At 35.8% G+C, this 144,179-nt stretch overlaps 7 protein-coding genes and 1 non-coding gene across 22 annotated transcripts; 4 read left to right on the top strand and 4 right to left on the bottom strand.

Moving 5' to 3' along the window:
- The first annotated feature begins 16,986 nt into the window (after positions 1-16,986).
- On the top strand, positions 16,987-17,105 carry LOC149958399 (5S ribosomal RNA). Its single transcript, XR_016478715.1, has one exon. It is a non-coding gene; the product is annotated as a 5S ribosomal RNA (ribosomal RNA).
- A 2,149-nt stretch (positions 17,106-19,254) lies between these two features.
- On the bottom strand, positions 19,255-21,003 carry LOC149958400 (uncharacterized). The gene is made up of 4 exons (XM_090167169.1): positions 20,735-21,003; positions 20,325-20,676; positions 19,909-20,102; positions 19,255-19,441 (listed from the first exon to the last, which is right to left on the bottom strand). The coding sequence occupies exons 1-4, from the start codon at positions 21,001-21,003 to the stop codon at positions 19,255-19,257; spliced, it is 1,002 nt and encodes a 333-aa protein (XP_090023295.1).
- An 8,769-nt stretch (positions 21,004-29,772) lies between these two features.
- On the top strand, positions 29,773-32,340 carry LOC149958401 (zinc finger MYM-type protein 1-like). The gene is made up of 4 exons (XM_090167170.1): positions 29,773-30,101; positions 30,167-30,456; positions 30,508-30,931; positions 30,975-32,340. Exons 1-4 carry the CDS (start codon positions 29,773-29,775, stop codon positions 32,338-32,340), a joined length of 2,409 nt encoding a protein of 802 aa, XP_090023296.1.
- Positions 32,341-41,162: 8,822 nt separating this feature from the next.
- Positions 41,163-96,786, bottom strand: LOC149958402 (SIN3-HDAC complex-associated factor). Of its 8 annotated transcripts, none has more exons than XM_090165823.1 (6): positions 96,589-96,786; positions 48,121-48,471; positions 47,820-47,985; positions 47,291-47,609; positions 46,836-47,035; positions 41,163-41,302 (listed from the first exon to the last, which is right to left on the bottom strand). In XM_090165823.1, the coding sequence occupies exons 2-6, from the start codon at positions 48,346-48,348 to the stop codon at positions 41,178-41,180; spliced, it is 1,038 nt and encodes a 345-aa protein (XP_090021949.1). In that variant the 5' UTR covers positions 48,349-48,471; positions 96,589-96,786; the 3' UTR covers positions 41,163-41,177. The 8 variants fall into 8 exon arrangements, with proteins under 8 accessions (XP_090021949.1, XP_090021953.1, XP_090021950.1 ...); XM_090165827.1 differs by lacking the exon at positions 96,589-96,786 and adding an exon at positions 96,383-96,400; XM_090165824.1 differs by lacking the exon at positions 96,589-96,786 and adding an exon at positions 71,468-71,648.
- Positions 96,787-98,079: 1,293 nt separating this feature from the next.
- fmt (phosphatase 6 regulatory subunit 1-like protein fmt) lies at positions 98,080-108,507 on the bottom strand. Of its 2 annotated transcripts, XM_090165832.1 has the most exons (23): positions 108,275-108,506; positions 107,938-107,988; positions 107,718-107,866; positions 107,379-107,652; positions 106,930-107,067; positions 106,692-106,870; positions 106,503-106,616; positions 106,221-106,443; positions 105,870-106,022; positions 105,610-105,803; positions 105,347-105,551; positions 105,197-105,286; positions 104,889-104,986; positions 104,766-104,823; positions 104,497-104,633; positions 104,284-104,423; positions 104,063-104,219; positions 102,155-102,225; positions 102,024-102,090; positions 101,847-101,954; positions 101,580-101,732; positions 100,176-100,333; positions 98,080-99,184 (listed from the first exon to the last, which is right to left on the bottom strand). In XM_090165832.1, exons 3-22 carry the CDS (start codon positions 107,855-107,857, stop codon positions 100,186-100,188), a joined length of 2,847 nt encoding a protein of 948 aa, XP_090021958.1. In that variant the 5' UTR covers positions 107,858-107,866; positions 107,938-107,988; positions 108,275-108,506; the 3' UTR covers positions 98,080-99,184; positions 100,176-100,185. The 2 variants fall into 2 exon arrangements, with proteins under 2 accessions (XP_090021958.1, XP_090021959.1); XM_090165833.1 differs by lacking the exon at positions 98,080-99,184 and having other exon boundaries at positions 99,197-100,333; positions 104,063-104,204; positions 108,275-108,507.
- Positions 108,508-109,792, top strand: Vps2 (vacuolar protein sorting 2). 7 transcript variants are annotated; one of them, XM_090165838.1, is made up of 5 exons: positions 108,508-108,603; positions 108,680-108,729; positions 108,789-109,000; positions 109,053-109,232; positions 109,291-109,792. In XM_090165838.1, exons 3-5 carry the CDS (start codon positions 108,827-108,829, stop codon positions 109,597-109,599), a joined length of 663 nt encoding a protein of 220 aa, XP_090021964.1. In that variant the 5' UTR covers positions 108,508-108,603; positions 108,680-108,729; positions 108,789-108,826; the 3' UTR covers positions 109,600-109,792. The 7 variants fall into 7 exon arrangements, with proteins under 7 accessions (XP_090021964.1, XP_090021961.1, XP_090021963.1 ...); XM_090165835.1 differs by having other exon boundaries at positions 108,805-109,000; XM_090165837.1 differs by having other exon boundaries at positions 108,680-108,725.
- A 12,931-nt stretch (positions 109,793-122,723) lies between these two features.
- On the bottom strand, positions 122,724-125,199 carry LOC149958405 (uncharacterized). Its single transcript, XM_090164948.1, has 2 exons — positions 125,054-125,199; positions 122,724-124,422 (listed from the first exon to the last, which is right to left on the bottom strand). The coding sequence occupies exons 1-2, from the start codon at positions 125,152-125,154 to the stop codon at positions 122,835-122,837; spliced, it is 1,689 nt and encodes a 562-aa protein (XP_090021074.1). The 5' UTR covers positions 125,155-125,199; the 3' UTR covers positions 122,724-122,834.
- A 13,509-nt stretch (positions 125,200-138,708) lies between these two features.
- LOC149958406 (uncharacterized) lies at positions 138,709-141,214 on the top strand. The gene is made up of 2 exons (XM_090164949.1): positions 138,709-138,910; positions 139,551-141,214. Exons 1-2 carry the CDS (start codon positions 138,786-138,788, stop codon positions 141,187-141,189), a joined length of 1,764 nt encoding a protein of 587 aa, XP_090021075.1. The 5' UTR covers positions 138,709-138,785; the 3' UTR covers positions 141,190-141,214.
- The last annotated feature ends 2,965 nt before the right edge of the window (positions 141,215-144,179 follow it).

Genomic DNA, 144,179 nt, shown 5'->3' on the forward strand with positions numbered 1-144,179 from the left:
GAAAACTAAATTTACATATTGCCAGACTTAGTCTGGTTTACGTTTTTCCCTTTTTCAAATTTCGGGGACTTTCCTGTCATTCACAAAATACATTTTCGTTTTACTGCAAGACTTTTTTCAGTTTGGAAAATTGCAAGACTTTTTTCAGTTTGGAAAATTGCAAGACTTTTTTCAGTTTGGAAAATTGCAAGACTTTTTTCAGTTTGGAAAATTGCAAGACTTTTTTCAGTTTGGAAAATTGCAAGACTTTTTTCAGTTTGGAAAATTGCAAGACTTTTTTCAGTTTGGAAAATTGCAAGACTTTTTTCAGTTTGGAAAATTGCAAGACTTTTTTCAGTTTGGAAAATTGCAAGACTTTTTTCAGTTTGGAAAATTGCAAGACTTTTTTCAGTTTGGAAAATTGCAAGACTTTTTTCAGTTTGGAAAATTGCAAGACTTTTTTCAGTTTGGAAAATTGCAAGACTTTTTTCAGTTTGGAAAATTGCAAGACTTTTTTCAGTTTGGAAAATTGCAAGACTTTTTTCAGTTTGGAAAATTGCAAGACTTTTTTCAGTTTGGAAAATTGCAAGACTTTTTTCAGTTTGGAAAATTATAAGACATTTTTTCAGTTGACTTTTAAAAAAAGTGTCTTAACGGCTTGAAACATTAAGGAGCAGTTAGAAACACAACGACAATTAAATTGTTTTTGCGCTCGTGGAGTTAAAAACTGTCTAGACGGGCTTGTCTTTGAGACGTTTACGCCATTGAGTCAGCGCTTAAAAGAACTACGACCGATGTAGGTCGATTTTAAATTTTTTAAATGGTGTTAAGATTTTCTAGTATGATATTGATATGTTTCAGTTTAGCTATGATCCATAATTGAGTTTTAATTGCCACTCAGTGTTTAATTTCAAATCATTCATTATTTCTATTGATATGTTTGTTTGGATATGATCAATTTTTTGGTTTTAATTATACTCAGTATTTAATTTCAAATCATTAATTATTTCTATTGATATGCTTCAGTTTAGATATGATTAATTTTTTGGTTTTAATTATACTCAGTATTTAATTTCAAATCATTAATTATTTCTATTGATATGTTTCAGTTTAGATATGATCAATAATTTGGTTTTAATTTTCAGAAAATTAGCTACATCAGTTAAAGATTTTAGTAGAGGGGGTCCCGGGGTTGTCTATTATAATTTTTTTCGCCTATTTTTAACTGCGTTTAATTTCCATAAAGTATTTTTTGTTAAATATTTTTTAACTAAATTAAATTAATGTATAATTAACTAATTGCTACTTTAGGTGTTTGTTATTAGTTAAAGTTAAGTACTTAATAGCGCTGCATTATTGTATAAAATATTAATTTACCGCCCTTAACCAGAGCGAAGCTCGCTAAATTTTCTAGTTATTTTATTGATGAAAATTTATTTCATGAAAACGTTCATTACTAATTACAATATGAAAAAAATTAGTTTTCAGAGGACATCAAAATCTTATCAGTATATTTCAACATAGCCTCAGAATAAGTAACTTTAACCTCAAATTACCTAGTCAATAGGTTAATTGAATATAGTGCAAAATCATTAATCTCCAATACGACAATTGTATCTTTTCCCTAAGCCAGACAGTAGAGTAGCCAGAAATTTGCAAGGGGGGGGTCTAGAAGAGGGTGGAAATTTAGTACAGTCAAAGGTAGGCACAAGGGGGGGTCTGGATCCGGAAACCCCCCCTTGTCTACACCACTGAAGCCAGATACTACACTTTGATTTTAGCGAATTCATTGAGAATGTCAAATATCTAAGTTCACGGGTGGAATTTTAAAATTTGTATTGTGTTAAGACACAGAGCAAGCTTAGTTTAATTCTGATAGTCTAAATGTTGTTACAAGAAAGAGTAAGATACATTTTTAAAACATCACCCCGAAAAATATTCAATATTCTGATGTGAAACTAAGCATTGGTCAAGAAGTGAATAGGCCGTTCCATAAAATATGCTACACCTGCTGAACTTGTTTTTACGTAGCTCATTCGTCACGAAATACGTGAAAGTTCAGTTCAGTTTATGCTTAAAAACCGGGTGCCTCGTCGAATTTACTCTTATGTCCGGGGCTTTGCGTAGTGAGACGTCATCGATACGTCACCCGTGACGCAGCAGCGACATCAAAACAAGAAGGCCGATGTTAGTTTATAGAAAGGACTATGGCGCGTATTGGACGCGGTCAAAATTCGAGATGGGTTACATCCTTTGCCAAAATATGTTTTTATAATATCGGGTTGAAAACGTCACAAATTAAACCATGAATTTTGAAAGTAGCTTTAAAAAGCGAAATCGTGTCTATTCAGAAAATGAAATTTATCGGCATATGGTTGAAAACTAAGCCCATAAACCACAGTGTTTAAAAAAAATTCAAAAAATAAGCTTTATTTTGAAAGCCGAATTGACGGCTAGACTGGGACGAAAAATGTCAACCTTTTATTGAACATCATTTTATTCACTTGATTGATGGTTTGTTTACATTTAGGGGTCTGTCAAAATTGATATTCAGATTTGTACCTGATTCGTGAAAGACTTCCATCCTAAGCCTTTGCTGATTTGCAACATCCGATCGTGGTCGTCTAACTTACTAACTTCATTGGCTTAGCTAGGGTTGACGCGCGACTGGTCATAAATTGCGAAGCTTATGAGACTTGATTGATAAGGGTTAACTTTTGTTATTATTATTATACTGTTATATGGTATACTCAGGGCTTCCACATTTGATACGTAAAATTTCCCTCTTGCGATAATTTTGTTAAACTAAAGATCCCTTTTTTCCCTTTTTTGACTTGGAAATACCCATTTTTTATCCCTCACTATATTTTGAGCTCTTAATACTATAATTGTATATAAATATTAAATTTAATTTTGAAAAGTAGTCCAAATATAAGGTTTTATTACTTACATTTGAATAATTTTGTAAAAATATATCGTCAAAAGCCGCAAATTGATATTTATATCACGACTTTCATTACTATGAAGATGAAAAGTTTTAGGAACGTATTAAAAATGTTTTTTTTACATCTGTAACTCATAACATATCCATGGACTAAAGGTAAAATTAGAGTAGACTAGAAAAGGCAATGTTATCAGCAAAGCTAAAAAATCCCTTTCTTCCCGTTCAAAGAACAGTTTTCCCTCATTTTCCCCAGCGATAGGTGGTATTCCCTCACTTTTCCCGTTTTCCCTCTTAAATTACATAAATCCCTTTTAGCGTTTTATAAGGTTGACAAATCCCGGTAAAGGGAAAAATTCCCCGCATGTGAAGCACTGGTTATACTTTAACCAGTATCAAAATTAGGTTGGATTTGAGGTGTTTCGTGAAGACAAAATTTTTGTTACAGCACTACAGCAACCAAAAATTTAAAAAAATCATAATTTTAATTCAATAAAAACAAACTGTTCGGAATAAAGGATCTTGTTTAAAAGTATTTATTTAAAATGTACTAAAAATTTCCAAGATAAAAAGTTTAATTTAAATAATAAATCGGCAACTATCTGTTAATTATAATGAGCGATATTAAAAATAATTAATTCTAATTATATTACTTTTATTATTTTTAATTATAAATATATTACAATGTATTATCTACAATTTATTAAATTAAATTAAGTTACAATATTATTCTTTTGAGTGTTTGTAAATATACAATTATTGCTCCACAAATGGCGACTAGGACATATTGGTCGACTAAGCTGCGCCTACAAAGTTCGTAAAAGAGGGCAGCATAGAAACGTCCCATGGAAAAACATAGTAAACGCCATTTTACCGTTCAAATAAAAGCGGAAATAGAGGAGCTCCAATTTTACCGGTAAAAAAAGAGCGGAAATAGAGGAGCTCCAATTTTACCGGTAAAAAAAAGAACGGAAATAGAGGAGCTCCAATTTTACCGGTAAAAAAGAGCGGAAATAGAGGAGCTCCAATTTTACCGGTAAAAAAAGAGCGGAAATAGAGGAGCTCCAATTTTACCGGTAAAAAAAGAGCGGAAATAGAGGAGCTCCAATTTTACCGGTAAAAAAAGAGCGGAAATAGAGGAGCTCCAATTTTACCGGTAAAAAAAAGAGCGGAAATAGAGGAGCTCCAATTTTACCGGTAAAAAAAGAGCGGAAATAGAGGAGCTCCAATTTTACCGGTAAAAAAAGAGCGGAAATAGAGGAGCTCCAATTTTACCGGTAAAAAAAGAGCGGAAATAGAGGAGCTCCAATTTTACCGGTAAAAAAAAGAGCGGAAATAGAGGAGCTCCAATTTTACCGGTAAAAAAAGAGCGGAAATAGAGGAGCTCCAATTTTACCGGTAAAAAAAGAGCGGAAATAGAGGAGCTCCAATTTTACCGGTAAAAAAAAAGCGGAAATAGAGGAGCTCCAATTTTACCGGTAAAAAAAAGCGGAAATAGAGCAGCTCCAATTTTACCGGTAAAAAAAGAGCGGAAATAGAGGAGCTCCAATTTTACCGGTAAAAAAAGAGCGGAAATAGAGGAGCTCCAATTTTACCGGTAAAAAAAGAGCGGAAATAGAGGAGCTCCAATTTTACCGGTAAAAAAAAGCGGAAATAGAGGAGCTCCAATTTTACCGGTAAAAAAAGAGCGGAAATAGAGGAGCTCCAATTTTACCGGTAAAAAAAAGCGGAAATAGAGGAGCTCCAATTTTACCGGTAAAAAAAGAGCGGAAATAGAGGAGCTCCAATTTTACCGGTAAAAAAAGAGCGGAAATAGAGGAGCTCCAAGTTTGCCGGTAAAAAAAGAGCGGAAATAGAGGAGCTCCAATTTTACCGGTAAAAAAAGAGCGGAAATAGAGGAGCTCCAATTTTACCGGTAAAAAAAGAGCGGAAATAGAGGAGCTCCAATTTTACCGGTAAAAAAAGAGCGGAAATAGAGGAGCTCCAATTTTACCGGTAAAAAAAAAGCGGAAATAGAGGAGCTCCAATTTTACCGGTAAAAAAGAGCGGAAATAGAGGAGCTCCAATTTTACCGGTAAAAAAAGAGCGGAAATAGAGGAGCTCCAAGTTTGCCGGTAAAAAAAGAGCGGAAAGAGAGGAGCTCCAATTTTACCGCTCAAAAAAGAGCGGAAAGGGAGGAGCGAGTGCGAACGGTGAGTGAGCTGAGAGGTTCTTTGACGAAAATGCCCAACACTGCTTATAACTGGTTTTGCGCTTATTGCAGCCTACCTCCAGGGGCTAGTAGGCCACACTTTGAAGCTCTCTCCTTAAAATCTTTGCATCACCTTTTGAAACACCCTGTATAATAATGATATATAGGCTAGGATCTTGTTTTAAAAGTCCGTGGCAATAATATCTGTATATTTTTCAATTTAGTAACAAAATAGTTCTTTTTATAAAATAACCTTGGCCATCTTGTTGAAATGTTGCCTCCCCGCTTCAGCTGTGGATCCGTTTTCTTTCCCACTAAAGAGCTTATGAACTCATTCTTAGGCATTGGCTAAACTATTCCAGGGCAACATTTCAACAAGTTGAGCAAGCGTAAAGACATTTTATAAAATCAACAATTATTTACATAATAATAATAATAATAATAATAATAATAATAATAATAATAATAATAATAATAATAATAATAATATTAATAATAATATAATAAAAAAAATAGTTTTTTGGAATCTTGTTTTATTAAAAAAATCTCTATGATAGAAAACACATGTTTAAATCGTGATTATGGTCCTGGAATTGATAAACTCGATAAATGAAAAAAATCGTTGTCTTATATGGTTGCTATACCCCTGATGACGGTCCAATAATTTTTTAAAATAAACATTTTTGTGTACTTTTAATCTTCGCGGTCTTTTACTCGTAAATAGTACTACTAACTCGAAATTTTCAAAATTACCGTTTACTGGGTTTTGCCTTTGAACCGCCGATATATATTTGTGAGTTCCCAGTCGCTTCAATTCGTTCTCGCCATGACTCATTAACCAAAAGTGCGCGGGAAAACCTGTGTTAGCGTTTTCACCGCCAACCACAATGATTTCCTGATGTACACAATTAGTATGAAAAGTAATTTTCTACGGTTAATTGATTTTTACCTCTCCGAGGGGACTAAGTCCTCTAGGAGGGATTATACAATCACCGTGTCTATGTGTCTGTGTGTCTGTGTGTCTGTCCGGCGAACGCGTTCGCATTTTCCGTGCAAAGCTTAATCATTGCGTACGCAGTTTCTAGAAATCTCTGCGTTCGCAGTTGCTAGGAATTAGGGAACGAAGTCGAAGGGTTGGCAAAACCACCGTGCGACGGTGAGCGTTAACGGATGAAATTGCGGTTGCGTTTGGCTTGGATGGTTTTTTTTCATTAACACTTACCGTCGCGACAGCTTTAACTCAGTTTGATGGGATATTTCGTTATTGTAATGTTTATGTGTAGGGTGTGAATGTTGAGTTCGTGTTATGACGGTTGTGGGTGTTGAGTTTGTTGTTTGTGTGATGATGGTTAAGGATGTTGAGTCTGTTGTGTTTGTACGGGCGTTTTCTCTTCAACTTCTTCTGAATGACTTTGGGACGGACCGAGTGCTGAGTGTTATGCAACCTCTCAACGTCCAATGGCAGGGTTTCCACCAATTGTTCACGGTACTCGTCTTAATATCAATTTGCGATTTATTGGCGCCGGCCGGGAATCGAACCCGGGTCTACTGCGTGCAAAAGATTTACTCTAACCACTGAGCCTCTGACGCTTGTTAAGCTATGGTGTTTTTCTAAAACAGCTTTGGCGAAAGTGTTTTAAGCAGTTTTAAAGTTATTAACGTCAATTTTTCCTGTATCATTTTGTTTTTTTATATATGTATAAAATTGTCAAATGTGGAAATTTATCAATTTGTAGTTAAATAAGATCGTCGTCAGGAATCGAACCCGGGGCACATTCTGATGACGCGGACGTTTTACCGATGAGCCATTGACATCTCTAAAGATTAGGTACCAGTAAAACCGGGTTAAAAATAAATGTAATATTTGTTTGGGTGGGAAGATTATAAACACCTTACGTAGATGTTTATTTTGTTTTTGTTTCTGTTACTTTAATGTTTGATATTGCATTGGGTGTAGTATAACGTTACTTCTGCGTATTTTGAATGTGTGTGACGTTGAGACAAGGCTAACTTTGTTAAAGCTTTGCTATAAATCAAATGTTTCAATGTATTTAGCATCAGTAGCGGCGCTAAGGTTTTTTCACAGGTGGGCTAAGTATTTTGTGGCCCCTAAGAATTTTGTGGCCCTAACAACCATGGAGTGTAGCTACACTCCATTTTACAAATTTAGTGACCCCTTATAATTTTTCCAGGAAGCGAGAAGAGCGGGGTTGTTTTCTTGGTGCGTCGCTCGTGGCGTTTACTGGACCCAATATGACCTTGTATCCATAAATTCCCTTTCTTTTCTTTCTATTGTCCATTCAACTTTATCTCAATTTCCGCTCCCTTCCTCCCAAATCTATCTGTTTATGGTCTACTATCTTATTGAGTAAACAAATTGATTTTGAAAGTTTTTTTCCAGAAAAATTTTTCTTGGCAATAAAACAAATTTCTAGAGATAAAGAAAATTCATAAATTCAAATATGTGGCCCTTTTAATATAAATATGTGGCCCCTCTCAGAAATGCAGAGGGGCTAAAGCCCACTTCAGCCCACCCTTAGCGCCGCTACTGTTTAGCATCACATTGTTTTATAACTTGGCCATTATTGAAACTCGTTAAGCCGCAACCTGATACATTTTAGATGCACAGAGAATTGGCGCCATTTTACTAGAGCACAGCTCGCGTAGGAATATCACTCTTAGCGGAAGAGTATATTAATGGGTTTTAAAGTCTACATTTTTAACGTATGAAATTTTAGTTTTAGTACGTCTAACGCATTATTGTAACTACTTAATTTAAAATATTCCAAATAAATTATAATCGGTTGTTTCGTCTCAATTATTTTAATTATAATTAAAATGTTATAACGGGCGGGATAGAACCGGGATGACGTTTTTAGTAAATAACTCTGATATATCTTTAAGGGTGATCTCGAGAAATTAATACCACTAGGGACAATTCTTCCGAGGAGAGGTATATTTTGGCTTGCCAACTTGTTTCTCCAACATATCAACAGATTGGGCTATTAGCCGCTTCAGGAGTCACGCGAAGTTACACTCCACTCTAGAATTGTTGCACCTGTTTCGCCGTTCGTGTCGCCACCTGCAGCTGCCTCGCTAATTTATGCCACGCATGGGGGCACTTCGAGATGCAAATCAACATTTTGAATAATTTAAAATAGACCGAACAGCACGATATCGTACGTCGCGCCAAGTTGGAGAGCGGCGCCAGGGCCATCTAGCGGTCGACACGCCAATTAAAATAACGGCACGATTTTTACGTTTTTACGCAGAAAAGTTGGAAAATCAGCAGCTGCAAGGTCCTTTACTTTTCGGGTTTTCTTCAATGTCTGTAGGTCTAAAGCAGCTGATTTTACATTTTAAGTAAAAGTAAAATCAGTGGAGTGTATGGTTAATTCAAGAACGTATTTATTTCTACTTATAGCGGGAATATACAGGGTGTTAACTAAAAAACGATACAGAGCCTAGTGCTCGGAATTGTTTATTCATTATCCAAAACAATTCCGATTTATTTAACAACAGTTGGTAAAAATAATATAATTTTAACTTATTTAATTATGTTTTTTACGCAACCAAGCATTTATTTGAATTAAAATGGTATTTATTTAAATAATTGTTTGTTTTGTTTAAATAATAGGCTTATCCACTTTCGATTATTTAAACATTTTACAATTATTATTCAAATATTGGTAATTTAAATAAATATTATTTAAATATCGCCGAACTTATTTTATCCATGGATAAAAGTTAATCGAACGCCGACCTCTAACAGAGCCAATTATCAAATTTCAATGAAAATTTCAATGACCTTGAACCAGGTCTTCAAGGTCATTCAAATTTAATCTCGAGAACTATTAGGATTAGAAGAATGGTTCCAATTATAAATGGGTTCTACGTTTAATTCTAAGTCTAAATGTCACCCATGCTTTTATTTAATAGAATGTCCGTGTTCAGAGGATGTAAACCAACGGGGGCGCATCTCTGATACTCGTTTTTGGAGAAAGTCGAAACGCAGAGAGAGAGGTAGCGAGGCGTCTGACCAGTGACGTCACTGGCTAGATTTTCAAGAGAGCGATTTATAGGGTGGCTACGTTTGTCTCTATCTTCGTCTGTCTCTTAAGTCGCGTTTCATTCTGGTATGCGAAGTATTATTAATTTTGTAGATATTTAGAAAATCGATATAATTTGTGGAGGAAAAAAAAATTCCTTTAAGTTGGAAAGAACTTTACAGAGATAAAATAGTTTCTTTTGGATATTTTCCTATATTTATTCTAACCAACGACGTCACCAGACTAGGGGAAACCCACCCTCCAGTGCTTCCACTTCCAAAAGATCATTTTACCCAGACATAAGCTTAAAAATACCCACTTTTACCCTTTCCAAATTTCCAAAATACCCTGAAAATTCCCACAAGAATCAAACAATAAAATACCCACTTTTACCCATTTTACATTTAAAAATAAAATACCCTTAAAATTCCATTAAAAAAATGTAGTTTAATTATCACAGTTTTTTCTTTAACTTTTACAAAGAAAAAGACAGTAATATTAATGGTAGGTATGCAATTCGCTTACTAAGGGACGAAAACAATATTTTTGTCTGCTCCAATCGGTAAAGCTGACAACAGAGAAAGAGCCTAAAAAGGTCTCGACATAAGCAAAAGCAGTTTTCCACTTACGGCCAACTTAGTTACACTTTGTCAAAAAGGGAAATTATATTTCATGGTAGATTATTTTCAAAATTTGTAAATACCCTTAAATTTCCCATGAAATGTTCAAAATACCCTCATTTTACCCATTACCCTCAATTTCGAAAAAAAAATCCCTCTCAAGGTCAATTTTACGCGAAAAAGGGCAAAATATCCTCAAAGTGGAAGCACTGCCACCATCCCGCGCGGTTGCCGAAAACTAGTTTCCCGCCCCTTTTATATGCGCCAACCTGATAGTGCCGCTGCGGCTTGTAAGAACCTTGGATGTAAACGCCTAAAATATTTGTCTGTTGCGCCATCTGGAAAATGTAAAAAGAGCTATTTTTTCACTTTTTATTGAAAGATAATAAAAATTATTATTATTATTTTTAAATTTGTATTCGCTGACTGAAGTATAATGATTTTTAATAAAATAATAATAACGATTAATTATAATATTTTATACTGTATTCGCGACCGAAAACTATCGCAACGCCCCATTTGGTTAGCCATTGAAACCTAGTTAGGTAGCGGCTAAAGCAGACGCTATTAGTTTTTACTCATCGTTATTCGTAAATTTGACTTTATAAATAATGATACTTGCATTTTAATATAATTTTTGCTTGTATTTTGATAAGTTTATTTACGAAAGAACGTACTTATGACTTTTTAATTTGTCTGTAGCAGACACTAGATCATAGGCGCAACCTCGGAGAACCTAGCGCCGTCACGCCACCTAGACTCGTTTCAGTCGCGAATAATCTCTATTTTCTACGACTATTTGAAAATAAAGACGATAGAGGACTCTAGTCAATTTCCTGAACTGGATAAGTATAACCATAAGTGTATAATATTGTTAGATAAGTAGGACACTTCTATTCTTAAAGGGAATATAACCTCAGGTATTTGGTGTGGAACACCAAAGTTTGCAGCTTTGGCCACTCTTGCCTTTGGCTTTAGATCACATATTTTTCGATCAAATGGACCAACACCAGTAGGTTACCCGAATCTCACTCGATCGAAAAAATTTGGACGTAATAGATCTAGAATATTTAACTTTTTTCTGTTAAACGGGCTTTACGCACGATATCTATAGATACGACTGCTCTAGATTGCCCTCCGACGTAGAAAAAAATTTCGATGACATGTCCCTTTACATACCGATCAATTGGAAATATATATTAGAATACTAAAAAGAAACAAAATACTGAACAATCATTATATTATTGTACTATTAACTTAATAAAATTTTCGATAACTATAAATATGCGATTTTCTGTCGAAATGGATTTGGTTGAACGGGACGGTTCTGTCGTATGGGATTCGGTGAAACGGGACTGTTCTGTCGAATGCGATTCGGTTAAACGGGACTGTTCTGTTGAATGCGATTCGGTTAAACGGGACTGTTCTGTCGAATGCGATTCGGTTAAACGGGACTGTTCTGTTGAATGGGATTCGGTTAAATGGGACTGTTCTGTCGAATGCGATTCGGTTAAACGGGACTGTTCTGTCGAATGGGATTCGGTTAAACGGGACTGTTCTGTTGAATGCGATTCGGTTAAACGGGACTGTTCTGTCGAATGCGATTCGGTTAAACGGGACTGTTCTGTCGAATGGGATTCGGTTAAACGGGACTGTTCTGTTGAATGCGATTCGGTTAAACGGGACTGTTCTGTCGAATGCGATTCGGTTAAACGGGACTGTTCTGTCGAATGGGATTCGGTTAAACGGGACTGTTCTGTTGAATGCGATTCGGTTAAACGGGACTGTTCTGTCGAATGCGATTCGGTTAAACGGGACTGTTCTGTCGAATGGGATTCGGTTAAACGGGACTGTTCTGTCGAATGCGATTCGGTTAAACGGGACTGTTCTGTCGAATGGGATTCGGTTAAACGGGACTGTTCTGTCGAATGCGATTCGGTTAAACGGGACTGTTCTGTCGAATGCGATTCGGTTAAACGGGACTGTTCTGTCGAATGGGATTCGGTTAAACGGGACTGTTCTGTCGAATGGGATTCGGTTAAACGGGACTGTTCTGTCGAATGCGATTCGGTTAAACGGGACTGTTCTGTCGAATGGGATTCGGTTAAATGGGACTGTTCTGTCGAATGGGATTCGGTTAAATAGGACTGTTATGTAGAATGGGATTCGGTTAAATGGGACTGTTCTGTCGAATGGGATTCGGTTAAATGGGACTGTTCTGTCGAATGGGATTCGGTTAAATAGGACTGTTATGTAGAATGGGATTCGGTTAAATGGGACTGTTCTGTCGAATGGGATTCGGTTAAATAGGACTGTTATGTCGAATGGGATTCGGTTAAATGGGACTGTTATGTCGAATGGGATTCGGTTAAATAGGACTGTTATGTCGTATGGGATGCGGTTAAATGGGACTGTTATGTCGTATAGGATTCGGTTAAACGGGACTGTTCTGTCGAATGCGATTCGGTTAAACGGGACTGTTCTGTCGAATGCGATTCGGTTAAACGGGACTGTTCTGTCGAATGGGATTCGGTTAAACGGGACTGTTCTGTCGAATGCGATTCGGTTAAACGGGACTGTTCTGTCGAATGGGATTCGGTTAAATGGGACTGTTCTGTCGAATGGGATTCGGTTAAATAGGACTGTTATGTAGAATGGGATTCGGTTAAATGGGACTGTTCTGTCGAATGGGATTCGGTTAAATAGGACTGTTATGTCGAATGGGATTCGGTTAAATGGGACTGTTATGTCGAATGGGATTCGGTTAAATGGGACTGTTCTGTCGAATGGGATTCGGTTAAATAGGACTGTTATGTCGTATGGGATGCGGTTAAATGGGACTGTTATGTCGTATAGGATTCGGTTAAACGGGACTGTTCTGTCGAATGCGATTCGGTTAAAAGGGACTGTTATGTCGTATGGGATTCGGTTAAATGGGACTGTTCTGTCGAATGGGATTCGGTTAAATGGGACTGTTCTGTCGAATGGGATTCGGTTAAATGGGACTGTTCTGTCGAATGGGATTCGGTTAAATGGGACTGTTCTGTCGAATGGGATTCGGTTAAACGGAACTGTTCTGTCAAATGGGATTCGGTTCAATTTAATTTTTCTGTGGAATGGGATTCGGTTGAATGGAATTTATCTGTCGAATGGGACTCGGTTGAACGAGAATATTCTATCGAATGGGTTCGGGTGGACTGGACTTTCGGTCAAATGGGACTGTTCTGTCGAATGGGATTCGGTTCAATTGAATTTTTCTGTCGAATGGGATTCAGTTCAATTGAATTTTTCTGTCAAATAGGATTCGGTTGAATGGAATTGTTCGGTTGAATGGAATTGTTCGGTCGAATGAACTATACAATCTGTATTTAAAATTCTGTTTTGGGTTTTTCAATTGTGTGCCCCCCAAAACAAAATCCTGACAACGCTATTGCTTCTCTCGTATAACTTAAATCTCGTTGTACTCCAGCAAGTTTTGTCTTCACGGTGGTACGAGTTTTAATAAGGAAGAGCTGGTACATTATCGGTCCACTTAAGCGCGCCATCTACCCAGAGCGCGGGAAGCTGTTTTACGACATAAGACAGCGAGCGTATAACGGCGCGGTGGAAAGCCAGGTGGTCTGGCTAGAAAGGAACTTACGACGAAATGAGACGCTTGGGTTTGTAATCATAACGTAACACGGTAGAGCCCCGCGAAACCAACCAAGCTTGCGACCTCTGACCCCCATTTGCGCTATCAACCGCCACCGCCGCAGAGAAAGAGAGAGGGGGGTGGCGGACCACCCAGTGGGATTTTGGGGCACTTCGCCAGACATTGTTAGGCAAAGAAAAATCTCAAGCATAAACCACTACATAATATTCAGCGTTGAAAATTTTAAATTACACTCAGTTTCAGACAAATGTTTAGCTAATAGATCCGTCCAAATAAAACTAGTACGAGGAACGCGAAAAAGTGTGGACTGTACGTGATAAAACTAAGCCTCGGTGGTCTCCTACACGTTTCACGGATTCGTTTTCTACGCGATATTAATCTCTCCATTACGAATGTACAATAAAAATCATTTACATAATCCTGTTCCCACTGAGAACTGGGTTCACCTATGTACGGTACGCCAATAAGAACAGTTCACCTAAATACTGCCCACCGAAAGACGCGTTAAACTAACAAGTAAGTACATCACGCTAAAAGACGCGTTCACCTATGCAACACAGGCCAAAAGATGCGTTTTATCTAAGTGCAACACGCCAAAAGACACGTTAACCTAAATACCACACGCCAAAAGATGCGTTCACCTAAATACCACACGCCAAAAGACACATTCACATAAATACCACACGCCAAAAGACGCATTCACATAAATGACACACGCCAAAAGACGCATTCACATAAATGACACACGCCAAAAGATGCGTTCACCTAAATACCACACGCCAAAAGACACATTCACATAAATACCACACGCCAAAAGACGCATTCACATAAATGACACACGCCAAAAGACGCATTCACATAAATGACACACGCCAAAAGACGCATTCACATAAATGACACACGCCAAAAGACGCATTCACATAAATACCACACGCCAAAAGACGCATTCACCTAAATACCGCGAAATAGTCCACCAAATTGCCGCCTTCATTCAAACATCAAACCTTTGTCTCTAGCGTAAAATTAGCAGTGTTGTCGCAAACTGGCATCATGAAGTTGACTAACTGATAGTCAAATCGATTGTTTAACCAGCTGTCACAACATATTAGCGCCTTCAAAGTTTGATCGGTTTCAAACTGGCAAATTATTAGTTAAAGGTTTTAAAGGCTTAATGAAGTAATTCCGGGCGATAAAAGTGAGCATTTAATGTAATTTAATTATCTGCGCTATGTCATTAGATTGGAATAAATATTGCTTTTGTATCAAATTATACTTAAAAGTCACCAAGTTCTTGACTATTTTGGCTTTAATTAATTAATTAATTAATCCCCTTAAAATATTTCCATACGCAAAATATACTAAATCTTCGTTGTTTCTGGCTTTCAAAAACTAAATCACATGATCCAAATACTCTATCCTGAGCCCTTTGGTAATATCATACGTTGGTAAATTATACTACATCGGAAAACCAAACAAGGAAGAAGTCACTACCTTAAATCCACACTCAGCAAGTTGCGATATTCTAAAAAAAACTTTTGCACCTATATCATACCTTATTTTGACGTTTTGTATTTTTCTCATTCCACGCTCACTCAAAAAACGAAAGCGGTGCTCCTCTCTTTTCGCGCTCACTCAAAAAACGAAATCGGTGCTCCTCTCTTTACATGCTCACTCAAAAAACGAAAGCGGCGCTCCTCTCTTTTCATGCTCACTCAAAAAACGAAATCGGCACTCCTCTCTTTTCATGCTCACTCAAAAAACGAAAGTGGCGCTCCTCTCTTTTCATGCTCACTCAAAAAACGAAAGCGGCACTCCTCTCTTTTCATGCTCACTCAAAAAACGAAAGCGGCGCTCCTCTCTTTTCATGCTCACTCAAAAAACGAAAGCGGCGCTCCTCTCTTTACATGCTCACTCAAAAAACGAAAGCGGCGCTCCTCTCTTTTCATGCTCACTCAAAAAACGAAAACGGCGCTCCTCTCTTTCACGCTCACTCAAAAAACGAAAGTGGCGCTCCTCTCTTTCGCGCTCACTCAAAAAACGAAATTGGTGCTCCTCTCTTTACATGCTCACTCAAAAAACGAAAGCGGCGCTCCTCTCTTTACATGCTCACTCAAAAAACGAAAGCGGCGCTCCTCTCTTTTCATGCTCACTCAAAAAACGAAAGCGGCGCTCCTCTCTTTACATGCTCACTCAAAAAACGAAAGCGGCGCTCCTCTCTTTTCATGCTCACTCAAAAAACGAAAACGGCGCTCCTCTCTTTCACGCTCACTCAAAAAACGAAAGTGGCGCTCCTCTCTTTCGCGCTCACTCAAAAAACGAAATTGGTGCTCCTCTCTTTACATGCTCACTCAAAAAACGAAAGCGGTTTTCCTCTCTTTCACGCTCACTCAAAAAAACGAAAGCGGTGCTCCACTCTTTTCATTCTCACTCAAAAAACGAAAGTGGCGCTCCTCTCTTTCGTGCTCACTCAAAAACTGTGCAAAATTATAATAAAATGCAAATTTATTTATAGCTTCTATTCTATTCGTGTAATGTACTTAGACTACAGGCTATTTCACGACCGAAAGCTACGCTCCCTTTTCATCAGCAACCAAAGAAATTGATTTTACAAAATAAAAAGTGGTCTTGCCCCAGTCGTGCCCAACTTGTTAAAATGTTGCTTTTACGTCACAAGACACAGCTTTTTAGTATATTATTCGCGCGAGCGATTTGCACGCGCGCTAGCAAATATTCCTCGCGAATGTAGCGCGCGCTCGTAGACTTGGAAAAGTAAGAGAGTGTGACGTAAAAGCCACATTAAAACAATAAGACCACGTTACGTTATAAAAAGAACTTCACCCGAAACCATCGCGAAGAAAAACCGATCAACAATGTAATTTGTAAAAGGACCTAGATTCCGAGAGCCAAAACTTATATTAACATCAATGAAGAAGCTGTCGCCATCTATCCCTCTATCACTTATTATTTCCATCCGAAATTACTATAGATAGCGCTACGGCGCCGAGTCGCCGACGTTTATCCACTTTATCGTCTGCTATTGCCGAAATAGAGAAAAATAGAGCAACGTAAATGAATAAACTAATAAAGTGTGATAATTAATATTTTTCTTGTTTGTATTTTTTTGGGTTTTATAAATCGTTTTAAGGGGAAACCCTGTGAATGTTTAGTAACTTTTTTTTATCACCAAATGGGTATGCAACAAGTGTTTCCTTTTAACTAGGTAGTTTTTAGCAAGAACACGACGTTCTATTTACAGGTGAAAAGTTTAAATTATTGTAAAAAGCACTATATAAACAGTGACTTGTAGGTCGTGGCTCTCAGAAATATTACTTCTTGGCAATTTCCTTTAAGATGTTTTATTGAAACACCTATTCTATTCATCAGCTTCCAAAATCCGTATTTTACAGGAAATAGGAATAACGTCCTTTTTAGGGTTAAATGGATAAAATTTAACTTGCGTCTGGGAAGAGAATTTTATTTCAAGTTGCCTCAGTGACGTCATAGATAAGTGAACTTTAACAGTAAATGCTAGAAGTTCCAACACTACGCTCGTCGGCAACGGCCATATCACGCTGAATACACCGGTTCTCGTCCGATCACCGAAGTTAAGCAGCGTCGAGCGCGGTCAGTACTTGGGAGGGAGACCACCTGGGAACACCGCGTGCCGTTGGCTACACAACTTTTTTATTGTGTAAATTATATTTTATTTAAAATAAGTGCAATTAATAATATTAAATCAGAAACTATAAAGCGCTCTCATAGTCTCATTTTAAGGGTAACAGAAATGTGCTCTGAACAGATTTTAAATTATTACATATTTAACCAAATAAAACCCACCTCGTTCATTTATTTTACGGAATAGGCGCTTAATTTAAAGGAAAAGTTTGGTTTCACGTTTTCTAGCGCTAAAACTGTAATTTACACTCTTAAGAAGGCCATACAAGTGAATTTTTTTTTTATCGAACCTTAAGCAATCTAGCGATCAATCATCGAACGCTCCACGCACGAAACTATAGAGCCTGAGTCTCTTGCTCTATCCGAATAGAAATAAAAGCAGGCTTGCCTTTGTACATGCTGAATTTTCAGCGTGATTATCTTTTTGTGGTCACATGACTCACAGACTCCTCAATCATTGGCCATGGCGCATGCCTTGCCATCTGACGGAAAATATTAAAATTAAAGAGTAGCTCCATTATCCATAGACCTTGGAAAAATCCAACGTCGCTAGATCAAAGAATATAGACCCCAGGAATCGAAAGAAAAACCGTTAATGTCTCACCTCTCAAGTTGACGGGAGAGCTTCCGGCTAGGCGAATCAATAGAACCGGAAATAAGCCCGTCAACCTAGGTTTGCCTTTGGAGGCTAGGGACAATTAAATTATACTAGATAGAGCTGCAGTTTCCATTCCTGGGGTCTAAATTCTTTGGCTAGATTTTACCAAAATCATTTTGGTAAAATGCCTAATTGTATGATTGAAGGTTGTAAAACAACTTCAAAACGATCTGGTGTTAGTCGCTTTAAAATTCCCGATGTGGAAGAACATTTAGAATCAGCTAAAAAGTGGATTAAATATGCCAAAGAATCGGTGAAACAAAAGTTCGAAGAAGTTATAGCAATATTAGAGGCTAAGCCTTTGTCAAATATTAACAGGGCTGACAGGCGATTCATTGTAAACCGATTTTGTGATTCTTCTCGAGTATGTCAATTACATTTCACTCAAGAGTGTTTCAATACTGTTGAATTTGGCAAAGAATTTTCGAAGAAAAAGTTAACGCTGAAGTCAGATTCTGTGCCAACACTAAACTTACCAAATGTAGTAGAAGACCTGATAAATATTTCATCTGGGGAAGAAATTCATGAAAAATCAGCCAATGAGGCAAGTGGTATTACATTTCCCAAAACCATAGAAATAGGAATACAAACTGATCCAGAAATTAGAAATAAAACCCACTACATCCACCAAAATAGTAAAGAAGTTGCTATTCAGACTGACTGCTTTAAGATTGACAACTTCACTGAAACTTGTACGCAATTGGAAATAGAAATGGAAATTTTAGCTCTACAAGAGAAACATGTTGTAACAGTGTCAAACGATCATTCTTACTCTGCAAGTTCTAAGAATATAGACAACGATTTACCAGATTTTGATTTTAAATATCCTTCACCATCAAATAATAGTACCCCAAAAAGAACACTCGAATAAAGAAGAATTTGAATATTATTTTTCTAAAGCGAATGACATGCTAGACCTCGCAAAGAGCCTAAGTCTTACTTGTTCATTTATGATATTATCATAAATATTGCCAACCGTAAACTAACTAACGAAGATGAAATACCACTGGCTTATTTGATGAATGCACCTCGTAAAAGACCAAATATTGCTCCGATTCCACGTCCAGACAAACAAAGTTTAATCAAAGCTGCAAAAGCTATATTATCCCTTTTATTATGGACTAATCTACTTTTTCGCGTATTTTATCATCCTTCTCACAGTCCATAGGTGGTTTCTTCTAACTTAACTTACAGTATAATCAATTGACTTAATCTAGACATTTAAAACTATAAATCTGGGTAATGGGGTCAATAATTTATACTTTTTATAGCACCAGAAAAATGATTGAACTTGAAAATTTAATATCGTAAAGTGAAGATATAAAAATAGCCCATAGAATTTATATCAACATCGCAAAACTATAGTAGCGAGTTATTGGGTTATTTACAATCACAACATTTCTATCACAAACTATTAGTGATTAAATAGATATTCAGAATCCGAATATCTTATAAATCATCATCTTAAATTGGCGGCGTATAAAACTTATTAAATAGCCCTAAATCTCCCTATTTCCACTCCAGGGTTGTAGCTTGTATATGCATTTACATCATCTTCAGGAAAGTTTTTTCGTATGTCAAGAATTGTGCAAAGTGGGACAGCGTTGCGAATACCGCTCTCCAGCTTCTTAAAAATGAGATGCGTATACGTTCGATAAGCTGTAAAACGATATGTTCTAAAATATAAGATATAATTAGTTATTATTATTTAAAACAATATTTGGAAACACCTTACGCGCATAATTAAAATGAAATAATGAACACGAAATAAATGCGTAAGTAAACGGTTTATTTATTAAAAACCGACTATACTTACGCATTTATTTCGTGTTCATTATTTCATTTTAGTTATTATTATTATTATTGAACGATGTGGTTGAACCAAGCACTTCGACCTAAGGTCCATTGTGCATCCCCAGAGCCTGTAAGTAGGCCAGTGAACATCCTAATGTTGGTCTTAGAGGGAGTTAACAATTCTCTCGACCTCTTCCGAGACGGGCCTAGAGTGAACTCTTTGATCTGCCTTTGACCACTCATCTCAAGCCAAAGCTTGAGTTGGTGACCTGCCATATGCTTGGAAACCAAGTCACGCGTCAAACCCGGGGAAATGGGGATTGCCTGTTCCGGTCTAATTAGCCCAGACCTTGCTCCCTCCCTAGCCAAGGCGTCAGCATTCTCATTGCCCTGATACCCCTTATGGCCAGGGACCCAACAGAGAAGAACTCCCAAGAGCATGTAGGAGCTAAGAACCAGTTTTGAAGAAATGCTGCACGGATTGAGAGCAATAAGGGCGGCTTGACTATCCGTATAAATCTGGATAGCCTTACCGCGAAAGCCCTGTTTAAGACAATAGTCAACACAGAAGCAAATAGCACAAATTTCAGCCTTGAATACACTTGCGTAAATCCCAAGGCTTTCATAAAAGCCGAAGTTATTTGTGAGGCAATTCATCCCCGCGCCTGCACCTGAGCGAGTCTTGGACCCATGGGTAAACCAGACAACCTCCCTTCTGGTACAGAGGGTACTATAGGACCACTCCGTGCGGCTAGGGAAGCTAACCTCAAAGGGTTTACTAAAGTGTAATTTAGCAACCATCATGTCAGAACCCATTGTAAGAATCGGTATTTGACTGGAGATGTCTCTATAGAGTTTGGTGTGGCTATTTTCCCAAACATTAGCCTTCCACCATCCATTTTGGTTAAGCCTATAGGCACCAAAAACTGCCGCTTCCTCTAAATATAAATGTAGGGGAAGAATATTCAGGAGTATTTCAAGAGAAGCGCATGGGGCTGTTCTCATAGCTCCTGTGATGCCAACGCAAGCCGGCCTTTGTAAAGTGCGCAGTTCAGACTGCACGGTCTTAAGTTTGACCTTTGGCCACCAGACCACAGCTGCATAAGACAGGATGGGTCTGATTACCATAGTATACAACCAGTATACAACCCTAGAACTAAGACCCCAAAATTTACTGACTGTACTTCTTATACGCCAAAAAAAGCATTGTGCCCTTCTTGACAATGTGGTCAAGGTGCGGCTTCCATGTTAATTTGCTATCTAGAATAACACCGATGTACTTCACCTCAGTGCTTTCCACAAGATTAATTACAAATATGGAAATATCATAAAAGGACCCCGGAATCCTTTTACGAGTAAAGGGAACGAGGACCGTTTTATTAGGATTGACCGTGAGGTTGACCTCATTGCACCAGCTCTCGACTGATGCTAGGGCCCTCCTCATTACATCCTTAGCTGTCTTGGGAAATTTCCCGGTTATGATGATGGCAATATCATCTGCATAGCCGAAACAACGACAGCCTCCCCTGTTCAACCTCCGAATGAGTTCATCCACCACCAGGCACCACAGTAGGGGAGAAAGAACTCCCCTTTGTGGGCAGCCACGGCCAAAGAAATCTCATAGGTAACTAGAATGCTGCCGCCTACGGCCGAGCTTGTCGCCAGTCCGTTTTGAACCTACAGCCAATGAGAGGCCGTAGAGTGGTTCCGCCAAGGAGGATAATAATCCTCCTTGGTTCAGCTACTATCGCGGGGGCTAGGTGACGTCATTCTCTCTGGTGACTTTAAATTCTTGGCAGAACCACTCTTTGAGCTCTGATTGGCTGAGATCTGGCTATCGTCTGCCACGGCGTTTGGTCCATTTGCCAGTTACACGGCAGCATTCTAGTTACCTATGAGATTTCTATGGGTACGGCTGGTGGTGACCTCAAGGGTTGTCGCCCAGCAGGTTGGACATCACTTTACGGTCAGTTAACCCATCCGGACGCTTGATTCTTAAAGGGAGGGGGTCAGTATCACAGCTGTTAGTGATACTTGAATCCGGAAAGTGTGTTAGAGTGTCCTTTCCGGATGTGGAAAAACTGCCATCTTTCAACATAATGTGTCTAGATGTTTGGTATTTTCATGTGCCATAATTTTCATTAGCTTGGCCGTGCTGGAAACATCAGATATGTTCTCACAGAAGTTCCTCCACGAAGCTTGTTTAGCATCGCGGATGGCCTTATGGTAGGAAGTGAAGCTGCTTTTATAAGCATTCCAGTCACCTCCAATCTTTGCTCTGTTAAAGAGCCTACGAGTTTCTTTGCGCAGACCGCCAATCTCGTTAGACCACCAAGGAACTAACCTTGGCCGGTTGACAGTCTTCGCGGGACAATTGCGGTGATAGGAGTCGATAATGGCATGTTGCATGCGATCAACAGCCAAATCGAAATCCAACACCGATGAGAGCCTCGGTTTGTCATCCATGAGGAACATACCAAGGTCATCCTTGTAACGGGACCAGTTTGTGTTCCTGGGGTTACGAATGGTGGTGCTAGCCCGAATGGGTTTGACCGATATATTAAAGCAAATGTGTCTGTGATCCGAGAGAGACGGTTCGTTAGACACATGCCAGTTCATAATTTTGTCTGCGACATTCTCTGTACACAGAGTAAGATCAATTACCTCACTTCTGTTTGCTGTAGTTTTGTACCAACCAAGTACTCCACTAGGTCATTACCACGTTGGTTGCAGTCTGAGCTACCCCAAATATCGTGGTGAGCATTGGCATCTCACCCTATGACCAGCCTATCGCCCAAACCCTCACAATGGCTAACCAGACTGATCAGCCCCAGCGGGGGAGGCGGAAGAGCATCATCATAAGGAAGGTATGCCGAGGTTACTGTAAACTCACCGCTTCCATCCGTAGATGAAACAATGAGTTTTACAGTACAAATATCCCTAGAGGTGTATGCCGAGAGTGGAAGGGAATGAATGCCCTTGCGTATCAGCACACAGGCTCTTGGTTTTGCAGAGTTATAATCAAAGAATATATTACCTGCACTATGGACTGGGAATCTGGATAGTCATTTTCTCTAGATCGTTTTGGAAGTGATGGCGGGGGGTCGTCCTTATCAGAGACCTCCTCCTGCCTCAATTTTTCCCTGCGGCGTCGATTCCGCCTTTGGGTTTTGTTTAGGGGCTTATCCCCCTCGAACCCTTACTTCACCGACTGGTTCTTGCCAGAGGCAGACCCTTGAAGGCTAGGCCGGGTTCCTGTAGTGGTAAGTCCCTCCCCAAGGTTAAGAACAGGGGGGGGTAACTTCCGAAGATGAACCCGCCCCCTTTTTAAGGCCGGTTTCTTTCGAATCCTTGCCCGATGTGGTTTCCTTTTTTTTTGTTTTATCCATAAGAGATCCCACGAGAAAAGAGGAAAATAAAAATGTCTCGGTTGCTCCGAGATCGCCCAAAACCGATCTGCCGATTTCGACAGATCAACGGATCGAGATCGATATCGGAGCAAATTTTCGCGTGTTCCTTTTAGATTTTTTGGCAAAACGGCAGACCAAGACGCGAAAATTTAAATTACTAGCAGACGAAAAACAACAAAGTGCGGGAATATGTTCATGGAATGTTCCATTTGCGGTTTTACTCTAGTCGATTGGCGCGAGATCAACTACGTCAGAGACAGATTCAGAGCGAATCTTGAGCAATCAAATGGAAAACGCTATAAAACAAACTCTCGCCAAGGATTGTGGAGTCTGTGAGTCATGTGACCACAAAGAGAGAATCACGTTGAAAACACAGCATATAGTACCATCCAGCGGCGGCGTTCGGAAAACATTTCTGTGGGGGCACGGGTAATTATTTTTTTATCCAAAAATTTGTATACTTAAAACTAAAGCAAGGAAATGTACATCTCAAAATTTTTATTACTATATATATTTTTTAAGTGTTCTTTCTTATATCCCATCCGTCAATCAATACATTGATAACAAAAGTTAAGTCGATATCTTTAGAAAAATATCTGTGTACATGGCTAGATAATTAAGCCCTTCTTGGCCACATTCTTAACGAAGGTATTTTAGGTAAAATAGGGTACACGACGTGGCGATTTTCTGTTTGGACGAATCTACCGAAATCAATTTTACGGTTATATCATCTTAATGCTACTCGCATCTGCAATCGCAAAATAACTTCTGTAAAAAGACTGAATTCCGACCCAAATAAAGGCAGTGAGATTATAAATTTTCCCCTGATTGCTATTTTTCCTCAATTTTATTTCTGTGGGGGCTCTGCCCTCGTTTATTTTTCCCTGTGGGGGCTCGAGCCCCGGAACCCCCACGGGATCGCCGTCACTGGTACCATCAAAGATAATTTAAACTCGTACCCTAGATTCGAAATCACTCTCTCGCGCGTTGCCGATAGCGTTTACCCACTTCCCGCTGGAACTCAGAAAAAATTCGCTCCATGGTGGTGTCTTCGGTGACTGATCGATATTTTTTTTTGAAATCGGTAATGGCGGCACCCAAATTTCAGCGTTAATGAATTTAATTTAATTTTTAACTAATTATTAAGGTTCGTTAGAAAAATTCTTCACTTGTATTTTCTTCTTAAGAGTGTAAATTATACTTTTAGCGCTAGAAAACTTGGAACCAAACTTTTCCTTTAAATTAATCATCCTCCCAGGAAGTGACAAAGAAGAGATTTTTCTGAGAGCCAGAACCCGCAAGGTGTTGTTTATATAGTGCTTGTGGAAATAATGGAAACTTTTACCTTTAAACGGAACTACGTGTTTTTGCCAAGCCTTAATATGTCCAAAAAGCTACCTGGTTAAAAGGGAACGCTTGTTGGCTGTTGCTACCGTAAAGGTGAAAATTTTTAATTATTTTAACAAGCACTATATAAACAGTGCCTTGCAGGTCCTGGCTATCGGAAATATTACTTCTTGGCGATTTCTTGGGGGGATGATTTATTGAAGCGTCTATTGACTTACAAATTGTCAATTGTTATAGTTTTGAGAATACATATCTTACTTTTTATTATACAGGGTCTTTTTTTTTGCTCGGAAAAGTGTTTTTTTTTCAAAAACTATTTATAGTACCGATTTCAAATTTGGAAGGTCAATTCTCTATACCGGGGGACATCAGTTTGAGAAATTTGAGCGTTTTCGGTAATGTTTTTCACCAATTTTGAAAAATTATTTTTCGACCACTAGGTGCGAGATAAAAAATTTCTATTATAAAGTTGTAGGCCGTCATCGAAAACCCTTAAAAATTGTTCACTCGACGAAAAACAATTTATTTATCAGTGAAAATTCGAGCTTGAAAAATTTACAAGTTGGTGAAGCCAAATTACGATTGTTTGAAACGATAATTGAAACCGAATTACCTAATCCAGTTGAAACTTTGGTTAAAAAAACGACCGGATTTAAAAAACACGAGGCTATAGGTCTGAAATCTTCGCAGAAAGAGATCCAAATGGAGCACCATCTGTAAATACAGTAAGACGAGCAATTCACGATTTCAATCAATTTGGTAACTTGCAACCTAGGTTTCGTGGATTGGGTCAACCGGATTTAGACTTCGAGAACAATGTACTCGCGTACTTTGTGGCATATCCTCGTCACAGTTGCGCTAACGCCGCTGCTGATTTGGGTTGTTCTGCAAATCGTGTGTGGAAAATTCTTCGTAAGAATCGCTATCACCCATACAGAGCTACGCTCCACCAAGGACTAATTGACGGAGACCATCAAAGACGTTATGAATTTAGCAACTGGTTACTAAATGCTGTCCAAGAAGATAGACAATTTTTGCGCCATGTTTTGTTCTCCGACGAAGCGTCATTTTCTAGAGATGGGCCCTTTAATCATCAAAACAGCCATCTTTGGTCTAACATCAACCCACATTGGGGTTTTGAATATCATCACCAGGTTCAATTTGAACGGGTCAATGTTTGGGTTGGACTTGTTGGAAACCGTTTGATTGGTCCCTTTTTCCTGCCGACGAACCTCAACGGCCAAAGGTATTTACATTTTCTACAGAACGAACTGAGTGACGCAATCGACGACCTTCCATTGGCTGAAAGACGTCAGTTGTGGTTTCAGCAAGATGGCGCCCCTCCGCATTTTTCCCGGCAAGTAACTGAGCACCTCAACAACGAGTTTCCTGAAAGGTGGATAGGGAGAAATGGTCCAGTGCATTGGCCAGCAAGGTCACCTGACCTAACACCGCTGGATTATTTTCTCTGGGGATTCGTTAAAGCAAAGGTATACGCCACGCCCATTGAAACTAGGGAGGAACTCATTAGACGAATAATCAGTGCTTGCCGAGACGTCACACCAGAAATGGTAGAGAAAGCGTTTGAGAACTTAATTGTCCGCGCACAAACCTGTGTTGCAGCCAATGGTGATATTATTGAAAATGTTTTGTAAACATTTATGTGAATAAAATATCTGCATTTAAAAACCAAACGTGTACATTTTTTAAGTGTGAAAACTCTACTACGTTTGTATTAGACTTGTTCCCTTTTCAATTATCGTTTCAAACAATCGTAATTTGGCTTCACCAACTTGTAAATTTTTCAAGCTCGAATTTTCACTGATAAATAAGTTGTTTTTCGTCGAGTGAACAATTTTTAAGGGTTTTCGATGACGGCCTACAACTTTATAATAGAAATTTTTTATCTCGCACCTAGTGGTCGAAAAATAATTTTTCAAAATTGGTGAAAAACATTACCGAAAACGCTCAAATTTCTCAAACTGATGTCCCCCGGTATAGAGAATTGACCTTCCAAATTTGAAATCGGTACTATAAATAGTTTTTGAAAAAAAACACTTTTCCGAGCAAAAAAAAAGACCCTGTATGATAAAACTAATGAGCGTATAGTTTTCGTTATAACCTTTAAATAAGGAATTGATAGATTTAGATTCTATATAGGATTTTCATTGTCCCTTAATAGCCAATCGCGAGAGAGGTTCATTTTCATTGGAGAAATAAATTGATCTCCCTTCCTGATCAAGGTACGGTATTGTACCCCGGGCTGAAGATTCAGCGCCATCTTGGAAAATGGCTGTCTAACACCCTTTTTAAAGTTTTACAATAAGTCTTACAACCGATCATCCACATCGTAGAAGCACAGAAATTTTTAATCGTCTTTCCGACCGAAACGAATCTAGGTGGCGTGACGGCGCTAGGTTCTCCGAGGTTGCACCTATGATCTAGCGTCTGTTACAGACAAATTAAAAAGTCATAAGAACGTTTTTTCATAAATAACTTATCAAAATATAAGCAAACGATACAATAATTGTATTACAATGCAAGTATTATTATTGAGCGGAGAGAACGAGCGAAGCGAGTGAGTGGAGCTCTCATTGTCGTGACTTCAATGGGAAAGTTGGCTGTGTGTGTGTGTGTGTGTGTGTGTGTGTGTGTGTGTGTGGGGGGGGGTATGTTTGTGTGGGGGGGTATGTGTGTGTGTCGCACTTGGGGGAGAAAAGAAAGGGACTCTGAACGAGACGGAGAAGAGAGAGGGAAATTCGCGGTAATGTCCGGAAGAGAGGGAGACCTTCGCCGCGAGAGAGGGGGAGGGGACAAGAAAAGAGAAAGGGGGGGGACAAGGCACTGCCGTTCAGGATATAATTTAAGCGAAAAATAAAGAGTGGACTTATTATAAATTATAAAAAAGATTGGACTAATAAAATATTATTTAGGAGAGGGAGACCTTCGCCGCGAGAAAGGGGGGGCAAGAAAAAAGGGGGGAGCAAAAATAAAGACTGGACTTATTATAAATTACAAAAAGATTGGACTAATAAACTGCTTGTTTTTAAGTTGGTTCAAAAAATACACTTCTTATTGCTTTTATGCTAATTACGTTTTATTATCAAGACATAATTTACAACCATTATTTATAATATTATTTAGGCATTCTACGGCTTCTATGGTTAATAAAATTCGTTTAGTTTTCTTTGGTATTAATGTTCAATTAACATAAATACGACATTACTAAAGTTATACAACTCTTCGACAACTCCGTAATTCACGATTATCGTAGCGCCGACGCTCCGCTCAAGTCTTTGTCGAGAATGCCGGCTCCGGGTTTTGAGACGTCCTAGTTTATAAAAATCAAATTATGAATAACGACGAGGACAAACTAATAACGTATGCTTTAGCCGCTACTAAAGGGGGCGTAGCTATAGATTTCGGTTGCGAATAAATTAGACTTTTCAGTTTTCAAAGAACCACATAGCGGCCAACTGAGAAGCTCAAAAACTGCTGTATTTTCGTCAGAAAATCCAGAAGTTTATGAGCTCCCGCGTTGGCCGCGATGTTTTCGGCCTACGTCATTAAAAAGGTTCGTGCATTCCAAATTTCTTGAATCTATTTCTGGTGTTTTAGTTCGCGAATTCTGGCCACTATAGGTGGTCTCGTATTTGGACCTCATTTCCAGGATTTCAAGAGTAAAGAACCACAAAAAAAAATAGATTAGAGAGCCACCTCTTGTAAATCAGAAGCAAAAACACGTCATCACATTTTAAAAATGTACCGCCTGTATCGGGCAGCGTGCACAGGCCTTTTTAATAACGTGGGCAAGGGCAACGATCATATAATAGGCGGTTTCTTTTCGCCTGTTCTCGGAGTAAAAGTGTACTCTTTTTAACCTAAAATGTTTTATTCGCCTGTTCCGTGGATGAGAATTACTCCAGCCCAGGGCTACTCTTTTTACTCCTTCTGAAAAGGAGGTGTAAAGAGAAAAAAATCGGATTTTGTCGTCTGCTAGCCAGAATTTATCTGCTAAGAAGGCCACAGGCAGACATTTTAATTTAGGAAAAACGTTCTTACCCCAACTCAAACTCTTCGCTACCACAGAATCGGAGTAAAATTACATCATGGCGTTACATTTCTTACCCTACTCCGAAATCCCGGAACAAGTGAAAGGAAACCACCTTATGTGTTTGCCAAATAAATTCCAGATTTTTATTTAAAAAGATTAAGGATTTTATAATAAAAACCCACAAAATTGGTCGTTTCAGGGTAATTTTCAACTCCAAACACCATAGCTAACATTGAATAAATATGTAGCGTTGGTAAATTTTTAACTGCAAGCCCTTTACGTCATCACAAGAAGAATATCACCTCCTAGCGAGGTGCTGTCAAAGGCTAAGTGACAAGCAGGAGAGAGAGGACGCGAAACCACGACGAAGTTATAAAGTTCTTAAGTTTTCAAAAGATCTGTTGACATGTCATAAAGTCCGGTAAACAGTTCCCGTGGATCGAACAAAAGAGCTCTTTAAAAGCTATGTGCGTATGAAGGATAGGACATAATGGGAGTCATGTCTAGACTCGCGCAGAGGTCGAGACCAAAACGAAACGAGCATTTGTGGTCGGGGATAGCGTTGGATCATCTCTAATTTGTGCTTTTCAGCCTCAGTATGTGGAAACCAGACCGCCGAGCAATATTCAAAGCTAAGCATGACGTGCGATTGGATCGGGGAAGCCTTCGTGGAGAAGGAACAGCCATGGCCATGACGACAGACCGACGGGAAAAGCTAAGTGCTCACTATGGCCGTGGGAAACTATCCCAAGAGGTATTTGCAGTGCCGGATTACCCAATAGGCTAAGTAGGCTACAGCCTATGGGCCCCGCGCCTTTTAGGGGCCCGCGACAAGTTCCGATAACTGATCAATATTATAGAAATTAAGTATTAAAAAAAATTGTACAATACTTTTCTCATTTAGTGGCCACTACGTGCCCTACTTACATGTAGCTCAGTTCAAAATTATTTCTCTAAAGCGAATACACGATAAACACTATGCAACGTCGTTGCAAATTGAATTTCACATGTCGCTCTTTATACAGGATTATTAAACCTCTTAAATTACTTTGTTTTGTACCAATGACCGCTATTTTTGGTCATTTGAACCATAATTAGAGCCGCTGCCTCGATATTTTCTTTTTGCGCTTTCCCATCGGTCTAAAGGTCAAATCGCGGCTTTGGTGGTGAAAAAACAAAGACCTTTGTACAGAAGCTCTACTCTCTCGAACTATCAACGGTATTCACGTAGTCAAGAAAAAGTTTCAGTTTAGGTTTAAAATTTTGTATACTAACACAATAATTTTTAACGTTAAAAAATTATAATTGTTACGTTAATTTACCGTTCGAAGTATCCACTAATGAATTTGTCTCAGAGTTGAAACCGGGTTAGAAATAGTTTTAAGCTCTTCATATACCCAAAATGTCAGCACCCGAAAAAAAGAGGTACCAAAGTGGTGCAGGAAAACGAAGAAAACAGCTAGAAAAATCAAAAAAGCTTAATGATGAAATAAACAGGACGCACAGTCTGCTCCAACTTGGCTTTACATGTAAGTCAACAGAGGATCAAAATGAGCGTTCCGAGGCCTCTTCGAGTACTTCTGCCACTGCCAGCAACGTGATGATTATAGACCAAATTCCTGAACAGATTTCTAAAGTTGTTGATACTATCCACTTAGTGGGTGCAGCTTCAACTGAATTGGAAGTTCAGTCACATCAAAATAGAGATAGCCTGGGGACAATCCGACCAGAGTATCAAAGTGACTTTGGGTTGTGGCGAAAGATTACCGTGAAGTGCGTAATTTTTGGTGTAATAGAGACCCTATGGAATGTCAACACTTTGATAGTGATTTTTCGGCTTCAAGCAGGCAGTGTGAAAACCAAAAAAGAAATTTTTCTCGTTCCATGATATTTCGAAAACATCTGAGTGGTGAAAATATCAAAAGAGAATGGCTCATGTACTCTCCGTTCACGGGGAATGTGTACTGTCTCCCACGCGTTCTATTTGTTGGAACACAAATAGGCCGAACTCAATTTTCAGATGGGTTTTCTGATTGGAAAAACGCCTCGCAGCGAATGAAAATGCACGAGGACAGTGCAATTCATTGTATATGTGTATAGACATTGATAACAAGATGACGCGAACACGGTCGAATAGACAGCTCTTTGGAAATTCAGTTCAACAAGGAACAAGAGTACTGGATCAAAATTCTACAAAGAGTAGTGTCAGTGATCAAATTCCTTTCATCACGTGGATTAGCATTTCGCGGTGATACAGAACTCCTTGGTTCTCAACATAACGGCAACTACTTGGGTATTTTAGAGTTAATAGCTGAGTACGATCCTTTTTTAAGTTCTCATTTAGCCAAATATGGTAATCAAGGGCGAGGAAAACCTTCTTATTTGTCATCCACAATTTGCGAAGAACTTATCGAAATAATGGGGAACAAGGTTCTGAAAATCATTGTTAACGATATCCAAGAATCTAAGTACTTTTCTCTTAGTGTTGATTCGACACCTGGCGTATCTCACATTGACCAACTGACTGTTGTTCTTAGACATGTTGGATTGTCAGATGGATGGTGAAGTGGTAGAACGTTTTCTCACATTTATCCCCATAACCAGCCGCACTGGAAAAGCGCTTGCCGAAACTGTTTTAGCTTTCTTACACAAATGCGGCGTTGACATTAAAAACTTGGGAGGGCAGTCTTATGACAATGCAGCAAACATGTCAGGGTGCTACAGTGGTCTTCAAGCACATATTGCCAATGTAAATAAACTCGCACACTACATTACGTGCGCGGCTCACTCGCTTAATTTGGTTGGTGTATGTACTGTAGAAAGCTGTGTTGGCGCAATCTCATTCTTCGGACTTGTACAAGTAATGTTCAACTTCTTTTCGGCCTCCACCCACCGTTGGGCGGTTATGCTCGAATATCTTGAGGACAAAGATGGCGAACGTCAGAAAGGCACTGCACTAGTTTTAAAACGATCCACTGACACAAGGTGGTGTGCAAGGGCCGATGCAACCAAGGCTTTATATAAAGGATACACCACCTTTCAGAAAGCTTTGCGTGTCATTGCTGAAGATGTAAATCAGAAGCCAGACACAATTCACGAGGCCAAATGTCTGTTAAATGACCTGTCAAAGAAGGAAAATGCCTTAACGGCAGGCTTCTGGGCTGTAATCCTAGACCGAATAAACGGGGTCAGCAAATCCCTACAAATGGAAACAATAGAACTTCAAACGGCCATTGACCTTCTGAAATCATTGGTCCATTTTTTAACATCACAAAGAGAAATGTTTGATGAATACGAGAGGAAGGTAAATGAGTTGATCGATGTAAAATACACTGATGAAAGCAAGCGTGCGCGCACAAGAAAAAGACATCACGAGGATGGTGACACGGAGGAGGTTGTACTTCGAGGAAGAGAAAAGTTGAGGATTGAAACCTACCTACCTATATTGGATAAGTTACGTGCACAGCCTACTCGTCGTATCCAATCATATAAAGAATTTCATTCTTTATTTGGATTCCTCGTTGAGTTCCCTACGAAGACAGATGCCATAGTTAAAGAAGCTGCTCAAAGATTTAGAGATACTTATCTGGAGGATATCGAGTTGGACATCGCAGAAGAAATGGTTCATTTTAAGTATTTTGTATCTCAATTATATGATTTCAAAGCTGACGAAAATATACTAGCATCACGATCGTACAAACTCATTTCTCAAAGTATTATAAAATCCACTTTCCCAAATGTTATGACAGCGTTAAGAATTTATAGGTGTCTCATGATCACAACCGCTACTGGTGAACGAACCTTTTCAAAGCTAAAACTTCTGAAAAATAGTCATCGATCTTCAATGACGCAAGAACGACTTAACTCACTTGCCATTATGGCAACTGAATACGACGTCTTACAAAAGGTAGACTGCAAAGATATCCTAAAAGATTTTACTACGAAAAAATTCAGAAAAGTTAATATCTGAAATAGTGATGTTTTGTAAAAATTACTGAATTTTTTGTTTACTAAAATTTTGAAATATTGTTTATTAAAGTTTAATATTTTTCTTTAATATTAGAATATGTTAATTTGTCAATTGGATTAATTGCTTTAATAATTGTTCATATTTTTATTAAAATTGTCCCTATAGAAAATCAAAAAGGATTAGAATTAAGGTGAGAGTGGCCGACAGGGGCCCCAAGATTATGATAGCCTAGGGGCCCCCCATAGGGCTTAATCCAGCACTGGGTATTTGGACGTGGTGACATGTTCTATAGCAGCGCCAGAGATCTTGTAGCCAAAAGGAGAGGGTTGGGAATAGCTCTGTAAAATATTTGTAAAGTGACGTAGTTCTGCGTTTGCAAAAGTTTTCAAAAGGAGGCGCTAATAGTCGAGGTTTACGTTGAGAAAACGCGTTCTGGTGATTCTTTTATTTGTCTACGGTGTACCCAACTACCAATAAAAACTATTAATGCCGATAGGTACAGCTTTAAACTGAGTGTGGATACTTGCCAATGGAAGACAAAATGTTTATCAGCAGCCTTAGTGCCATCTAGGAGCAACTAACACAGGAGAACGCAACCCGTCAAAAGTCATGGAGTTTCTTGTGTACAATTTTCATTGGTTAGACCCTTTAGCACGTTCTGCCGTAGGAAGGGAAAAATTCAGAAATTGTCTTCTCCCCGCCCGTAAAACGTTCAGCGTAAAGGTTCGTCCAATGAAATTTGTACACAACCCTTCGTTAGCGTGTTTAAAGGCTAGCTGCGTTCTCCTTGTGTTTGTTGCTCCTAGGTGCCATCATAAGTGTATATATATTTTTCCGTAAAAATTAGTGTGTCGTTCCGTCTTTACGCAGAGCTATTTACAGAATGACCACAAATTTTGATGGAATAGACACTTAAATAAAACCTGTTCAGCGATTTCGTAGAAGTAGTAATACAGAGAGCCACACATACTTGTTAAAGTGTTATATTTTAAAGAACGTGCTGCTTAATATTTAAATATAGAAGGGCTCGTTCAATTTCGCACGCGCCTCCTGAAAGAAAAATATGCGCACGCGCAATCAAATTTAGCCTTACAAATAAAACTAACATAAACACGTGACTATTTTATTCAGTGGCTCGCGCATGCGCGTAGGAGAGGAAAGAAAAAGTGAGCGGCATTTATTGAAGCGCCTATTAAGACGCTATCTTAAGCCCTAATACCATTTACCTCCGCAACAAACTACTAAGTACTGACGAAAATAGCTCTCACTTTGTTGACATCGTGGTATTAGACCGATTTACAAATTGCTTACAGGGAAAAAAATATTAACAGTGAATCCCATGAAGGTCCAATTTACTAAGTCTTATTTTACTCATGCTAGACGGCATCATTCGGTGGGAATGCATTTATAACATAATCGGAGGTACTAAACCGATTCCATTCTGTCAATTAGGAAAGGACGAGACGGCAAAAACTTTGGCGGCATCTCTGGAGCATTGATTAAATAACACGCAGGCTCTTTGTGTCGGGTGTCTCATATCAAAGATAATTTAAACTCGTACCCTAGATTCGAAATCACTCTCTCGCGCGTTGCCGATAGCGTTTACCCACTTCCCGCTGTAACTCAGAAAAAATTCGCCCCATGGTTTGCGCCTTACCGCATCTGATAGTACAATAATGTGTATTGGCCCTTTTATTTTGGAACTCTAAATTTGGCGCGCATGGTGTGAAGGCTCCCAGCCATATACACCAAATACCTTTCCCAAATTATTCTGTCTCCTAGAATAGGTGATTCTGAAATATAATATCGACAAATACATTAATAAAAGAGTTATTATTTTGGGTGCGTGCTCTTGATATATTAGTAGATTGTGGTGATTTCGCGCAAAGTAACCAAACCATGTGACCACCTATTTCCGTGGCTGGCGCAAAAACGTGTGCTAAATGTGCTCTTACGGCAATAAAATGCAAAACTACAGAAGCACAGGTGCAAAAACCTCACACACGTCGATTTTCTCCATATAGTTTTGCATTTTCTTGAAGCTAGAGCCGGAAATCCCTAAGCTTTAAATAATCCTTGTCTAACGTCTTTTGACTACACTTTCTTAGAAGTAGGTAAAATTCAAGGTTCCGTGCGTAGTTTGAATTTTTTTTCACAAGTATCGCGGCCGCCTACCGAATTGAATAGAGTAGAAGCACTCTGTAGCTTTGGCCATGGCCGCCATTGTAGACGCGAATTTTTTATGAATAGGAAAAAGTATGGGTGACGTCGTGTGACGTAGCACTGCCATTACTCTATATATGAAAGCTGTCTGCTCGTTCAAAATTTTCTCTGCACAATAGCTGAAAGTTCAACCGGAAAACCTAGCGTTTTCCATTTGACTGCTTTCAAGCGCTCAAGATCGCTCTGATCAACATTTTGTGTTCCAAGTTTGCGAATTCCATTTGCGTGCTCAAATCTACCCCTATCAAGTTTGCGTATTCCATTTCCTGCTCCGAGATCGACCAAAACCGATCTGCCGATTTCGACAGATCAACAGATCGAGATCGAGATCGGAGCAAATTTTTGCGTGTTCCTTTTAGATTTTTTGGAAAAATGGCAGACCAAGACGCGAAAATTAAAATTACTAGCAGACGAAAAACAACAAAGCACGGGAATATGATAATGGCATGTTGCAATTGCGGTTTTACTCTAGTCGATTGGGGTGCGATCTATGACGTCATAAACAGATTCGGAGCGAATCTCGAGCAATGAAATGGAAAACGCTATTAGTTTACTGATATTAAGGCAGATGGCGCTGTATTTCCTAAGTTTGAAGACTATAGAGTGCTAGCAGTTAATGCGTTTTTAAAAGTTAGTGACGTCACAGCCGTAGCTTCCGTAATGGTGGTCATGAAAACTCGCGTTTTTTCTCAATAGACGTTTAACATTGGTGACGTCGCAGGGTTTCAAGCTGCTGGCACTCTATTAGCACTAAAAGCACTGGTAAAAGACTGTAGAATTAAAATTTTCGGTTTACATAAATTAGGACATGTAAGGCGAACACCACATGCTCATTCAAACAGGTGGATTTTCCATTTATAAAGCATAATTACATGGATTAAACACTGAAAAATGTTCCACGAGCGAAAAAACGCAAAAATACTCTGTAACCTTGCCACCTAGCAGCGCGAGCCCGCAAACCGGAAATTGTTTTCTATCCAGGGGCAAACAAACGGGCGTGCAATGATCAGGGCAGGAAATAAGAAATTAAAGTTATCGGACATTTGTCCAGTGACCCCCCCTAATTTCAAAAATTTTATCGGACATTGTCCAATGATCCCCCCCCCCCCCTTAAAAAAAGAGTGAAAACACTTTCGCCACGGAAACTTTAACAACGGAAGAAATTAAAGAAATTGTATGTATTTTCCCCAACAATATTAAATCTTATATCGGGCAAATGGTATTACATTAGAAATTCACCAACAACTCGAAATTTGTGGATCACTAGTGTAGTATATTGAGAAGATCAATCTCATTGATGTTTACCAATGTTACGCACCAAATACTGTAGACGTTAAAAAACCTTCAGCTTGAATATACTTGTATTTTGTACCTGGTTGAATGCCTGGTTTTGTCCGCTGTGATCAAAATAAAAATGAATTGATGAATTAAAATGTAAGAATTATCCTTTTTCAAACTTCTGGAATAACTTTTACAATTGCTAATTACGCAATAAATTTTTTTTTCAGTTCAAACTTTGAAAATGACCCTAATAATATTTAGTATTTAGGTATAATTTTCCGATAGAGATAGGCCTAATAAGCCGACTACCATAACGGCTGTTTTATTTCCTACATTTCGTACCTCATAATATTTTGTAGCGCTATATGATTGGCTAAATTTGAACTCTGACTCCTTTTCGATGACCAATAAAAAAAAATCAAATCCCAAAGAGTATTAAACTTCCGGTTTACAGAGTTGCTAGTCGTTTTTCTGATTTATCGTTGGTGAAGAAAGGATGTAGTAATAAAAAATGCATGAGCAAGGCTACAAGTGTCATACTTAGGGGTATTATGTTACTTATGATAATACTGAAGCCTCTTTCTGCTTCTGCACTTGAGGCTCCAACACAGCTTTCCTGGTCCCCGGATCGCTGGGCCGCCACTACCCTCCAGGCGGCCATCTCTCTCTCTTTAGCACAGCCACAGCGCAGACTCATAGTTACAGAATAGACTATCAAGTATCAAGTTCAGTAACTCGGTACTTCCTCATATTTTTTGTAAAATAATTGTTAATATTTTTATTTTGTAGAAAAGAGCATTCCCAGTTTATTGAAAAAGTTATCGGACAAATGCAAAATTTATCGGACATTGTCCAGTGTCCTGTGCTTATTTCATGCCCTGGCAATGATACTTCGTTTATATACTTACCAAAGATCTTTATTTTAGGATTTGAAGCTTTGCTGTTTCAACCTTTTCACTATTTACTATTTGTAATTTTATACGAAATTGAAGATTGATAAAAGAAGCGTGTTTTGATCCATGTAGTTATAATCTTCAACTAAAAGAGCAGACGAAAATCACAAAATTACAAAAACCCGCGAAATTAATTTAAAAAAAATACGAGATGGCGCTACAAAATCATATCCGGTGCCCCTAGGGGAGTTAAGCGCGGGGGGAGGAAACACGTTACAACCGAGCCAACGCGAACAGTTGATTTTATAAAATAACAAGTCGGCCCAGGCCGTAATATTAGTTCCACATCAGTGTATTCGAGTGGGCAAAGGCATACACCCTTAGTAGACACAGGTAGGCAAACTAATACAAAGCTTTTGAGGCTTTGTGATTTCTTATCGTTGGATATATAAATTGCCACCCTAAGTGAAAGGGTGGATGCCGCCCACCATCAGGAGACCCGGGTGGGCAAACTAATATAAAAACTTTTGAGCCCATGTGATTCCCTATAGTTAGATATACTATTTACCATCCTATGTTAAAGAGTGGCCACCGCCCACCCTCAGGATACGCGGGTGGGCAAACCAATTCATAAGCTGTTGAGGTCATTTGATTTCCTATCGTTAGATAGACGTAAAGTATCAAAGGTGAAATAGGTAAGCAAAACACGACAAACATAATTTTTTTTAAATTATTGAAATTAGTGGAAAAATGATTTAAAGAAATTCTTAAACTGGGATTCAAATATGTTTATTTTAGGAAATTTATATCAAACATTTGGGTATGGTTCAAACACCAAAATTCCTATTATTGCACAAATTCAAAAAAATATACCCTTGAATGTAATTAAGCTTAAGTCCGACTGCTTTGGATTTTTTGGTCTCCCATATTCTAAGTACATAAATTCATTCTTGATTAATGCATATTGGTTTTGACTTAACTTGCAAGGTAATTTGACAAAAAGCTATATTTTAAATTTCGATCTATTTGTGGTAGAGCTATAAACGGGTAGTCTTTACGTAAATTTGTAAGTTAATATACCTAAGTTTTGCGAATGGTATACGGCAAAGATTATCGTAATAAAAATTTACATTCATAGATATAAAAATACATATGCCCGAATGCCCCTAGTTTTTGGATGAGTTTGGGAGTCCAATAATTAATCTTGGCGGTACGTAAGTGTGTGAAGGGAAATAGAGTCTTCAATGCTTTAACTGTTTAAGCGTACGCGTGTTCTTAATAATATAATACCTTCTCCCGATAGTGACTTCAATTTATTATTGTTTCTTTATGGTTCCATTATTGCTTTTATTACCCAAAAGGAAGTTCGTCAGGTGTGGATTGAACTCGTAGTTTGTCTTTGAACCTATTGTGTGGTGTAACGAGTGATGAAGTTTTTCAATGTCTCTTGTTGATTTATTTGAATAAGAAAATAAGTATCTCATTGTGGGGCTTTTAGAGCATTTATAAGTACATATGGGGACGAGGGCATTTAAAATTTTCGAGCTCATTTATTCGAGTACTCACTTTCGAGCGAGGCATCTTAAGCGAGTGTGCCCACCTACCACTGCTCACCACCCGAATATTTAAAATTTTCAAGCTCGTTTATTCGAGTACTCAATTTCGAGCGAGGCATCTTAAGCGAGTGTGCCCACCACCCACCACCCGACGCGAAGTTTGAGGTTCACTTGACCTTAAATTACGAAAATATACGTAAAATAAGGCGCAAAAACGGACGAGAATTTCGACAACTTAACTAGCCAACTCCCCCCGCGCCGCTAAAACTGACGAGAATACAGTAGAAGTTCCGAACAAATTTTGGGAAGCTTCCAGTGGCCGAGAGCGTAAAGGCGTCATTAATCGGAGTTTTTGACTGCGAGTTCGGATCTCGGTTTCGCCAAAGCTGCAAATTATTTTCGCAGCGCCATCTGCCGTGTCGTTGCTTTCCACACCAAACAAACAAACACACACACACACACACACACACACACACACACACACACACACACACAAACACACACACAACACTTAACGACAATCCGTCCATAGCAATAGTCCCACTTCGATATATATATTTATCGATGTGGAACTAAAAAGTGGTCTTGCCCAACTTGTTAAAATGTTGCTCTTACGTCACAAGACACGGCTTCATTAGTATATTTTGCGCACGAGCGATTTGAACGCGCGCTAAAAAAAAACTATATTCCTCGCGACTGTTAGCGCGCGCTAGTAGGCTTGTGAAAGTATGAGACTGTGACGTAAGAGCAACATTTAAACAAGAAGGCCACGTTAGTTTATAAAAATAACTACTCGGCATTGAAATCTTAGGATGATCAAATACGCGAAAAAGTAGATTAGTCCATAAAAGGGGAAAATATAGCTAAATCCTAAACAAATTTGAAGAAATTTAAAAAACTTACTAATTACTCGTACCAATCGTACTTCGGCCAATGTGAAGAATACCCCCCCCTATTATTTTTCGTTTTTTTTCGATTTATTGGTAGCATTTTTTTACGCTGAATTTAATGGTGTATTAATTATTATCCGCAAACATGTAAATAAAAAGTTATCGGGAATGTGATTTTTCACTGTTCTAATCCTCCTTGGTATTATCCTGAGATTTCACTGGCTGTTCTACCCCGAGATAGAGTAGGACACATGAAAACAAACTTTCATTTTGGTCTATACTAATTGAAAAAGTTATCGGGAATGTGATTTTTCACTGGTATTATCCTGAGATTTCACTGGCTGTTCTACCCCGAGATAGAGTAGGACACATGAAAACAAACTTTCATTTTGGTCTATACTAATTGAATATCAATCAATTATTTGGGCCAATGTGAAGCATTGAACAACAATTAACTATTTTAGTTTTCCGCGTCAGGCTTGGTGCTGTCCTCTAGGTTGCGTTATAGTTGGCCCATAGCTTTTTTTAGTATGGGGTTGGGAAGGCGCTGTGCGCCCCCAGCGCTCGAGCGAAGTGAGTGCGCGGCGCCAATACTTTGAGTACATTCGACGTTGTATAAGTCAACATCACACAGAAGTCATAGTATGGTTAAAAAAACCTAAAATGCGTTGAAATACGATAAAAATTCCCAACCCTTAAAAGTTAGTACTGTTCTGCATTTCAGCCTTTTCCTTTTTCGTCATCAGTCCTACGTTCTCCAAAACGTATTAAAATCTAGAAATTTAAAGAATCGTCCTCCTCATCAGTGCTACGTCATTAAATAAATAAACAAATCTCGAAATATGTCGTATTTCCCGTTGTAAAAATTGCTGGCAAGTAACAATTTTACATTGATCATATCTTTTTAAACAATAAATTGCGGTTAAATCTTTTTGCATTGTTAAAAAATCATTAACATATTCAGTTCACACCCAAATCTATTATTTGTAAGAGTTAAGTATAGTCTACACTACCACTACAAATTTCATTTACAGTATTACTCCTTTGTACACACCAAACATAAATTTTGATTTCACGTGTCCTGCTCTATCTCGGGAGAAAAAGTATAGAACTCACATTAAACTATTGTCGAAAATGCATTGAAATTGACGGTTTTCAAAACGCGTTAACTTAACTAATTCTCATTTGTGGTAACTAAAAAAAATACCTTCGTACTCCTTACACACTGGGCTTTCATCTCCGAAAATAAAAAAACAAGAAAAGGAGGGGGGCTGTTCTTCACTTTTGCCAGTACTTCGAGCAAACAAAAAACGCGAAAATCGGATCAAATAGATCTTCGAGTAATAATTAAAAATAAATATAGCCAGAAATTTCAACGGTAGACCGGTTTCGTTCTATTTGGAACTCATCAGTACCGTACTATATTAGTACGAGTAATTAGTAAGTTTTTTAAATTTCTTCAAATTTGTATAGGATTTAGCTATATTTTCCCCTTTTATTATGGACTAATCTACTTTTTCGCGTATTTGATCATCCTTCTCACAGTCCATAGGTGGTTTTTTCCAACTTACCTTGTGGAACATCCTTGATAATTATAATCCATTAACCACGGCCCACTTAGGAAGCGAGCGGATCTAAGTTGCCCGTGCATTAACTAACGAACTTCAAGCATTCGTAGCTACATGTCTATATGTTATCTGAAAAGGTTAATTTAACGTGGTTTAGTGGAGGTTTGATAGTTGGATACCTCCAAAAAAAACATGGCTGGAATGAATCAACACTTTCCAAGAGTGCAAGTTTTATTTTTTAAATAGAAAAAAATTTACAAAAAACATTTTGTATTCGTACAAATAATTTCTTCACCACAAAAGGTCAAATAACAATTTGAGAACTATTAAAAGCTTAATTAATAATAGATAAAGATTAAAACTTTGAACTATTAATAAGTAAACTTGTATATATAAATGATTGGTTTCAATATTTAAATAACCAATTCACATAGAGAAAAATAAATATTTTCTAACACCAAAAAAAGTAGCCCTAGAAGTATTCTGTAATAAAACGTTTTTAAATAACTTACAGTATTTTTGATTTTGGTATTTTCTGGGCAAAACTAAAACTAAAAATAAACACAAAATAAAATAAATATATTTACAGTACGAAGGGGCAAAAATTGTATTCCCCCTCGAAAAATACCAAACACAATCTAAAAAAATGTAAAACAATATTTTTCCATTAAATTGATGAAAGCTACACATTCAACATTTAGTATTAAAAATTTCCACATGTTTCTTATTTTATGCAAAAAACATTAATAGGGGTTTTCGAGGCCTGTCTAAATTTATTTCGGTATGGTTACGTATAAAAATGATATAACTAAAATGCCTTTTTAATATTATAAGTAGTAATTTTTGGTACAAAAATATTCAATGGGAAAAAATATTAACACAATCAAAAACTAATAAACTGTCAATATGACCAAAAATGTTTATTAAAACACATTCTTAAATAATTACTCCTGAAGTTATAAATGGTGGATATAACATTATAGTGTGCCAGAGAATTGTATCATAACACATTTTGTTTGATGTTAAATGCCAAAATATTAACTTTTGTGGTTTCCACTATTCATTATTAGCCTTAAAACATGACATTATATTAAGTGTTACAAAATTCAGCTCATGATTGATTTGAGCGGTCAATTGCGTGATTTCATGGCTTAGGAATAACCCTGGCACGCGATAACATTAACATCACCACTGAATCAGTTTAAAAATCCTGAATATATTAAAACACCACAAGCTCCACGAATAATTTGTCCTTTAGAGGGAAAAATTTGTTAAAAAAGGAGTTTTGACAGGACGTGTACAACACAACGGACTTGGTTCGTTTAAATGTTTAAAACTGACTAGGCCACGGGGGTAATATATCATTATACACATTGTTTTAGTACACAAAAATGGCAGTGAAACTTTTATTTATCAAACGCACGACTAGCTGCTTTAAAATTCGATTCCGCAAAAAACGTCACATTTTTACGTCCCAAATTATTGTTTTTTCAAAAATTCATCTATTTATTGTTATTAATTTCTGCCCTTTTTTATCCGAAATATTAGCTACTTAAGAACAGTTCCCAATCTGTACAGCTGGTAAATCATAGAAACTAAAGAACAGAGAATTTTGCCATCCTGAACAAACTATTAGTTTTTAGCCATACAAAAGTTTAAGGTAAAAGTGAAAAAGTAGAAATTGATAGAAGTATTAGATACTAATTAACGAGACAATCAGAATCACAAATCAGTTTAATTTGAGAGTCTCATTAACACTCTAACAATAATTTCTAAACTTTACCAGCAAATTAACAAATTTAGTGTGCATATATTAGATATATATATATAACCTTCCTTAGTTCAGTATTGCTTAGATTAGACTCTTCCGTAAACATCTTTGGGAAATTATTGTAATTTTTTTTTGTTTTTTACCTCTGCGTTTACCTTTTGCTATATACCCAACCAGGCACCAGCGCTATAAATATTTTTACACAACAGTGGAATCCTTCCAGCAAATAATTTGCATATAAGTATTAAAAATGGGTTCGTATGATGATAATAAAAGAAATTCACTCCTTAAGTCACCATTTTTCAACTCAAGGGACTCGTAAGGATTTCATATAATGGGGACTGACAGCGTTTCCACAAGCCCAGACTGGCATTATCTTCATATTTTTCGTAAGTTGGGAGTTCAGGAGATTTATTTCTTTTATTAGTCCACGGTATAAGGAACATTAGCGGCCTAATGGCCAGTAGTACCAGTGTAAACGAAACAAAAATTGAGTCACCTGTATTGCACTACTTTAGTGCCTATATAAAATTAAAATGGATAGTAAAATTTTATGGAAGTTTTTTATTTTCAGCTAGGATCATAAAGGTCTTTAAGAAATCTGTAGATGGCATGATCCAGTGTATGTTTTGTGGCGACTAATTACCTCATATTTTGAAATTTAAAAAGGCTTATTTTTATGTTGTCAAAGTTATCAAATTTGAAACTGAAGTCCTTGAGGGTAAAGTTTACCTTTTAGCAATTTAATGCTATACCTATAAGTAACTTAGTTTAACGGAAAGTAATCGTAACTTCTTAAATTTAGATTTTAAATATCACTAAATATCAGTCTGAATAAGTTATGTTAGCACAGATTTAGTGAGAGATAAGGTCGGTTTAATAAAGATTTGAGTGTTAGATCAAAATTATATGATTCAATTTTAATATTATGAGGCAGGTTTTAACTGCACCCAAAGAAAATCTCTCAACTAATGGTTTAACTAAATGAATGTCACAAAATGTACAAGGGATCTGGCTCATCTAATGGACTTCATTATAGACTAGTCATTCTAATGTATATATTAAAAAAAAGTAAAGCCAAATTACGAACTATTTTGGTTATTTTTAAAAATTAAGACACGAATGGCTAGAAGCTACTGGTAAAAATAAATGAGGTACAAAATGGTATGTTTCTTCTTAAGGTGACGATGTTTGTAAATACTGTCAGATGAGCAAAAGGTATTTTGTTTGAAAATTAGAGGCGTTATTTTGTTTACGTATTTGCAAAAGACAATTAATATGGAAGTTAGTGATGTAGACAAAATGATACAACTAGGGACAAAAAAATGCAGTTCCACGAACGCTGCGGATAAATTTCAGCAACTTTTTTTTACTATCACGAAAAGACGAAATTAAAACCACGCAACGTTTCCAACATTCGTTTTACACTACTCTTTTCTCTTCTTGTCTTTCTTCAATCTTATAAACGTACTCTCAAAAGGGGCTACAATCTAAACTTCACCATCTACAGACTTGTTTAATAACTATTTAAATTAATTTAGTCTCTAACATCATACATATTACAAACATATTTTATACTAAAATTCATTTTTGCACTTAACAAATAGCCAGCCAACCAGATGGTATCAAACTGAAGTAAAAATAATATAAACAAGTCTATTACGGCTCAGTATTGTTAAGATTATAGTCATCTTTTTAATTTGTTTTAAACACAGTGTATAAAGTAGTGTTAAATACAACTGTTTCTAAAACAATCATCTCAATCATCCACATAAAAACTTCAAACTGTTTAACAACAAACGATGGATTCTCAAAAACCTGCTTTCCTTTAAACATTACTGTGCCATTTTTTGTTTCAACAACTGGGTTTTTCTCGTAGGTTACTCCGATGTAGTGCTCACCAATTTTTCATTCATTTTTAGGTAACACCAATTTTACAATCACTATAAAGTTTAAATCCAACACTTAACATTTCCAACATTTCTCCTAGTTCAAAAATTTTCACTTTTGGGTCTTTTTTTAAATAGCTATACTGACTATTTAAAGCTCGTGTATTCATATATTACGAAGCCAGTTATCAGTTTAAAACTTATCATCATCAACGTAAGCTTTCATTTAAAACATCGCGAGACATTTGTCTCATGTTAACATATCATGACGCATTTGATCTAATAATAGATACAAATGGCTTGTCATGCCTTAGCCATTTTTCGATTTAATATTTGAAACCTAAGAAAATGTACATCGTGCTTAAAATTGTGATTTAAATGAATTTGACTGTGATTTAGTTAAGTCTAAATTAATTTGAAAACTAACTGGTCCCGCAGAAATCTTAATATCTTTAAAATATCCAGGCCAATAGTGTCACGTTTCTTAGTTTAATCCAATGTGTTAATAAATTGATTTTTTGAAAGCTTTAAATAATAAGATACATTAATTTATATTTTTCCTCATTATCGTAAGTCCATATTTACACAATTAACACTAACAATTTCTTAAGTTGTAAATATTGGGTCTTACAATACCCTGTGCATATTCTGTGTGGCATATACAAGAGTGGCTCTTGGAATGACGTGGGACTCGCGAGAGCTCTAATACAAGCGGAACCAGTCATACTTAATTCCATAAAGAACGGTTCTTGTATTTTCACCAAATGGGTCAAAACCTTTTCCTTTTAAAAATTCTATCAGAGGCTTAACTTACAAATTTCTCTATTTCAGAGCGCAAATCTCAACAACATCAAGCAAAACAGGACAATAAGCCAAGCTTATTTTACAAATAAATAGGTCACCGGGATTTAAAAACCTTATTAAAACCTTCATCAGAGCAATTAAAAGCTATTACAAGGGCTTTCCTCACTACCAACCATATTTAACTTTTGGTCAAAGTAGCTACGGAAAGTTATTCGGTTAAGAAATACGAGTTAAATTCAACATATTTTGTGGTCTGGTAAGCGGGTTCAAATCCGTTTTATTCTGTTTACAGTTTAAAAGAGGGCGGTTTATTAGTTTAAATTGCACTTAAAAGTGGTCGGAGTTAAAAAGAAAGGTTAGTTTTATATTTACAGAGGTATTTTGTGTGGATTTGAACATAATACTATTGTTTTGTTCTGGTTTTGTTTTTAGCTATGGAGTTAAATATGGCTTTATGAGGTGGGGACGGAACCGTATGATTAGTGTTCCATCTTCTATTGAAAAAACGTAGTTAACTTTATGGTTTCATAAATAGTTTGGATAGAAGGTCATAATGTAATAAGGTTTTACGAATTTGCAAAGTTTTAAACTGGAAATTTTAATTTTTTAACCCTATTCATTGACAAAGCAATTGGAATTTACTCAAATCTTGGGTTAATTCCTACTGATTTAAAAACAATCGCCCAAGATTTTCAATTTAGATGATTAAATAACATTATGACCACCTACGCAACATTATTTATGTATTGTACTATGCTTCACTAAAAGGAGAACTTTTGCCGCAACTGACCTTGCATCAAACATCGATATTAAATAATTTTCAAAAATAAAATGCCAAAGTTAGATGCGAAGTTGAGAGTGGTTTTAGTTCCAAGTTATTTCAAACAATAAAATCATGGGGAGATTCGAACCGAGACTTTTCGTATACCAGAGTTTCATGGAATGTATTCATTATTATCATTCTGCGTGTAATAAAATAAACATTAGCCTGCTCTTAATATAAACTACAACATAAACAATTCCATTTAAGGATTATACAATCTTAAATCTTAAAAAAAAAAAATTGGTAAAATTATAAAATTACCAACAATTATTCCACTTCCTTGTTGCCCGTATGATGGAAGCCACAAGATTTTAGAGCAAAAATGGTTCTTTTTACCATCCAAATTTGTTGCGTAACGTAAAAGGGTTTTCTATTAACAATTTTTCAGGCCCGAACTATGAATTTAAAGTTTTAAATTTTACTTTTTCCAAAAAAATTAAATGAAAGATATCGAATATTCTCTAAAATTTTGATGGAACAATGTTTTTCTTTCTTAATTTCATTAGCAATATCTCATAACGTAATTTTTGACCAATATATATCATTCGGTTAACAATCAACATACTTAACCCCCAGTGAACTTTAATTTCGCTCCCGGGTCGGTTAAAAATTTCTAATTCTTACATGGTATCAGCCAATTTTTAAAAATAAATAAGAAAGAGCTATTTTGACGATATGCTAAATAAAACTCTTTTTGACAAAAAATTGAAAAAAATAACTTTTAAAAAACCTTAATATAATAATAACTTAAATTAATTTCTTATTAGGTGTCTAAAAATAAGGTAGACGTTATTTACTCTGGCTTGCGCTTTGATCCACTGCGAGTAATGATGGTGAGGCGTACTTTGGTGTGTTTCTGTTAACGTTGTCTTTCACTTTGGGGGGATTCGGGCTTGTTTGAGATTTGAGTCTGCATTGGCATGGACGCAGCAACTTTGGACAAATCAGAACTTCGCCATTGGGGCCTTTGAATATTAAGCCGCAACATATTTTCTGTCTGTAAAATGAAATACTTTGGGTTAGATTATTTATTTGCATAATTAGGCATAAGCAATTAATTGGTTCAGCGACACAAGGATGTTTGAACTTTTGCGGTTCGCACAAATCTGAATTACGCTTGGTTATTAGTTTGTTCTTTCAATCCGATGCTGATTTTGAATTTCTAAAATACCCTTATAAGTGGTATCAAGATTCTTCACCAGTTTAACCACAGATATTCTTTAATTTTCCAATAAATGTGCGTTATTCTTACTTTCTCCAAAATGTCATGTCCAAGAAGGATGAGATGGCCCTAGGACTAGACCGTGTGGATTTGGACATTTTGCGGCGATTCGTCTGTTCACTTGAGCCTCGCTTGTCCACTGACCTCTTGGACGTGGTCATACTTGACTTATCTTCACTGCTCTTACGCTCCTTCCGCTTTTTGTTGGAGCTGGAATCATCATCGTCCATTTCTTCATCTTCCTCATCCTGGATCCCAGAGTCCTCTGACGACTCTGTCGGGGTGGGACTCGGGATTCGACTTTGTGGCAGCGAGAAGTTTGAGCACTCGCTTAGACTGTCATCTCCAACTGCAAAACCAAATAAAATTTTAAAGGCACATCTTTAAAAGGAGACATCTATGAAAATTTAAAATGAAAGTCTATCTACAAGCCATTTCCAGCTTTACCAGAGCTTATTGACGTCATATTTTTTTTAGTCACTTATAAGATTTTAAAATGATTCTAAGTCTAATGTATTGATCGAGCTTGTTTCAAGAATAACGCAAATTAGTAACCTACTAGTAACGTCATCAGAAAGTCCCCCTGAACTGGTTCTAAGGTGATGCCTGAGTTGATCTCGTATGTTGTCAACAATGACTTTTGTTTTGAGCTTTTTGGATACCCGTTTGGCCTTCGTCTTGGCCTTTGGCTTCTTGTTCACGGATTTCTCTCTGACATCCACAACCTAGAAGGACAAAATTGAACAATTACCAAAAGAAGTTTATGAGATAGGGAAAACCAATAGAAGCTTTGTAATGATAATGACCTATTTAGATCTAACAACAATTACAAGGAAGAGTAAGAATAACTAAAGCCTTACGTGATGCCAGTCTCGGTTGGTTCCCACAGGCAGTTTCTTCCAGCGTTTGACGAGTAGGACGCAGGCGTTGCAGATTTCTCCAGAGCGTCTCTCGGTAATTCGGAAACAGCGTTCAAACTCTGGCTCATATTTCTTGGAATCAGTGAATCTGGAGCTGGAAGACTTGGCCTTGCAGATGCAACATCCATTCACCGAACGGTATATCTTTGGCTTGTGGAAGGCAAACATTATGACGTTGCCTTATAACACTCCAACGTTGGTCAACTTTCTCTCAAAAACTATGTTATCTTCACTTTTGAAGGGAAATACCTCCCTTTCAATTTGATTCTTGACTCACGTACTTAACTTCTCCTGTAAAATAGAAATTGGGCAATTTATTAAAATTTGTTGATAATATTTAAAAACGAATTAAACATTTTAGTAAAAAAGGCCAATATTTCAACTAGTTTTATGTATAATTTTAAGCCAGCCAACCAGATATACATTGAACTAATTTTTTTTTACCTCAATAATACCATCATAGCAATGAAATTGCCAGTGAAGAAACATACTATTCAGTAATTAATAAACGTAAATTAACTTGATCAATTAATGATAACATTAAAATTAGCAAATTAAAATGAGATATAATTTATGTAAATTTTAAAATAATTACGAATATCAATAAATGTTAACTTATATAGTTTTAAAATAGTCTTTGTTGAAAAAAATGTGTTTTACAAAAAAATTCCAAAATCAGTTTATTTTTGATGAAATTATTTTCAAATACTGGTTGCGTAGTTTTGAGCTATGTCGCCATTTAGAGGGCAGTTTTTTATCTATAGGGAAAAGTACGGCTGACGTCGACAAACGTCACGCCGATATTACTTTATTGCAACCACAGACCACCTAGCCCAAGGACTTCCATCAACCACGAAAAAAGGTGCCTCAAAAGTGATTCGCCTTTTTTAAAGCAAACAGAAAAATCCTTTATTTTACGAAATAAAAATAATGTCGTCCGCGAGCCAGCTTCTACAATACATTTTTTATCATATTTTTACCTTTATAACTGCTCCTACTTGCCTTGAAATGGCGCTGTTAAACATTCCGCATCACACTCGGGACATAAAAATATTAAAATTACTACTAACGATACATGTCCCTCTTGGGGTAGGTGGTCTGTGTTGTAACGTCTCTAAAGTTTTGTTCAACTATTAAGAAAAAGTTCAATTTGAATAAAAAAGTGGGGTAAATTAAAATGAACAATTTATCTTTTGGAAAATATTTTTTATTAGGTGTGAATAAAACATTTTTCTTCTTACAAAAAGCGTGAGTAAAAACTCTTTAAAACAACCGAAAACCCCCAACATACATTTGGTTTAAACAATATAGCTGATTTAACTTTTTTATAATAGTATTTGTGTAAGGGGAGTTAAATTAAGTCCATTCAAAACAAGCCACGCATTTTTTGAAAATTTCTACTCTCACAAAAAAAAACACACACACAGACACACAAAACTAGGCGTATAATCTTTGCTGAAAGTTGGAAAGAGAAGAAGACCGAAATAATAGTCTTTCCTATTATTTCGAAAAATGCGCTTCGGCATTCCCACCGTACCTATAAATATTTTTCTTCAAGGGTGAAGCGAAAACTACGCTTGTACTTTCGCCTTGGGAGCTAAAAAAATTAGGTCATAGCCAGGAGCGAGTTCTCATTGACACTCGGGGAAATGCCACGGCTAATGTTGTCCAAGTGATAAGGGAGTGTGTGACTCTCTATTGATTGTGTTATGCCCATGCATGGATGATACAAGAGAAAGTGTAGGTGACTCGAAGGTCTTCTAATTCTGATAAGTAACGACGCAAGATGACACGGACGCGTCACGTGATTTCGCCGTTTTATGTTTCGAGAATTTTACGGTGTACTAAAAATTTAGCCTTGGATAAACGCGTCGCTCAAAATTAAACGTTATTGGTTCAAATATTTAGGATTTAAAGTTTAAATTTTTCCCATTAATTCGTGCATTTCTCTTTGTGAAAATTGTACAAAGTTCATTTTCAATTGTTTATAGGATATTTTCAACTTTGCATTGTACTGAAATGACAAAATTTTAAGATAATAGACCTTATTCTTATTGACACCAGCAACGATCTCACAATTTCAGGATTTTACACTTTAGCTCGCAATGAAAAATCAACACGTAAATTTACCAATGTTTGGTCCAAATGTGGTGTATTTACATGGTCTTTAGGATTGAAATTACATAGGTACAAATGGAGAAGCAATAATATTGCTATTTTGCTATAAGAATAAAAATAGCCAGCTAGGCTAATACCCAAAGCACCGCCTTAGGCCCAAGTCATCTAGTGACTTTTAACAGGGTTGCCACACATTTTTTATGTGAAATAAATAAATTATAACGATAAATGTATGGCAACCCTGTCATTTATCTGAACTAAATCGTACATTCGACTAAATTAGCAACGTTTTCCGACAGTTATCACAAATATGTCGAATAATTTTTTTTGCAGACTTAACTCTGGTACAAGTGTTATTTTTTGAAATTTTTAAATTAGGCTATTTCCGGTTTAGAGTAAATTTTGAAACATGCCAAATTGGCGCGAATGCATTAACTTCAATTGAAACGCCTCACAATAAACGCGTACTTTTAATGACGTCATCAGTAAAATCGTACCAGTTGCAACGCGTATGTATTCCCCTGAAAAGGGCCTCTTAACCTTTATCAATGCTAGTCAGTCAGTGTCGAGCAGTATGGCTTTGGCAATCGCGTATAAACAATTTATTCGGGTTCAAACACGTGCGCCAATCGAACTGGGTCGTGTCTTCGTTCTCGAAAGAGAAATCAACAGGACATGGCTCTCTTCCCAAATACCGAATCAACAATTTTCGTTTTAGGGTTAAGGCGAAAGTGTGCGAACAAGACTCGCCCCCCTTGCAGAGTGTTACCCCTAGGTGTGTCGGCTTTCGTGCGGCGCTCCGCTTTAGTTTAAATGTTCTCAGCTCACTGACCGGGTTTTCCAAATGGCTCAGAAAAGAATGTAAATGTATGTTCCGAATCAATTCTGTTTTTGGCGAGTGGTACCGGTATGCGTGGCCTTTACCGGCGCTGGCATTTTTAATCGCCGTTAATGGGCGTGCCGACTGCCGATTTCGGCTTGCCACGAGTGTAACCAAGGCCTAGTCGAACTGTACTAAGCACAGGAGTTCATCAAGCTAGGAGTATTTAATTGACATTTTTACGTACTAAAAAAATTCATGCTTACGAGCAAATTGTAGTGTACGAATCGCCATCTGTTGATATTACTACGAAGCAAATATTTATTTAAAAATAAACCCATTGAAGTCATGCAATAGCTTAACTAAATGGGAATGGGAAAACGTATGGCATGAAATAAAATTTAAGATTAACTATCAGAGAGACTAATACACTGTAAATATTTTATCAGTAACCTTTCAATTTTAGTCACAAACCAAAAGAACACAAGCCAGAGAACAGCTAAAACCACCTAGTTCTTCACCGATTTCTGTTATCGTGGGAACAAAACAGGTTGCAAAGTTACGAGTTTCAAACGGAAAAATCACCTCTCTCGCTAGCTTTTGCGATAAACCAGACCCCACGAAGAAAAACCAAATAAGCGTTTAGATGATACTAAGCAATGATATAAAGGACATAGGGTAATTCAATCTGGCTATTTTGTCGTCGTGTATCCTACTGTAGCAAAAAATTATAGGCCATCTTATCAAATGTCATAAGCCACGGTCACGCCAGACCTTAAAACCCAGTTTCAGTTGTTTTGATTACCAGTTTTAACGAATGAAATTTAGAGAAACCCGTCACGAAAACTGGTTTCAACTAGTGTGAACTACTTCGAATTAGAAACTAGCATTGGAATCATTTACTAATGAAGATTATCGAAATACGAATAATATATTTTCATATGACAAATGTCATAATATCAGATATTGTCATTTAGAAAAAATATCACAATAACCACTTAAAATATATGGCTTAATATCGTCCGGTTTAAAAATATCACGACCAATTATCAAACGAAAAAATCACGACAAATTATCACACGATATTAGAATATCACGACAAATTATCATTCGCAAAATTATCACACGATATTAGAATATCACGACAAATTATCATTCGAAAAAAATCACACGATATTAGAATATCACGACAAATAATCATTCGAAAAATTATCACACGATATTAGAATATCACGACATATTATCATTCGAAAAATATCACACGATATTAGAATATCCCGACAAATTATCATTCGAAAAATATCACACGATATTAGAATATCACGACAAATTATCATTCGAAAAATTATCACACGATATTAGAATATCACGACAAATATCACACGATATTAGAATATCCCGACAAATTATCATTCGAAAAATATCACACGATATTAGAATATCCCGACAAATTATCATTCGAAAAATTATCACACGATATTAGAATATCACGACAAATATCACACGATATTAGAATATCCCGACAAATTATCATTCGAAAAATATCACACGATATTAGAATATCACGACAAATTATCATTCGAAAAATATCACACGATATTAGAATATCACCACAAATTATCTATCATTTGAAAAATTATCACACGATAATAGAATATCACCACAAATTATCATTCGAAAAATTATCACACGAAGAATATCGTGGCCAATTATCATACGAAAAATATGACAACATAAGATAATATTAAAAATAAGCATCATATAACAAAATATCACCTTATTAAAACCAATATAAGTTATCTCATTATTTATACGGTGAAGTTGCCATGGTCCATAGCGGGAATTCTAAATCAGATGTTGACGTGGCACCCAAAACGGGGTCAACACTACGACCGCTTTTGTGGTCTTTGCAACGGACAATTTATTTTGAAAAGGCTACATATAAGTACTCCTCCCCTTAGTTATCACCAATACAGCCAAGAAACTGTATTAATGTCTTAAAAATAAATAGTTGTAGAAACAAAAGTTAAAATGCCGGCATCAAGTTTATCCTCGACGATAAGCTTTTCAAAATGTCATCTAAAAGTGGCACTGACAAAATATCGGTAAATGTATTTGATGTCAAGCGCGCGGGAAAGCGGGTATCCCCCAAAAAAGGAAAGGGCCTTCACCCAAAAACGTCCCATTAAAATCGAAAACGTGTCGGGAAAACAATCACTCCTTCTTTCACGATTGAACACGTAACCCATTTGCATTTTGCATAAACAGGCCCGAATTTTATCCACTTACGTTATTTCCTTTGCTCAAATAAAACCCCACCGTGAAATTTCAAATTTGACATCGGAGCTATTATATAATTAGCTATACTCCACAGTCCCATTAAAATCAGCTTTCCAGCGTAACAACGCTTTAAAGAAAATACAGGAAATAAAAATGCGGAAACTTAAGATAAAAAAAATTGCGAGATAAAAAATCGATTTAATAAGAACCCTTTAAAAGATAACGAGAAAAACATGGGCTAATCACGCGCAACAAAACCAAAAGAGTTCAACGCTTACAACCTTGTCATTACAACTAGCAAAATCCCTAAACTGCCATACCTACCAAAACAACCCAACTATCGAAAAATCATTCTGAACACGCATAAAACCCAACATAATGTACCTGTCAAACCCACAAACACACTCTGAATCGTTACTAAATCATAAATAAATCATAGAAAAAGGGGCACAACCCATTAATCCCACCTACCGAAAAGCCACCTTTCAAAAAAAAAGACTAGGAAATATACATTCAAAACAGGTTTTCCGAAAAGCAAAATCCACCACCAACATTCTGAATAAAGTGTTATAGGCCTTGACACTAAAAATTTAAAATAAATAGACTTGACATTGAAAAACCCGGCTTTTTACCTACCGGCACGCCAACAGCCAAAAGTTACGTAACGTGCAAAAGTCCCAAATTTACATAGAACAATGGAAAGAAAAAAGTTCAGGAAGTAATTTGGAAAACCTACCGTAGTAATAAAAATTCTTAAAACGTCGCTTAAAATTTATTTTATAGTAGTACAAACGAGCGCGATGCGATAAAAATCCACAGAGAAAATTTGTAACGGCCGTTCCACACTCAACAATTTCGCGTCTGATTCTGGCCGGCTTCCAAACGACGCGCCGGTGTAGGGAAAAAAGGGTGAACGCGTTGCGCAGGGGAAACGCCAGGGGGAGCCACCGACGGACGGCCCACTGCCCTACATTCGCTTCTCTTTCCGCGCGCTGGCCTACGCCATGATGGAGGGAAGAGCGTAGAGGTTGCGGAGAGAGAACGGGGACGGGCTAAATATCTAGATTAAGGTTGCGTTTCCATGGTTACCAGACGTGGCAAATTTCTTTTTCTCTCTCTCCTCTCTCTTCCTAACCCGGACTCATTCGCGAGGGGGGGGGGGGGGGACGAAAAAGAGAGCCGCCATCTTGATTTTTACTTTTTAAAACTATATGACAACGCCGGTTAACGGCGGTCGCTATGGTTACTATTCGCCCCCATTTTAAAATTTTCTAAATCGTTGGCATGGTTACCAGCCTTGACGTAAAATATTATCATTGCATTCTGGAAGCCGCTCTATCTCTCTCTGTTGGGTCTGGAAGGGCTTAAAGTGGACTTTGGGTAACTTGAATCGAATTTAAAGATTAATGGGTTAAATATTTGAATAGTTAAGTTTATATTGATGATTTTGAAAGATACTTTTAGCCCGTTTATCCGGGCTGCCGATGGGTTTGCTACATATGGAATTTCAGTCGTAATATCGAGATGTGACATTTTCAACATGTCGTTTATAAATCTATTATATTGCGCGTGATGAATGAATCAATGACATCATAGTGATTATATTTAAATTTACAGTGTTGCATAAGTAAGGTTATTTCTAAATATATAAAACGATTGTCACAAAATCTCTGACATCATTGTCACCAAATTTATGACACGATTGTCACAAAACCTATAAAATAATTGTCAAAAAACTATGACATCATGGTCACCAAATCTATGACACGATTGTCACAAAATGTGACACCACTGTCACAAAATCTGACACGATCGTCACCAGATGTGACACCATTTTCACAAAATCGATGAAACGATTGTCACAAAATGGGACACCACTGTCACAAAATCTGACACGACACGATTGTCATACTTATAATATTAACCACTCTATTAACACTTTAGATAATACAATATCAGATCATAGAGAACATTATGATCATCAGAATAATATGACGTTGCCATGATTATCATAGTCATATTTTCTTGTCACACATCGGATATTGGGCAGAATAATATGACTAATAATTATCGTAGCAATGTCTTATTTTCCTGTAACATATGAGATATGTGGCATTCAAAACGTTATCAGATCTTTTCATCATATAATTGACATTTATGAAGACAAATGTGACATTTTCTTCGTAGCAACAATTTTATCATCAGATTCGGTAAGCTCTTTTAGGCACCGAAAATAATTTCCGTTATCATCCGATGATTATTCATCCTTGAGTTACTATGAGAATCCTTGAATTGACTATTAAACTCGCAATACAATAACATAATTTATTGGGATGACAATGCCAAGAACGAATTTGGGTTACTGAAAACCACAATGCCATCTGTGGGCGCTTGTTTTAAAATATTTACTCTTAACACTATAATTGAGAATTTATCAACGACTTATAATGAATTAAAAAATTGAGCAAATTCAGATTTAATTCAAGTTTCTCGAACTAATTAAATAGTGTAATTTAATTTTATCGTAACTGATTAAACGCGTTTACTGGAAAAGCAAAATAAAACATTATTACTAAATGGCGCGAACGCGTATGTTCTTCATAACTTAAATACGTTCTTGGCAATACAAAAATCTCTAAGCAAACCCCAGGTTCAACACATAACCTCACGGGCACAACTCTTTAATTCCACATACCACTTTCTGGGCACAACACTAAATTCAACATATAACCTTCCTAGTACAAATCTAAACTCAACATACCACATTCCGGGCAAATCAATAAACTCAACATACCACTTTCCGGGCACAAATCTAAATTCAACATATAACGTTCCTAGTACAAATCTAAATTCAACATATAACCTCACTAACCGAAATCTAAATTCAAGATATAACTTTACGGACAGAAATCTAAATTCAACATATAACTTTACGGACAGAAATCTAAATTCAACATATAACTTTACGGGCAGAAATGTAAATTCCACATATAACTTTACGGACAGAAATCTAAATTTAACATATAACTTTACAGACAGAAATCTAAATTCAACATATAACTTTACGGACAGAAATCTAAATTCAACCTATAACTTTACGGGCAGAAATCTAAATTCAACATATAACTTTACGGACAGAAATCTAAATTCAACCTATAACTTTACGGGCAGAAATCTAAATTCAACATATAACTTTACGGACAGAAATCTAAATTCAACATATAACTTAACGGACAGAAATCTAAATTCAACCTATAACTTTACGGACAGAAATCTAAATTCAACATATAACTTAACGGACAGAAATCTAAATTCAACCTATAACTTTACGGACAGAAATCTAAATTCAACATATAACCTCACTAACCGAAATCTAAATTCAACCTATAACTTTACGGACAGAAATCTAAATTCAACATATAACTTTACGGACAGAAATCTAAATTCAACATATAACTTTACGGGCAGAAATGTAAATTCCACATATAACTTTACGGACAGAAATCTAAATTTAACATATAACTTTACAGACAGAAATCTAAATTCAACATATAACTTTACGGACAGAAATCTAAATTCAACCAATAACTTTACGGGCAGAAATCTAAATTCAACCTATAACTTTACGGACAGAAATCTAAATTCAACATATAACTTAACGGACAGAAATCTAAATTCAACCTATAACTTTACGGACAGAAATCTAAATTCAACATACTACCGGTAAAACAAAAATGATCCCACACTAACAAACTAAACTCGTAACTTTCTTTTGAATTTGACGCGAAATCTGAAACACGCCATACCTACAATACAACCCGTAATATCTTGACAGTGGCATTCCGAAAACTTAACTCTCTTAAAACCAACTATTATAAGCCATAATAGCAAACGTGACAAGCGGACAGTTTGAAAAGGGCCACCCCAACCCGTCACGTGACGGGACTAAAGTCTAGTATTAAGCGGTTGAAAAAACCGGCCCACCTACCGTGCTAGCCAATATTTCTCCAACAAGTAGTAGTAGTAGTAGTAGTCGTAGTAGTAGAAGCGTCTTCAATCGGGAGTTGTCCGATGAAGCTAGGATAGCGGGTCAATGTAACGCGCTACTCCGGGCGGCGTTGAGCGGGACCAATGCGAAAATCGACTGCGATGGTCTCGTGGAACGGGGAATTGGAGCGACGCGAGCCGACCAGTGAAAACGCTGGCTGCAATCCAGTAAGAGACTTTTACTTCCGGGTTGGTATACGCGCTCGTCCTCGTTACCTCCTTTATTCTCCGGCTGCGGACGGGGGGGGGGGGAAGACAACCCGGCGTTATTTGACGTCCCCCCCCCACGCTCTCTCGCTACGTCGTCTAGGTGACGACCTGGGTTATACCTCTCTCTCCAAAGGGGAATTTCTGGCCTTTTCTAACGCGGGGGTTTTCTGCAAGAAAGAGAGACTGTTTGGGGGGCTTTAGCCTCCGGTTTTCTCTCTTTCGTGGAGCGTGTGGGTTCATCATTGGTGACTGACGTTTCATGATGGGCTGCGTGGGTTTTTCGGTGTGGGTTTGGCTAACGTCACTATTTAGTTTTACACGATTTTTGTCGGCTTTATTTCTTTGGCAGTTTGTTAGTTTCTCATGGAGGGTAGATCATGGTCGTTGAAAGCGGGGGTCCTGGGATTTTGGTCGGCGTTATTGAGGGAAGATCATGGTCCTTGAATGCGGGGGCTCTGGTATTTTGGTCGGCGTTATTGAGGGAAGATCATGGTCGTCGAAAGCGGGGGCTCTGGTATTTTGGTCGGCGTTATTGAGGGAAGATCATGGTCGTCGAAAGCGGGGGGCCCTGGGATTTTGGTTGGCGTTATATTTTTTCGGTTTGGCAGTTTCTCATTGAAACGAAACTAGCTATGGAGAGCGGACCCGGGGCCCCTGTAAAAAATATTTGGTACCTCAGAGAGAGCCGTTATTAATACCTATGATAAACCCAACCTACCCGAGTCTGCACTTGTTCCAGTAATTTGTATCACCTTCCTTAGTCTCTCATCGGGCCCGGGCCCTGGTGGAACAATACCTCCGGGCCCCAAAGAGAGCCGTTATTACTTGATATAGTTATACGTTTACGGAGATAACACTTGGATAAAAGAATTGTTAAAACTTGGCCCTTAGATTGCACGGGCCCCTGTATTTCGACCCTATTTCGTTGGATACCAACTGTAAAATCCATTCCAATACGACACAAGCGCCACCATTACAGTACTTCTTTGGGGTCGGGTTAAAAACTGCTGGCAGTTGTCCACCCAATTCCAAACACGAGAAACAAAGGACTTAAAAGAGCTGAGATTTGCTAAAATACGGTTATTACCCCTGGCGGCAGATATTCAGATTTCAGAAAGAGTATGTGACAACGCATTTACATTTACGTAATAGACAAATAGTGACAGCCAGGTTTCGCTGATTTAAATCATGATTAAAATCGAGATTTAAATCAAGTTATTTTTTAAATCGCCAATTTAAATCACACAATGTGTTTCAATGGGGAAAAATAATTGGCAAAAAATAGGTTCTTAAAGGGAATATAACCTGCAAAGCAATCTTTACGGAAGACCCCTTCAATTTTTCAAATGTCCCTGTACAGTGGCGCCAAACATTTTTAAAGCCGAAGGCAAGAGCGGCCAGAGCTGCAAGCGTTGGTGTTCCACACCAAATACCTAAGGTTATATTCCCTAACGAATGGTTGTGTACGAATTTCATTGGACGAACGTCACGAGCCTTTACGCTGAACGTTTTACGGGCGGGGGAACAATTTCCAAATTTTCCCTTTCCGACGGCAGCAGGCACTAAAGGGTCTAGCAAACGAAAAACGTACACAAGAAAATGCACGACTTTTGACGGGTTGTGTTTGTTGCTCCTAGCTGCCAGCTGGTTTAACTGAAACTAGGGTGGAGTGGCGCTAGTTACGGTTTAAAAACTGTAACCCAAATGTTTTATAATTCGAAATGTATTTGAAGGAATCCACGGAATCGAAGGTGATATCAGAAAAATAAATTTGGATTACGATAGAATCAGAATGGAATCATGGAATCAAATGGAATAAAAGATTTTTGGAATCAACGAGAATCAACCTTAAGATTCCTTGATTCCGAATCTTGTACGCATTTTTCTTAACAAAGTTATCTATCATAACAGTAGTGTATATGATAAAATCATTGTAAAAGACGGTTGGTTCAGTGCACTGTCATACCATTTTATTATAATGTTTCATTATAAGAAGTTTGCAAGAGCATATCCGTATATGTTTCTTTTCATTTTAAGTGATACATATTTTCTATCACAAATCCAATATCGTTGTTTTTTATTTGTTTACACTAGTAACCCCTTGTCTAAAAAAGGTATGATCTAGCTTCTGAAGTCTGGCGTCCGTGGCGCGGCCAATCAAATCAAATATTATCATTAGTTAGTTAATCGAGCATTATCCTATTTTTTAAAGTTTTTCTGAAAATACTTAAGCCGATATCGATATTAGAAAAATAGGCCGATATATCGGTGCATCCCTAGTAAATAATAAATAATTCAGGGTAAATAATTCATGGAAATATACTATTTACCACTTTTCCCATAACGTTATTTAGCACCTGTTAAAAAACCCCGGTTGTACCACCGAATGAAATTTGTATTCCGGCGACAATCCGTCTGTATGAACCCTGCCCGCAAATGGAACCCCATCAAATCTTAACTTTCTCGAAACTCCGCGTATTCTACCTGGCCAAAGTCTGCGTAAACGTCCTACAAACCTCATTTGGCCCTTTCACAAGAAAAAGGGGAAAAAATCGAGCTTTTGATCAATTCAAAACCACGAAATCGCAGCCTCCCCCTTTTGAACGGTTTCTAAAAACGCAAGCGTGAGTTAAACTCCCCCCCGGGGGACGAAATAAACTTGTGTACATGTTTTTCGAGTTACTTGAAATTCCGGTATCTTGCGGAATCGTCAACGTTCTAATTTCCCGGTTGCAAGATGGCGCTTAAAGAGTGCTATTCGCACTAGCAGTGTTGATACTCAGACAGGGTTCATACAACATTTGGAAAATTAATTTCCCTGATATTTCCAGGTTCGAAAGCACCGTATGTTTTCGTTTAATCGAAAAAAAATATATATAATTATTGAGGCGCTTACAGACTCAAACGAATTTCCCTGATATATCCAGGTTTTGGTTAAATATTTAAAATTTCCATGATATCTCCCTGATTTTTTTTGGAAAGAATCTGTTTCACTGATATTTCCAGGTTTGTATGAACCCTGTCAGAGTTATGGCAAATAGTGATTAGCCACTTTGAACATAGTGACCAAAAAGTGGCTAAATAGTGATCAAAACGTCACTAACAATAAACAGTGTATTAAAGTAAAATTACGGCATTAGTAATAGTAACTTTCTTTTTCTTTAAAGTAGTTATTTCTTATATTTTATTAAACATATTTTTAAAGATAATCGACCTCGAAGGAAAAATATACTATTTAAAAATTGAGTTACGATATTTTTGAGTTAAATGAACAATTTTTATTAGTACGGTTCCCTATGAAATTTCACTCTGAAAAATATTTTGGTAGAGAAAACCTAAAAAATTGAAAAAAAAAAAAGTGACTTTTTATGACCAAATTTGAAAAAAAGTGACTTTTAGGGACCAAATTTGAAAACAAAGCGACTTTTAGTGACTGATTTTAAAAGAAAGTGACTTTTAGTGACTTTTAGTTAAAAAAGTGACTAAGTATCAACCCTGCACTAGCCGCTTTGAAGCGCCTCAAGAATTATGTTCAACTATCACTTATGAGAGGCTTAGATTAGGCTTGGTTCATTAAATTTTTTAAGTTAAAACTAAAATTGATTTCACTGAATTTGTTTATAAAACCTCAGCCATACGCGGCTCACTGGTTATATTTACTTAACACGAACGTTATTTACCATTACTTAAACTTTTAAAGGACCAATTTCCTAAATAAAAGGTCTAAAACTTACTAAGCCTCATCATTTAACCGACAACAGGAATCCATACTTCTACTTGGAATGCTTATCGCGGCAGAGTTTCGTCTCGATGTGGCTGACGGTTTTTTTTGGACATGTGAACTTAACAAACAACAACCCGGCCACCTGAATTAATGGCTTTAAAAGTCGCTAGATGACTTGGGCATAAGGTGGTGCCTTGGGTATTAGCCTAGCTGATTATTATTACTATTATATTCCTGCCGACAACAACGGCGCCATTTTGTCAAAATTGTCTCTACGACACTACGCCGGAAATCGACTTCAGCGACGCCAAGTTTGTCCACATTGAACTAAAATTACTCGTGATTTTCCTATTCCCAATATTCACACGTGTGTTTTAAAGCCTGAACAGTAATTCGGGTCCATAGATAAACTTAATAGTGTAGGCATGGAACTAGCGTTGATTAGTTAGATGGTGTAGGCCACCAAAATGTAATAAACCCTTCAAATATAATGTGATTTCTTGTCAAAGAATATAATTAAATTACTTTTCAAAGTTTACTGTTTTCTCGCTATTTGAAGTACGTTGTGGTATTTTGCAATATAAAAAATTTACTCAACTTTTAGTAAGCAAACTAGAAAATAGTAACTGTTAGTAAGCAAATTAGAAAATAGTAAATAATTTATAATTTGCTTACTAAAAGTTACTACTTTATAATTTGCTTACTAACAGTTACTAATTTATAATTTGCTTACTAACAGTTACTAATTTATAACTTGCTTACTAACAGTTACTAATTTATAATTTGCTTACTATCAGTTACTAATTTATAATTTGCTTACTATCAGTTACTAATTTATAATTTGCTTACTAACAGTTACTAATTTTTTAATTTGCTTACTAACAGTTTCTAATTTATAATTTGCTTACTAACAGTTTCTAATTTATAATTTGGTTACTAAAATTGTAAGTAAGCAAAAAAAGTAATTCATTATCAGCACTGCACTATTAGCCACAAACTCATAATTGTCCAAGCAGCTAAATTCCAAGCTTTTCCCCTGCTGGATTTTCCACCTACAAACACTGTCTCAATAAATTTCCTCCAGACGTATTCGAACAAGACCTTCACGTCGTTTTGGACTAGAAAGGGTAATCTTTCACGTTGATTATAAGGATTAGGCAATTTCGAAACGAGGCTAATTTCCCCCCTTCAATCTCGATTTTGTAGGCCCCCCCCCGGAGGAAGTATAGGATCGTTTTTTGGCCAGCGGGTCAAGTTTTCCAGGACGCGTTAAAACGGATTAGTCAATGTCTGACGGACGAAGAAAGGGTTTGATTGTTGTTGGAAATGGGACGCGTAGTAGTAGTTTACCCCCTGTTTACGCATTCGCCGCTAGTTGTTTTCCAACGGGTACAGGTTGTCTGGCCTCGCGGAAGGACGAATTCATTTATTTGGGTTTAGCCAAGGCCTTTTGCTAGCCATCAAATCATCGTTTATATCGGTGTTTCCTACTAGGAATGGTGGTTTTGGCGCTATGGCGTATGATAATTCATACTGTTGTCAAGTGTTTTTAATACTATGATGGGATTACTCGTAACGGTTTATTAGGATTTCACGCTATCGATGGTATAGGCGGACATCATGATCGGTAAGATTCATACTACGATTGTCAATATTCATACTATGATCGGTAAGATTCATACCACGATTGGTAATATTCATACTATGATCGGTAAGATTCATACTACGATCGCTAAGATTCATACTACGATTGGCAATATTCATACTATGATCGGTAAGATTCATACCACGATTGGTAATATTCATACTATGATCGGTAAGATTCATACTACGATTGGCAATATTCATACTATGATCGGTAAGATTCATACTACTATTGGCTATTTACATATAACGATTGGCAAGATTCATACCACGATTTACAAATAACATACCACGATTGACAGAATCATACTACGACTCACATATTACATACCACAATTGGCAGATTTCCCCCTATAATTAGTACTTTTCATACAACATTGCGCAAAGTTTGATAGTTTCTTTCCTAAGAAACGTTTAATATTTTTCCTCCCAAACATATCTTTTCAAAATAAATATACGCAATAAAAATATACGTAAAACGAAACTATTCAAGGTTAAACCATCATTCGAAAACAAAGTAAGTAACGTAATCCGAAGAGGCTATGAAAAGTGGAAAACACTACCAGAAATTCTTAAGAAACAGATAGGGTTAAAAAATCCCGGATGTCAAATGAAAAAGTTGAAAAAAATAAAAAGAGTAAAATATCAGTCGAAATTTCGAGATTCGCGTGAAAATCGTCGGCGCATCAATGACGTCACGCCATTACGTATAAGGGTTTGAAGCCTACGCGCTTCCACGTAAACAGGCACGCGCCGCGCCAGCGCCGACTAGCGGGAATAGTGGCAATTACACCTACGCTCCGTCCTTTAGCGAGAATTAGGGAGAACGTCAGCCTCGGAATCGAGCGACGCTTCAAGGCTGATCTCCCTTTCGATTCAATGTCAAGTTAGCGTAGACGTAAATGGCCTTCGACGAGTCGCGTTACGTAACTTTAACCTGGAAACGGTGATTTTAGCGGGGGATGCCCGTAAAAAGCGCGGTCAAGAGGTGAGATGACTCGAGAGGGTATTTTTAGCCCGAACTTCCCACGCGCCCGCGCGTCATCTTAACCCGAAAAGAACTCTAGTTATAAGGAATGGGGAACAATTCATTTTTATTTGATTTTACGTTAAAGTGACCAAATTAGGTTTATATTTTTCTCCACTTTAGATAGGAAAGTGAAATTGTATTACTTTACACGCAATATCAGAAGTTAATAATATACATGATACGGGGAAGTATCTAAGTAGCGAATAATTTATAATATAATATAATATAATATAATATAATAATATAATATAATAAAAATAAAATATAATATAATATAAAATATAATAAAATATACAATATTAAATTATTTAAAAGATTCAAAATTACTTAATTTTGTAATTTAAATAAATCATTTAAAATATTAATTATTTAATATGCTATACTTTTTATATTATAAATTTTTAATAGGTTTTAATTTAATTAAATCATTTATAATATTATTAATTCTTAAATAAGATTTAATTAAACAAATTTATAGTATATTATTAATTCTTTAATAGGTTTTAATTTAATTAAATCATTTATAATATTATTAATTATTAAATAATATTTAATTAAATCATTTATAGTATATTATTCATTCTTTAATAGGTTTTAATTTAATTAGATCATAGAATATTATGAATTCTTTAATAGGTTTTAATTTAATTAAATAATTTGTAATATGATATATAGTATTAATTATTTAGAACGATATAATTTAATAAAATTGTTTATAATATTAAATCAAGTAATTATTTCAGTTCATTTGATTTTTTTAGGGGGGATTTGAGGACCTTACTGTTAGAAATAAATATATTCTTGTTAAAACTATAGACAAAAAATATAGGCCTATTTTTTTAATATCGATATCGGCCAGTATTGGTTTCGCTTAAGCGGATATTGCCCGATACCGGCATTAGAAAAATATTTTCAGAAAAACATTTAAAAATAGGAAAATTATCGATTAACTGAAAAACTGACTAATAATAATATTTTATTTGATTGTCCGGGCCACGGACGCCAGACTTCAGAAGCTAAATCATACCTTTTTTAGACAAGGGGTTACGATAAAAAACAACGATATTCGATAGTCTTAGTCGATAATTCAAAATAACGGTCAAAAACGCCGCCGCTCAGTTTACTTAAATATTTTCGGCGGCGTAATCGTGGGCCATTTTCGGTATGGAGATACAGGCCGGAAGGCAGGCAAGGCTGCCAGATTACGATAGACTGAAAACGGCCAACTCTCTCAAATGTTTTCGTTTTCAAAACGAAAATTTTGCGGCGTAGCTATCGAATAAGACTATTTGTAAACCTTTTTCGTGAAAAATGAGAATAAAATGGTATGACAGTGTACTGAACCGTCTTTAACAATGATTTTATCATTTACATTATTGTTAATATCGGCTGATATATCGGTGCATCCCTAAACAAAAGTTCAACTCTGAAAAAATTATAGTGTTTGTAAGTCGGAAAATTTTCCGTATTTTTCCGAAAAAAATAAAAAAGTTTTCATTCCATGATTAGTCCTAATATAATTGTTTGCAAATTTAAATAAAACGGCATTTTCACCTAATTTTTTCGAATCTAAAAGTAAAACTAAACCTCTAGACTAGTTTAAACTCATTTTATATCGATAAAAAGTTAATAACATTAAAAACCCTTAAAAAGTAATTTATTTGCGGAAACTTTCCGCATTTTATTTTCCCGGAAAATTAACAACATTAAAAAATTATGTTAAAAAGTAACATTAAAGTATTTAAAAAAAATTGTGGTTTTTAAATAATTTTAGTTTCAGATTGCTGGCGCCATCTGATGCGACTTGGGACATTAAAAATATCGTTACTCCTGTAAAGGAATCATCCCCCCTTGACAAATGTGGCTCATAGTCTTATAATGTGGATCAGTTTATTCCCCAAAGAAATAGACGAAAAATTTAAATTGAAAACGCATTTGGATGATTCACATCCGGTGCCGGCTGCCGTAATCATTCGCTACCCAATGAAAAGGCAAATATCCTGGAAGCCGCGTACACAAATGGCACCGAATTCTCGGTAGAATATGGCGTAATTATCCTGACCATACCCTGACTCTACCCCAGTCAACACACCTTCCATTGGAATACAACAAAAGAACGTTAACCCCGGCGCGAAAACGATTAGCCAGCCCACGGAGACTTGCCAACCCTTTCAGCCCCTAAAATGCACGCTTCAGTACGTTCATAGTTCCTCTATGGTACCTTTCATATCAATAGCTAGCGTCAAGAATGCATATTTTTTATACTTGGTGAGAATTACGACTATCCGCGGCATAACGAAAGGGGGAAGGAAACGAGAGGGGGTAGGAATAAAGAAAGGGGGAAGGAAACGAGAAGGGGAGGAATAACGAAAGGGGGGGAGGAATCGGTCCTCGGAGCCACGAAAGGGGGGAAGGAAACGAGGGGGGAGGTATGACGTCATTGGCCAGAGGGGCTTCGGGGAAGACCGTCACCGGCGTGCCTCGGAAGACGTCAGATTTAGGGAACCAATGTGGTACAGCGCCGATTTGATTGATTTGTCAGGGGAGGAGCTTACTGTTGGAGCGTGAGGGGGATTGGCTGTTCATTGTGGAAAACGAGTGTCATGACCCCTTACGGCACCTCGAGGGGAAAATAACTCGCGGAAAATGTGTACACCAGATTACACATTTCAAGAGATTACTTAAAAAATTACAGATTACCAAAGGTTACGAGGGGTTACTTATTTCGAGTAATCCAAATAATATTATTAGAGATTACGCGAGATTCATTATGATTACTGATATTTCGCGAGATTCATTATGATTACTGATATTTCGCGAGATTCATTATGATTACTAGAGATTACTGATTACGGATATTACCTGATATTATTATGGAATATTACTTGAGATTACTATTATCTCCTGGGATTACCCGAGGGATTACCTAACGAGTGTACACCAGATTACTCAGGTTATTTCCCCTCGCATCCTGCCTTTTATTCAAGGCCGCCATCTTAAACAAATTTCCTTGTAGGAATATTCTAATATTGCGAACCGTCAAGGACTGTCTACGCTGACAACTAATATATTAGAAATATTGCAGTCAGTATTAACATTAGCCTAACCTGATACTTAATATACGAAATAAAAGTATAAAACGAAATCAAAACCACCTTTACCAACGCTATCAGCTAAAAATTATTTAAATAAACCTGAATAAAATATGAATTCAAATATATAAACTCACAATAACCCTTTAGTACCAATATTAAAATATGCATTACTACCAGATAACTAAAAAAACCCACAACAAGTGGCAGTACAGCGTGGTTACTTGAAAAAAACCTAACCTGACACCAAATATTAATAAAATACCAATTTTTACCCGTTTAAGACGCGCTATCAGGTAAACCACGACCAAACTATGCCAATATAGCCCACTGTAACTGTCACAATAGCGCTAATATTGACATATCGACAGTAGCAATAGTCAGGGAGTTAAAATCCGCGAAAAAATAAGCGAGTGGTAGCAGAGCGTGGTTTATGATCGACAACTGCAACTGTCACAATAAGGCTAATATTGAACCATCGACCATAGCTATAGTCAGCGAGTTAAAAGTCGTTGAAAAAAAGCGTGTGGTAGCAGAGCGTGGTTTACCATCGGATAAACAATCAAAGCTAACCCGACACTCAATCTCACAACGAAACGGGCCTTTATCCGCCTTTAAACGCGCTATCAGTTAACAGTCGATGTAAAACGACGCGACTATCCCAACCCCACAGCCTAAAACACGCCCTATGGTCAACTGCAACCGTCCTTAATCGAGGCTAAGTCTAGTGACGCGACAGAGTAGCTTGACAGCGAGTTCAAGAACCGGCCTGGAAAACCTTGGCGTTTTTTTAACGGAGGCGAAGCGTGCCTGCTATCCCAATGACCGACCTTGACTCACGGTGGCGACGCCGAGCGGCGTTCGGGGATAATGTACTTGTATCCTCTCTCTCTCAATGTGCGGAGTCTAATTGCTCTCTCGCAGTGCGTTCAACTTTTAGGATGGAACGAGAACTTTCGCTTTCGAAGGAAATTGAACTTTGCTAAACTATTTATTTCATTTTGTTGTTTCATTTTTTGGGCCGAACGGTGGCGCTTGTTATTGTGAAAGTACGCCGTACTAATTACACTAAATAATGGTTTTGGCTTCTGAGAATTCATCGATGTAATCACTCGATTCAGGTTTTTTACTTTCTTTCTGCAGTTTAGTAGGTATGATTAAATTAATTTACGGTTAAGAACTTCGGTTAATTAAATTTATCAAATAAAATTAATTTTTAATATTATATTAATGTGAATAAATTAATAATATAAATAAATCATTATCATATTAAAATTAAATAATCATTATCATATTAAAATTAAATAATCATTAACATATTAATATAAATAAAACATTAACATATTAAAATTAAATAATCATTAACATATTAATATAAATAAAACATTAACATATTAATATGAATTAATAATTAATATGAATAAATCATTAACCTATTAATTTGAATTAATTATGAATATAAATAAATCATTAACATATTAATATGAACTAATCATTAATATATTATTATGTATTAATTATTAATATAATATAGATCGTTAATATGAATAAATCACAAACATATTAATATGAATAAATCAATAACATATTAATATTAATTAACAATTAATACGAATAAATCGTTAACATATTAATTAATCATTAATATGAATAAATCATTAACATATTAATTAATCATTAATATGAATAAATCGTTAACATATTAATATGAATTAACCATTATATTAATATGAATTAATCATTATATTAATATGAATTAATCATTATATTAATTTGAATTAATCATTATATTAATATGAATTAATCATTATATTAATATGAATTAATCATTATATTAATATGAATTAACCATTATATTAATATGAATTAATCAGTAATATATAAAAAATGAATAAGGGTTTAAGCTGAAACCAGTGGTTTCAACTGGGTGATAAAAACTCCTCAAACAGGGTAAAACTAAAAAACCCGTTTTCAATAGTTACTGTAAATGAAAATTGTAAGTGAGGTCAATGTTATGGCATGCTAGAAAAACTTTCAAATACTGTATAAAAACCACAATCAGAGTAAAACCATGTTCGTCATTAAAGTTTATATTTCAAAATAAACCGAATTAAATTAAATACAACAATTGTTATATTAAATATTTTAATATTGTAAAAAGTTAAAATTAATTTTGAAACTTCAATAGTTAATTTTCCATACTAATTATTACTATAAGTTATTAATAGAATTAACCAAAAAATTAGAAAACAGATAAAACAAATATGATAACATAAATAAATGAACATATTTCACTGTGCTAATAAACTAAATGTTTTGTTAATAATCAGCTAGGCTAATACGGATACCCAAGGCACCACCCTAGGCCCAAGTCATCAAGCGACTTTTATTGCTGTTAATTCAGGTGTCCGGGTTACAACGCGTAGGAGGGTGGTGGCAAGCCCTTCATAAACAATTTGTATGTATTAATAAATCGGCAATAAGTACTTAAATAATCATACTGTGTTAATAAAGTAAAAACCAATATCACGTAACTAATAAACTGAAAACGAATCTAAACAAAAATATAATTTTAGTGTGTTAAAAACCAATATCATCGGAATAAAAAAACTTAAACGAATGTTACCCAGCTAATCAATAGAAAATTAATCTTAATAAATTAAAAACTAAGATCGCCATAGCAATATAATAGAATTAAAAGTGACCGTGGAAATAAAATAAATGAAAGTTCATCGTGTCAATACACTAAAATCAAAGATCAAAATGGCAATAAACTAAAACCAAAGGCCAACCTGGAAAATTGGCAATAAACTAAAACCAAAGGACAACCTGGAAAATTGGCAATAAACTAAAACCAAAGGTCAACCTGGAAAATTGGCAATAAACTAAATTCAAAGGCCAACCTAGAAAATTGGCAATAAACTAAAATCAAAGGTCAACCTGAAAAATTGGCAATAAACTAAAATCAAAGGTCAACCTGGAAAATTGACAATAAACCGAGGGGCAGGTCACTTCCATTTTGGGTGCGTCTTAATCATACTAAAATGACTAAATCAGGGTAATCGTGATTATATCAGGGTAATCAAGATTAAAAAATCTAATCAAGATTAGAAAATCTAATCACGATTTAAACGAGATTTAATCATTCTAATCATGATCTAATCTTTTTAATCAGGATTTAATCATTTAAACGATATTTAATAATTCTAATCATGATCTAATCTTTTTAATTAGATTTAATCATTTTAATCACGATTTAATCAATATAATCGGCCGAATCGAGAATTTATCATTAAAATCAAAACTAAAGTACGATATAATCATAATAATCACGATATAAATTTTTAATCAGGATTTAATCATTTTAAACAGATTTAATCATTTTAATCATTTAATCATGATTAAATCAGATTTAAACATTCTAATCATGATTAATCGTGATTTAATCAACTTAATCGTGATTAAATTGAACTTAATCAAAATAATCACAATTACATCGGATTTAATCTTTTGAGGGGTGCGTCGTTAATCAAGGAAGTGACCTGCCCCTCGTAATAAACTAAAATCAAAGGTCAACCTGGAAAATTGGCAATAAACTAAAATCAAAGGTCAACCTGGAAAATTGGCAATAAACTAAAATCAAAGGTCAACCTGGAAAATTGGCAGTAAACTAAAATCCAACTTCACCATCGCAATAAACTAAAAAAAGTTCACCATCGCAATGAACTAAAATGAAAGTTCATCATGTCAATAAACTGAAAACTAACTTCACATTGACAATAAACTAAAAACCAACTTCACATTGGCTTTAAACTAAAAACTAACTTCACATTGGCTTTAAACTAAAAACAAACTTAGCATTGGCAATAAACTGAAAACCAACTTCACATTGACAATAAACTAAAAACCAACTTCACATTGGCTTTAAACTAAAAACAAACTTAGCATTGGCAATAAACTGAAAACCAACTTCACATTGACAATAAACTAAAAACCAACTTCACCGTGGCAATAAACTTAAAACCAACTTCGCATTGGCAATAAACTAAAAACCAACTTCACATTGACAATAAACTAAAAACCAACTTCACCGTGGCAATAAACTAAAAACCAACTTCGCATTGACAATAAACTAAAAACCAACTTCGCATTGACAATAAACTAAAAACCAACTTCACCTTGGCAATAAACTAAAAACTAACTTCACAATGAAAACAGCTATAAACAAATTTTACCGTGGCAATAAACTAAAAACCAACTTCACCTTGGCAATAAACTAAAAACAAATTTCACCGTGCAAATAAACTAAAAACGAATCTCACCAAAAATAAGGAGAATATTGGTCGAAACAAAACGTCGAATTATAATCCAAAAATAGGCAGCGAGTGTCGAGCGCGTCGAACTTTTCCTGGCAATGACGAAACTCAAAATGGCGTCGTCAGGTTCATTCTCAAACCAAAACACAAAAGTTCAACAGACGATTTTCCACTGCCCCGGCGCCAGCCAAATGATGCCTACCTCCCCGCTGTACGCTGCAGGTAATCCTCTCTCTCTCACACGCCGTCAGAGGGGGGTGACGCACCACTTGGGCCGGGGGGAAAGTTGCGATTGTACATTGTAACACGTAATTTTGTACATCAATCTACAGGTAGCTTTAGAAATGAAATTTGATGGGAACTAGCGTAATTACTTGATCTTGATATTTGTGGTTGGGTTGGGTTTCATTTGAATTACATTAAGTTATAATTATGGAAATTAAATATCAAAGTTTACAAGTACACTATAAAAATTATTAAATTATAACTTTTATACTAATCGGAGTATTAAGAATATCTTATACTCAGTGTGATTAAAACGATTTATTTTAAACGTGATTGTTGATTTAGTTCGGTTTTTAATTAAAACTTGATTGATCTTTATTTAATGACTTTGCCCGTATAAATGATATTTTTATATCAGTTTAAATTAATTAAAATTAAATAGTATTTGTAATTCGGTTTCTTTTAAATTGGTATTGTTATAGGAAACTTTGGAAAATATTGGATATAACTAAAATTAAATCAATCGCCGATTATAAACAATTTAATTTAAATAACTATAATTTTTAATTCAAAAGCGTATATTTTGTGTATGAAAACTACAAAATCAAATTGTTCATTACGAAATTAATGTCCAAATCTTGTTTACGTCGCGTTGTTTAGAGTTTTCCCAAAGATAACAAACTTAGGATTTTTTATTCCCAATATTCGCCAAACTTCCATCAAGAAAGATTTAACTCAGATTTGGGCGACTGACGTCACAGGCGTCCTATAATCCGATTGGCGGTCGGGGGAGCCTCCCGTTTTATTAAAAGTAGAAGTCAATGACATTTCTGTTTCGTCCGAAACTCTTGGGAAGACTAGTTTCACTCGAGATATTTCGTTGGGGGGCTAGTGAATAAGGTGACCTAATAAACTGACTGCATTTTTTGGGGTTCGTTCCTACTGAGGGGGGCGTTAGAGGACCTAAAGGGTTGAATAGCGAAAAGCAGGATTTCGGCAAGGTTGCCAGAGATGCTGCTAATATGGGATTTTGGTGGAAGAAGCGACTGCGAAATTACTTGAGGAAATTTTATTTATTTAACGGGCTTTTCAAGCAAATCGTTGTTGAAATATAAAACGATTGAAATTATCAAATATTCTCAGATTTTTTGTCCGGTTTTCTTTAGAAGGATGATTTATTTTAAAACATTTTTTTTACCAATATCTAAAAATTAAATAATTTCTAAATTTCATTATTAAAATAATTAAATAAAAACGTAGTTTTGGATTAATTAAAAAAATTACCAGTATTTAAAGGTTTTAAAAAATTCATGAAAATATATGAACTAAAGATTAAATGTTTTTATTTATGGTATTCTTAAAGGGAAGGTGAACTTCGGTATTTTTGTTGCGTTCAAATATTGCGCGATTGAAATTTTGCAATATTATGTAATTTTCGGTTTATTTTTAAATGACGGATTATTTTTAAGACACTTTTTACCAATATCTTAAAATTGAATAATTTATAAAATTAATTATTAAAATAATTAAATAAAAACATTGTTTCGGATTAATTTGAAAAATTACCAGTATATAATAATTTGGAAATTCGTGAACAAATTTAATTAACGATATTCTTAAATTTAGTGTGAACTTCGATAGCTTTGTTTGATGTTCAAATATTACGAGATTACATTTTTTTACCAATGCCTTAAAACTTAATAAAAAAACGTTATATTTAAAAAAAATTACCAGTACAGGGTTGCCACAAAATTTTCAGATTCAAATTCCCGGTTTTCCCTGACCATTTTAACAGATTTTCCCTGACTTATTAAGGCTAAAATTTTTCCATGACATAAAAATTTTGTAATTCATAACAATATATGAAGTAATTTATTTGTCGATTTTAATTGATGGTATTCTTAAAGGGAATAAGAACTTCCATATTTACGATGGATCAGCAAATTTTACATTTCACCAGGATTATTATAGGCTAAGGTTAATTGGCGCTAGTTTCGTTAAAATACAGTAGCAGACGACTTTTCTATTTAATTTCAATTCCCTTTAAAGGAAATATGAAATGTTTATTTTGAGAGTAGACCACCCGAAGTTTTCGGACGCTATCAGAACTGAGATCGCCTTTTGCGATGAAAGAAAAAATGTTGTTAGATAATATTTATTTTTATCGCATCTTTATATCATAAGGAACATAATACAATAAGTATGACTCTTCCTATCATTTTAATGCCAGTTTTCTGGCAGAATATTTTTTCGACACTGATGCTCTAGCCGCGCTCCGACTTGGCCTTTTTTAGACCCTAGGGGGCTCTGAACTGAGCAATACCTAGATAATTTTGGTTGCTTATCATACTTATAGCTATTATGGTAATACCCATAAATATGACATTTTTAGACACTAATTCAGGGTTGGCTGATTGAAATCAATTTGATTTAAAGTGTTATTAAAATCAAGATTTAAATCAAGTGATTTTTTAAATTGTTGATTTAAATCGTTATTAAAATCAAGTGATTTTTTTAAATTATTGATTTAAATCGCTATTAAAATCAAGTGATTTTTTAAATTGTTGATTTAAATAGTTATTAAAATCAAGATTTAAATCAAGTGATTTTTTAAATTGTTGATTTAAATCACATAATGTATTCAAGATTAGCTAACTGATGAAGTAAATTATCCGTTAATTATACAGGAAAAAGCCATTAAATGTATAAAAATCCATAAATTCAATTGGGGATGCACCGATATATCGGCCTATTTTTCTAATATCGGTATCGGTAGGAATCCATACCCAGTGGCGTAAATAGCGCCCAAGAACTATGGGCCCCCAAACGTGTATGATTAAAATCGGTGCTATTTAAAAAGGACCCGAGTTGTTTTTCGCGGGGGGGCCCCGGAGTTCCTAGTTACGCCACTGTCCATACCTCTACTTGGAATGCTTATCGCGGCAGATTTTCGTCTCGATGTGGCTGACGGTTTTTTTGACGTCACTTATGTTAACTTAACAAACAACAACGTGAGAGGGGAGCGCGCCCAGAGGGGATTTTGTCTCTCGATTTGTGATAGAAAATATGTCTCACGTAAAATTAAAAGAAGCATATTCGGATATGCTCTTGCAAATTTCTTTTAATGAAAAATGAGAATAAAATGATATGACAGCGTACTAAACCGTCTGTTACAATGATTTTATCATATACACTACTGTTATGACAGATAACTCTGTTAATATCGGCCACGAATAGCCGATATATTAGTGTATTTAAAGGCAACGAATCAGCGCCATCTACGAGCTAAGAAGTGCCACGTCAAACGCCACCTTGGTGGTTTCCTAGGCGACGAATCAGCGCCATCTACGAGCTAAGAAGTGCCACGTCAAACGCCACCTTGGTGGTTTCCTAGGCGACGAATCAGCGCCATCTACGAGCTAAGAAGTGCCACGTCAAACGCCACCTTGGTGGTTTCCTAGGCGACGAATCAGCGCCATCTACGAGCTAAGAAGTGCCTCGTCAAACGCCACCTTGGTGGTTTCCTAGGCGACGAATCAGCGCCATCTACGAGCTAAGAAGTGCCTCGTCAAACGCCACCTTGGTGGTTTCCTAGGCGACGAATCAGCGCCATCTACGAGCTAAGAAGTGCCTCGTCAAACGCCACCTTGGTGGTTTCCTAGGCGACGAATCAGCGCCATCTATGAGCTAAGAAACGCATCTCTCCATTTTAAAAAAGAAAAAGATTCAATTTGGTAATTTAAACAAAACTTGACAATGGTAAAACCAATGAACATTCCGCCATAAAATAAAACCTTCAACATACGACTTCCTTGAAATTATTTAATCGCTTCCTATTTGCGAGCCAAAAAAATGTAATTTACCAGCAAAGAATAAAGATGTTACAAAATTGAAGAAAAAAAGAGCATTGTCTGAGCAGTTTTAGCTCGCGTTAATTGGGTTGGAACGGGAAGACTGCGGGTGAACGGACGAAAACACTAGTCAACAAAACGTCTTTTAAAAAACCATATTTTGGGTTATTTTTAACCAAAAACTTCAACTCTATTTCCTACCCCTTTCGACACTTAAATGGAGCGCCGTTCCTTAAAGTGAAGCGAAGCTCGCTATTAATTTTCTTCTAGTGTTGTAAGTCGGAATATTTTCAGTATTTTTCCGAAAAAAGGTTTCATACCATGATTAGTCTAAGTGTCTAACAGGGTTTCCACAAAAATTTCAGATTCAAAGTCCCTGACCATTTTAACAGATTTCCCCTGACTTATTAAGGTCCAAATTATTCTTATATATTTTACTTTTATCAGAAGTTAATAAATTTAGATGAACATATATTTCAGTAAAAAAATTATTGCAATGTTGAAAAAATTAGCCGAACATTCAAGGAAATAAATGATAATCAAAGAATTTGTCAAAGATCTAGAGCAGGGTTCGTAGAAAATTTCCGGAATAAAATTCCCTGACATTTCCAGGTTTTCCCTGACTAAATTGACAAATTTCCCTGACCATTTTTGTAGAATAAATTTATGTTTTGAGGTAAAATCTTGAAAAATGTTAATTATGTATTTTTAAGACATTTTTCAAAAATTTATTTTCCGGATTTATTTTTGGCGTCATTTTAAAATGCCCTTGCTATTTCGGACCATTATAAATTTCCCTGACTATTCCCTGATCATTGTGAATCATTTTCAAATTCCCTGACTTTTCCAGGTTTTCCAGGTATTCCAGGTCGTGTACTAACCCTGTAGAGTTAAATTACCTTCAAAAAGTGCCAAGATAAAATTGAATTCCCTGACTTTTCCCTGAATTTTTACCAATTCTTAAAATTCCCTGACATTTCCCTGACTTTTTAGGCCCATTTTTAAATTCCCTGACTTTTACATGACGTGTGGCAACCCTGTCTAATACATTGTTTGCAAATTTAAATAAAGCGGCATTTTCGCCTCATTTTTTCGAATCTAAAAGTAAAACTAAACCTCTAGAAACTGATTAACAATGTAACACTATTAATGTTTTGTAGTATGTTTACTGATATTAGACATTTTATATCGATAAATAGTTAAAAACCATTAAAAACCCTTAGAAAGTAATTTATGTTTCAATTTTTTATTTTCGTCTCTATTATTTATTTTCATTATCCCGGAAGCTACACTTTGATCTTAGCCAGAAATCTAAAAAGGTCCATTATATCAGTACACAGGTTGAAATTTAAAAATTGGTTGCAAGGGACCTTAGATTGCTACGCTCACTACGCTCCAATAAACAACTTTCAGAAATTCAGTTCGAAAACAAGAGCAGTTATTTATAGTAAAATAATAAAAACCCACTTAATATATTTCAAAAAGTCGGTTTGGAAAATACAGGGTGTTTTAATCGAGTCGGTCGTGGCATAAACCGTTATAAATTCCAAATATAATTAAGATTGTAATTAAATTTTCAATTCGCAAGGTGATAAAAATTATTAAAAAATCCTTTCTAAATTACGTTGTTTTAATACTCCAATGCAAACGTAATTGAGGTTAGACTTAGACCACTGAACTATAGTATTTGAAAATATTGTAACCCTTTGCCTACAAGTGGCTTTTCAACAGTTAAAGGGACTATGAACTAGATAAAAAAAATATCTGCTAACGCTACGACTTGTTTCTAAGGTAACTAGCGCCAATCAGCTTGGTGACGGAAAATTGAAATTTGTTAATCAACCATAACCATGGAAGTTCATACTCCCTTTAACACTTCAAATTATTTATTTACTAAACAATAATTAATTCGTTGTATAAATTATTATTTAATTCGTTTTATAAATTAATATTTAATTCGTTTTATAAATCAATATTTAATTAGTTTTATTAATTAATATTTAATTAGTCTTATAAATTAATATTTCGTTTTATAAATCAATATTTAATTAGTTTTATAAATTAATATTTAATTAGTCTTATAAATTAATATTTCATTTTATAAATAAATATTTAATTAGTTTTAAAAATTAATATTTAATTAGTTTTATAAATCAATATTTAATTAGTTTTAATAATTAATATTTAATTAGTCTTATAAATTAATATTTCGTTTTATAAATCAATATTTAATTAGTTTTATAAATTAATATTTAATTAGTCTTATAAATTAATATTTCGTTTTATAAATCAATATTTAATTAGTTTTAAAAATTAATATTTAATTAGTTTTATAAATCAATATTTAATTAGTTTTATAAATCAATATTTAATTAGTTTTATATATCAATATTTAATTAGTTTTATAAATTAATATTTAATTCGTTTTATAAATTAATATTTAATTAGTTTTATAAATCAATATTTAATTAGTTTTATAAATCAATATTTAATTAGTTTTATATATCAATATTTAATTAGTTTTATAAATTAATATTTAATTCGTTTTATAAATTAATATTTAATTAGTTTTATAAATTTATATTTAATTTGTTTTATAAATTAATATTTAATTAGTTTTATAAATTAATATTTAATTAGTTTTATAAATTTATATTTAATTTGTTTTATAAATTAATATTTAATTCGATTATAAATTAATATTTGATTGGTTTAAAAAATTAATGCTTAATTCGTTTTATAAATTAATGTTTAATTCATTTAATTAATATGTAATGCATTTAATATGTAATTCATTTAATTAATATGTAATGCATTTAATATGTAATTCATTTAATTAATATGTAATTCAATTAATTAATATTTAACTCATTTAATTAATATGTAATTCATTTTTTAATCAATATGTAATTCATTTTTTAATCAATGTGTAATTCATTTTCAATTAATATTTTTGAAAATATAGGATTTTATAGGAATTATAGGACATCTGGGGGCCATGAATAAACGCTTAAAAATGATCAAAAAACTATACTGCAGTTTGTGATTCCCGCAATTTGAAACACCCTGTGTACGCTAATAGCGGAAAAACTAAATCGAAATTTTTTACGGCACACTAACGTAAGTATAATAATTTCGGTGATTTGAAATAAATGGATATTTTTGGAATGTAAAACAGGTCGAAAATAAAATCGATAATAACAATTATGCAAAAAAATACACACCGGTTTATTTGACCAAAGCAACGGCGATAACGCGAAAGCACCATTGAATTTGCACTAAAGCATCCTTGGAAAACGCCCCTAGCTTTCCCGCGTGACACCAAAGCTCCCGGGAAAAGCCATCACTACAAGCGAGAACGACGCTTCGAATACGCGCCAAGTCACCGGATACCAGTTCGTTATTTGAGCCGTAAGCAGCCCGCACTCGATCGGCTGGCATCCGCTTCGGTGTCGAGTGGGGGTCCCCGGGACGGCGCGCGTTATAGATTTTCGACCCGCTAACCCGGTTTTGAGGCCGGGGAGTACCTGATCACGTGATGCTCGGTCTATTCCGTGACCCCGGTTGACGCCCGCGAAAGCACGTAGGCCGCCCGCGATGAAATTCATTCTAAGTTCTTCGTTTAATGGCTTGACTCGAAAACGGACAATTTCTCTACGAGACACGGGATTATTTCTACCGTTTTTGGTATAAAGTATCCCATTCAAATAAATGTTATTCAACAGCTGTGCAGTTAAGATAGACTTTATATTAGGGGTGCACCGATAAATCGGCCAATTTTTCTAATACCGGTACCGGCCTATATCGGCTTAAGTAGGTAATATGCAGCTGGGATAGAATAGATTTATAGTTTAGTTTGAATAATACTATTTTAAGTTGGTAATATGCAGCTAGGATAGACTAGATTTATAGTTTAGTTTGAATAATACTGATTTTAGTAGGAAATATGCAGCTAGGATGGACTAGAATTATAGTTTAGTTTGAATAATACTAATTTAAGTTGGTAATATGCAGCTAGGATAGACTAGAATTACAGTTTAGTTTGAATAATACTATTTTAAGTTGGTAATATGCAGCTAGGATTTATTGCAACTACAGTTTAGTTAAGTAGGATCACAACTTTTTGAGAATGAATCAAATATTGGTGGGATGATAAATACTATTGTTTATAAAGTACATTGGTATAATTCTGACTAAAAATTATATTTTGAATGTTTTATACTATATGTAGTTAATTACTCTATTTAGAGTAAATTAGAGCGAATTATACTATTTATAATTAATTATATTATTTAAAGTAAATTATACTATTTATCGTGAATTGTACTATTTTTGAATTATACTATTCAGTGTGAATTTTACTATTTAGAATAAATAATACTATTTAGAGTGAATTATACTACTTAAGAGTGAATTATACTACTTAAGAGTGAATTATACTACTTAAGAGTGAATTATACTACTTAAGAGTGAATTATACTACTTAAGAGTGAATTATACTACTTAAGAGTGAATTATACTACTTAAGAGTGAATTATACTACTTAAGAGTGAATTATACTACTTAAGAGTGAATTATACTATTCAGAGTGAATTTTCCTATTCAGAGTGAATTTTACTATTCAGAGTGAATTTTACTATTTAGGAGTCGATTATAGTGTAGATATTTTTCACAGTGAATTAAAGGAATCGAGTTCTTTAAGAGCAAATGATACTTTTCCAAAGTGTACAATACCATTTGCTGATAAGTGCGGAGTTAATTTTAATTGCGCTGTCGCGTGACAACACCATTGAAGGTCGCCTTAAGTTAATTTCTTTTGTGGGTTCTACGAGCATCAAAACAAAATGAATAAAAAATAATATTTTTGACTGTTAAGAAGAAATAACGGCGAATGGGGTCCAAAACCGAGAGCGAGTGCTTTCGTCGGGGCGTTGAAAAACGGGGGAAACTCTGGTGGAATGGAGTGGAAAGTGAAAGGAGAGCCGTCTGAGTCGAACGGAGAAATCGATATTTGGGGGAATGTGGGTTACTGGGCCTCCGGAGTCCCTCCCGCTTCTGGTCATCAACAGGTTACCTCCATTCCAACTCCTGACTGCCACTAATAAGATCATACTCTTATAACGATAACTGTACTACTTAAGAATCTTACTATATTAGACATCATTTTTCCGTGAAACTTTATCCTATCACCAGTATGAATGCTACTGTGAACCGCATGAATGCTACTGTGAACAGTATGAATGCTACGGCGAACAGTATGAATTCTACGGCGAACAGTATGAATGCTACTGCGAACCGTATGAATGCTACTGCGAACAGTTTGAATGCTACGGCGAACCGCATGAATGCTACTGCGAACCGCATGAATGCTACTGCGAACAGTATGAATTCTACGGCGAACAGAACAGTATGAATTCTACCGCGAACAGTATGAATGCTACTGCGAACCGCATGAATGCTACTGCGAACAGTATGAATTCTACGGCGAACAGAACAGTATGAATGCTACGGCGAACAGAACAGCATGAATGCTACTGCGAACAGTTTGAATGCTACTGCGAACAGTTTGAATGCTACTGCGAACAGTTTGAATGCTACTGCGAACAGCATGAATGCTACTGCGAACAGTATGAATGCTACGATGAACCGCATGAATGCTACGACGAACTGCATGAACCATACCTTTATCTTTCCCGAAGAATAGCAGTCCTTCGAGAAACAGTCTGTATCACACGAAAATAAGGTTTTAGTAGAAAAATGATCCTATAATTCCATTAGGGACTTGTTTAAAATACCGTAACGCAAAAAAACGACTTTTTACGAATTTCAGTAACCAATACTCAAACCACCCTCAGTCCTTTTTGCGCAAAAAGTATTCAATTTATTTTTATGTTAAGTCTCCAATTTGTTTGTTTTACCTCTAGAACAAAAAACGAGTTTTACAAAAAATTGTAATTTCCTGATATTTCCCTGATTGTTACTAAAAAATGGGAATTTCCATATTTTATTAAAAGATTGAAATTTCCACGATTAAAACAAAACAAAAACTAATTTCCTGATATTTCCCTGGTTTTTACTAAATAATGGAAATTTCCATATTTAGTAAAACATGGAAATTTCCCCGATTTAAAAACAAAACAAAAACTAATTTCCTGATATTTCCCTGGTTTTTACTAAATAATGGAAATTTCCATATTTAGTAAAAGATGGAAATTTCCCCGATTTAAAAACAAAACAAAAACTAATTTCCTGATATTTCCCTGGTTTTAACTAAATAATGGAAATGTTCCTCTTATGTCCACAATCTAATTCCATGATATTTCCAGGTTTCCCATGTCGGTATTAACCCTGTTTTTTTTGGTAAGTCTGGAATACATGCGGGTATCAAGAGGGGGGGGGGTCCGAGTGGAAAGTAAGGAGGGAGTGTCTGGGTCAAAAGTGAGGTCGATATTTTGGGAAATCTGGGTCACTGGGCCTCCTCCGCGAACCCCCGACGACACCACCCAAGCAGCCAGCTCCCCAACTTAAGGCATCGCCAGTTCTTTCACAAATCCTTCGTCGATATGTTTGTCTAGCGAGGAAGCCAGCGATTCCGTTTATCGATTTGGGCGCCGGATAACAGACCCTCTCGATAATCCTGGCGCCTAATCCTCCAAAACGGCGCATTCGGAATCATAAACCCCTCCCCCCTTTCATAGACGTCACGCGCATTTTTTTTTGGAAAAGCAAGGTTCAACATTCCACTTCCGGTTAATTAATCGCGTTTGGCAGCTTGCGTCTGCTACAATTTGTGTCGTGTCTTTTACATATACGAAGTACGCAGCGCTATATTGCACGTATTCGATGGTCTAGTTGACTATGTTGGAAATAGTATCAGATTAAAAATATTGCAAAATTATCAGATTCAAAAAACAGTTGCATAACTATCAGATTAAAAAATATTGCAAAATTATCAGATTTTAAAAACAGTTGCATAATTATCAGAATCGAAAAACAGTTGCAAGATTATCAGATTTTAAAAACAGTTGCATAATTATTAGATTTAAAAATTATTGCAAAATTATCAGATTAAAAAAACTTTTGCGAAATTATTAATTTAAAAAACTATGGCGAAATTATCAGATTCGAAAAACAGCTGCATAATTATCAGATTCAAAAATAGTTGCATAATTATCAGATTCCAAAACAGTTGCATAATTAACAAATTCAAAAAAACAAAAGGCATAATTATGAGAATAAAAACAAAACGTTGCATAATTATCCAATTTAAAAAACTTGCATAATTATCAAGTTTAAAAAATTGCATATTTATCAGATCTGTAAAACAGTCGCATAATTATCTAATTCGAAAACATGTAGCGTTTATCAGATTCGAAATATGTCGTGAAATTATCAGGCTCCAAAAATGTTGCGAAAGTATCACTTGAAAAAGGACCGAAATGCGTCGCCCAATTAGCGATCAAAATAAGTTGCGAATATATCAGATTCGAAAACTCTCGCTACATTATCCCATCACAGATTTCCTAATCATTTGATCCATAATAAGTATATTATATCAGTAAGTAGATTGTATCGCAACTTAGCCTAGATTTCAACGAATCCCCTTAAAAATAGAAACCTAATTTATAGCCTGCGTCGTTGACGTTTGAGCTGCCGTGTAAGCTTTACCCCTTTAAAGGTTTATTTCCTGTATATACATATCGTGAGGGCATAAATAGAAGCAGACTGCCAGCAGTGTTTGTTATAGAAAGTGGAACAGAAATTCGTGCCATCTAGGAGCAACAAACGCAAGGAGAACGCAGCTAGCCTCTAAACACGCTTACGCAGTGTTGTGTACAAATTTCATTGGACGAGCCTTTACGCTGAACGTTTTACGGGCGGGGGGAAGACAATTTCCGAATTTTCCCCTTCCGACGGCCGCAGGCGCTAAAGCGTCTAACCAATGAAAAATGTACGCAAGAAAATGCACGACTTTTGACGGGTTGCGTTCTCCTTGTTTGGGGTGCTGTGTTTGTTGCTCCTAGCTGCCAATAATATTCCGATTTACAGTCGAGAGCCTCCACTCAAATCTTCAATTTTTTATAGGAAAAATAGGATTATATTTCTACAAATATAGGAACTTTATAGGACTATATATGCTATTTAATTTTCTAACTTTACGCATTTAAAAACCAAATCTATATTTAGTGAAATAATTCTTGGATTTTCACTTAAAAATAGAAAATATCTAAGAATTTTATCACAAAATATACTAGTAGCTAACCATGTTAACAATAACAAAAGTAAAGATTAGAATGACTTGGTATAGGAATTTATCATATAACTAAATCTAGCAATTTAACTGAGTTGCGGGATTTGAAATGGGCAAAATATCCAAATTATAGGATTTTATAGGACTTTTTGGGGATTTTGCTAAAAATATAGGATTTTATAAGAATTATAAGACCTCTGGGGGTCCCGTTTAATCCCTGACTTTTACCGATAATCCGCGACTAATTTTTTATCATATATTTTTGGTTCCCTTTAAACAAAACCAAATCAGCGTATCGCTACCTGAGAGCAAAAGTCAAGTAAGTCGAGATACGTGACTATTGAAAGAAATTCAAAATAAGAATCCTTGAGTGTTTTTAAATTAAGGTGACTCAGTACAAAATTTTCAATATACATTTTAACTCTATTTTTATCAATTTGCATTATGATATTATCATTGTTATTATGCTAGATTTCGAACTTAAAACTGGTTTTTCTCAAATAGGGGTTTTCAGACTTGCTTGACTCTTGCTCTAAGGTAGCGCGGCATCTCATTGGTTCCCTCAAATTGACGTCATTGAAGCCCACGCTGTTGACGTTTTTACTCCCCCCCCCCCCGTTTTAGTGATTAGGAAAAACTAGACACGTTTTTTGCCTGTTTCACGCTGTTTGGTTCAGTTTTTGCCGGTTTCTTCTGCGGGTAAAAACTAGTTTTTGCCGGATTTTTGCCAACTGATATGCAATTCATTTTCTCGCCGACTTTGCTAATGGGAAAGTGACTTACCGATTCACTGTTTGGTTGGCTAACTAAATTCCTGATGTTTTACAAATTATTTAAATTCCTATTACTTTTATCAACAGTGATTAATTTACATATCAGTATGTGACTCTTCATGTTATGCTTAGGCCTATTTTCAAATTTCACGAATTTTGCCTGACCATTTAAGCCTATTTTGAACATCCCAAACTTTTTCCTGACTTTTTCCCAGACCTTTCCAAGCTTGTTTTGAAATTCCCTGACTTCCCCAAGCATTTTTTTAAAATTTACTACCTTATTAGGACTTTTCCCCGATTTTTAAAGTATATTTATAAAGTTCTTGCCTTATTAGGACTTTCCCCTGATTTTTAAATTTCCTGCTTTATTAGGACTTTTTCCTGACCTTTTAAGCCTACTTTTAATTTTTAAATTCCATGCCTTATTTGGACTTTTTCCTGACTTTTGAAGGCTATTTGCGAATTTCTCTGCCTTAATCGAACTTTATCCTGACCTTTGAGTTTTGAAGGCTATTTGCGAATTTATCTGCCTTATTAGGACACTTTCCTGACTTTAGAAGGCTATTTGCGAATTTCTCTGCCTTGTTCGAACTTTATCCTGACTTTTTAAGCCTATTTTAAAATGCCCTACCTTATTAGGACTTTCCCCTGATTTTTAAAGCCTATTTTTGAATTCCCTGCCTTATTAGGACTTTTCCCCGACTTTTTAAGCCTATGTTCAAATTCCCTGCCTTATTAGGACTTTTCCCCGACTTTTTAAGCCTATGTTCAAATTCCCTGCCTTATTAGGACTTTTCCTTGACTTTTTAAAGCCTATTTTTAAATTCCCTGCCTTATTAGGACTTTTCCTTGACTTTTTAAGCCTATGTTCAAATTCCCTGTCTTATTAGGACTTTTCCTGACTTTTTAAGCCTATTTTTTAATTCCCTGCCTTATTAGGACTTTCCCTTGACTTTTTAAAGCCTATTTTTAATTCCCTGATTTATTAGGACTTTTCCTGACCTTTTAAGCCTATTTTTTAATTCCCTGCCTTATTAGGACTTTTCCTTGACTTTTTAAAGCCTATTTTTAAATTCCCTGCTCATTAGGACTTTTCCCCGACTTTTTAAGCCTATGTTCAAATTTCCTGCCTTATTAGGACTTTTCCTTGACCTTTTAAGCCTATTTTTAAATTCCCTGCCTTATTAGGACTTTTCCTTGACTTTTTAAAGCCTATTTTTAAATTCCCTGCCTCATTAGGACTTTTCCCTGACTTTTTAAGCCTATGTTCAAATTCCCTGCCTTATTAGGACTTTTCCTGACCTTTTAAGCCTATTTTTAAATTCCCTGCCTTATTAGGACTTTTCCTTGACTTTTTAAAGCCTATTTTTAAATTCCCTGCCTCATTAGGACTTTTCCCTGACTTTTTAAGCCTATTTCCTAACTGGTAACAGCCGTCCCAATGGCAACCGTTACAGGTAATTCCCATAACGCATCCCTTCTCTCCAAAGGCTGGTTAATGCGTCTTAAATTCCATCCCAAATGAATCGCATGAAAGCTGGCTTCCCTCGCCGAGATCCATTGAATGGCGAGAGACCCAGAAATCACTTTCGCCCCCGAAACTGGGTCACTGGAATCTCCCTTCGAGCCAAAGGGTCAAACGACCGGAAGTTGCGACGTCCATCTCTTTTACGACGCGATCGATCGACAGGAAGCGCTTCACGCTGCGCGGGAGAGGTCCGTTTCGTCAGCGCATTGCGCAGTAGCGCGATTTAAACGTGCTCAAGGACGAGGCGCCAGTTTCAGAAGATATTATTCAAGGATTCTACAACCATTGACCATGAGGTATTTTTATCAGAGATTAGAAAATTATATTTTTATTGGATTGGAGAGAATTTCCAATAAGTTTTATCAGTTTAATCAAGAATGTATTTATTTATACTCAGGGAGAATGAATATGTCGAGACTATCGACGGACACGTTGAGACCCTAACCCCGTCACGCTAAGGGGGGAGGGAAAAAGGAGGCGGTCTTATTTTTTGTGTCCTCGCAGCAGCGTTAATCGCGTCGAAAAACGTAATTTTTAAGAACCAATGAAATTGCAGTATTATTTGATTTTATTAAAGCGGAGGAGCATACCGGGGGCCCCAACGGGTGGAATTGGAGAAACGCTAAAAATAATCTCGACATATTCATTCTCTCTGAGTATAAATAAATACATTCTTGGTTTAATATAATAATAATATTTTGATTTCTATTTGTTACTATTTTTGGAAAAACATTAAGTGCCTTTTATTAAAGTTTAACCGTTTGATATTTAAATTAAAATCCACCTGAACTTACCTCAATTACTACTTGTTATCTGATTTGTTTCGAAGATTTGTTATTGAATCTATTTTGTATGTTTTCAGAAACTCGTGGAAGTTGAAAACTTAAACAATTTAACCTATATTTTAGTAAAAGGCTTACCATTTACCACCAAAATTAAATTCCCTGACTTATTTGCAAACTCTTAAAATTCCCTGACTTATCTACAAGTTCTTAAAATTCCCTGACTTATTTGCAAGGTGTTTAAATTCCCTGACTTATTTGCAAGTTCTTAAAATTCCCTGACTTATTTGCAAGGTCTTTAAATTCCCTGACTTATTTGCAAGGTCTTTAAATTCCCTGACTTATTTGCAAGGTCTTTAAATTCCCTGACTTATTTGCGACTTCGTAAATAGCCAGACTTATCTACAAGCTCTTAAAATTCCCTGACTTATCTAAAAGTTCTTTAAATTCCCTGACTTATCTACAAGTTCTTAAATTTCCCTGATTTTTTTGCAAGTTCTTAAAATTCCCTGACTTATTTGCAAATTCTTTAAATTCCCTGACTTATTTGCAAGGTCTTTAAATTCCCTGACTTATTTGCAAGGTCTTTAAATTCCCTGACTTATTTGCAAGGTCTTTAAATTCCCTGACTTATTTGCAAGGTCTTTAAATTCCCTGACTAATCGCAAGGTCTTTAAATTCCCTGACTAATTTGCAAGGTCTTTAAATTCCCTGACTAATTTGCAAGGTCTTTAAATTCCCTGACTTTTATACAAGTTCTTAAAATACCCTGATTTTAATACCCATTTTAAAATTTCCAAACATTTCCTAGTTGGCAACCCTGAATAAGGTAAAATGATAAAACACGCGCAAAAACTGATATCAGAGACATCTACCGGCCAGAATTGTAAACCGCAATTCCATTTTACATTAAATATAACTTGGCGGCGGTAGATGGCGCCTGTTAAAAGCCTTTATCACCGTAAGAAATAACGAGACAGACATAGTGCTGGAACATCGTAAGCTACCTATTCCGAATTACAAAAATAAACTGCAGAGAGATGAAATTTGAACTTTTTCCTCGCGGAGTGAATTAGCGAATAGCGAGTGCCAACTTGGGATATATCAGGATGGGGAGGCCCTTAGGAAAGGCGTGTGACGTCACGACCTCCGTGTTTAGGAAGTTAGGCCGCAGCCAATGCGTCACCCAGAGTCTCGACAAGCGAAGAATTCGAACCCTCGCGAAGTTGATACTCTCCAGACCTCGAAAGAGGCGAATACAAATATGATTGTAATGCTGTTCGCGATTTAGCGCCGCTGGTTAAAACACCAAATATTTCATTCGAATTAATTAAATATCAACCCATTATTAAATTGTCCAAAATACAGTTTTTTACGCTGAGTTAGTTTATTTTAAATAATCATAATGTACAAGGTTTTATATTGTAGAGGAAATGTCATACGAAAATAATTTTAATTTTTCAAAACGTTCGGTATTTTAATGGAATTTTTTAGTGTTGTAAGTCGGAAAATTTCCCGCTCGGAAAATTTTCCGGAAAATGACAGAGGCTTTTTTTCCGGAAATTTTCCGTATTTTTCCGAAAAAAATAAAAAAGTTTTAATTCCATGATTAGTCTAATATATTATTTGCAAATTTAAATAAAGCGGCATTTTCACCTAATTTTTTCGAATCTGAAAGTAAAACTAAACCTCTAGACTAGTTTAAACTGATTAACAACGTAACACTATTAATGTTTTGTAGTATGTTTACTCATATTAGACATTTTATATCGATCAAAAGTTAAAAACATTAAAAATCCCTAAAAAGTAAATTGTTTCAATTTTTTATTTTTACGAACTTTTTTATTTTTCCGTAAAATTAACAACACTAGAATTTTTTAAAACTGATCTTAAAAATGAACCTTAATTTTAAAAATGAAGTTAAACTTATGGAATAATACTTACTTTTTTTTAAACTGAGCTAACATTTTGGAAACTAAACTCGCATTTTTGAAACTGAACTCGCATTTTTGAAACTGAACTCGCATTTTTGAAACTGAACTCGCATTTTTGAAACTAAACTCGCATTTTTGAAACTAAACTCGCATTTTTGAAACTGAACTCGCATTTTTGAAACTGAACTCGCATTTTTGAAACTGAACTCGCATTTTTGAAACTAAACTCGCATTTTTGAAAATAAACTCGCATTTTTGAAACCGAAATCGCATCTTTGAAACGTACTTAAATTTTTAAATATTAATTTTTTATGATGATATTTAACGTTTTAAAACTTCAATTTTATTAAAACGTTCAACCAAGGTACTTTTAACGGAAAAAGGAAAAATATAGAAAACCAAATAGGCAAAATAAAGGAAAATATTTGAAGCTAGTTATTGGAAAATAAAATTTACAATACATTGTTCAAAATAGCTTTTAAAACACCTTTTTTTAATGAAAAATTATCCGAAACGAGAATGTACATTTTGCTGCTTTTTTGCGGAAAAGCAAGATTAAAAATTGAATATCAAAATTATTTACCACCTGCACAATGAATGGAAAACGGTGAAATTAAAGGAATACATTGATAACAAGAAAATAATTAAACACAAAACATGGAAATTTGGACTGTCTGGTCACACTGAATGGTATAAACTGTATTTTAATTTCATTTTGAAAACTGTATTTTAATTTAATTTTGAACTGTATTTTAATTTAATCTTGAAAACTGTATTTTAATTTAATCTTGAAAACTGTATTTTAAATTAATCTTGAAGACTGTATTTTAATTTAATCTTGAAAACTGTATTTTAATTTAATCTTGAAAACTGTATTTTAATTTAATCTTGAAAACTGTATTTTAATTTAATCTTGAAAACTGTATTTTGAAAACTGTATTTTAACTTAATTTTGAACTGTATTTTAATTTAATTTTGAAAAATGTATTTTTATTTAATTTTGAACTGTATTTTAATTTAATCTTGAAAACTGTATTTTGAAAACTGTATTTTAATTTAATTTTGAAAACTGTATTTTAACTTAATTTTGAACTGTATTTTAATTTAATCTTGAAAACTGTATTTTAACTTAATTTTGAAAAATTTATTTTAATTTAATTTTGAAAACTGTATTTTAATTTAATTTTGAACTGTATTTTAATTTAATTTTGAAAACTGTATTTTAATTTAATTTTGAAAACTGTATTTTAATTTAATTTTGAACTGTATTTTAATTTAATTTTGAAAACTGTATTTTAATTTAATTTTCAAAACTGTAATATTTTTATTTAATTGTAAAAATTGTATTTTAATTTAATTATGAAACTGTATTTTAATATAATTATAAAACTGTATTTTAATATAATTTTAGAAATGTATTTTAATATAATTTTAGAAATGTATTTTAATATAATTTTAGAAATGTATTTTAATTTAATTTTAGAAATGAATTTTAACTTAATTTTGAAAAATATACTTTAATTTCATTTAAATTTTCTGGCAATGAGATAATGTAAATCTTTGGGTAATACTTATTAATTAAATTCTAGAACTTTAATTGCGTTAATATAGGAAATTTAACCATTAAAAAATAATTAATATCGTAATTCATCCCATAATAAACGATTTAATTTGTCATATTACGAAACTTATAACATTAGCGATAATCTTGAGGATGCTTCTCCAAATTGCTCTTCGATCGATGCTAATAACTCCGAATTACATGGTCTAGCAATACGTCTGCTTCGATTTGGTGGTACAGGTGGCTTTGCAATTAGAAATTGATCAACACAGGAACAAAGATGCACTTTACATGAAACTTAATTGATTTTGATTTAAATTTATCATTTCACAGGGTTGCCAAAATGTTTATTTCATATTTTACTTTTATCAGAAGTTAATAAATTTAAATGGACTTATATTGCAATGTTAAAAAAATTAGCCAAACTTTCAAGGAATTAAATGTTAATCATACAATTTGTCATAAATCTAGAGTAAAATTACCTTCAAAAAGTGTCAAGGGAAAATTGAATTCCCTGACTTTTTAGGCCAATTTTTAAATTCCCTGATTTCCCTGACGTGTGGCAACCCTGTTTCAATAAAACCTATTTTGTCAAGCGAACATTTTAAATAATAAATTTTTAAATAATTTTATTTTGTAAGTTTTAAATTATAGCGATTTTACTAATGGTTCGTACAAAATTTCCGGAATTAATCACCCTGACATTTGACAAATTTTCTAGGCCGATAAACTTTGACCTCAAATATTTCGGACCACAGATGAGATTTGAAAATTCAGGTTTCGTCAGGACACGGGCTAGGCCCAGTTATGTTCAAAATATCATTTTATTTATGTCGCTTTAATAAACCAAACTTTATGTAAACGGATTGAAATGTTAAATTATCATGCGATGTATAGGCTACGCCTTGTATGGAAAATTTCCAAGAATTCGAAAATTAATATTATTCCTTGGGTGTGGTTAGGAACCTATCAAACAAATCAGGAAAACTTGATTTTTTTTATAATAAACTAGTTTAATATTTAAAATTTAAAATGGACTGTTTTCAATGAATCTCTTTAGCCGGGTGTTCCAATTTAATCGAAAGGGGTAATTTATTTTTAGAATGGCGAAATATTTCTCTTAATTACGCGGATTAAAAATAGCACCGATAACGTTTGATTGAGTAATTGAGAACAGCCAAAAAAAAATTATTTTTATAAGAATAAATTTTCAAAAACCTACTTATGATATAGCGGAATTTTAATCGAAGATTTTTAAAATCAAAATGGTTTCAATATTAATAATTTGAACTCTGCATTTTATTTTGAAAAAATTCATACATCAAAAGGTTTCATACTGGTTAAATTGTAAACAATTATAAATTTAAAACCGCCTATTTGATATTAAATTAAAATATGCAATAATAAAAATGTAAAATTAGCATAACAATTTTTACAAATTTAACAAAAATTTCAAAATTTCAAAAATAAATAAAAATAAAATACTTTAAATTAATTTAAATCAAATAAATAAAACGTTTAAAATTAATTTCAATAAAAAATAAATACAAAATCAAAATTTCAAGAGTCATTTATTTAATTAACTTTTCGGTTTTAAATAAAAAAAACATTAACGAAAGAAAATAAACTGAGTATTTAAAATTCCTACCTGACATCTTGCACGATAAAACAGCCAATTGTCACAACACCGAAATACACTTAATCTAACCCTACGAAAACGACCACCGACTAAGCGACAAAAAGTTTAAAAATAAATGAGGCTACTAAGCCTTGTAGGCCAAAATTAGGCCCAACGCGTTGGTAAAAAGCCCCCTTTTCTTCGGTAACTAAGCAACAGAGTTGAACATCCTCCGAGGCGCTCTTTCTGAATTGGAGATAGACCCTCTCTCCAAAAGAGAAGATCGGGGAAATCTCGTGACAAGGTTGCCAGTCCCACTTTAGCCCACCCAATGTATACGGAAACCGCCCATTTACTCGAACAACCGTGGCCAAAAATAGCCAAATTAATTTTTTCTATAAACATACTTTAGTTCAAAAACGTTATTTCATATTCAAAATTAACTCGTAAAAAATTATAATTATAAATAGTTGTAGTTAATAGTTAAATTAATTAATTTCATTATATCACATTAGACTAAATGTTTCAGGGTCCGATAGTGAGCGTCGGTAGCTAAAAATAATTATTTAATTGCTATACTAATGTAAAAGATTTTGGCAATCCAATGCATTTCTTCTGATATTGTAATATTCCAATAATAATTACAAAAAATTTAAGCTTAAGGTCAGAAACGACAATAATTATAATCCATTGAAAAAAAACAGACCTAAATAATAAATTAACAACTAGCCTCTAATTCGAAATTCGTATAACTTATTTAAATCATCGTACAATACAAAAACCGGAATCCCGTCAAACCCGCCAAATTGGGCTAGAACACGGCACATCCGGCAACCATGCCGGGGAAAGCCTTGAAACGGAGTTCAACGACCTCCTCGTTCGGTCTGCGAGCGAAAGCGAGGCTACGCTATATATTACGGGAGAAAAGCGTACTCTACGGCAACGGGCTCTTCGCAATGAGCTGGCGCGTCTAGTTAGTGTAAAAGTACGTCGGACTAGCTTCGGCGTAGGTCATTACCGTTTCAAAATCGAAGTAGGCCTTCGGACGCTAGTTTTCAACCCCCTTCCCCCCACGCGGCTTTTGGCTCTACTATTAATCTCGAATAAAAAGGGTTGAAGGCCTACTTTATAGATTTTTCGGCATGGAAGGGTTGCGGGCATTTCCTCGGGGCCGTTGAACCTCAGTTGCATAGGCCCTACTGCATTGATTTTGTCGCAGGTTGGCTTGCCACCTTTTTATATTTTTTGCTTCACGCACCCGTAAGCCTATAGATGTGGGGAGGATGATCGTATTTTTACGGTTGTCATGGTTACGCTTATAAATATTTTCCAATTTTTAACATCAACGCGGTTCCATATTTTTTTTCAGAAAATTGTGGCGGTTAGGATGTTAGGTTGTTAAAAATTCGCGAACATTTTCCAAGGTGGTCGCCATGACAACCGGGGTGAACGAACTCTGAGTTTCTCTCTCTCTCAGCGAAGAGAGCGTGTGTGTGTTTGTGTGTGTGTGACACTTTTTGGGTTTAATTGTTTTAAATTGTGGTTTTGGTTGCGATGACAACTAATTACCGGGGATTAAAGGATGAAGGGGAGTTAATTTTAACGGTTGTCACGTCGATTAAATTAATGTTGTTTATTTTTAAAGTGGTTATTTCGTTAAGATTTAAGGCGAATGAACTTTGGAAAAATTTTCGCGTTTTTGGGTAAAACTCGAATGAAAGTGTTTCGGTTGCCGTGACAACCGGTTTACGGGAATTCATTCGTCATGGGGTTTTAATTAAAACGGTTGTCATGGTTACTCGGTTTGTTTAGGGGATTTTATAGCGTTTGCTACAGCAACTAAGGCGTATAGCTTTCAACAGTAAATTTGATTTTATTTAATTAAAAATTCGCCGGTTGTCATGAAAACAAAGTGAAATTTCGAGTTGGTTGGCATGACAACCGGATTTTACGTTTAAAGCGTTTGTTAAGAGTTCAGTTTAATGGTTGTCACTGCTAGGTTACTAACCTAAAGGTGAGTATTTGAAAATTAGTTGCCATGGTTATTTCGAATGCAACGAAAAATTAAATAAATTTATTGTTACGAATGGGATGGTTACAGCAATAAAATAAATTATCGGCTAATTTATATGTCTATAAGGCAATTAATTAATAATAGGTGCAATGACGACATACGAAAAATATTGATAGTAGAGTTACAACACAGGGTGTCAAATAAAATTAGCCAATCATAATTCCAACGTGAGATATTGTCAAATATAACATTCTTACCCCCCCCCGCGTTTAATAATATAATCTTCACAATAACAACTGCGAAACATTCCCTCGAAATCAGCACGGTTCGTAAAAAGTGAAATAAATCTTATCGCTACGACGTAGGCGTCAAAATTAAGTTGCAACACTGCGTTCACCCCCACCCCCCCCCTGGCGGGAAGGGTGTGCGAATGCACTTTCTAACAGAGTGTGGTTGCAACAGTACTTTTAACGAAATAGATGACATTAGCTTCCGCCCTCGACGCAAACTCTTCGCCAGCAGTTTACGTTTCCGCGTATCCCGAATTTGGTTTGTTTCATTTCCCTTTCCGATAACAAAAAACAATACTGGGGAGTATTCGGTACTCGTAGTACGCTTTAAAACGCGTATACAATTATTTCTACCAAGAAAACTACTATATCGTCAGTCATACTTCTAAAACTTTTTGGGCGTATTCGGTACTCGTAGTAGGTTTTCAAACGCGTGTAGAATTATTTCTACTAAGAAAACTACTATAACGTCAATCATACTTCTACAACTTTTTGGGCGTATTCGGTACTCGTAGTACGCTTTAAAACGCGTATACAATTATTTCTACCAAGAAAACTACTATATCGTCAATCATACTTCTAAAACTTTTTGGGCGTATTCGGTACTCGTAGTACGCTTTAAAACGCGTATACAATTATTTCTACCAAGAAAACTACTATATCGTCAATCATACTTCTAAAACTTTTTGGGCGTATTCGGTACTCGTAGTACGCTTTAAAACGCGTATACAATTATTTCTACCAAGAAAACTACTATATCGTCAATCATACTTCTAAAACTTTTTGGGCGTATTCGGTACTCGTAGTAGGTTTTCAAAAGCGTGTAGAATTATTTCTACTAAGAAAACTACTATAACGTCAATCATACTTCTACAACTTTTTGGGCGTATTCGGTACTCGTAGTAGGTTTTCTAACGCGTAAAGAATTATTTCTTGCTATTTAAACTGCTATAACGTAAATAATACTTCTACAACCTTTAGTAAAATTTCTAACGTCATTATTAGCAAGGCATATAATTTAATGGTGATGTTTATTATTCATTCGCGTGTAGTTTTATCGATTGACTTTAAGACCATTTTTTGGTCAATTCTTAATCTAAACCACTGAAATCAGCTAGTTAGGGACCACCTTAGGCCTAAGTCATCAAGTGACTGTTAAAGCCATTAATTCTGGAAACGCTCTTTTAACGAAAAAATAGGGTAAAATAGGAACCAATGTAATACAAAATAGCATCCCTATTTGAACAAAATTATACAAAAACTCAGTTTCTGAACGGAGCTCTGCAGTAAAAATCCCACTAACTCTGGTACTTTTCTTACTACAAATTGTTTTTAAAATTTTTAAGTTGAAATGATTTAGGCCGATAACAATAACATATGAAACTAGAGATTAAACTAAAAAATAACAATTTTTAAAACCAAGTGATAACGAAATGGTACCAGTTACCAGACCAAATATTTAGAATTTAGATTCAAAAGGGTCAAAACAAACTTCCACTCAAAATAACATTTAAACGCAAAGCAGATCATTTTCGGAAGACAATTACGATAAGAAACGTTTAAAAAGGTACAATGGATTAAATAGCATTAAACACAATCGTGAAATAAAGTGAACGTCTTTCCAAGTCACGTATTATACGACCTACTAACACATTTACCGAATTACATAACACGCGCGGAGGGCTTAGTCGTAAAACAAACACTTCAGGGGATTCTCTCAAATTTAAAATTTTACTTCCGCCTGTCTACGACAGAGGGCAGCACTTGTCGGGCGCGAAGAAATATGCAGATATTCATTAATCTAGGCAAAAGAGCCGAAATATGTCTACATCAAAGACCCACGTAAAGCGAGTACATTAACAACATTATCAGTTATTGATAAGCAGAAAATAAAAGGTATATTACTATATTTGTTGTAAAAGCTTGTAATTATTACTTTCGTTTAAAATGGCACAAGTATGTCTATTACTGATATGAAAAGTTACCAACAAACAATGGATTTTTTACATTTCTGCATCAGTTAAAAATGTATTGACAACATAATTAACTATCTCTCGAAGTACACGTTTTTATAATAATTTAAAGTAGACATACCAACAAATTAATTACCAAAAGGTTTAATTACATAAGTAACATCAGTGGTTATATGCAGTAGTGGCGAAGCAATTTCAACTAAAACTGTTTTGGAAGTTCCTGTAGGGCACGTTAGGTTCTACCAATACGTAACAACTAGTTCACCTACCAAAATAGGCCCAAGTCATTGTTCCACAAAAAAGGATTTAAGATTTTCGCCTACTCACCACACCACGCCGTGAACGCTGACCCTCGAAGTCTTGTAACGTCAAAATTCAACTTTCAAAACTTTTGTCAACTCTTCTGAAAGCTCAATTATCGTATTTCAATAGACAAAAATAAGTTTAAAACCTTTAATAAATAGATAATTGCTCAAATTTATAAAAAATATACAAAGCAATAACACCGGGACGACTTCCTACCGCGAGGACGAATAAAAAACTTTTGTGCCTTTTGGTAAGTAGCGGACGATATTCATGACGTAATTTTTAAAACAATTTTTGGCCTATCAGCGTGAGCGTCAGCACTTGCTCTAATCATGCTTCTTCTTCCATGCTCTAATGTAAATATTTCTAGAGACCAAACAAATGGAAATACGAGGGTCTTCAAACATTTTAACGTAGTACCAGTTGAGTTGCATTGGCATGTGTACCAACTTTCACACGGTAAACGCAACGATCCTTCGCGCTATAGGCCGTGCTATCAGAAAGTTGGCCATTTTTGAAGTGACGTAATTTCTTAGCAAAACTAAGGGGAAAAAATTGCCTTTCGAAAAATACCGCGTAAAGCTTGTTTCCTTAGTTTCCATTAGCAAGGGGAGAAGCTAGTTCTTCAACAGGGTTTTACCGTGGATTAATAATAGCAAGAATGTATTGAAATAACTTCAATACATTCTTGGTAATAGTAGTTCCTATCTGGATATATCACTTGAAAAAAAAATCTGATCAGCAAATGGCTTTTGAGATAGCAGCGCCGCTTTGGCTGAGTTAGCGGGTAATTTCCGAAACTCCCGTAACACGTAGCCTTCTACAACGCAAAACCCGTAACAAACACTTAAGAAATGCACGCGGAACTATTTAGAGTGATATATCCAGGTAGGAACTACTATTATTTATCCAAGGTTTTACGTTCAAAATCTTACGATATTGCGCGCGCTAAGTTAAAGCCGATAGTCAACAGCCTCAATCCAAATTGAATTTAACTGTACTGGGCGCAAAAATCAAATTACACAAAAAAAATCAAAATAATTATTTATTGAAATACATCGTAGTGTAAGGGCTAGGCCTATTTTTATAAAACAATTTCTCTTGATTTTAATAAACGAAGAGAAATTTAAATAAAAGTTTTCAAAACTTTTTCACAATGATTTCGAAATCTACATTATAATTTAAAAAAAGATGTCAATTTACATAAGCCCCTGTTTAGTATTAATCCAGCTGATATACCATCATAATTACCTGGCTTTTAAAAAAAAAAAAGCTACATTACAAAAAGCCAACATTGCACAAAAATTGGTTGGATACATATTTCATATTGTAAAATACAAAATACATAATTTGAAGCAGGGCCTGTGAAAACAACCTCAATTTTCCATAATGAACGAGTTCAGTTATGCCTTCTTTTTTGTCAAACAGACAAAAAATGCTCATTCGAATTAATCCTTAGAACAGCATAAACCCAATTTACAAAACACTGGAATACGCAAAAGGCACCGAATATCAAGAAAAAAAACCTCATCATAAGTTTAATTTGTAATAATAGACTTTGAACTTAATTCTACAAAACCATTGCAATCCCAGGAAGTTTTGACAGTGCTATAGTTTCCTGATATCTTTCACTGAAACTTCTAAATTCAATTTTTAACTTTGTTAGCTAAAATTGCTTAATTTTAGAAGAGCATCATGGGTTTTATGACACATTTTTATGAGCAATATTGTACAATTGTGTACAGAATGTTAAAAATAAAGACCAACGCAAAGTTTTTGTACCTACGTGAGCTGTAATATATATTTTCTTTCATGTTTATATTTTTATTCTAAATTATTAAAACAACAACCGATATGAATCTTATACCTTAATTTGCCTGTTTTGTTGGGTAGAGCTTTACGAACTCTACAATTATATTTAAACATATGTTTTCTTAACTCTCCTACTTTTAAGATTGTTTCGAAAGCCTAAATTTGCGAGAGAAATTTCACAGCTCTATTTCAGTGCAATTTAGGCTTAGCTTTAAATTAATTCAGTTGGTACCTAAATATTTTCCCTTAAGACAGTAAATTTTCAAACTGAATAATAAAGAATTATATTTTTGTTAACTAACTGACTGAAAAATTAAGCCTTTGAAACGTAAAGTAAAACATTAACTAAAACTAAGTATAACGTCATCTAAGAATACGAAATTAGTTTATATTTTAACACTCCAGAATTAAAAAATAATCAGGCTATTAAATGAATTAAAACAGTAACTGTAGGAGGGAAAAGATTTAGATTTCCTGCTCAAAATTTCAGAGTTATCGCAAGTTGCTTTACACTGACCAATAATTTAAGTTTTTACGTACATTTTAACATCACAAATAGTATTTTTGACATCCCGTATTTAAAGAGTGTAACATTCTTACGCTTAAATAAAGGTTATAACCTTTAGGGTTCCATCCTATTCGCAAGTAAAAAAGTGTACTCCCTTACTCACAGAAATTCACATTCTTTTTCATCGCGAAAATCTCACATAAACCCACTCCACCACAAGGTCGAAGCAAGTATTTAGTTCATTAAACTGCAAGCTTCGCACTTAAAAAATTCCAATCAGTCCCATGAGTCTGAAAACTAAATGTACAAGTTTGTATGAAACACATTTTTCCAGTCTCGCTAATTTTCTAGGCCATATTTCTGACTATATTACAAATGCTTGCACCATTTCGGAGTTTTTATTAATTACACGTATTTTTAAAATGATATTTGCTGGCCGATATGCATTGTTAACTAAATATACTGCATTTCCACATTTTTATTGTACTATTAAGTGTGCTATAATGTTAGTCTATATTTTAAAAAGCATTTTGTTCACGTAAGGTGAAATTTACGCAAAATCAATTAACAAAAAAACATAACCAGCTTAAAACACATAATAATGCCAAAGTGAGCCTTGGCAATTTAAATTATGAAAACGCTATACTGGCATTTTGATACCAATAAACCAGGAAAAATTGGCTTCATAGGATTACCAATTCATACTGAACGCATATCAAATTTTTAATAATACTAAATTGAATGAGAATTATAGAAAATTCGCCAAACAAACCCAATTTAATACAAAATAAATTAGCTAAATTATTTTGGTTTTTTAAAAATTTTATACACTTTAGCTAAATTCGCCACATAAGCCTTGGCCCTTATTCTGATAAGCCTTGGCTAATTTTTAGCACTAACAATTTTGTTAGAGAACGCAACATACACATTCGAAGTGAAATTCTTAAAATAACCTTTTAAGATTGTTATTTTTTTTATTAACAAAGCTAAATATAACAAAGTATTAAAATTGCATAACACGATAAAAAAGTAATTGTATAAATGGGCAAAATAATTTTTTAGTGCTAGTTTTAGACATGAATTCCGAGTAACGAAATTAAGAAAAACATTGGGGCATATCCAAACTGGGATAAGGTTTAGGGAAAGAAAGGATTCTGTGAAGTATACACATTTCAACTGATGCATTAATTCTGATTAATTAAAAGAGTACTTTATAGTTTTGTCTCTCTTATTTTTACGCACGCACTGAGTTTTTTAAATTGCTACGATAAAAATGTTGTTACATTACCGCACTAGCTTCAAACAGGTCCATTTTGTACACAAGCCGGTGGTGGGGTTACCATTGGCGCTGGAGCTGTGGGTGTCGAGGAAGCTGCTAAAGCATTGGGAGCACTCTGATTGGCTGCTTGGCCTAACGTTGGACTCCAAGCCTCCACTTCTTTCACCCTATCAAATGTTTTTAGTTTAGTTTAATTGTACAAAACAAATTCAAGCTTTTTGACACATACATACGAAAGTCTATTCTTGGATTAATAATATGTTTACTAGATATAACACTGATTTTATTGCATCTTGTATCTGGCAATGCATTTTTTACTGCTTTTACAGCTGGTACCTACATTTTGCTGAAGCAACATCCTGCTCAAGCAGAATCCCCCTGCCCAACTTTTTATTCACTCTGAGAGACACCCTATAAAGCTGTAGTGTAGGGCTGTGCGAGTACTCAATTATCATCATCAAGTATCTAACATTTTTTTAGGTCGTGTACCCGAACTCGTAAACTTGATTAAGAAAAATGCAATACTCGTTGATTATCTAAAATTTAAATACTCGGGTACTCGAATAAGCCACCTTGCTGAATTTGTCAGGTTATTATTTTTCACATCATGTTTGGGTACTCTACTATTCAACAAGTATTTTACTATTTGTTTCCACCCCAATAATTTCAACGCGACATTCTCCAATATTACTGTATTAGAATAGGTTTGTAACTGAAAAAGAGGGGGAAAAGGGAAGGGAGGGAAACAATGATTGAATGGTAAAATCAGTTTAACCCCCACTTTCCATGACCTTGAGGGAAAGTTCAGTTGACATTCAACAATCGTGCCATAGTGTGGCTGTCCAATTTTGAAATTCCTCGTTTGACTAGTGTTAAGTTTTAGTTTTGGTTTTGAGAGTTACTTTGACACTTGGCCTTTTCTTCTCCTTGATTTCGGATGACTGTTTGGGCGATGTTAGTAGATTAAATGTTTAATACCATTAATCAGTCAATTATTCAGATTTAAATTGTGAATTCGTTATGAATTATCATACACCAAATTTAATACAGTTATGAATATTCAAGTATACCGTTATGAATAATTGAAGTAAATTACCCGAACAAAAAGTTAATAGAGTACCCGAACGCTTTTCTTAACTACTTGACTACTCAAATACGGAATTTTTTGGCTTAATCGCGTACTCTATTACCCAACTCAACTAAAAAGTAAAATACTACCTGACTTAGTACTCGACGCGAAAAAATTCAGATACTCTGTATCCAATTATTGCATAAAACCACTACTCACACAGCCCTACTGTAGTTCTATATCGAGTAAGTGTAAGTTAATATTACTAATCCAAGGACTAGCCAAGTCTTGGTTAAATGAATATTGTAGAACAACAAATAATTGAGCAAACAACCAGAACGCACTTTTCTGGAGTACTGATAACAGGAGTACTAGTAATCGCTGTGGGTGACTGATGCTTTTCCACTTTGGGTATAATATCAGCAGCCTCTTTAATCAACGTCGGAGATTGGTTAACTATGAGTGTTTCCACAACAGCTGGCTTAGGAGACCCCTCACTTTTGTAATAAATTAAGTTAGTAAATTATTTAAATTAGCCCTACATATACAGTCTATGGACTTATTTTAAAATAGCTGTAAAATGTATTTGAGTTTATAAAAATATTAATTACGTCAAAGGTTTTGTATCTTTTTTGGTATTCCTATCGTCTATCACCGCTGGTTTAACTTGAACAGCCTCTGCTGGAACTGAATTTAATTGAACTGCATTTATCGGAGGTCTATACAAAGTTCAAAGAGTTAATGTCTGGGAATCCAGCAAATAAAGCAGTACCTGAAGAAACACTTACAATGGAGGTTCAACTTTAATAGCTCTAACTTCTTTCTCAACAGAAGGAGGAATAGCAGGAGATATGGCTAAAAAATAATTTCCTAATTAATATTTCTTAATAATAGTTATTTCTATAATTTTATTGCTAACATGAACTAGTTTCTTCCTTAGCTACAACTGTTTCCATAGCAACTGGAGATGGTACGGAGAATTCATTTGAGCTGTAAAGGAATAAAGCAGGTGTTAGGAAGGCGCTACTTGTTCCAGGTAAAATAGTGTAAATTCAACCATTCAGCAATGCCCATTTATTATCCCCCCCCCCTCCATCTAACGAAAGTTGCCCATGCCCAATTGCACCCTTTCAGAGCCGGATTTACAAATTTGCCACCCTAGGCACTAATTGAAATGGCGCACTTAAAATAATAAAAATAAAAACAACCAGAAATTAGCGGCCTTAGGCACGTGCCTAGTGTGCCTAATGGGAAATCCAGTACTGCACCCTCTACCTAAAGAGCCATGCCCCCTTAAGACTTTATATCCATAGAACCATGCCCACATAGACCCTACCCCTTGTAGTTGGATAGTGGTCCAAACAGTGGTTAACAACCGAAAAATGACTTCAAAAGGCCTTGAGATTTTATAGGCAAAATATTTAATGCACATTGTAAGAACTATTAAGTATTTAGTGTCGGAATAACAACCCTTTGTTTCAAAAGTTCGATTTTTGTTCAACAATCAAAACTGACTCAATAAGTCCTGTCCGAACGCCGACCCTCAATTATAATAACTGTCCTGACTTGAAAAAGACATTACACATTTATATAACCCAATGGCTAAGTTATATCCGACAGTTTATTTTCCAATTAATAGCCTGTAAAAATTTAATAAAAACAATTTAAATAGCTTCTTCTCTATACTAAATTTTTTTGAAAAATAACATATATTCAGTCTGAAATTGTTTGCATTTATAAAAAGCTATCAAATTGAGTAGGTCACGTTCATTAATTAAATGTTAGGGAGAGATATGGTTAATGAAGATTTCTATCGCTATTAACTTCTAATATAAGATCAAAGTTCTGGAATGTACCATATAAGATTGGTTTTGAGTCAGAATGCCAACTGTAATTTATGGTCTGTTTTCCGACTTGAAAACGACTTATCCATTCAAAACTCGCGCATATAGAAATTTAAATTTACAATTATAAGTGGTCATTTTTCAGTCAGATACGATTAATGTCACCATACGTCCCGTTTTGAACGGGACTGTGCCTTTTTGCGGTACTCCATCCCGGTGTCCCTGGGGAAAGCTGCAGGACACAGAATTGTCCTGTTTTCAGTTAAGTCTACAATAGCATCGAACTATCACGCGTTTAAGTGAAGTAATGAGTGGCTCCTGCTTGACGGAGTGATGGGGCGGCGGGGTGAAAAACATCACCTCGCCCGCCACCCGTGCATCCCATCACAGTCTACTTCACTGGCACTAACTCACGCGCCATCTGACGTGGTTTGCGATTTGTTTTGAGTAGTGTTTTAACAATGTCCCTTTTTGAGTGAAAATATAAATGGTCATGTTAGATATGATAAAAAATGAAAAGTTGGTACGAAGTTGTTCTGAAGTCGGTTACGCTACAGGGGTATACCCATAGAACCATGCCCACGCAGACCCTATTCCCATAGAACCATGCCCATTTATCTCTAAAGAGGTATGACAATTTTGAACTAAATCTCTTAAGAACTATGCCCATTTTGACCTCCATCTCTAAAGAGTTGTGCCCATTTAGGGCCTGTTGCAAAAGTATGCTTGGCGAGGATTCGACCATAGAAGTTATATTGGCAAATCCTAGACCAAAATTCTTTTGCAACAGGCTCTTAGACCTCCATCTCGAAAAAGAACTATGCCATTAAACCACATCTTTAAAGAAACATGTCCATTAAGGCCTTAACTCTAAAGCAGCATGCCCATTTCGACAACATATTGAAGAAACATCCCAATTTAGACTCCACTTCTCAAGAGCCATACAAATCTAATCTTACTCTACACCAAAAATTTATAATTACCTTGAAAATGGAGAAAAACTACTGAAATCTGCCCAACTTTGATCACTGGCACCGTTACTCGCATTGGCCACGTCCCAAGGATTAGTGGTGTCCATAGCAACAGGAACCATTTCCGATGCCTGAGGAAAAGCGGTTGCCCAAGCTGTTCGAGAAGAAACTAATTCTCGAAACTGTCAATATCCAAAAAATCTACTGCATCATGCAACTAAAGCTAAACTCACGGTCACTTTGGTCAACTTCCATTTTTACTTCATCAGCCGCATGGGGAGTGGGAATGGGGGCGCTAGTGGCCATTCCGGATGGTTTAGATACTTCCTCGTCCGAGTCACTACTATCACCACTATTTTGAGTTGATAATCGGCTGGAGATAAAGAAAATTTTGTATTGTTTGTTTATTTTACTGAGAAATAGGAATGACAACTAATATCCTCTACCTTCTTTCATTTCTCAGTTCTGAAGCGAAAGTTATTTCTTTCTCTTTGTCTTCCCACACATCCTCATCGCTATCAGCATCGCCCAAGTTGTAGTTACGTTCCCTACATGTTTGCTCAAATAATTCCGACGTCCTTTGCTGCAAAGATGAACAAATATATTTAATACTAAATATACATCGTTCATTTAACAAATTTATTACAAAAGCACCAAGGCTTAGAATATCAAAGTGACATTTCAAGCATCAAAATATTTAGATATATTAACAAACCATATTATCTTCTCCCACAAATTGGAAGTTGACTCGAGCAAGCCGATCCAGTTGACCACTACAAATTTTAGATTTCGGTTCAATTACCATATACATAATCTTGAATGAATATTCAAAACTTACGTAATGCTCTCCTCGGTTTCTAAGAACTCCTCATCATTAAAGCCAAACTGGTCAACAAAATTACTCGTCATTTGTTGCATCTGGTAATCAGAAAATGCCTGCCAAAATTGCATTTGATTAAAAGTAATTTCAAATCTAATCTGGCTTAAAACCTTTCCTCAAATGCAATTTAGGCTATATACATGGGTTCACAACACATAAATATCAATTCTACATATGGTGCTATATAACAGTTTCAAACTCGTAAGCACTATACAATGCTATACAAATTCCATAAAATATATTTGAACAGTCAAAAAATAACTAACCTGTTGAAGAGCAGTTTCCTGCGAGAACTGGATTTCTCTGAAATCAGCGCAGTCGTCATCCAGCGAACTTGTGGGTAGAGGAACTCCAACCTAATAAATTCATAGAATGAAAAACCTCCAAAGATTTCAATTTCAATCAAGATTTCGTACCAATGGAGTGTTATGTTTCTTGTTGACATCAGCCAGTACTTCATTTACAAACTCATTCCACCGTTTAGTACAGTCTTCAGGTAGGTCTTTTATTAAGCTTTCTATTTGATCATTGTTAGGCCCACTTTCTGCATTTTGCACAATGTGATTAGCAATCTTGATCAAGTGACCCATGTATCCCCTCCGATGGCTACCAGGTTTAATCCTGAAAAGATAAAAGCTTGTTAGCTGTATATAAATTATAATAAATTTGGTATACTTACTGTTCAGTTTCATTATCATCCCACGCTTCAAGTATTCGCTGGATAATTTTGCCTTGGGTGAAAAGTTGGTCCAAAAGTGGATGTACTTTGTTTCCCTCTTGGTCACTAGTCGGACTATTACGTAAAATGGTGCCTACTAACTGTTCCACCTGAGTGTGTAAGAAATTGTTCCACGAGTACTTAAAGAACAATTCCTACAGAAGAAGAGTAGTAAAAGTTAACATGGCTGTTCTTTTCAACATTTAAATTCATAAATTTACCAAAAGGACATTCAAAGTTCCTAGATTTGATAACTGAGTGTTGACCTCGTGATTGTTAGTGTTCAATAGAGCGCTCAACAAATGCGCTACTTCCAAACGCGTCCAGCCTAAAGGAGTTTCTAAAACTCCTAGGGTAGTTGAAAATGATGGTTTCTATAAAGGAAAGGTTAAATATGCCATTAAAAAACAAATATGCTAATATTAGATTTATTTCAGTTTCAATACACTACAGACCTAATAAAGGCTGAAACTTTAAAATAAAACATGATAGCATGATTTTGACAAAGGCCTAACAACGACTTTCACCCACATTTTTAACTCCAAAATGCCGTAAAAAATAAAGCTTCTTACCACAGGTGGTTCTAGTAATAGTTTGGTGAAATCAGATAGGCGTGGCATAAGGGCAGCCAGAACTTTATCCACACCAAGATTCAGTCTTTCAGCGTCTAAAGGTGTCATTTGCTCAGGTCCGTTATTGCCAAAAAATAAGGAAGCGAAGCATTGAGGAGCATTTTCAGCTTGCGCAGGTGGCTGGAGCTGACCAGGCTGGTTATTCTGATACTGTCCAGCAGGCCTAAACGTATTAACCATTGCTTGAAATTGAACTAGTGTAAAAACAAGATCAAAACACACCCTTGCTTTTTGAATTCTAACAATGACAAAATGGCAAGTATTCCACTGACTAGAACGCATTCCTGCTTTTCGTTGCCAAACATATGATCTAGTAACTCTGAAATACTTTCAGTGCTGTATAGAAAAAGTATGAAAATTTATCTTCAGAGGGCAAGTTTTTAAAAATGATGAAAACATTGAGCCATTTACGATTCTATTGCATCTAGAAGCGGATTTGGCTCAGCTTTTTCTTGCATGAGGGACATGTACTCGCGGCTAGCCTTAACAATATCACAAAGTGCCTGTGAAGCATTTGTGTTTCGCTCTTCGCTATGGGCAGGATCAACGAGGCTTATAAGACGCTTAATTAGGTTCTGTTCGTGCAGCCACTGAAAAAAATTAATAACATTATATGTAAAGTAATATTTTCTTCCCAAAGGCATAGTACCTTTACTACTGTTGCGTGTGAATCATTATTTTCTGTGCAGGTCACCATTCGTAAGAGGAGATCCATGATGGCCGACGTTTCAATATGGTTCAATATTAGCGATAGGAAGTCCTCTTTGGATTTTAGGAATTCAAATATCTGTGTGGTTAAATGATTGTTTGTATTACTACAAGTTTCAAAGCTTAACAGTGGTCATGCCAATATAAATAGTCTTTCGTAACAACATGCCTATAAACATGACAATATCTATGAATAACAGCAATATTAATTACTATGATATCATAAGACAATATCAAATAAGATAATTTCTTAAATTTTTGCATGCCAATGCTCAAACTGGCACACATTCAAACTAATTTATTATTTTAAAAATAAAAATAATTTAAACATTTAAAGCAACACATTTAATTTGGTTAATCACACACCATGACAAATATTAAGGAACCCACCTGTTCGGTTTTCTTGGAAATTAGAAGACTAAATGTTTTACTGAAGAAACTAGCTAATAATGGATTTAAAGGTTTTTCCGTGTCTATATAAGCGTAAAGCTTATTCAGCAACGCTTCGTTGCCAACTAAAGCATCGTTTATCTGTGGTACATCGGAGGTTAAAAGTTCACAGGCAATATTTGGGTACTTGTATCGGCTTTTCTCTTCAATTTCCTCAGAGGGTTCCTGGGTTATAGAAGTAACTAATTCATCCATGGATTCAGGTTGAATAATACTGAAATTTTATATCGAATTTGTAAGGTCAACCATTCAATAATACAAAATATAATAAATACTTACAATTCTATTAAATTTTTGGACTGTGCTTTACATTCTTGTAATATATCATCCTCATCCATAAGTTCTTTGAGGGTGACATTTTCTTTGCTAAGTAACGTTTCCACCCGAGAGGTGCTTATTAAATTAAACTTCCAAAACATGTTTGATTTCTATATATTCGTAAAACGATAAACCTCAGAAATAAATTATATAATAAATAAATTTTATAATGACTACTGACTGGTATATATCAACAACAGTTAATCAAGTTAGACACCTCGCATTTTGCTACCTATAATAACAACAATTATTAAAATCAAAACAGGCAGTCAGGCACCAAGTACACACACCCCCCAGTTTTCAAATATAAATATTGTTTGTTTTATGTCTAAACGTTATACCAAACAATAATTATGCAGGAAATACCTAGGGATTTTATTAAGGAAATACGGAAAGCCCATTATCTTTTATGAATCTATGAATCGTTAAGGGAAATTTACTATCCATCCTTTTACTACTACTACTCTATTATTAGGCCTAGGACGTAAAATATATAAATTGAACAAAAACGTATTTACCAAGGCTTAGGCGCAATGTTTTCAAACTTTCACGCCCGATAATGCATTTAAAAATCCATCCGCATTTAAAAGAACAAAATTTAAATAAAACTTTATAGTTAACTAATCCTAATTAAAAATTAAAACACCGAGTTAACGCTTGAACTAACGTTATTATTTAGATTTTATTACCCACGTAGATTGGCGGAGTTTTTTCTCATTACGGGAAAATGGCGTGAATGAACCGCGGCGTGTCTCCATCTAGCGTTGAACCTACCAAACAGTTCAAGGATTTAGGTGGTGTTGTGCAACTCCTATTTCGGATAACTTGTGAGTTGTGACTCACTTTTGTAGGTGTTTTATAAATTTTTCATTACTTTTCTACTACTATTAGCTACTAATTATCCATTAAAAACAAAACCCTAGTTGTTAATCCCAAAGTCACAAGTGTAACAGTAAATTAGTTGATAGAGTAGGTAAGTTGGTTGTTTGCTTGGCTTCCTATTTTGCTTATCTAATTCATTGACACTGACAGAACTATTCGTTTTAAGTACTTCCTCTTAAAAAGCCAGCATGCCTCTTGAATTTTTATTCGGACGTCGTAAGACACCTGAGGAAATGCTTCGTCAAAATCAGCGTGCTCTAAACAAAGCTATGCGTGATCTAGACCGGGAACGTGCAAAAATGGAACAGCAAGAGAAGAAAATTATTAACGATATTAAGAAAATGGCCAAGGATGGTCAAATGGTACCAAAACCATAGAAATACTCTTTTACTATCATTAATCCTATTTTGATAGGATGCTGTGAAAATTATGGCTAAAGATCTAGTGAGAACTCGTCGTTATGTTCGAAAATTTATTCTAATGCGAGCAAACATCCAGGCTGTTTCGTTAAAAATTCAGACACTTAGGTCACAAAACACCATGGCCCAGGCCATGAAAGGTGTCACAAAAGCGATGCAGAATATGAACAAGCAGGTCTGTATTTCTGCATTAATGAACTACACAGTTATATTAATTATTTCTATTATTACAGCTAAATCTACCACAAATTCAAAAGATCATGCAAGAATTCGAGAAACAATCTGAAATAATGGATATGAAAGAAGAAATGATGAACGACGCAATAGATGATGCAATGGGTGATGAAGATGATGAAGAGGAGAGTGATGCAATTGTGTCTCAAGTCTTAGATGAGCTGGGATTACAGTTGAATGACAAGTTGACTGATTTACCCACTGCCTCTGGTTCCTTATCCGTACCCGCACAATCTGGTACAAAAACAGCTGTTGCAGATGCTGACGCTGATTTACAAGCCAGATTGGACAATTTAAGACGAGAGTGAAGTCAAAATTTAATCTTGTACATAAGTTTTTCCACATTGTACAGCTATTGGATAATGCTAATTGTAATAATTCGGTTATAAAAGGCCAAATTTTGCCTATTGTTTAAGCCTGATGTAATTATTTGGTACATAAAATAGGTACTGTCTTTTTTTTTAAATGTAATAGAAATAATAAAATATTTTTAAAAAAGTTTTCAATTTGCTTGTCATTGTATTAAAGATTAAATATTGGAAACAAGAAATTGGTATTTTTAGAACTTTATTTTATCACATTGACCAAATCGTTGAAAACAACTATTTCTGGTTCAACTAGTAGTAAATATACAATATATTAATATCAGAAATAATACTGCTTTCAATAGCTCAAAAAATTAGTAAACTGACATTTCAACAAGTTTCACAAAAACAAGGAAATACAAAACTTTTGCATTTACAAGGAAACGATGCCAGAGAAAAATTACATCTTGCTTTTTAAGCAATAATTAATGAAGACACATGAAACGGTTATCATTTTATCAACCATATCAAAACCAGGACCCGTTCCCAAAATAAAATCAACTGGGATGAAATGTTGCAAAACACCATAACGGTTGCGAACATGACTAGCAAGTTTCTTAAGAAACTCTTTCAAGTTATTGAGATTAGGTATATCACTGGGGTAAAGAAAACTAATACTGGACTTGTCATAAACTTCAGCACACGTGAAGCTCTCATCGCTTGAATCATTGAACTTGGACAAGGAAATAAGAATGTCACCCTTCTCGAGTTGTTGAACTAACCCACACTTTTCCAGGATATAGATATTGCTAAAGCTCCCACCGAAGGCTTTAGACACGTGAACTATGCGTCCATCCATGGTCAGGCATAGTATGAACTTCAGTGTATGGTACTGTTTATGCTCAGCCCATGTTATCATTTGGTCTTCAAGTTCTGTGGGCTTGCGTATGAGAATTTCAAATAATTCTAGTAATAAGACAGCAGGTTTATCTGCCATAAAATTGTTTAATTGCACATTGTAAGCATCTTCTTCTGGATCAGATTGAGAATTCACAAGGCCCATATTTTGCTGTGCTAGTTTAGGACACTTTTCAGTTGCAATGGATTTTTGCGGCTCATCAGTGCTTCTTTTTACTTGCGGATTTAATAAATTCAACGAAACTGATTCAGAAAGTTTGTTATGAACACCACCAACAATATAATACATTGTTTGACCTTCCTTTTGTGGTACAAATTGAAACAACTGGTGCTTCTCTAGAGAATCAGATGGTTGTGATACATTCCTTAGGACTGGTACATTAATTCCACTGTTTTCTGACAGTTCTTTATTTTTGGGACTCCTAATAACGTGCAGGTTTATATCTTCTAAAATAGAAGATTCATTAGAAGAACTGTGTGACACTTTAGGATGTTGTATGCGCTGCTGTGGTACTACATGAACAATTGCAGGATTATGCCCTAGCTTTTTATTAGTTGATGCTTTAGGATTGTTAACATATGGTGGTTTTAAAACTGGAAGTACATTTGGAATAAGCTTCAAAATTTGATTGAAGGACATCATGACTTCGATTGGGAAAATTGCCAATACATTACGGTGTTCCGGAAATTTTACTAAATACCCTAAATTCTGGTAAATTCCATTCAACCATTTGTTAAAAATCTTGGAAACAGTAGCTGAGTCGGTATTCATACGATACGCTAGATCTTGGATATGCAAATTCAGCCTTAAACGACTAAGGAAGATAGCCATTTCTTGGAATTTGGACATGCATTTCTTGTCTTCAAGTGGAATGTGATTGGAAATGAGATGAAATATCTTCATTAACAAATCAAAGGTGGGAAACCCTGTGTAAAATAAAACTCTTCTATTGTCAGCTTTAAAAAATTCCTCGTTCAGAACTGTATTCTCAGCCACTTTTTCATTCAAGACACTGAGCATTTGCTTCAGATGGTTGCACTGCTGTTCCAAATGATTTATTTCAGCTATAGTCAAAACAGTTTGACCCTGGGCATTGTAAATGTTTGGTATTTTAGGATGATGGACTATTGGTTGAGGCATTGTCTCTTCGGCTGGGGTTACTTGAGTTGATTATTAAAACCAATTTCAGCTATGAGTACTTGGGAGTTCAGGATGTAGCTTCATCTACTTTGTGGATATTTATTAATTTTTTATCTAATCCTTTCCAAAGCTTACTTCAATAAAATCGTTTAAGGTTCAATTGTTTGACAACGGTAATTGTTCCTTTGTAGAAATTCTTGGCAAATTCAAGGTAAATCGATTTTGACACCTTGCATCAAGCATTAACAAACTTTCATGGAGCCATGCGTCTCCGTTGTGAAACAGAAACTGATGAAGTTACTTCGTAGTTTGAATATTTAGTAGCAGACGACAGCCATGAAAAACTTACCATTTCAGCCAATGAAATCACTATATCAGGAACGTTTTCCGCCAATGAAAATCATTCCATCCGAAAGGGTGAGTGAACGTGAGTCCATAGAAATCGGAGAAACAACTAGAACAATTTTTATAATATTTCGTTGCGGGCCGATTAGAACCGCACCTACAGGTTACAGCCTGTGCGTTTCGTACGACATTAACGCCATCTCCAACGCATCTAACTAAAAACTATTTCTAAATAAAACAACTTTATTAGCATGGCAGGCCTAAGGCTAACGGAAAGTTTTAGCGATAGGGCTGTGCGAATAGTGTTTTTTTAGGTATTTGGTGAATACCAAATACGTCGGTTTTTGGAAACCATCTGTCGGATCGACTTTCGAAAATGACCAAATAGAGGATTTTTTAAAATGTCTTTACGCTTGCCCAACTTGTTGAAATGTTGCCCAGGAATAGTTCAGCCAATTCCTAAGAATGAGTTCATAAACTCTTTAGTGGGATAGAAAACGGATCCACAGCCGAAGCGGGGAGGCAACATTTCAACAATATGGCCAAGGTTATTTTATAAAAAGAACTATAGCGCGACGTTTAAAAATTTGTACCAAATTAATTTTTTTATCAAATTAATAAAAGAAACCCAAAGTTTGTTAAAATGTTACAAAATGTAAAGTTCAATGCAACTGCAAACGTTGCATGTGATCGAATTCAAAATTGTTTAAAAAACAATGATTAAAACGAGCTACTTTGGAAAAAAGGAAATGGTAATGTTCCTTAATTAATATTAGTGTCTTTTTCTTGGTAAAAATTAAAGAAAAAACTGTGATAATTAAACTGCATTTTTTAAATCGTGGTTTTTAATGGGAATTTTGAGGGTATTTTTAAATTTAAAATGGGTAAAAGTGGGTATTTTATTGTTTGATTCTTGTGGGAATTTTAAGGGAATTTTTGAAATTTGGAATGGGTAAAAGTTTGTATTTTTCACGCTTGATTTTTCAGCTTAATTATGTCTGGGTAAAATGATCTTTTGGAAGTGGAAGCACTGCACGGCACTCAACGATATTTCGCCATATCATGAATTTATTCATTTACCCAGTAAATGAATAAATTCATGGCCATATTCAAAGCGTTCTCCAGAAAAACCCAATCCCCGTCCTATCCCAATTGAATATTTTTTTATTATAATTATAATAAATATTACAAATGTTATTGCCTTAAACAAATTTCCAATATCAATAGAACAAAAACCAACTTTAGACCCAAAACGTTAATAAATTAACAAAGCAACAAAATGATAAAAAGAAAATACAAATTTTAAATTATTAGAACGCTCACGAAAAGAAAAATATACTATTTTATAGACAAAAACCAACCCACTGTTATTATAGGGCTTAAACAATCAAATGTATATGGAAAACAAAAGTTAAAGCGAAAACCAAAACTATAAGTGTAAGTACTAATAAAAACTGCGTGGGCTCATGACGACAACCCAACGAAGCCGATAAAAATCAATGCAAATAAAATAAAAAAATCGTAGACATGAATTATCCCCCACATTATTAACACTTTCGATTGACGAAATAAAACAAGAAAAATAACCAATAGAAAAATATATAATAATAAACCAACCAAGTAACAAGTTAATTAAAATACTTAGGAATCAAGAAAAAGTCAATCTAAATTCCCACAGTAATAAACATTGTATTAGCAGAAATATGCAATAAAAAGATATAATAATAACCCAATCAAACAAGGTAATTCAAATACTAAGAAATCCAGAAAATGTCAATCCATATACCCAAGGTAATGAAAATTGTAATAGAAAAAATCAAAAACACCATACCGTTAACAATTCCCGGCTTATAACGCACACAAAAAAAAACCCTTAACAGTGAAGGCTAAACAACAGCGCATATCTCAAAATAAATAAAACCAACATAACCACATGAATGAAAATGTATTACACATTTAAAGCCGATAAGAAAACACGTAAAATAAATTTCGAAGTTACGAGTAAAGCAAGCAAAACGAAAAAGCGCGTTGTATACCACTTGAAATTGTATTCATAATATAAATGACCCTTAACAGTTCTATAGTACCGATAGGCAAAAAAATAACTAAGTGGACCACCCACGGGTCCTACCCTTTAACCCCCTTATCTCTGTTGACTACGCTAAAACAAGATTTGACATTTATAATTTCATACTTAACAAGTTGGCAAGCCAAAATATACCATGGTTCTGCGGTAGAACGCTCACCAGTCGTGCAAGAGGGCTCGGGTTCGAATCTCGGCCGATTAAAAAATTATACTACACCCAATGACAAAAAGAGGGCGCTTTTGGAAAAACCTTTTCCCTGATTCTAAGAAACTGGGTACGCAGTGATTACGCTTTGCCCCGAAAATTCGAACGCGTTCGCAGGGCAGACAGGCCCACAGACAGACAGACAGACACGGTGGTTGTATAACCCCTCCTAGGGTACAAAGTCCCCTCGGAGAGGTAAAAATTTAAGACTTTAAAAACTATTAATATACTCTTCCGCTTAAGCTGAGTTTCTAATTTTCAGTGAAGCATAACATGTATCGGTGGTTCGCAGCACAGACAGACAGACCCACAGACCAACCGACAGACACGGTGATTATAAAACCCCTCCTAGGGGACATAATTTTGGGGGGACCTCCAAATGGTTGGCCTACCTCCCCAAAAATATGGGTAGATAGTTTAAGTTCCTATTTCCCGACAATAATTATAATCTCTATATAAAAAAGCAGACAAACTTTTGTTGTGGTATCGCTAATGCAATTGCAATTATCCCATACACCACATTCTTGTTGACTCACGAATACTACTCAAAAACCAACGAATGGTTTAAAAACTGGTGGTATATGTTTAAAAACGTGCAAAAAAAAGCCCATATATACTCAAAACTACGCAAAATTTTAATTCCCCTTGCCCTCTTTAAAATTAAACTTTACATTAAAGAAATTTTTAGATAAATTCATATTTAGAAACATTTACAGAGTGTTTCAAAAGGTTATGCAAAATATTTAAGGATTTGTAGGGGGTAAGTTGAGAAGTATGCTAGTTTATTTTTTTCCCAATTTCCTACGATGAGTTAAAAGAGCGCCAGAGAGCTTCAAAGTGTGGCCTACTAACCCCTGGAAGTAGGCTGCTCAAACGCAAAACCAAGCAACAGGGAAATGCGAACATTTAGGTTTGGGTTCGTGTGATAGGTAAAAAAGGACTTTGTAAACAACTCGAGCGTAAAAGAGTATTTAAACAGTATTTAAAGTCGTGATGGGCCGCAATTTCTCATCACTTTCAAACTGCAACAATGGAGTTCCCTTAGGAAGAACTAGCGGATATTCATTTCATGCGGATGGCAATGCTTCGGCTGCTCAACGTATCTACCAGGAAAGGTACCAGAACCGGCGCATCAACGCGAGGGGCTAACCACTCTTAGAAAATCTGTACACCGGATTACGCTTAGATTATCCCTGCCAAAGGCAGGGACTTCAAAGATTACGCGTAATCCCATTAGTACAGTCAAAGGTACGGCTCTGTACACCGATAACGCGGAGTGATCAGCCCCTCGCATCAACATCTCACGGACTTTTACCAATGTCCATCGTTGATTACGAGAGACAGGCACATTCTGGGTACGTTACTTAATTTTTTACTGGAACTTCTCTGCGACTGGTTCGTTACAAACGTATTGTTAGTTTCACAGAACAGGAACGAATTAGGTCAACCACGGATTGGCCGCAATGTTCAGTTGGTTTTGTGCTTGTTTCAGTCTACTTCCAGGGGCTAGTAGGGCGCACTGTGAAGCTCTCTGGTGCTCTTTTAACTCATCGTAGGAAAATGAAAAAAAAAAACGGGCATACTTCTCAACTCACCCCCTACAACTCCTTCAAATTTGTACATAATCTTTTGAAACACCCTGTATATTTACCAGCTGGGTAAGACTGTCTGTAATAAGTAGTAACTTATAACGCGAGTTAAATTCGTTGAACTCTGCATGTTAGTGGAAATGAATAAATAACGCTTTTCCATAATTATTTATATGGGTGCCTACATTATATATAAAGAAGGCCTGATCATTTAAGAACATGAACTTCCAAGGTACGACAGAGATGGCGATACTTTCGTTATCCGCCAAACAAAAAGCATTACAAAACAAGTAACTACTTATTTCTAGAGCTAGCTGTCAATTTAAGGATCGACGTTTCGAAAGGGAAATAAATCATTTATAGCGTTCTTAGTACTTTATAGGGTGATATCATATATTTTCTTCTAAATACTTTTTTATTGCTATTTTATTATTTGATTTATTATTTGAATAAGTGAGACAGCATCCATAAAGTTAAACAGGTTTATGCTTAGATAACGGTTTCTAAAATACTTTTCGTGGCCTCTGGCTTACCCACTTTGTAATCTCTTATGGTATGCAAGGAAATATAAATTACCTAGCTAGTGCATTTCATAACATAAAATTGTTTGTACCACGTACAGCTCGTTTTCAATATTTCGTAGTAGTTCAGCTCACCTCTGAAAATATTATGTATACGACTTGTATATTTTTTTAATAAAGGAATAAAAGTTAATTATAATGTATTTTAGACAATTTCTCTTAAATCTTGTAAGAATTGTATGGTAAACCCAACTATTTAGAGCTCGGACAGGCTTACCTAGCTAGTAAAGATATATTTCATTACTAAAGGGAATATAACCTCTGGTATTTCTGTCACCCTCCGAGGGTTCCAATATTGTCCGCTGCCTCCCATGGCTTTTCACACCTGAGGCGCTGATAATCGCTGATTGTGAAGGGAATAAAGGAAATTGATGGGGTCTTCCATAAAGAACGCGTTGGAGGTTCTATTCCCTTTAAAAGAGAGCAAGATAAATGACATTTTACCTAGTTTTGAGTCAATTTTCTTTGCGTGTTTTTAAACCTATATAACTTGTTTTAGTCTTTTAGAACAGTTGGTTGGTTTTTGAGCAGTATCCGTGAGTCAACAAGAATGATGCGTATGGAATAATTGCATTAGCGTCTATAACAAAAGTTAAGGCCTTTTCACATGAGCCAACTTTTGGACCCAGCTAGATGAGTCAACTTGAGTTGAGTCAACTAGTTGGTTCGTGTGAATAAAAGTTTGATGAGTTGATCCACCAAAAAAGTGCGCGAGAAAAAAATGGATCACTGATCGTTTTTTTTTACAAAACCATGAATTTTTAGGCCCATGGAAAAATTTAAATGAAGATGATATCACGAAACATTCTTTAAACACATTAACCCAACGTTTCAGCTTTAGTCTATCAAATATTAAAATAAATAAACTCAATTTCGCGGAACGCTGTTTTGTACTGTAACTCCGAAACACCTCTCTCTAACTTCGAACTCCATTTTGAAACTCGGAACACACAAGTTCTAAAGTTCTAAAGTTTTTACCTCTATGTCCCCTAGGAGGGGTTTTACAATCACCGTGTCTGTCTGTCTGTCTGTGTGTGTGTCTGTCCTGCGAACGCGTTCGCATTTTCGGTGCAAAGCGTAATCACTGCGTACGCAGTTTCCCGAATTCACCGCGTTCGCAGTGGCTTGGAATGAGGGAAAAGGTTTTTACAAAATCCTCTCTCTTCGTCATTGGTTGTCGTATAATAGTTTCTTCGGCTGCGTATTGTAATTTTCCGTGTTTGTGACGGACCGAGCGCTAAGGGTTACGTTAAACGTCTTAGCATCCAGATGGCGGGGTTTCCACCAAATGTTCACAGTGTACGCCTTGTTATTTATCGACGCCGGCCGGGAATCGAACCCTGGTATGCTGCGTGCAAGAGATTTACTCTAACCACTTAGCCACCGACGCTTGTTAAGCTACGGTGTTTTTTTCTAAAACCGCTTTGGCGAAAGTGTTTTAAGCAGTTTTAAAGTTATTAACGTTAATTTTTCCTGTACCATTTTATTTTGTTTTGATATGTATAAAATTTTCAAATGTGGAAATTTATCAATTTGTAGTTAAATACGATCGTCGTCAGGAATCGGACTCGGGGCACATTCTTATGAGGCGGACGTTTTACCGATGAGCCATAGACGTCTACATCTCTAAAGTTTAAATACCAGTAAAACCGGGATAAAAATAAATGTAATATTTGTTTGGGTGGGAAGATTATAAACACCTTACGTAGATTTTTATTTTGTTTTTAAAGTCTACATTTTTACGTATGAAAATTTAAAGGTTAAATCTTGTTTTAGCGCAGTCAGCAGATTAGATGGTTAAAGGGTAGAACCCGTTAGTGTTTTGTAATTTATTTCGTTTTTTCAGTCGTATATTTTTATCTATTGTGTGTTTAGCGTAATTGTTCATTTATGAAGAAAATATCGAGTTGTATACATCGTGCGCTTACACTTATGTTGGTCTGGTTTTTAACTGGGTCGTCATTACTTCTTAATTTATTTTAAACGTTTTCTCGACTGATTAAGATGTTTAATGCAGTTTATCAATTGGGTTCGTTTCTTTTTATTTATAAAGAGCCCTAACTATTCCGTCTACGGTCATTTATTGATATACGAGCTGTCGTTTAGTCAAGTGGCTTTCTGTGCTTTGTGAGTGGTAAGTTTTTCGCTTCTTGTTAATACATTTTTTATTGGTGTGGATATTTGGACATCTACGATTCCTAATGCAGTCATTGATTTCCTGGGTGTGCGAGTCATTATATGATATTGGAAATTGAATGGTATTGGTCCTTTTCATGCGGTATGTGTCACAACGTCAACTGGAAGTCTACGAGTCGTCCACTACCAGATGTCGAATATAGCTATTCTACGGTATCTTCATCAAGGGCGAGTGTTGAAATAAAATGAGCGTTAAAGATGCGGCAAGTATTTCGTAAGCGAGAAAATTACAAATACCCTCTGTAGATATTTCTTTCATTAAAATTTGCTTCGTATTATATTTAACTGATAAACTTGTTCTGTAAATAGGGTTAAATTCAATTGTGCATTGTTTTAGTACGTCTAACTCGCTGTTGTAACTACTTAATTTATTTTATTCTGAATAAATTAAACTCGGTTGTTTCGTCTCAATTATTTTAATTAAATAAAATTTTTATACCGGGCGGGATTTTTTTTTTTTGAGATACACAAACATCGGTGTCGACCCGAGGCCTTAGACACCAGCACATACACAATAACTGATTAATCAGGGTGAGATATGTGTAACGGCCACGCCAACGGCGGGATACGTGGGGACAGAGGTGGGGACACCCGTGGCGGAAGTATCCCGACCACCCGTTGGGGGATTGGTAGTCGTCCTCACACGGCCTTCCACAAACTCTGCCTCCCGGACGCCTGGGATTACAGGAGTGAGCCACTACTCCCGGCTACCGGGCGGGATTGAACCGGGATTAAGTTTTTTTTAAATAACTCTGAATTGCGGAAATATCTTTAGGGGGCGTCTCGAGAAATTAATACCACTAGGGAAAATTCTTCCGAGGAGAGGTATATTTTGGCTTGCCAACTTGTTATTAACTGGCAAAAGGAAATGCCCATGACGGCAGTGGGAATACAGTAGGCGCTAACAATACATAGCGCTAGATAGTGATACAGTTGACGTGTGAATTTAGCCCGATTTGGGAGATATTTAAGGAAGTCCGGGAGGATATTCCTATCGCGGACCGAGGAGGGAGTAAACGAGGTCCATCGCAGCTGGGTCCTCATGAAGGGGAGGACGTAAGTAGCGCCGCACTTTGAGCCGCGAGGGGGCTGCGCCCAAGACGAGATAGCGCCACTGCGCCAGATATTGGTGAGAGTGCATGGTTCGCCTTGTGAATGACCGACTTAATTGTGACGAGTTGCTCGACGCGTCGGCGTTGTGTGAGTGTCGGCCGTTCCACGTTGTGGAGCACACGCGTGATGCTAATATCCCACGAGAAGCCGATTGAGGTGGCGAAGCGAACAGCTTTACGTTGCACCATTTTCAACTTATGCTTACTCGCCTCCGTATGCGGCGACCAGACTGCCGAGCAGTATTCCAGGATAGGCAAGACATACGTTTTGATAGCATCAGGGCCGTGCTTAGGGGGAGGCGAGCCGGGCGGTCGCCCAGGGCCGCTAAAATTTTCCCATAGGGATGTATATACCGGAGGGCCGCTACACTCACAATGTCAGTTTCGCCTATGCATTTCGCACGGGGCTGCGATACCTCTAAGCACGGCCCTGGATAGCATAGGCCTTCGTGGTGAAGGAGCAGCCATAAAGTTTTCTGCGGAGAAAGCCGAGCGCCCGATAAGCCTGCGAGACGACCCTGGAGATATGAGTGTCCCAGGAGAGAGTCAAGGTGAGTGTGACCCCCAAGTACTTTAGCTCAGGTACGTAATCAATTAAAAGAATACGTACCTTAGGTAAATATTAGGCCTGTCTTATAACGTGTATGGCATACTATTTCTGGAACGTGAACAGTTAAAATGATTAAGAAGCTGGCGTTCATCGTAAATCCGCCCTCTCCAGCTCGAAAGATCACGGCAGCACAAAAACTTACCTTTAGGCCTGCCACGCTAGTACAGTTTATGTGTGCATACAGTTATAGTAATTTTATTTGACGACTTCCAATAGTTCTTTTTATAAAATAACCTTGGCCATCTTGTTGAAATGTTGCCTCCCCGCTTCAGCTGTGGATCCGTTTTCTCTCCCACTAAAGAGTTTATGAACTCATTCTTAGGCATTGGCTGAACTATTCCAGGGCAACATTTCAACAATGGGCAAGCGTAAAGACAATTTGGCAAAAGTGACATAATTACCAAAAGTGTGACAATCCCTGTACTGTCGTATGCTAAAGGTTTAATGAATGCTCGACTCGAGATAGGGCTGATCGGCCACATAAATGACTATTTATTGTCGCCTTTCTTGATCTTTTTTTAGTTTATGGTATTATATCGTAGGTAGATGGCAATAGCATCTCCACAGAACGACGAAAAATCCAAAACTACACCAACTTTTATTAGCTAACTCACCGTAGCTTGAGTTAAAAAGGATTGTGTTGACAGAATAAAATTATTTTAAACAACTTCAAAGGTTTGTTTGTTACGAGTAATCATACATTTCAATTTCGCATCAGATTCGCGAAAAAATTCAATTGCAATATAGTTGCCACCACTAGCGACGAGCTTAAAGGGATCCCTCACTCACAACATGGGAAGGTATAGGGGTCACAAAATCTGGTTTTGAAGCACACTGCAAGTCTGGATTTTATGTTACCCCTATACCTCCCCCTGTTGTGAGTGATGGATCCCTTTAAGACAGACATTTTATTTTGGTATTTTGGGAGAGATAGTTTATAGTTAAGCGGTGGAGATGGCGTTACTGTCGTAGGCCAGCCAACGAAAAGCACAGGTTAATAGTACGGTTCTAATCGGCGCACATCGAATTAATATAAAAATAATTCTAGTTATTTCTCCGATTTCTATGGTGCCATCAATAACAAGTACCCAATCTCAAAAAATAAATAAATAAATAAACCCTTTTGGAGCTAACTGTGCGCATATACTACAAATTAGTATCTATAAACCTTGAACTGTGCGGTGTACTTACAACAACCACCATCTCTGTTCAGGGCTTCCTTATCCATAAGACAGACTAGGCAAAGTACCTAGGGCCTACGAAAATTTTAGGAGAAATTAGGACCTACGATTCCATATAATAGGGCCTACAAAAGACCAAAATCGGGAAATGAGAGATTTTTGCCTAAGACCTACGGAAAGGCGAAAATGGCCCTGTCTCTTTTCCCTCTATAGATTGTTTATGGAGAATATTCGTGGGGGAATCCATAGCTTATCTACCTGGGGAGGGGGCCCGTTAGGGGAAAAATTTTTCAATAGTGGAGGTATAGGTAGTACGGCCGTGGTGATACGCTTGTAAGTGAGTGCATATCTAGACTTTCTAGAGTTGATAAGGCTTAAAGCGAGTATGAACTATGAACCATGGGCCAATAAATGATCATTTATTGGCCCATGTATGAACTAAATCGAAAAATTATCTGCCAACACGCGCTACGACTTATTTTTATTATAACTAACGCCAATCAACTCTAACTTCTGTAGGTGGATACTTTTCGCTTTTTTGGGATTTCGCAGTATGGTAAAAAAAAAGTAGCCATAAGTCATTTTACTCGGATTCTGTGGTAGCTAATAGATTACGTCAAGATAAAAATGTTTTCTCGGAATGGTTGGCTGAATTGGTTGCCCCCCCTTTTCAGGAGAACTAAAAAGTGTAGCCCCATTACTCTGACCATTGACAAATAGTTCACGGCGTAGGGTAAATTATCTCCACCAGAACAAGCGAAAGAATAAACCATGTTAAACCTGGTGGCTGAAATATGAAATTCATTGTCAACCAAAATATTATAGTTCTCCAACTCTTCCATAGATGGCCCCCATACGATCGCAATATTCGTACTGAGACTCGGTATTGCCCAACAAAAATGAAATATTTTTTATTAAAACTGATGATTATTGAGTTTAGAAATACCATGTACTGAAACTAACAAGGAGACGACCCGAAGTGTAACACACCGATTTTGTTCAAACTCAGGGGTTTGGTCATGGACTAATTAACTAATTAGTCCATGGTTTGGTAGACCTTCATGTAACTTGAAACACCCTAAAGGGAAATGTCTCCATAGGCAACCAAAAATGTTTTTAACAACACAAAATGGTTGCCTATGGAGACATTTCCCTTTAGGGTGTTTCAATTTACATGAAGGTCTACCAAACCCCCCGAGTTTGAACCAAATCGGTGCGTTACACCTCGGGTCGTCTCCTTGTAAGTGAAAAACATTTCCGCACTTTCCAAGTTTTCATGTGTTCTTCCTGAGTGAGTAATTTATCAGTGCGCATGAAATTGTTACTGCTTTGTCAAACATTTTAAAACCATGAACCATACCAAAACTAAAATCAACTGGAATAAAATTTTGCAAAACACCATATTGATTTCGTACACGACTTGCAAGTTTCTTAAGAAACTCCTTTAAATTATCAAGTTCTGGTATATCACTTGATGTATGAATAATAATACTGCGTTCATTAGCAACTTCATGGACAACTTCCACACACGTAAAGGTTTCAGAGCTTGAATGGAAAAATTTGGAAGTTGAAATAATAACATCTCCTTTTACAAGTTGCTCAATCAAACCACTATTTTGTAATACATGGTCATTACTTAAGCTACCTCCAAAGGCTTTAGATACATACACTATACGTCCACTCATAGTCAGACATATTAGGAATTTTAATGTATGGCACTGTTTGTGCTCAGCCCAGGTTATCTCTTGGTCTTTGGATTCCGTAGGTTTTCTTATTAAAATTTCAGACATTTCCACTAACAGTACAGCAGGGTTATTCTCCACATCTGTAATTTCTTGCTCTTTTTTCTTCTGCTCAAGACGATATGTATAGCCACTGCGCTCTGTTAGTTTAGGCCTCTTTGCAGCTTGATTGAAATCTGGTGATTTTAATTCAGAAAACTGAGAAGTAAATAACTTTTTACTCAGTGACGACTTAACTTCTTTCGGAAACACCTCTAACGCACAATGATGTTCGGGGAACCGTACAAAATTTCCTAATTGCTGGTACATTACATTCATCCATTTGTTTAAAATACTTGATATTGTAGCTGTATCAGTTTTCATACGGTATGCCAAATCTTGGATATGTAAGTTAAGACGCAAGTGACTGAGGAAGATGGTCATTTCTTGGAATTTCGACAGGTGTTTTGTATCTTCAACTGGAATATGGCGCGAGATAAGCCGAAACAGGCTCATCAAAAAGGCAAATGTTGGAAAACCCGTATAAAATAAAACTCTTCTATTATCAGCTTTAAAGAAATCCTCTTTTAGATCTGTATTCTCCGTCACTTTTTCATTCAAGCCACTGAGTATTTTGTTTAAATGGTTGCATTGTTGTTCTAAGCGGTCCATATCAGCTAGAGTCAAACTAGTTTGACACTGAACATCTTGCGTGTTTGGTCTTTTGGTAGGGGCTATCATTGTGGGTTTCCATGAAGGTTTCAGAGTTGGTGGTTCTGGTGGGGGCACTGCCACTTTGGGCGTTTTGGCTGTAATGATGCGAATGTTTTTACTTTGAATTCGTTCTTCGGGTGGAATATATTCTGTTAGTTCAACTGCTTCAGGCAAATTTATGGAACGCTGGGACGTATTTTCGTATTCTTTTAATTTATCCAAATTTCTCTGCGGAATTAGGCTGCGATAGAAAATGGTGGGAATCGCATTCCATACTAGCTTGTTTCGGGCCTGAGCATTCATAAACTGTGTCAGTTCAAAATGTTCAGCGCATAAATAAAAGTTCACATAAATATATAAAGGATCTTTGGATTCTAGTTTTGGCAGTAAATCCTTGCGACGAGAGTTTAACAGCCATATTTGGCACCTAAAATGTGAAATGTTTTGATATAATAAATAATTAACTGCTAAAGTAATTATTCAATTATGTAGCTTTCTAACAAGTTTGCTAATTACTTTTACATTAACATCTACAAATCTCCCTGACATTGGTTTCTATGTCGAGGAGATTTGTAGACATTCATGTAATTGTCATTTCATGAGTTGCTGCAACTAAATAAAAAAGTTAAGATTTAATTATTTTATCAGAAGTGACTTAATTTACATAAATATGAAATTGATGCAAAATATCAATCTAACAAGTAATATTTATTGTGCCAATGTGTAGTTAAAGAAAATTAACAAATAAATTGTATTTGCTTCAAGCACAATATGATATTGTGGAGAACAAATGTTAAAATACATTCTTTTAAAATAGGCCTATAATTAAAATGTTTTTTGATGTGTGAAAAACCGGCTCACAAGTGGTTTTACTGAATAGTTTGATAACCTGACTGTGTTATTGTCACACTTCTCGTAGTTACGTCACTAATAGCTAAATTAAGTTGTCATGTGACAAGCTAAGCGAATTTGAATTCTAGTGCTATTATGTATTGATTACTATACAAATTAGCCAGATATCTCATTGTGAGTTAATTTAGAAATAAATTTGAATTTACCTCTCCTTATCTTTGGGGAAATGAAAAAATGAGAGATCTTTACGAATACATCTATTATTATTACATAAGGCCGCCGCACATATTCGGCCCCCATAACACATTTGTATTAAAATTTTAATTCAATCGTAATAAAATTAGACTGCCACACTATTCGCATGACACTTTTTAGCAGACGAAAGTGCAGACGACCTAAGCACGGCCAACTTCGATCGCCTGAATTTAACGTGTATATATTTTACCGCCAGCGTTCCGCTCAGCGCGCTCATAGACATTTTGTCGTGGGTTCCGATTAGAACTTTTAAAAAACCCTGAGTTTGGTCCATGCTTTTCGTTTGGCTGGCAACGAAAGTTACGCCATCTGCGCCACACTGGTGAACTAACACTATTTCGCCTAAGATTAAATGGCCGACTTTAGCTCGCCGCTAACGCGGTTTTTTAGATATCTTTAAAGCGACTTAATGGCTCAAAATTGCGTAATTAAATCATGTAAGAGTAAATACACAAAAGAAAACATCTTTTCACAGGTTAGTGTTAGAAATAGTTTTATTTTTACCATAATTTCCAATCGCTTAGAACGCACTAGAAAACGCATTTCTTTCAAATCATAGAAAGCTAGTTTTTTAAATAAAAAATGAAGAATATTTTAGGAGTAATTACTCAAACAAAACAAATCTTTTCACAGGTTACTGTTAGAAATAGTTGTTTTACCCGGAATGATTATGAGGGAAACCGGTGCACAGTAATGGTTTATCGCGAATATCTACGTTAGTATTGTATGTACGGCTATAAACCCAGATACGAACATTAGGGCCCAGCTATTTCCTAGAAAAAAAATTTATGTACAGTCCCGGACAAAAGTTTCTGGACACTTTGTTTTTCAAATATTTCAAAAACCGTTAATAGTAGAAAGTCGAATGATACCTTTTTGGAAAGTTTAAAGAACAGAGAAACTTTTGGCTATTTAAAATTTTTAAAATGTTAGGAATTATTTAGCCAAGGCTTAACAAATAAAACATAGCTTTTTCAACCAATTGAAATTCTCCAATTTCGTGCACGTATCTAACTTCATTCGACGCGCCGAATTATGTCCATTCCAGAACCGGTTTCGTTTTCCAAATCGTATAAGTGGTTCCGGACATATTGAGGAAAAACCAAAACCAAAAAACGAATTTTTAAAGCTTAATCAAAATTAATTTCAAATTTTGGTCCGTTTTAGTTTTCAGCGAGGAATCGGCCGACAACTCGGTTACACGACTTTTTACAGTTTTTGACGGTGATTTTTTTAAATATCTTCGTATATTTTTCGATATTTTAGGATATTCAATTCATATTTTATAGTCTTGTGAGTATTTAAGATATAGTTACGTGATATTTTATCGCCGTTTTTGAGGTTTATAATTAGTTTCGGGTTAATCAAGGGGCGTTTTTAAGCATTTTTAATTGGTTTCGGGGTAATATTTCGGTGTTGTTTTAGCATTTTTCATAAATTTCGGGGTAATATGTCGGGGTCTTTTCGAGTTTTAGATATGTTTTGAACTATTATATCGACTAATAATAAACATCAAGAAACCCAAACACATAACCTCGAAACTAATTAAAACCACAAAGAATCCTAGATACATAACCCCGAAAATAATTAAAAACGTTCAAAAACCTTGAAGAATAGCCCCGAAACTTAAAAAAAAAAAGCCAAAAACTCCGATTTAATAGCTCGAAACTAATTTAAAACGTCGAAAAACACTAATAGACAACCCCAAAACTAATTTAAAACGTCGAAAAACACTAATAGACAACCCCGAAACTAATTTAAAATGTCAAAAAACCCAGACACATAACCCGTAAACTAATTGAAAACGTCATAAACTCACATATGATAGCTCGAAACTGATTCAACACGCCAACAGACGCGAAAATATTACTCCAAAACTAATTAAGATCGCCCAAAAACGCCGACATATTAATCTGAAACTAATTGAAAACTCCAATTAACGCCGACATATTACACAAAATCTAATTAAAAATGTCAAAACACTTCGCCCTATTAACCCAAAATTAATTGAACGTCGATATAATAGTTCAAAACATATCTAAAACTCGAAAAGACCCCGACATATTACCCCGAAACCAATTAAAAATGCTTAAAAACGCCCCTTGATTAACCCGAAACTAATTATAAACCTCAAAAACGGCTTTAAAATATCACGTAACTATATCTTAAATACTCACAAGACTATAAAATATGAATTGAATATCCTAAAATATCGAAAAATATACGAAGATATTTAAAAAAATCACCGTCAAAAACTGTAAAAAGTCGTGTAACCGAGTTGTCGGCCGATTCCTCGCTGCCAACTAAAACTGACCAAAATTTGAAATTAATTTTGATTAAGCTTTAAAAATTCGTTTTTTGGTTTTGGTTTTTCCTCAATATGTCCGGAACCACTTATCCGATTTGGAAAACGAAACCGGTTCTGGAATGGACATAATTCGGCGCGTCGAATGAAGTTAGTCACGTGCACGAAATTGGAGAATTTCAATTGGTTGAAAAAGCGATGTTTTATTTGTTAAGCCTTGGTTAAATAATTCCTAACATTTTAAAAATTTAAAATAGCCAAAAGTTTCTCTGTTCTTTAAACTTTCCAAAAAGGTATCATTCGACTTTCTACTATTAACGGTTTTTGAAATATTTGAAAAACAAAGTGTCCAGAAACTTTTGTCCGGGACTGTACATTTTACATACGAGCAATCGTTGTGTTTTAACGTTGTACCCGAAACGCGTCTTACAATTTTGCGCCTTCGTTGACTTAAAACGCGCCCGCCGCTCTTCATGTAACCGAGTTTAAAATTTACCACCCAGTTAAGTCTTGTTATTTCTGCAATAAATCGCTTGAAAATGAAGCTATTGTGAAGGTTGTGTGAGAGAAAATGATGGGAAAGTCGGAATAATGGGTCACTTAAATCTAGGAATATAATGTAGAACGCGAGTGAATAAAACGTATAGTAAATTATATTTAATACTTTAAATTAGTATATACATTGTGTATTATTTCAACGCTAAATGTAGACCTCAGAGCCAGCAAGAATATACTTGGTTAATACCTTATGACTTTATATAATCCTTTAGCAAAGACAGTTTCTCTAAACAAAAGTACATCTAGTTTTAACAGAAGCCAACTGAAAACCTACTATAAACTAAGTATTATAAACAAACCGTGAAGAAAAATTTAACTTTTGGATATGAGCTATCTAGGTAACATATAATTGCATAACATCAAAAGTAGCATAAGACCCACTTTTAATAACATAAGCTTAAAAGAGTGACAGAATTAGATAGCAAAGGCTAAGCCTAACTTGCCCTAAATACCGTAAACTATTTTTTTAATAATAAAGATAAGTTACAACAATTATTCAAAAGATAATCTATCATCTCGTAAAATAACAAAGAAATGCTGTATTTACCTTTCGAAAAATATGAATCCGAAAACCACATCTTGCTTTGTACTTACAGCTAAAACCGTTAAAGAAAGTGGAAAAGACCACTAATGAATCAACAACACCTGTAAATGGTTATTTGCATCAGTGCCTACGTTATTCACATAGTAGACCTGATGACTAGTTAAAATAAGCTTCGTGCGCGCGGTGTAGATGGTGTTACAGTCGTTTTAGCCAAGAATCTAATCGGTGGTCTGCCAGCCATTCGATTAAGCGTTCTAGTTTGTTATACGATTACTATGAACTATTAACTTCAGGGTAAATATATTATTTTAACATTTTTAATTAAATAATATTAAGTTAAAATATATTATAAGCGCAATAAATTATAATTTTAGGTTTCAACAAGTTTTAAGCTTTCGTCTTTTTAAACCTAGAATAATATTGTATATTTAGTCTTTAGAAAGGGCCGGTTTGCAATTTTATCTGACTGAAAATGTTTTCCGTAATAAAGGTACAAACCTGAACAGAAATTATCCTCCTTGAAATGCAGGCTGCAGACCATTTGTGTATCTTTTCGTACAAAATCATCCCGACTAATGTTTTTTAACCATAAACCATGAATATTCATTCATAAACTTCTAAGGCTTCGATAGTAAACTCGTGAAAAGGTAGGTCTTTTCTATGTACATGGTTTGATGCATAACACCAGACCTGTTTAGTTCCAAAGATGTACCTAAGCATCATTTATCTTCAATTACATTAGTTTTATGATTCTTACTCTTAAAACTAATTAGATTTACAGAAAATACTACCTAAGAACGGTTATAAACTCGTGAATTTTCAATATATATACTATTAATAAAGTTTAGTTAGTATTTAAAGGGAATATAACCTCGTCTTTTTTAAGGGTTTTTTATATTTTTTATGTTAAAAATTTAGGCGGTAAATCACTAACCAGCGCCCAAAATATCTGAAGCCATAGGAGGGAGCGGGAAATGGTCGAAGTGTTGGTGTTCCACACCAAAAAACCTGAGGTTATATTCCCTTTAATAATGATAAAATTTTTAACAATTTAATAATAATAACATTTTTATTAATTTAATAATGATAACATTTTTATTAATTTAATAATAATAAAATTTTTATTAATTTAATAATAATAAAAATTTTATTGATTTAATAATAATAAAATGTTTAAATAATTATATACAATTTGGCTAGTTAAAGAGCAACAAAAATTACAAAGGAGTTTTTTATGGGGGCCTCTTAATCACGCAGTGCCTACTCGCGAAAAAATCCTGGCGGGGCTACTGGTTATAGAAGTTGGCCGTGACCTAAGTATGGGAATTTCAGTCACCGATCAGTTCAGCTCCATCCACAATATTTGAAATTTACCACAATTTGGCAATACTGACTCATCGCACTATTGATTTAGCCGCTACCTATCTAGGTTCAATGACGAACCCAAGGGGGCATAGCAATAGTTTATGGCCGCGAATAAAACCTGTTCAGTGATTTGCCTAGAAGAAGTAATAAAGAGAGCCGGGACATAATTGTAAAAGCGTTATATTTTAAAGCACACACTGCTTCATATTTCAATATATAGGACTCTTTCAAACAGGTCCGTATCCAGGATTTTTCAGTTGAGGGGGCCTGAAAAATTCCTAAGGGCGTACCCATAGATATAGGAAACGTATATCTACCTCCCTGTATTTTAATCCATACTTCCTTTAATATAAAAGAAACAAACCATGGACTAATATGCCTCCGTTGCCATTTTAGGCGCATTATTTTCAATAGGAAAAGCAAGTGCAGGTGAGACGTCGCACCATAGATATAGGAAATGTATATAAAGGTCTAGATAAAGTATTTCAAAGGGAGTGAATACGTAGGTGACAGCTAGCAGAAACGCGTAATTTCTGCAGGCTATCCTTATAAGGCGCTATCTATCGGTAAGAAAGCTCATGCTATCGTCGCGAGAACCATTATCTCCTGCTTAAAAATTATACTAAAAGTCACCAACAAATGGTGTCTAAAGACTACGACTTAGTACTAAAATGCTAAGAGAGCTCGCGCTCTTGGTCACGTGCATTCCTCGGTGTCTGCTAGGTGTCAATTCCGTATTTTATGTTAGGCTTAGACGCCCCGAAATTTATCTAGACCTTTATATACATTTCGTCATAAGTCTATAATAAATGTTCCTTAGGTAAATTGATTTTTACACGCGGGGTATTCGATGTGTTTAACTTATGTGGAACATTTATTATAGACTTATGATTTCGTATATCTATGGACGTACCGAGGGTTTGTGGCGCCCGGTTCAAAATGTGAATATGGCGCCCCCAAATAAAGTAAATTAGGAACAAGTATTTTTTACACACTGCTTTAATTACATTGAAATAGAAATGATTTAAACACGATTAATTTACTGGATCTAGAAGCCTCTACATCGGCATCTCTTTTCCGATAATAATCGCCATTCGCTTTACGTTAAGAAATTTTCTACTAAAACACTTTTATTTAAAGTTAGGAACTGTGTCAATAATAGCCCTGTTTTTAAAAATTGTAACTTTTTTTATAAATAGGACTATTACTGACACTGCTCCTAACTTTTACCGTTTGTTGTATTTTACCAAAACTAACGTGAAAGGCTTAGTTTTTTTTAATTACTAATATGTTAGGCACATTGAATAAAGTTCTGCTATCATAACTTTTAAAATAAACGATAATCATGTAACGCCCCAATTTGGATTTTGTTTTGATTGTTTGTTACGAACTTTAAAAATATTAAGTAACAGAAACTGACACGTAATAGATTAGTACCTATAATTATCTGCTAAATTATCGATAAAATTATTTATAAAAGTAAGAGACTCCTTCTGTTAAAGTCTGTTAAACAACTAGAAATCTCCATAATGGCCTTTCGATATAGACTACATTCTAAGGGGTGCTCAAGCTTGATTTGAAATGGTAAATTTTTTTTCTTTTATGTTTCAAGGGTCTGACACCAACGTCACGATTTAAAAAAAATTGTATTATGTCCTCGGATTATATTTGCTCTGACTTTTGACTACCTAACCAATGTATTTTTGATATTTTTTAGCGTACTTTATTACGACTGAAACTCTAATCGATTGTTTTAGTGACGTAGTCATCAGACCCTACCACTTTCTTTTTGTCTCGTATTTTAAGGCTTCAAAAACGTCCGCGCGAGCAAACCTATATTAGCATCTCTAGCAACCTTGGGAAAAACCGACTCTTTCAGCCGATGACTTCGGTGAGTAACCAAGGACAGTAGATACAGGGACGATAAAGCAGGAAAAAAAATTCGATTTTAAACGTCTTCATATTCACGGGGAGTTAGATGTAAACAAACCGCGGCCATTGTTAAGTCGTGGTTCACCATGGACAGTATTATTGTAGTTAGTTTTTACCATTTTGATGTTAAATTAAAAATAAAACTACGAGCGTAAATAAAAAAATGCCCATTTGTTTTGAACACTTAAGCCTCGTCAAGAACCACTAAAATTAGGTGACCACCATTTTTTTTGTTTACAACTAACTCTCCTTGCGTTTAGGTCGTTTTAGGTGATATATTCCAACAGAGGCCGCCAATACACTACTGTCCTTGGAGTAACCGATGACTATCGTGACGTCAAAACCGGAAACGCGAAAAAGCGTACAGTAGGAAACCGATGTCAGCGATTACTAATCGGTGAGTCCGATGAGCGCTGCTGAACAAGTCCGTTCTTCGACAGTGTTTTTTTAAAGCCGTTGTAAACTGAGAACTACACGGGGGGAATAAATTGAAATACGCCGCCATTAATAGTTGGATAACTAGGATACAACTGAATACACGACGACGACGACCATTAGCCGTTAGACTACATTGCTAAGGGAAATTAACCTTAATTAGTATAGTCAAATCAATATCTGTACCAGATTACGTCCCATATTATTGTTTCTGCTACAGCTTAAATTTTCAACTTGGCGCACGTGGAAGGGAACTAATATAGTAAAGCGAGGTATACGAAAGGTAATAATATATTTTGTACAGTTGGACTGAACTAAATATAATATGCAAATAGGACATATTTTATGGATTTTGTTTACTTACATGGAAATATTTCTAGGGGCACAATGATATTTTAAGGGGCACCACGGGGCACTCTCAGATTTTTTTGAGGGGGCACGACCCCCTCGGGCCCCCTCGCTGGCTACGGGCCTGCTTTCAAATTCACACGGAACTCGTGGAAGCATAAAAAAGCACGCTATCAACTCTAGCCTTACAAATAAAACTACCATAAACACATAACTATTTTATTCAGTGACTCGTACATGCGCGTAGAGTAGGATAGAAAAAGAGAAGAGGCTTTTATTGAAGTGCCCAATTTAGACGGTTCAATAAAATAATCATCCTCCCAGGACCTGCAAGTCACTTTTTATACAGGGTGTCTCAATTTGCTCGATCAGGCCATTTTTCTCAAAATGTATTTATGCTAGGGTTCTGAAATTTTCAGGGTTTATTTGTTAGGTATGGAAGGCTTTGGTTACTAAATTTCAGAAAAATCGAACGATTTTGTGCCGTTTTGGAAAATTTATTTTTTCACCGGTAGGTGTCACGTAAAATGTTTCAATAGAAAAGTTGTAGGGCATAGTCGAAAGTGTAAAAATAATTTTGGTTCGGTTGAAAAAGACCTATTTTTCACTGAGTTTGGAGGTCGGGGAAAAACAAGTTGTACTAGCAGGCAATAGCCTTTAACGTAAACAATCGTACATAATCACAACACACATGTACATTTATTTTAGGCAACTTATGCTTTCAGCTATGTAGTTAATAATCAGATCTGCAAAAAGTTATTGTTAAAGAAAATTATTACGTTCAACACCTAATTAGACAAAGTAGACAAAGACCGCGTCTTCGATTTCGACGTGGTTACGAGTAAGATCATCAAACAAAGATTTGTAGACCAAAAATTACGCTTATTTTTCTTTTGTTGTTTTTTAACGTGAAATATCAATTGTACGAGTAGTATTTAAAGCGTTTACATTTCAAAGTCAAAACATTATCTCAGCTTGGCCGATTGTTGTCCAGTATGCCTCTTTACACTCGAGATCAGCGCGCACATATGCTAGAATTATTTTACGGAGAAGGTCGTCGTAATGCTACTCTAGTAAGTCAGTTATTTAGACGAAGATTTCCCAATTGCAGACCAAGTCGTACGACGGTTCTTAGAGTGGTCCGCGACTACGACAACTGGGGTAATATCAATCCGAGGTTTCGTGGTCGTGGTCTCCAGGACATCGACATGGAAAACACCATACTTGCCTACTTCGTCGCCTATCCTCGAGCGAGCGTCAGGACTGCCAGCTTTGACTTAGGGTTGGATCGAAACTACGTTTGGAGAACACTCAAAAGACACCATTTTCATCCTTATCGAGCGACACTTCACCAAGGACTGCATGACGGTGATAGACAGCGCCGACTCGACTTCTGCAATTGGTTTTGCCTCATGGCTGGCGCACACCAGGATTTTCACGATCAACTACTGATGTCCGACGAATGTTCATTCGGAAGAGATGGGCCTTTCAACCGTCAAAACCAACATATGTGGGACTACGAGAATCCACACTGGGGATTTCCTCACCGCCAACAAGTGCAGTTTCACTTAAATGTGTGGGCTGGTCTGTTAGGTGACAGAATTATTGGCCCGTTCTTCCTGCCAAATCGTCTGAACGGTCAAAACTACTTGGAGTTCCTTCAAAATGAAATATCCAACGTGTTGGACGACATTCCTCTGCCGAGTACAGACGCATCTGGTTCCAGCAAGATGGGGCGCCACCTCACCAATATCGTGACGTGGTTGCATATCTAAACGACGAGTTTCCTGGATGATGGATCGGAAGAACTGGTCCTGTTCGTTGGCCTGCAAGATCCCCTGATCTAACACCACTCGACTTTTTTCTTTGGGGATTCGTAAAGGACTACGTATACCAAACACCTGTGACGAGCGTTGAAGATTTACGACAAAGAATCATCGAAGCATGTCGCCGGGTGACTCCAGAAATGGTTCGGGAAGCATTTCGCAATATGCAACATCGTGCATATTTGTGCATTGCATCAGAAGGTGGCATTTTTGAAAACATTTTGTAGAAGTCATTAAAAAACATTTGTCACTTGGGCTAATTATTATTTGTTTATTTTTCGAAATCTTATAACTGAAATGCATGTTACCTACAATTCGTTAAAGGCTATTGCCTGCTAGTAAAACTTGTTTTTCCCCCGACCTCCAAACTCAAGTGAAAAATAGGTCTTTTTCAACCGAACCAAAATTATTTTTACACTTTCGACTATGCCCTACAACTTTTCTATTGAAACATTTTGCGTGACACCTACCGGTGAAAAAATAAATTTTCCAAAACGGCACAAAATCGTTCGATTTTTCTGAAATTTAGTAACCAAAGCCTTCCATACCTAACAAATAAACCCTGAAAATGTCAGAACCCTAGCATACATACATTTTGAGAAAAATGGCCTGATCGAGCAAATTGAGACACCCTGTATAAAAAGTGACTTGCAGGTCCTGGGAGGATGATTATTTTATTGAAGCGTCTAAATTGGGCACTTCAATAAAAGCCTCTCTCTTTTTCTATCCTACTCTACGCGCATATACGAGTCACTGAATAAAATAGTTATGTGTTTATGGTAGTTTTATTTGTAAGGCTAGAGTTGATAGCGTGCTTTATTATGCTTCCACGAGTTGCGTGTGAATTTGAAAGCAGGCCCGTAGAAATTAGACTAGAAGCACTGCCCTTTCCGCCAATCCCAAGGGAAACAGGCGAGCTAGAAGGCTGACATTAGGGTGGAATCGCGATGTACGCGCCATCTGACAAACGCATTAAACATTGTCGCCATGGCTACGACGCGAATTTCGAAGAGGGAAAAAAAGGCGATCCACTGCGCATCACGTCGTGCGTAGCGGCGGTCTTTTCATGTTTAAATTTTTGCGTCTAAAAGCATATCCGCAAAAATGGTTAAAAACTGCGCTTTTTCACATTGTAAAGAGAGATCTGGGAAAGAAATAAAATCCTCATTTCATAAGTATGTAATATTATAGTAAATATTTTATAATAATCTCGGAATAAGAGATTTTTTTTACACTAAGATTTCCTCTGAGAAATGCTGAATTACTAGGAAAATGGGTTTTAGCGGTAAATCGCGAAAATTGTACTCCATCTTCAATTACTTCATATGACCATGATTCATGATATGACTTTGTGTGTAGTAAACATATTCTGCCGGATGAAATTTACTTTCAAAATGGAAGGCACCATTTGAAAGCAAATGCTGTACCTACACAAGTAAAAATTACCCTATACATTCTGAAATAAAAAACTAACTGAAATATGAATAATTTCTTTATTAAAACAAGAATTTGAAAGAGCTTCCAAAAATATCTATTCCAGAACAAAGCATATTTACATCTTCTAGAATATGCCAATTTATTGATTTTAGTAATTGTTATTTAGTTTCCCTATTTATCAGAGGTTATTTCAGAAAACTTACGGAAAAAGTGAACTACCGGAAACCACTCAATTTAACTTGACTAGTACTGATGATAGTTTAAAAGACACTGAAACCTAGGAGCAACAAACACAACACCCCACACAAGGAGAACGCAACCCGTCAAAACTCGTGGATTTTCTTGTGTACATTTTTCATTGGCTAGACGCTTTAGCGCCTGCTGCCGTCGGAAGGGGAAAATTCTGAAATTGTCTCCCCCCCGCCTGTAAAACGTTCATCGTAAAGGCTCGTGACACTCGTCCAATGAAATTCGTACACAACCCTTCGTTGGCGTGTTTAAAGGCTAGCTGCGTTTTCCTTGGGTTTGTTGCTCCTAGCTGAAACCCAGATTTTGGAATCTCATGTAGGCATATTTTAAACCACACTGAAATAATTAAAACTTAGTTAAACTGTGATGATTTGTGGTATTTCAGACTTGCAATGATTGCGCAAAGTTAACGTGTGACTTTAAGGGTGACACGGTAGATATAGTAGATTCTTGAGATTTTTATGATTTTCCTAAAGCTGTTTAAATAACTTAATATAATGTCAGATAAATAAAAAAAAGTTTTTAATACGTTGCCTACGATCTGTTTTATCATATTCCACGTGACCATATTTACTTATTTAGTTTAAATTGTTTCTATGAGATGGCGCGACTATCGCGATTCCACTCTGGTGGCAGCCTTCTAGCTGGTATATCCCCGCCGAATCCGATCGTGCTTCTAGTCTAATTTCTATTTCTATGCTTATAACCAGGTGGCTTTTTTCAACGGGGTCTCGATCGAGAAACGGTTTGAAAGAGTTTTTGGATTGCCTCCAAAATTCGTCTGTTGCTGACGTCACCCAGATGAGATCCCATTGATTTTCAATAGGATCTCATCTCACTGACATCACGATGTTCGTTAGCAACGAAGTTACCAACCTTAGCCCTTAGCAACCACAGCGTATCGAGGCAACCTTTTATAGCCTAAAATTTACTAACCTTGGGCTTTTTTGACATATTAAGGCTTGGCAAAAACACGACGTTCAGTCAGGGCATGAAATAAGCACAGGACACTGGACATTGTCCGATAAATTTTGCATATGTCCGATAACTTTTTCAAAATCTTAGGGGGGTCATTGGACATTTGTCCGATAACTTTTTCAATAAACTGGGAATGTTTTTTTCTACAAAATAAAAAAATTTAAAATTATTGGACAATGTCCGATAAAATTTTTTAAATGAGGGGGGTCACTGGACAAATGTCCGATAACATTAATTTCTTATTTCCTGCCCTGCGTTCAGTCTGTTAACGGATGAAAATTTTCCATTATTTCCACAAGCACTATATAAACAATTCCTTGCGGGTCCTGGCTTTCGGAAATATTACTTCTCTGCCATTTTATATACTTGTTTTATTCATCCAAGGTAAAAGAGTGTATAGCGATTTCCACTGGGCGATTTCGAGTGCTTGCCAAGTGCTCGTGATCAGATTTTTTCCTCCACGGGGAAATCGCGAGCAGCTCGTGACCAGATCCGCGTCTTTCACTGGCGAATAGCATGCTCTCGCATCGAGCGCTCCGAGAAATTTGACGGTGCAATAAATCTCGAGCAATTTGAGGGGTTTTTCAAAATGGCGGAAAGCAACATGCAAATATAAATTCGTGTATTTCACTCAGAAATCGCCCTTCAAACGAGGTCGAACTTCACTGGGAAACCCGCTCGACCGCGTTCTTAGGAAATCTCCTCACGGGCAGTGACGTAAAAGTGGATTTTACGGTGCTCTGAGAGTAGCTCAGTGGAAATCGCTAATAGAAACTTCAAATAATGGGTTGGCCGCTGTAGTAGAGCGAACAGCGCGTGATCAACCCACTGAACCAGGCTGAGAAATAAGGAATTTTTTAAACTGGACCTGTGGCCAGTAGAGCCAATTGAGTTGGGAATATTAATCCCAACTCAATGGTAGAGCCTAGGTAGTTTAATTAAAAAACTGGCCACTGGCCACTTACCATTTTTAACCTTCAAAATCAGGCTTTCATAATTTATGGTCAAATAGAGCAAGAATTTATTTATTTATACCCTGAGTATAAATAAATACATTCTTGATAGAGTGTAGAGTAGCCAGACTCCCGACACCCAGTCACCCACCCATACACGCAATTGACACAAGGCCAAGCACACAGCATAGAAGCAAAGACCAAACAAATTTAGGGATTAATATAGTACTTTTTTAATGAACTAAAATCTTGAAGGGAAAAAACTTTGAGTTAATTAAGTGGTCCCCAGGGCCACTAACAGTCCAAGCATTTAATTTTTAAACTGGCCCAGCTAATTTTTAAACTAGCGATTGGCCTGTGATAGTGCCTTATTTCAAACACTACACTGAACCAGGCTTGGAAATAGGCGGTGGTCACTGGGTCAAAGACTAGTTTATTAATTGCTCGGACCAGTTTTTTTATTCAAAAGCTAGGGGTTCACTGGTCCAGTGTTCAGTTTATTAATTCAAAATTATCTACCGTATTATTAACTAATTGGTCTACGTGACCACTTAAATAATTCAAGAGTTGGGAGTCACTGGCCAAATAGACCAGTTTAGAAATAAACCTTATTTCCAAGCCTGCACTGAACTGATCTGTGAGACAGTGATTGAAATTCCCATAGGTCGTCTTCACTTTCGTCTGCTACAAAAGTGTCAGGTTTATGGTGTGGCAGTGTAATTTCATTAAGATTAAATTAAAATTGGAATACGAATGTGTTCGAATATAGCATATCGCTTTGGTTATGGTGGCCAAATATGTGCGGCGGCCTTATGTAATAATAAAAGATATATTCGTAAAGATCTATCTTTTTTTCATTTTCCCAAAGATAAGGAGAGGTAAATTCAAATTTATTTCTAAATTAACTCACAACCAAATATCAGGTTAATTTGTACAGTAATAAAAACATTATCGCACTAGAATTCAAATTCACCTAGCTTGTCACATGACAACCTAATTTAGCTATTAGTGACTTAATTACCAGAAGTGGGAAAATAAACAGTAGGGTTATTCAAACTATTCATTAAAACCACTTGTGAGCCTGTTTTTCACATATCAACAAAAACCTTTTTAATTATTGACTTAGGCTATTTTTAAAAATTATATTTTGAAATCATTTAGTATAATTAACATATGTTATTATATTGGGCTTGAAGCAAATACAATTTAATTGTTAATTTTTTTAACTACACAGTGACATTGGTACAATAAATATTACTTGGTAGATCACTTTTTTTGCATTACTGTTAAATGGAAATTAAGTCACTTCTGATTCAAAACTTTTTTCTTTAGTTGCAGCAACTCATGAAAATGACATTTACATGAATGTTTACAAACCTTCTCGACATAGAAACCAATGTCAGGGAGATTTGTAGATGTTAATGTAAAAGTAATTAGCAAGCTTGTTAGAAAGCTACATAATTGAACAATTACTTTAGCGGTTAATTGTTGATTATATCAAAATATTTCACATTTTAGATGCCAAATATGGCTGTTAAACTCTCGTCGCAAGGATTTACTGCCAAAACTAGAATCCAAAGATCCTTTATATATTCATGTGAACTTTTATTTATGCGCCGAACATTTTGAACTGACACAGTTTATGAATGCTCAGGCCCGAAACAAGCTAGTATGGAATGCAATTCCCACCATTTTCTATCGCAGCCTAATTCCGCAGAGAAAGTTGGATAAATTAAAAGAATATGAAAATACATCCCAGCGTTCCATAAATTTGCCTGAAGCAGTTGAACTAACAGAATATATTCCACCGGAAGAACGAATTCAAAGTAAAAACATTCGCATCATTACAGCCAAAACGCCGAAAGTGGCAGTGCCCCCACCAGAACCACCAACTCTGAAACCTTCATGGAAACCCACAATGATAGCCCCTACCAAAAGACCAAACACGCAAGATGTTCAGTGTCAAACTAGTTTGACTCTAGCTGATATGGACCGCTTAGAACAACAATGCAACCATTTAAACAAAATACTCAGTGTCTTGAATGAAAAAGTGACGGAGAATGCAGATCTAAAGGAGGATTTCTTTAAAGCTGATAATAGAAGAGTTTTATTTTATACGGGTTTTCCAACATTTGCCTTTTTGATGAGCCTGTTTCGGCTTATCTCGCGCCATATTCCAGTTGAAGATACAAAACACCTGTCGAAATTCCAAGAAATGACCATCTTCCTCAGTCGCTTGCGTCTTAACTTACATATCCAAGATTTGGCATACCGTATGAAAACTGATACAGCTACAATATCAAGTATTTTAAACAAATGGATGAATGTAATGTACCAGCAATTAGGAAATTTTGTACGGTTCCCCGAACATCATTGTGCGTTAGAGGTGTTTCCGAAAGAAGTTAAGTTGTCACTGAGTAAAAAGTTATTTACTTCTCAGTTTTCTGAATTAAAATCACCAGATTTCAATCAAGCTGCAAAGAGGCCTAAACTAACAGAGCAGAAGAAAAAAGAGCAAGAAATTACAGATGTGGAGAATAACCCTGCTGTACTGTTAGTGGAAATGTCTGAAATTTTAATAAGAAAACCTACGGAATCCAAAGACCAAGAGATAACCTGGGCTGAGCACAAACAGTGCCATACATTAAAATTCCTAATATGTCTGACTATGAGTGGACGTATAGTGTATGTATCTAAAGCCTTTGGAGGTAGCTTAAGTAATGACCATGTATTACAAAATAGTGGTTTGATTGAGCAACTTGTAAAAGGAGATGTTATTATTTCAACTTCCAAATTTTTCCATTCAAGCTCTGAAACCTTTACGTGTGTGGAAGTTGTCCATGAAGTTGCTAATGAACGCAGTATTATTATTCATACATCAAGTGATATACCAGATCTTGATAATTTAAAGGAGTTTCTTAAGAAACTTGCAAGTCGTGTACGAAATCAATATGGTGTTTTGCAAAATTTTATTCCAGTTGATTTTAGTTTTGGTATGGTTCATGGTTTTGAAATGTTTGACAAAGCAGTAACCATTTCATGCGCACTCATAAATTACTCACTCAGGAAGAACACATCAAAACTTGGAAAGTGCGGAAATGTTTTTCACTCAGTTTCAGTACATTGTATTTCTAAACTCAATAATCATCAGTTTTAATAAAAAATATAATTTCATTTTTGTTGGGCAATACAGTCTCAGTAACTACAATTTTTAGTCCTCCTGAAAAGGAGGGGCAACCATTCTGAGAAAACATTTTTACCTGGACGCAATCTATTCGCTACCAGAGAATACGAGTAAAATGACATCATATGGCTATTTTTACCCTACTGCGAAATCCCAGAAAAAGTGAAAAGTACCCACCCACAGAAGTTAGAGTTGATTGGGGTTAAGTTATGACATGGCCGCCTCCATGCGCTCGTTCCGCTTGCGCTCCATCTCGCGGAAATGTTTTTCACTCAGTTTCAGTACATTGTATTACTATGTCCAATATTCATTAGTTTTATTAAACAATGTTATTTCAGTTTGTTGAGCAATAGAGTAGTATCGTTATGTATCTTTGGGCTAAAGCCGCCATTTTTAGGGCAGTTTTTTTATCTATACGAAAAGCATGGAAGACGTCGCCATACGTCACGGCAAAAGTAGCATAAGACTTATGCTACTTTTTGTCACGGGGTGATATTACTCTATATGGAATCTTAGTGCGACGGCTCACCTGCACTTGATTTTCCTGTTGAAAATAACGCGGTTTTTTAGATATCTTTAAAGCGACTTATGTTTAATTAAAGTTGAAGAATGGCTCAAAATTGCGTAATTAAATCGCGTAAGAGTAATTACAAAAAATAAAACATATCTTTTCACAGGTTAGTGTTAGAAACAGTTTTCTTTTTACCATAATTTCCAATCGCTAAGAACGCACTAGAAAAGATAAATAAAAAATGAAGAAAGGTTCAAAATTGCGTAATAGACGCTTCAATAAATCATCCTCCAAGGAAATCGCCAAGAAGTAATATTTCCGAGAGCCAGGACCTGCAAGTCTCTGTTTATATAGAGCTTGTTAAAATAATGGAAATTTTTCACCTTTATACGGCAGCAACAAGCGTTCCTTTCGCCAAAACAAGGACGTTCTGTTTACCAGTGGCGCCGATCGCTTTTTTTCCCAATGGGGGCCGAAGCTCACTAATAAACTTGGAATGAGGCTGCTGGTAACACTTTCTTGCTACGGATGCTTAAAAGTAAATGGCCTTTAATATCAGCGGTTTTACCAATGGGGGCAGAGCCCCCATTGATTTTTCCCAATGGGGGCTTCGGCCCCGCCGCCCCCATGGGATCGGCGCCACTGCTGTTTACACGTGAAATGTTTTCATTATTTCAACAAGCACCTTACGGGGCCTGGGCATCGGAAATATTACTTCTTGGTGATTTCCTTGGAGGATGATTTATTTAAGCGCCTATTAAATATTTTATGAGTAATTACTTGTATGGGGATCTTACAGGTCCAATTACGTAGCAAGGGCCTTCCCGAACTAAGCACGGCCGGGAATGTCCTTTAGGTACTCCGAGAGGGAATTCCACTGTATGGAGACGGGGAGAAATGAATGTTTGCGGACGGCAAGTCTGAAACCCGGAAGGGTCATAGAGGCGACCCGATTCCCTCTTGGGGGGCGATGCCAGTCGGACAAGACCGCCGAGAGGGGGGCGAGGGCACCACAGGAGCGATGAACCTGGGAGTAGAGAAGTTGACTGGAGGGGAAATTCCCATATCTGTAGCATTGAGTCTCTTCCCCCATCAATTCGGCCTAAGCCCTCCCAGCATGCACTTCGTTTTTGGTAGGGGCCTACGTTTCACCTTACTCTAGCGACGAAAAAGATAGTTATTTCCAAGGGTGTTGTGAATATTTGATCTTGATTTTATAGAACCAATTCCGAACAAAAAGTTAAAGGTTTGAACTTAGAGGTTTGAATGGCAAATTTGCAACAATCAAAATCATGTTTTAAAGACGGTATTATATAGTTTAGCCATTGACATAGTTAGAATTATTCATAACGAAAAAGTACTGCTGTTATAAAAATTGCAAATGTGATTCAATTAATAATTTTAATTTATAAAAGAGAAAAAAAACTTGTTAGACCTTGGTTTATAGTACAATAATAGAACAAAATTTACCTTAAATTTTTTTAAATAATTTTTGAAAATTTGATATATGTGTGATCATGTTGGTATCCAAAAAAATTTAAACTAAAACAATCCATTATAAAAATGAACTAATACAATCGGAAATAAATAACTCATTCTAAAGTACTCCAAGCTTCAAAACTAAAGCATGGCGAATATTTTCAATTTTATTTCAATAAAAAGCCGAATGAGGGCGACACTAATAGCGTTTTCCATTGGGAACCTCCGAGTGTGATCCGGATTTGTTGAATGACGTCACTGCTCTCTGTAGGAGGAGCTCAGAGGATTCGGCCTGGTAACTCCCAATAAAATACGAAACTTTTTCGGAGCACTTTTTTGGTTCCCTCCGACTCTTGAGATGGGGCAGTTGGGAGCACTCCGGGAGGGAGTACCTTGGTCAATGGAAGACGATCCTCCCTCTCGGAGTTGTCCCTTTTTTCCCAATGGAATACGATTTTGATTTTGGAGCACTCCGGGAGTGCTCGGAGGTTCCCAATGGAAAACGCTATAAGGCGCCCCTACCGCGGAGCAAAGGATTCTGGGTAACGTTGAGCTTACAGACATCCCGCCCTCTTTTCCCCTCCAGTCAACTTCTCTACTCCAAGGATGAACCACGCTATTTACGATAATGAGACGCTTAAGACGGCGGCGCAAAGGTAAGGTGTCCCATTTGTTGTTCTTGAGCACGTTTGTCATCGACGTACTCCACGAGTATTCGAGGCGTGTTATGAATTCGCGACAGAAAACTATGGTTGTGCTCCCTTACGGCGGCGGGTGGAACTACTCGTCGGAGATCAAATTTAATTCGTTGTGGAAGCTAGGAATATGAAAACACGGTACCTTGAATCCTCCTAGGTGGAAGCTAGAAAGTTAGAAACTTAAGCAGATGCTAGACGTAATTAGACCCCTTATACGGTTCGGCACCGCTGGGTCATCTAGACCCGTTTCGGTCGCGAATAGTTTCGCAGCGATG

This window comes from Leiobunum rupestre, chromosome 2 (genome assembly GCF_980474605.1).
Source record: "Leiobunum rupestre chromosome 2, qqLeiRupe1.1.hap1, whole genome shotgun sequence".
Lineage (NCBI taxonomy): Eukaryota > Metazoa > Arthropoda > Arachnida > Opiliones > Sclerosomatidae > Leiobunum > Leiobunum rupestre.

Bases quoted from the DNA above. Each gene is read 5' to 3' on its own strand.
- LOC149958401 (XM_090167170.1), top strand. From the start codon at position 29,773: ATGTCAGCACCCGAAAAAAAGAGGTACCAAAGTGGTGCAGGAAAACGA. The intron at 30,102-30,166 runs GTATCAAAGTGA...TTGGTGTAATAG, and splicing joins CTGGGGACAATCCGACCAGA to AGACCCTATGGAATGTCAAC. The intron at 30,457-30,507 runs GTATATGTGTAT...ACGGTCGAATAG, and splicing joins CGAGGACAGTGCAATTCATT to ACAGCTCTTTGGAAATTCAG.
- fmt (XM_090165832.1), bottom strand. From the start codon at position 107,857: ATGTTTTGGAAGTTTAATTTAATAAGCACCTCTCGGGTGGAAACGTTA. The intron at 105,287-105,346 runs GTACGAAATCTT...TGAATTTATTAG, and splicing joins AGAAACATAACACTCCATTG to GTTGGAGTTCCTCTACCCAC. The intron at 101,955-102,023 runs GTAAGTGTTTCT...AACTTTGTATAG, and splicing joins ATTAAAGTTGAACCTCCATT to ACCTCCGATAAATGCAGTTC.
- LOC149958400 (XM_090167169.1), bottom strand. From the start codon at position 21,003: ATGAGGAGGGCCCTAGCATCAGTCGAGAGCTGGTGCAATGAGGTCAAC. The intron at 20,677-20,734 runs GTAAATTTTGGG...TATGGTAATCAG, and splicing joins GCGTATAAGAAGTACAGTCA to ACCCATCCTGTCTTATGCAG. The intron at 19,442-19,908 runs GTCTGGGCTAAT...CTTATATTTTAG, and splicing joins TTGGCTAGGGAGGGAGCAAG to AACATATCGTTTTACAGCTT.
- LOC149958405 (XM_090164948.1), bottom strand. From the start codon at position 125,154: ATGTGTTATGGGGGCCGAATATGTGCGGCGGCCTTATGTAATAATAAT. The intron at 124,423-125,053 runs GTAAATTCAAAT...TTCACATTTTAG, and splicing joins TTCCCCAAAGATAAGGAGAG to GTGCCAAATATGGCTGTTAA.
- LOC149958402 (XM_090165823.1), bottom strand. From the start codon at position 48,348: ATGTTTGCCTTCCACAAGCCAAAGATATACCGTTCGGTGAATGGATGT. The intron at 47,036-47,290 runs GTAAGAATAACG...TTCATTTTACAG, and splicing joins GACATGACATTTTGGAGAAA to ACAGAAAATATGTTGCGGCT. The intron at 41,303-46,835 runs GTAAATAACGTC...GTTTATTTTTAG, and splicing joins GGATCAAAGCGCAAGCCAGA to TTTTAGTTTTGCCCAGAAAA.
- Vps2 (XM_090165838.1), top strand. From the start codon at position 108,827: ATGCCTCTTGAATTTTTATTCGGACGTCGTAAGACACCTGAGGAAATG. The intron at 109,001-109,052 runs GTACCAAAACCA...CTATTTTGATAG, and splicing joins TGGCCAAGGATGGTCAAATG to GATGCTGTGAAAATTATGGC. The intron at 109,233-109,290 runs GTCTGTATTTCT...CTATTATTACAG, and splicing joins TGCAGAATATGAACAAGCAG to CTAAATCTACCACAAATTCA.
- LOC149958406 (XM_090164949.1), top strand. From the start codon at position 138,786: ATGTGTTCGAATATAGCATATCGCTTTGGTTATGGTGGCCAAATATGT. The intron at 138,911-139,550 runs GTAAATTCAAAT...TTCACATTTTAG, and splicing joins TTTCCCAAAGATAAGGAGAG to ATGCCAAATATGGCTGTTAA.